A 144,179-nucleotide genomic window follows, 5' to 3' on the forward strand; every position below is an offset into this window, starting at 1 on the left:
TGAATACAAAATAAATTATATTAAATTAAAATACTAACAAAGAACTGGGAATAGTACAATTACAATGAGAGAAAAATAAAGTACACTCTTATAATTAGAGCTCTCCATCATTAATCCACCATTTAATTTGGTTAAAAAAATAGTTTAGCAATAAATGTATTATTGTCACTTTTGGGTCAAAACATAAATGAGACAAAGGAGTTCTAGTTCTAATTCTAATTAATAAACATCAACTAATTGACATTTTTTTAAGGGAGAACCAATAGCAACTGCCAACTAGAATACACTACTTCGAGCAAATTTCGAAGAAACCTTTTTTCTCATTCAGACAACTAACTTTGGGGTATCAAGCACTAGACAACAAAACACAAAGTATAACCTTTAATGCATGAACTTTGAGAGGTTGAAGGGTATGTGGAAGGAGGTTACTGGGGCTGTGAAGACCTGCATAGGCACAAGGGGAAATCAGTAATTTAACATTAAAAACGATAAATTAGAAAAAACTTGAAATACTAAGTTGCAAATAAGCAAACTACTGTTTTTTATTTTTATTTTACGAGCTGAACATACTGAGAAAAATAACGTTGGCCAATGTTCATGTTGATGAACAGGCCAAAAATTGACCTAAATAGTTAAAATAACAAAACTGGTCCGAAAAAGAAACTTTCTACTAGAATTGGGACGTTTAAAAAAACTAAAATTCTGATTTTTTTTTTACTAAGCGGAATATAATGTGCAAATTGTCCATTTTGGTCTTTTTGAACAACATGCCAAAAATGGACCTAAATAGACAATATAACCAAAAGGGTCCAAAAGCTAAACTTTATACTAGTAATGCCAAAGTTTCAAATATCTTAAATACTAAATATTTCATGTTTTACCAAATAAACCTATCAAAATTGGACAAATTGTCATTTTGAACAAAATGCCCAAAAAAGATTTAAGTAGTCAAAATGACCAACACGGTCGAAACACCTTAATTTGGACCTATAATGTGAAAATGTTGAATACATAAAGTATAAGTTCTCTATGATTAAGCTGAATAAAATGACCAAATTGACCATTTTGATCTTTTTGACCAACTAGCCAAAAATTGACTTAAATTGTCAAAATGACCGAAAGGATCCAAAAGCTAAAAATTTAGGAGTAAAGCTATGTTTTTAATGTCCAAAAAACTGATTTTTTTTATTGTTTTACCGGATGAAACCACCAAATTTGGCCAAATGGTCATTTTGAACAAAATCCCAAAAAAAGGCTTAAATGGTCAAAATAACCAACACGGTCCAAACACTTTAATTTGGACCTATAATGTGAAAATGTTGAATACCTAAACCATAAGTTCTCTATTATAAAGCTTTATAAAATGACCAAATTGACCATTTTGGTCTTTTTGACCAACTAGCCAAAAATGGACCTAAATGGTCAAAATGACCAAAAGAATTTAAAAGCTAAATTTTTTACTAGTAAAACTATCTTTTTTAATGTCCAAAAAACTGATTTTTTACTGTTTTACTAGTTCACCCGACAAAAATGACTCAAATAAGTTTTGTTGACCAAAAACTCAATATATATAATTAAAATTACCTAAATTTAATAGAATGATTATAATTCCCTCTTGAAATAACACTAGGATCAAGGATTCTCATGTTCCTGATACAAACAAACGAAATCATTAGAATCAGAAAAATGTATATAAACATGTAAACATGGGATGTTCACGGTTGAAATAAAACAAATGATAGAATTAGAATGTGAATGAGAAATTTATACCTTATGTATGACTATACCTGGACAGTCAGTCCGAAAATAATCATTTCGTGATTCTTTACGCAAGTCAAGTGGATCTACACGTGGCAATATATTGTCATTGTGAGGAAAAAGTACAATACTAAATTCCTCATCGACGTCGTCATATGTATCTCTATAATTTTTGGGAGGTGTCATGAAGACAATTGACATTTTTTTATTCAGTTGGTCTGTAACGTAGAATACTTGTCGTGCTTGTGAGGCCAATATGAATGGATCATCTTTGTGGCCTAACCTACCAAGTTCAACCAATGTGTACCCAATCGGATCCTTCTTGACTTCGTTTTTATTGTCAACCCAGTCACACATGAAAAGAGGAATTTTTTTAAAATGATAATCTAGTACCCATATCTCTTTTAAAACCCCATAATAAGAGTTTTGGTCATAGGTTACAACCTCTTTAGAAATATGTGTGTCAGTTGCCACTACACTAACCCCGTTGTTCTAAAGAACTTTACCTTCACGACATTTTGTACGAAATGTATATCCATTGATGTTATACGCATCATATTTCAGTACATTGGTATTTGGTCCATGTGAAATCCACCTAACGGTCTCTGATACACTTTCTTTTGAGACCGATAACTCTTTTTCAACCTGAATCATATTAGAAGGATAAGCTTCAACTCATATACAACAAAGAAAAAAATAACTTCAATATGAAAATAATATACCTCCTCTCGTAACCATTGACCAAACATTTTACTGTGCTCATTCTCTAGCCATGCATTTCGTTTAAAAGAGTGTTGGTTTTTCAGAAATGTCTTGTGTTGACTGTAAATACATTGATTAATATTATAGTAGATACACAATATTATAAAGTTTTAAAATAAATACATACATGTAAGTAATACTTACTTAATATATGGTACAACCTCAGTTGTATTTTGCATTACATAGAAATGTGCTTTGATGAAGTAGTCCGGAGAAACTTGAGCCGATCGACATGCTGATACTGGAGTGCCATCCCTAAGAGAAATACTATAATCATCATTCTGATTTCCAAAATTGTTATGCTTTTCAGGTGGAATACCAACAGTATTCATATTTTTTTGGAATTCGCTTAAAAACTCAATCGTTTCTTCTGCAATATTCTATTCTGCAATGCAACCTTCTGGTTTATTTTTATTCCGCGCGTGCCCCTTAATAACCTTCATACACCATTCGAATGGATACATCCATCGAAAACATACTGGACCACATAATTTTACTTCCCTAATCAGGTGCACAGTTAAATGAACCATAACATCAAAAAATGATGGAGGAAAGTATTTCTCAAGTAGGCACAATGTGACACATAATTCTTCTTGAAACTTATCAAGCTCCTTAACTTTTATTTCTTTGCTACATATTGATTTGAAAATGAAACAAAATCTGATAATAGCATCTCTTGTGGATTTCAGCATAATAGATCGTATTGCAACGGGCAAAAACTATTGCATGAGCATGTGATAGTCATGTGATTTAAGTCCGATAAGCTTCCTATCCTTTAGACTCACCAAACTAGAAAAATTAGAACAATACCCTTGTGGAACCCTTAAATTGTATAATGTTTCACAAAACATGGTTTTTTCCTCCGTTGTTAATGTGTAACTTGCTGCCGGAAGTGTGGTTTTGTTTCCTTCAATACGAGCTTGTAACTCTGGCTTTAACCCAAAATGTGTCAAATCCAATCGAGCCTTCAATCCATCTTTTGTTTTTCTAGGAATGTTGAACATTGTTCCAACTAGAATCTCACCTACATTCTTTTCGACATGGATAAAATCTATACAATGATGGACAAGATTGTGCTGCCAATACCTAAGACGTCGATACCATATATTATATTTCTTCCGATATGTGTTTTCTTTGTTGCTAACATCTGAATTACACACTTCTTTTGATGTTCTTTTTTTTTTCTTTTTATCTTCCCACCTCTTCCGATCGAAGTTTTTTGGATGTCTGATTCCTTATTATTAGCTCCTTTTCCCCCATTTATTTATAACATATTTGACATTGTCAAAAATTTCTTCACCACTCAAAGGTTCTGGAGCAGTTGTGAACTCCTGTTCTCCATTAAACGCATTCCTTTGACTTCTGAAAGGATGCTTATATGGTAGATATCGTCTGTGACCAACATAACTCTGCTTCTTTGATTTAGGAAGTCTAATACAATGCGTTTGTTCCCCACAAACTACACAACCTTTGTATCCGCTGTAAGGACAACCACATAGTGTACCAAGAGCAGGGTAATCATTTATCGTCCATAACACAACTGCACGTAGAGTAAACATCTCCTTTGAAGACGCATCATATGTTTCGACTCCAACATCGAATAAGAACTGCAAATCATCGATCAAAGGTGCTAAAAAACATCAATATCGTTTCCTCGTGTTCCTGAGATCAATAATGAGAGCATGATAAACTTTCTTTTCATACACAACCATGGTGGAAGGTTGTAAATGACAGTTACAATCGGCCATACACTATGATTCCTATTTCCTCTATTCACATCGACCCCGTTAGCCAAAATGCCTAGTCGTAGATTTATTGGATCATTAGCAAATTCAGGATATCTTTTATCTATGGCAGCCCACACAGGTGTATCTGCTGGGTGACGTAAAACATCGTCATGTGTTCTATCGTTGGCATGCCATTTTAAATTTTGTTCTATTATCTTTGATTGAAATAGTCGTTTCATTCTCGGGATAATGGGAAAATACCATAACACTTTTGCTGGGATATTTTCATATATAATTTTTTCCTTCTCATCAACCTTCTGTCTTGATTTCCCACAAGTGGGACATACTTTCACGTCTTTGTACTCGTTCCTGTAAAGAATGCAATCATTGATACATGCATGTATCTTTGTATACCCGGAACCCATTGCTTTCATTTCTTTCTTAGCCTCATAGGTACTACTCAACATTTCATTACCTTCAGGTAACATCTTCTTTATCAAAACTAATGTTTCAGTAAAGCACTTATCTGAAACTCCATACTTACTCTTCAAGTTTAGGAGTTGTACAACTGCAGACAACTTTGTGAAGTTAGGACACCCTTTGTATAGTGGTTTCTCAACATCTTCAATTAGTTTTTGAAATTTGACATGGTCTCCTATGAAAGTTTCTTCTGTAGCTTCAATCATCTCTACTGTATCTTCGGCATCCGTTGGAATTCCTATTGTGAAGCTCGTGGATTCATCGACGTATGTTGTGTTCATTGAGTAGTTTTCTTTAAACAAAACATTTCTTGGTTGGTCCTCTTTTTCTCCATGCTTAATCCATTTGGTGTAGTTTTGATCGATTCCATATCTAAATAAGTGATGATCTACTTCTGACACATGAAGACTTATGTGGTTTACACAATTAATACATGGACATGGAATTTTTATTTTTATTTTGGAATCTAGTGGGTCCATATTCATCGAGATCTTCAAATTGCGGACAGCATAATCCAAAAATGTTGCAACTCCATCGATGTAAGGCTTTGTGTGTCTATCAGTTCCCATCCAAGACTTGTCCATCTTTTTGTAAGGACCTGGTGTAAAAGATATTCATCCCAACTTGTAAAATTTGATACGACATTGAACATTCAGTATCGTATGAAAAGTAAAATTAGTACAAATAGGACTACATTAAAATAGGAACAATTGTTGGATAATTCAAAAAATATGGGTCAATACTAGTCTAGTGTTCCTCCCTAGTTCGTTATTTTGTCCACTGTGAAGTTTCCATTTTCAAGAATCAAGTAATTTGATTGTCAAGTTTTTATCCCTATTAATCCCTTGTTCAGATTTCCTTCTTGGTTTTGTGTGCCATTCTAACATTATCAAGTGACTTGATTATTGCATAAATCTTATTCTAAATTAAGAATTAACTGAATTAATTCCAACACCATTGAATACTTTATTGGTTACATGTACTCTATATACCTAATGTGTGTTCATAAGAATAAAATCTACTGATCTAAAAACAACATAGCACCAATCAGAAAACCTAATTATCTATGAACTTATCAAGTTTAGAATTGATAGCAATGGTGAAAAATTGCAGAAACTAATCGAAAATGGAGGGTGAATAAGGAATTTCCAATGAAAATTATGTCATTCATTCTCATGATCTTAATTTAAAAACACAAAATTAAAGTAAAAATCGGAGTACCGGGAATAATGTTTAGCTGTTTAAAAAAAATTACCACGAGTTATATGTAGTCGCAAAGAGTGGAGTCTGTTGTTTTTTCGTTATAGTCTTTCGATTCCAGTTGCAGTCAATTAGACGAGTACCCAATCAAACCAGTGAAGATATGGAAATCCTTTACTTTTTAGGGTTAATAGGATGGTGAAACTACAGCAAACGTCAAAGTGTTAATTACTATATTAAGTTGACATTTTGACCGCAGTGGTGTATTTAATAAAATAAAAAATAAGGATAAATACATTTTTATAAAATAGTATTGGTAAAGCAGTTTAATTTTACTTTGTCTGTTCCTAATTTTTTATCTGCTCAGCCGAACAAAGCATCACTTCATCTTATCTCCAATTTAATTTTAGTTTGTCCTAATTTGACTTTGACATTTGAAATTGGGGTTAAGAGTTTGGATTGTAATCGTGGTATTTTACTTTTTATGCGACCATCTTTTATTTTAAAATTTTATTTGTTTTTTAATGTTTTATTTGTTTATAATATTTTTTTATGAATCTTTGGCTGGTGGTGAAGATGAATTGATGTTGAAACAATGATTTTTTCTAACAAACACCAACTATCTGATAAATTTCCTAAAATACCCCTATATATAAAAATTGCTTTTGAATCATTTGACCAAACTGATTAATCCAACAATACATTGTTTGTTTATAAATTTTGCTTTTAGTAAGGGGAAAAAGCAGAATTTGAATTGCATACTATTTGATAAGGATGATCGGGCCATGATTTTGTTGGTAATTTCTTTGAGATTCAAGGTTACATGGGTTTTAATGGGTTCATAAAGTAGAATTGTGCTTTTTTTTTTGTAAGTTGTTAAGAGTTTGTAACTCATCAGTGAGGAATGTATGTTCTAAATTGTAATATAGTTGAAGCAAGATATTTTTTAAAATCTAAATAAGATATAAAATATTAGGCAACCATTAGTAAAGTAATTAAGGGGTTGTTTGGCAGCATCTGAATTTTTAAGATCTGAATTTTTAAGAGATCTGAATTTCTAAGAGGGTCTGAAACTTTAAGTTCTGAATTTTTAACATGTTGTTTGGTTGGAACATCTGAATTGATGTACTGAATTATAAAAATAACCATTTTACCCTTCACTATTATTTTTTGTTGAATTCAATGTTTATGTTTATAAAATAACCAAACCAACTTCTTGAATAATTATAAAAGAAAGTATAAACACAATGCAAAATTCAAATTAAAAAAAAAAAATTAAATCAAACACTGCTCTAATATAAAGAGGTAAAAGTATAATGCTATAATAAATAAATCAATAAAAATACATTACTGTTTTTTGTATTTAACCCTTACAAAAACAATTTTACAATAGCTATGAAAACAACCTAAACTCTATGCTTATATGGATCACATTACATACATACAACCCAATTCATACATATATAATCTTATATATATTTTCAGAAGAAAATCCTCACAATTTGAAGCTTAATGATTTTTCCACATTGTTCCACAGTGAGAATTTTCTGCAGAGGAATGAGAAATTAACATCTTCATCATACAAAAGCAAAAATGGATACAAGAAACATCAGATGCCAAAGTTCCAATTGCTCAAGGTCAAACATCAATGCCTAAACTCTAAAGTTCCAATTGCTCAAATGAGAGACAAAAAGGAACAATTTGGACAAAAAAAAAGTTCACAACCTTCATCCACAGTCATCTTAACCATCAAAAATCACACAATACTCTAAATCCATAACCAATTTGGAAACTGTAGATCAGATTATGATAATAACAACTATGATTATTCCATGAAACTAGAAATCAATAACTAATTTGGAATGAAACTACAGATTCAAAACATCACAACATCATAGAAAAACCAAAACATGAACATTTAAAAACTCAGAATATTAAATCAATTTTTGATTTCACATCATGAAAAAATTCGATTTCACAAATGAGTAGTGATTTTAGCAACTTCATACGTGACCAACAAAGGAGATTGGAGACCGGTGTTGGCGATGGCGGCGCTTTCGAGGGCGGAACTGGCGATGTCCGAGCTGGGCGTCGGAGGTCGTAGTTCGGTGGTGGGACTCAATTTCATGGAGGTGGGAGTGATATCAGAAGTTGTGTGAAACGTATGGGTGTACGAGGTCGATGATGGGGCGGCGGTGTTGTGCGAGTCGACAATGGGAGGAGGTGGCCGGCGATAGGATGAGGTGTTCGGTGATGAGAGGAGGTGATTGGCGTTGGAGTCGGTGGGAGGTAGGAGGAGATAGGAGAGAAGATCTAGTGAAGGTGGGATATGGAAGCGTTCATATGAGGGAAATAGAGGGAAGGGCGTGTATTTTTTTTTATTCAGATATGATTTCAAGTCTGAAAGTTTAAGAGGATTTTAAGAAATTAAGAGCCTTTTATTCAAAGGCTAACAAACGCTCTACATCTGAAATAATAAGAGGCTGCCTCTTAATTTCTTAATTAAGAGGCTACCAAACAACCCCTAAGAAAACGAAAAATGAGAAATATAAATCTATATGATTAATTAATATGTAAATCAAAATGGTATTATTACAATAAATAAATAAATAAATAAATAAATAAAAATATAAAAAAAATTGTTTGGAAAGGATAAATACGGTAAAAAAATTAATTCCCACCACCAACCACCACCACCTACCACCGCCACAACCAGCACCACATGTCACCGCTACCACCATCGCCACCACCACCGCTACCACCATCGCCACCACCACTATTACCGCTACCGCTACCGCTATCGCCACCACCACAACTACCGTCTCCACCACCACCACTGCCATAACTACCGCCACCACCACCTCCACCACCATCGCCACCACCACCACCTACCGCCATCACCATAACTACCGTCTCCACCACCACCACTGCCATAACTACCGCTACCACCACCTACAACCACCACCACCAACCGTCACCACCTACAACCACCGTCACCACCACTACTACATGGGTATTAACAAACACTACAATCACCTGCCGTCACTACCACCACCCACCGCCACTACATGTCACCGCTACCACCATCGTCACCACCACTACTACCACCATCGCCACCACCACCGCCGCTACCACAACTACAGTCTCCACCACAAACCACCACCACCACCACCACAACTTACCACCTCCACCACCACCTACCACCGCCATCGCAACCACCTACCTCCACCACAAACACCAACCATTACTACCACCAACACCACCTGCAACCACCACCTACCATCGCCGCTACCACCCCACCCGTTACCTGCCACCACCAACTATTGGATTACTAAAGATAATGAAGATATCCACTGAAAGCTAATGACCTGTGACTTTAAGGCATATGAGATTATGACCTACAACTTAAGGCTAATGACTTATTATTTATTGGTCATTTGGGATTGTGCCTTTATGCTTATTTTACATTTGGTTAAAAGGATTTTATTATTTTTACAAATAGTTTTTTGTATTTATGATAATTAACAAACACCACTACATAAGGCCAAAAGGGAGTTATGGATATATGGGTATTAACAAACACCACAATCACCTGCCGTCACTGCCACCACCCACCGCCACAAGTTGTCACCGCTACCACCATCGCCACCACCATCGTTACCACTACCGCCGCCACCACAACTACAGTCTCCACCACTAACCACTACCACCACCACCACCACCTACCACCTCCACCACCACAAACACCAACCATTACTACCACCACCACCACCTGCAACCACCACCTACCATTGCCACCACCACGTACCACTTCCATCGCAACCACCTACCTCCACCACAAACACCAACCATTACTACCACCAACACCACATGCAACCACCACCTACCATCGCTGCCACCACCATCACTACCACCCCACCCGTCACCTGCCACCACCAACTATTGGATTACTAAAGATAATGAAGATATCCACTGAAAACTAATGACCTGCGACTTTAGGGCATATGAGATTATGACCTACAACATAAGGCTAATGTCTTATTATTTATCGGTCATTTGGGATTGTGCCTTTATGCTTATTTTACATTTGGTTAAAAGGATTTTATTATTTTTACAAATAGTTTTTGTATTTATGATTATTAACAAACACCACTACATAAGGCCAAAGGGGAGTTATGGATATATGGGTATTAACAAACACCACAATCACCTGCCGTCACTGCCACCACGCACTGCCACCACTTGTCACCGCTACCACCATCGCCACCACCATCATTACCACTACTGCCACCACCACAACTACAGTCTCCACCACCAACCACTACCACTACCACCTCCACTACCACCTACTACTGCCATCACTACCACCTACCTCCACCACCACCACCATAAACACCAACCATTACTACCACCACCTACCGTCGCCACCACCACCTACCACTGTCATCGCCACCACCTACCTTCACCACCACCACCACAAACACCAACCATTACTACCACCACCACCACCTGCAACCACCACCTACCATCGCCACCACCACCGCCACTACCACCCCTACCCGTCACCTGCCACCACCATCGTTACCACTACCGCCGCCACCACAATTACAGTCTCCACTACCAACCACCACCACCTACCACATCCACCACCACCTACCAATGTTGTCGCCACCGCCTACCTCCACCACCACAAACACCAACCATTACCACCACCACCTGCAACCACCACCTACCATCACCACCGCCACTACCACCCCCACCCATCACCTGCCACCGCCACCTATTAGATTACTACAGATAATCAACATATCCACTAACCTACAACTTACGACTAAAGACTTATTATTTTGTCGGCCATTTGGGATTATGGCTTTACGCTTATACTTTTGCAAAAACCGAAATTTTTCGATACGGTGCAGTTTTTATATATTCATGAACCGCAAAAACCGAATCGAACCTTACTATTATATTATATATTAAATAAATTATATATTTATATTTTATATATAATAATAACTATATATACTTAGACTAATTAAATAATGAATATAATATTTATCTTTAGCAAAAAAATTAACAAAAAGAAAAAATAGTTAATATTTTTCATTTAATTTGTCAAAAAAATGTTGCCAACACAATATGCACGTAAAGTTTGAGATGTTCTTCACATTTTACAAGGACCAAAATGTAATTTTTATTTAATTTGCTAAATGCCAATGTTGATACAGCGTCAAATTGTTTGAGGAGGATATGATGAAATCTTGGACCAATTACAAACTAATATCAATACGCTTTTTTGCCTCCAAAATCGTTTTAGGGTTTAGAAAGGATCACAAGAAAATTTCAAAAATGTGTTTACTCTCGAAAATCAAGGCGGGAAGTCTTCATCTATCTCACCGCCAAAACCATAAACCATATCAAATCGATTTGAGAAAGGTAAGGTCGAGATATTAGGTATCATCCTTGAAATTAGAAACATATTAATTTCATCTCTATAAAGAGGATTGATTTATTCAATAATTTTTATCGTCTTCTTCATTGTGAAAGAAAATTAGCTGTACTACAGGTGTTCTTCTACCTAAATCGTTCTTTATTCAGTTGTAAGTCTCTATGAATGTTACCATTAAGTTTGTCTTTCAGTTGATTAAAATGTTACTGGTAGTATATTGTTCCAAATGATGCCATAACAAAAAATAATTTTTTTGAACACCAAGTGTGTTTATTGCACACCAACTGTTCGATGAAAAGCCTAAATCAATCATTTATGGTAAATATTATTGTATGGTATCATATTATTTAATGAAATACTAATCTGGTTACACTAACTTATATGTTATTTTTCATGTTTAATTAAGTATTATGGAAGGAGAAAACACATTGATTGAAGATGTGCCTATATTGGAAATGGAGGATGATGACCAAAATGATGGATCTGATCTAGATGATTCAGAACATGAAGACACATCGGATTACACTTCCGGCGATTCCAATAGCAATACAGAGACTACAAAGAAAACAAGGAAGAGGGGATTGATTCGATTGCCAAAGTTACAGACCGAACATACAAATTATGGTGGAAGAAAAAAACGTGTAAAGTTTGATGAATTTGGAAGGTTTGCAGGGAAGTATAGATCACAGTTACCTAGTTATCTGGGAGACTTAGTACGGGAAAGGGTAGGAGTTAGTGTTTTCAATTGGAAGAAGGTAACAAAAGAAGTCAAAGAAAAACTATGGGAAGAGATAACGGTAAATAATGTTTTTTATATGCAACTCATATGTTATTGGTATTCTCCAATGCAATTTCATTCAATAACTAATATACTAGCTACTTGTATTCAACGTTTTTATGAAATTGAGGATAGTCGAAGAAAATATATAATGAATCGGCTTGGTATGCTTCTACGGAATTTTAGAAGAAAATTGTATGAAAAGTACATAGAGCCCAACTTAGGGAATACCGCCAAGCTTAAAAGAATTCCTAAACGATACCGTACAATAATTCTTAGCCAAGATCACTGGGACAAGTTCGTTGAACACACACAGTCAGACAAATTCAAGGTTAAATTCATTTTTTATATTCATTATCACTTTTAATTTATATTTTATTAAGGTAAAAAATACTTATAAGATCTGTGAATTTTTTTTTTGAAGGATACGTCGAGAAAGGCGATAGTAGCGCGTTCGAAGTCAAATTATAATCACCGGATGGGACGAGGAGGATATACGGCTCTAAGAGAGAAACTGGTAAGTTCTATCTTTGATTGGATTGTGTATTTTTATATGTGTTTGTTTTTAGGGAAGCTCTGAAAGTATAAAAAAAGATGTAAAAGAGTTATCAAATGGTAAAATTGGAATTGAGTTATTAAAAATAGAGGATACATGTGGTTTGTTAGAAATTTGAAGAAGTTTATAATACATTATATATAATGTTTTATACATAAAATTAAACATTTGATTTTAATTTGCAAATATTCATATAGACTGATATAAACGTGAGTTTCGTTTTGTTTGATATGGGCTTTTATGTTAATCCATTTAAAGTATATAACAATTGGAAAATATTTTTTATAGGCATATGTACAGGCTTAATTGTCATGTGCACAATTGTTATGTATCCGGTCTTTTGCAAACATGTTCAAAACTGCCGACACTAACCACCTGGAAAAAATGTCATTTTTTAAATCAGGTGGTCCAAGAAGGCCAACATTTACCAACAAATTAATGGATCATTTTTTTTATAATTTTATTTTCTTTTATTTCCCCGAAAATTATCAAGATTATTCTTGGAAGAGTCCATCCCTCTGGAAATAATGAGGTTATGAAATCAAAGGTGCTTTTTATTCCATTCATTATGTATTTATTGAGTATTTGTTACGATAGATCTCGCAAAGTCCATTAATTGCAAATTAATTTTTTATTTAAAATATAGGTTTGCTTATGATAATGCTTGTAGTAAGATTAATAGAATGTATTTTTTTTTTTTTTTTACTTTATTTGCTTCTTTTGGTTCATGTTGATAGTATTTTTGCATTTTGTTGTATATGATTACTAGGTTAATAATAAAGTACTTGCCAAAGACGAAATACCCCCCCCCCCCCCCCATCATTAATGTGGTGTAAAGGACGTGAAAACAAAGCAGGCGAATTGGAAGATGCTAATGTTAAAGTCATGGCAGAAAAACTAGTAAGTTCATTAAAACTTTCTCCTTTATTGTTTTATTACTATAATAAATACTAGACTTGTTAAATAACTATTGAAGACATTATTTTGATATATTTTTGTGTATAGATGGAACATGAAAAACAAATCAAAGATGGAGATGTGAAGCTTGATCCTGGGATGGATGCCATGACACTAGTCTTTGGCAAGGAAAATGGTGGATTCTTAGAAGGGGTTGGCACAGGAGTGACTGCTAACAGATATTTCCACATTCCTAGAACCAAAGGATCTTCAAAAGAACAAATTGCGGACCTAAAGTTTGAACTATAGAATGAAAGACTTGAGCTGTAGAAAAAAGATGAAGAACTTAAGGCGTTGTCAACAAAGGTGAGAGAACAAGATAATACACAAAAGTTAGTTTTAGCTCATCTTGAATCACAAGGAACAATGATACCTAATCTACCATCTCATCCGAATCAATCTCCAACAGAAGTTAGTTGTTACTGTTTCTGCAAAATGCATTTATTATATAAATTGATCATTTTCCTTAAATTTTGTAGGTATTTTCAGTGGACAAGAACAGTGAATCTCATGCCACTCATGTTACTAATACTATCATAGAAAAAACACCTATCATAAATAAAGCATCGACAAATGAAACAGTTACACGAGTAAGTAATTAATTGACAAATTCATTGATTTTAATACTTTTTTGCAGTATTTTCTGATTTTAATATAATATTGAATTATTGTTTTCTAGGTAATGGCAAAAGCCACCAAAATAATTGTTGAATCTAAAGAGTGCGACTACAAATTCACATCCAAAAACAAAAGATACTCATTCACCAAAACTATCACAGGTATGTATTTGTATTTTGACATGAAAATATAAATTTTTGTTTATTGTTTTTTTTTATCTAAATATGTGCAATCATTGTAGACAATGAAGTGCATTCTACAATATCCAAATAATAGAAGTAATGTTGTTTTTGGTACCGTTTACATATCTTCGAAAAGACAAACGATTCATGGAGTTCCACCTCAAGACAATTGCTATGAAGTTTCAATTGATGAAGTGATAAAGGGAGCTGCATTTTTACCATATCCAAACGGTGATATCAAATTAGTTGAGGATGCACATAAAACTTTTGTTGCATGGCCAAAATACCTTGTCAAATGTGACGAAAAGGTTTATTTCTTCTATTAACTTCTTTATGCATTATTTTTTTTCCTTTTTAAATTAGTCTTTTAAATTAATAGTTGTTCAAATTTCTTTCAATGTTTTTTCAGGTACCACGAATGGGATCAACTCAAGATGATGAACATAAAAGCTCAAAGAAACAAAGAAAAAGTTTAACTCAAGATGATGAACATAAAAGCTCCAAGAAGCAAAAAAAAAATTATAACGAGAGATAGCATTGGCAAGCATACAAGGAGCACTTTCAACAAGACTAAAGAAATCTAGTTTTTGGTTAATTATGACTGTTTATTCCTTTCTTTAACATTTTTAATAAACTTGTTTTGATTACAAGGATTTTTACTATTTAACTAGTGAAATTATGAATGGAAACTTTTATTTGATTATTATTAATATTGATATTTTCTTGTCGTTTCATATTGTCCATTTACGGTTATGTTTATTTAACATTGTTTTTTTATTCCATGTGTCTAATAATTTTATCGTTATGTTTTATTTTGTTGTCACTAAAATGTATATAATGGTTACTTCACAACAAATGTGTCGTGTGACTAAAGGGCTAACAATAGTCATGATAGAAACTCAATATGCATCTGCAAGTGTTTTACAGTCATTTTTTATTAAACATGTGTGACTAGAAGTAAAACAAATACAATGTTGAAAATTTATGTGTCGGAAAAGATACATATGTCACTTTATTTAATAATCATATGACTAATAGTTTATGTATTGTTATATTTAAACAATACTTGTGAGTCAAAATCTTAAAAAAAACGACATGATAAGATAAAACTAATGTGACAATAGGGTAAATATAGTCATGGTAAATGAAATTGTGTGTCGATACAACACTAATGGTTACAATTGCAATGGTTTGCGATATCTAAATTATGAGCAATAGCCAAATTGAAAACTATAGGTGTGTCTAAAGGATAAAAATGTTATGGTTATCAAAATTTTGTGTGACTAAATACTAAACAATAAGGACGATAAACATTAGTTATGTGTCTACAATGATTTTATAGTCATGTTTTAATTTAATATACGTGACAAAAAACTAAATAATATTATTAATGTAGATAATTGTGTGTCAAAATCATAACATTTGTCACTTATTTCTAACTTCATGTGACTGTATGTTCGACAATAGTGACAGTTGTAAAAACATTATATAACTATACGACATTTACAACTATGGTTGAAGTATGTATGTGTGACTACTATAAAAACAACAGTAACAATCTGGAATTTTTTAATGTCTAAATGATAAAATCGATCACACTTAAAACAAATTGTTATGTTCATAAGGTGAATATTGGCCACTATTATATATACTTTTGTTTCTATAAATCAATTACAGTTATGTTTAATTGATTTCCTATGTCGAAAAGATATAAAATAGCCACACTTACTACGTTTTATGTGTTTGAATGATAGCAACAGTCATGATAAATTATACGTATGTGACTGTAAGTTATAAGATAATCATAGTAAAAAATATAGTATGTGTCTTTAAAATACTTTTGGTCATTAAAATCATAAATTCATGTGACCATTTCGGGAACATGGTGATGAGTTGCTTAATTATGTGTGTCTAAAAGATTGTTAATAGTCATACCAAATAATTTTTTGTGTGATAATTTATTAGCAAAACATAATAGTGATAATAAATTCATGTGGCCATTTGATGAACATGGTCATGCTATGCTTAATTTTGTGTCTCTAAACAATAGTCTATAGTCATAATGAAATTGTTTTTGTGTGACCAATTAATAGCAATATGCCACACTAAAAATAGTTTCACGTAACCATTACATGAAAGATAGTCACTAAAATAAAAAGAATGTGTGTCTAAAAAGTGTTTACGACCACAATATTAGATAAAATGATATTGTACAACAACAAAAATCTCTACCCTATAGCCAAACTTTCATGCTATGGTCACAGGTTTTCATATGTTACAGCCACTAAATTTAAAAGTGGTTGTATGGTGCCTAAAATGGCACGACCTTCGGTGACACTTCCGATGAAAAAAAGGAGTGACTATAGGCATATGGTCACAGTTTTTTAGTGTAACCATAGCCCATTTTTGTACTAGTGGAGTTGGAAGAACAACTCGGCGAGTCTATTGAAGATTGTCGTGAATTCGGCGAGTCTGTTCTTGGACTCGGCGAGTCTGCTCACAGAACCTAACCTCTTTCAGTTAAAGCCTTGGATTAGTGATTCGGTTGGGGACTCAGTGATTTGGTTAGGATGAAGCTTAGAGATCGTGGACTTGATGAGTCTTGGGGCGACTCGGCAAGTTAAGTCATGCTATGAGAGTTTTCTGAATATGAGAACTTCGCGAGTCGGTGGGCTGACTCAGCGAGTAGAGTCAATCAGGAAGGTTGACTTTCATTGAGGACTTTGACTTTGACCTTCAGGGGTATTATGGTAAATTGGATATTTATGTCAATGGTTATTGATGGATATAGGTGTTGGAGTTTGAGGTGGTGCTTCGGGATTATGCTCTTGTGATTCGGTTCGGCAGTTGCGATGTGAGTTATCCTCACTATATCGATAGGGTCTACGGCACCAACACCGGCCCTTTATCAGATGGAAATCTGGGTATTGTTTGTTATGTTATTGCCTTGCTAGATCTACATCCTGGTATTCAGGATGGTGTTTTGGTAGTGACATGGTTAAGGTCGGTACCCGGTATATAGGGTAATGTTATGCTAGTGACCGGTTAGGTCGGAATCCTGGTTAGGATGTTGATATGCTATATGATCTGTTAGACTGTTTGTCTGGTTAAGGCTTTGTTATGTGATTAATTGTTTATGTGCACATGGTTGTTTGACGGGGGTTGGGTTGAGGTGGGTCCTTATTTGTGCTGTAGGCCAACATACCCAGGGCGGACTGGATATTTCGAAGGCCCAACGAGCGGTCCGGATAGGCTGAAGGCTCCAAGAGGGCGGACCAGACGTGCCGAGGCTCGGAGAGTGGACTAGGTGGACTGAAGGCCCGGTGCGGGCGGACCAGACACACAGTGGACCCGATGTACATGGTTGTTCTATTTGTGCTATGTTATGAGTATGTTTTTGTGTGGTTGGTATTTTAGGGGTAACTCACTAAGCTTTCGGGCTTACGGTTCAGTGTTTTGTTTCAGGTACTTCAGGAGATCGTGGCAAGGCGAAGGCGTGATCGTACCGCTCCTCATGTTTTATGATTGATGTGATATGGTTCTGGGGAACACTTTGATGTTTAAACTATTTTGAAAACAAGATGTATGAACTTAATGGTTTTTGAATGAATTAAAATGTTTTAATTTGGCTCGAATTTTATGGTCGTTACAAGTTGGTATCAGATCCTTGGTTTGAGTGAATTGGAGGAACATTCGTGTGAATCCAATCTCAAATCAAGGAGGGTTTTTCAAAATGGTTTTCAAAAGGTTTTTTGAAATAAGTAAAGGAGGATGCAGAGGGTACGATCAGCCAGAGCCAATAAGTAGACCCCAAAATACCATACGATTTATTTGATTATGTGATATGTGAGAACAACATGCTAGTACTAAGCTAGGGATCTTCAGGAACTACATGATAGAATTGCCTGATTATATGATGCCTGCTAGCCTAGGGTTTCCTTTGTATGAAATTGACATCATTACTATAGTTATTTAGTGTATGCATCATGGTTATAAATAATTAAGATCTTATAGCCTGAGAATGTTTGATTTGGCCTTATGTTCTGTTCTTGTATGTTTGGGAGCTTAGGGTAGGATTGGATATTCGAAAGTCTATAGGGTCCAACGTTATGTATGACTAGCATACACTAGTGCTGCAGGGTTGGTGGAAGTTTCATGGATGGGAAAGTTGCGTGAGACCGGTAGGTAGGTTATGGGATAGTGGTGCTCCTTTAAGAGTGGGGATCGAGTGTTCGTTATGTGTATGCTATTATTAGGTTGTTGTGGTGATACTTGATACACATATGGGTAGGTGTGGAAGGTAGTATGGGCTCGTACAACTGAAAGCACAGGACCCATACGCGTATCAAGGAAGTCACAACCCCTAGGCTTTTGTTGGGAGCTAGTTCTCGGGGTTATTATGAGGAATGCCTAATATATTGTGGTGTATTTTCTGTATGGAGATTACGAGACGTATTGGGGCAGGATCCGGTTCGGGATCGGGATCAGGAGAGGGTGATCAGGATGGATCAGTACCACCCGGGGTCATTGGTCAAATGTGTACGGATGAGTTGGATGCCAGGATTCATAAGGTCCTGCATGATGAGGTTGCAACTATGTATCGGGCTGAGTTGTCGGAGATGTTTGGGTTGATCAAGACCGCCATGGTTGAGTACCTTGATGAGCGTTATGCAGCTCTTACGGAGGCGACTGCCGCGGCAACTATAATGACTGTAACAGCGGCAGGGGGAGGAACCGGTCGAGGTTTTCAGTATTGGGACTTTGATAATACGAAGTCCCCAACTTTCGCTGGAGTTCAGGATCTGATTGTTGCTGTGAGACGATTGTCAGACGTGGAGGGCTGTTTCTTCACGTGTTCATGCCCTGCGAATCAGAGGGTGAGGTGTGCTCTGAACCTTATTCTGATGCACATCGGGCTACAGAAGGAGTGGTGGAGGTTGACTACGGGATCTTATTCTGATGCACATCGGGCTACAGTTACTTGGGATCAGTTCCAGGAGATGTTCAGTACTTGTTATGTTCCACGAGTTGAGAGACAGAGAGAGAGGTTGGCTAAGGAGTTCCTGGAGCTGAAGCAGGTTTCAGAGTCAGTGACGGAGATCACCAGGATGTTCATTGAGAGGGTGATGTTTTGCCCAAAATTTGCTTCGGAGCAGGCTCAGATGTCCCGATATCTAAGTATGCTCAAGAGGGGCATCATGTAGTTTTTATCCACGCAGAGATGTGATACCTTGGTAGAGCTGCAGGAGGCCGCCAGGCGGTGGGAGTTACAGATGGAGTTGCATTTACGAGAGCAGAGGCAGTCCCCGGTGTAGTCGCAGCCGGCACCAAACCTTTCTAAAACCGTTGACTCTAGAGTTGGAGGTCAGAGCAGCCGCACCTGTGAGAAGTGCAGGAAGGGTTTTGTTTCAGGTACTTCAGGAGATCGTGGCAAGCTGAAGGCGTGATCGTACCGCTCCTCATGTTTTATGATTTATATGATATGGTTCTGGGGAATACTCTGATGTTTAAACTATTTTGAAAACATGATGTATGAACTTAATGGTTTTTGAATGAATTAAAATGAACATAGTCAAACAAAAAACTCATTTTAATCATATAGCTGAGCAAGTGAATATGCAATAAAATTGGGAACTGTTGGTCACTATTAGAATTAACCTAACAAATTTCATAATAGTTTATATTTTTAAAACTTTAACATACTAAAATGACAAAAAAAAAAAAAGGCATTAATTAAGGAAATAAAAGATCTTTTGATATTTAAGCATTAACATTCACGGGTAAACAGACTGATATCTAAAAGTCATTGCAAAATACATCTAAATGTGAAGAAAAAAATATTTATGTTATGAATTATTATTTAGTGAATGACTATTGGATTCTTCATATTCCCCCATTACTCTCCATAATTAGTGAACATTATAACAAACATTATTATGAGTTTTATGAGTGTAGTTATGCACCACTATAATGTGCATTCATATCATACATGACCTTTCATCTTCTTTATTTAGTATAAATAGTGAATATTATGTATTGTAAAGTTTGATGATTTCATCACAAGTATTGGAATAAAAGTTCTCTCTACTCTCTTGTCTTTCTTTACTTTATAATTTATATTGTTATTTGATAATATTTTATAACACGTTATCAGCACGACTCTACCATATAACTCTAACTTCTTATTGGTCTTGTCATTTTCAGGTATGTATTTTTTATAATTTTACATGTACAATGCTTACAACTTATTTTGGTATTTCTTAACTAACAATTCCTTACATTACAAGTCTTTATTTTGATTTCTGTTTTCATTATGGAAAACAATACTAGAGAAAACTTTCTCTAGTTTTCATACTACTAACATGCTCCTGCAGTAGCAATATCGTGAGAAATGTTTAAAATAAATATGAATTAATCTCATTTCTTATTGTGGCTAAACAAAACAATGAGTTATTGATGAAAAATTATCAATCAATCCCGAGCGGTTCTAGTACATTCCCTGAAGTGAATGCAACTCATATAATCATAATAGTCATGAGTCTAACCAAGGTCGTGGAGGTTATCATAATTATCATAAAAATAACAAGATTACAATTAACCACCAGAAGTTGGAAAACAACAAAAATCCACATCCTAATGATAAAAGTGGTCAAGGCAAAAAAAAAATGAAAATGTTTATCACTAATGTGGAATGACCGATCATTAGTCTTGTACATGCCGCTTACCAAAGCATTTTGTTGATCTTTATCAAGATTCTCTAAATTATAAAGAAAAATATCGAAACAAATTTTATTCAAAGTGATATCCATGAAGATCAACCAGAAATGACACATTTGGATGTTGCCGATTTTCTTGTCTACCCAGAAGGGACAAGTGGTGATATGGATGGTGATTGAAGAATAATGTGTAGTTTTGTTTCATATCATTTATTATGTTTTTATGGCATATTCATATTATGAGAAATGATGTCATCACAATCTTATCAATGAAATAAAATATGAATTTATTTCTCCAAGACAAATGTTTCTTATGTTTTATTTATATATTGAAAAGAAATATTGATATTCGCAAAAGAAATAATGAAGATATATTTCTTGCAGACAATGCAATAACACATAACATTTTTAATAATGAAAAGTATTATGCTTACTTATCAATTAGAGAAGCAAATGTTAATATAATAACAAGTAATGCAAAAATGATTGAAGGCTCCAGAAGAGAGAATATAATATTACAACAACGGACACTAATTACGAATTAGTGATGCATTATTTCGTCTAAATCACCAAGATTGAAGTCTCCGGAAGAGCGAATATCATATTACCAAAAGGGACAATAATTACAATTGGAGATGCATTATTTTCATCAAAATCACCAAGAAATTTATTAAGTTTTAAGGATATTCGGTCCAACGGATATCATGTTGAAACAACCAATGATGGTGATAAAGAGTATCTCAATATTACAAAAATGATATCGGGTAAGAAAAGTCTTTTGGAAAAATTACCCGTATTGTCCTCCGGATTGTATTATACAAATATTAGAATGATTGAATCTCATGCTATTGAAAATAAAAGATATGATAACATCTACAAAGTTTGGCATGACCGGTTGGGCCATCCCAGATCAATTATGATGTGCAAAATAATTGAAAGTTCAAGTGGTCATTTCTTGAAAAACCAAAATATTCTTCAAGCTAATGAATTGTCTTGTGTTGCATGTTCTCAAGGAAAATTAATTTCTTATCCATCATTGAATAAAGTTGGGTATGAAAGTGCTAGTTTTTTTAGAAAGAATTCAAGGGGATATATGTGGACCAATTCATCCACCATGTGGACCATTTAGATATTTTATGGTCTTAATTGACGCATCAACTAGATGGTCACACGTGTGCTTGTTATCTAGCCGTAATCTCGCTTTCACAAGATTACTAGCACAAATAATCCGCCTAAGGGCACATTTTCCGATTACCCAATTAAGAAAATTCGACTTGATAATGCTGGAGAATTTACATCACAAGCTTTTAATGACTATTTCATGTCAATTGGGATAACTATTGAGCATCCTGTTGCATATGTTCATACACAAAATGGTTTAGCTGAGTCATTAATCAAACGCCTTCAATTAATTGCAAGACCATTACTAATGCATTATAAACTTCCTAATCAACATAAGGGCATGAAATTTTACATGCAACATCACTTATATGTATAATGCCAACTAGTTATCATGAGTTCTCCCCTATTCAACTGGTTTGCGGCAAGGAACCAAATATTTACCATCCAAGGATGTTTGGATGTACAATTTATGTACGCATTTCTCCACCTCACTTCACAAAAATGGGTCCTCAAGAAGAATGAGAATTTATGTTAAATATGAATCTCCATCTATAGTAAAATATTTAAAATCATCAATTGGAGATTTATTTACAGCTATATTTGATGATTATTATTTTGATGAATCATATTTTCCAACATTAGGGGGAGAAATAAAGAAGCTGGAAAATAAAATCTCTTGAAAGGAATTGTCACTTTCAGTTTTAGATCCTCGTTCAAGTCAATGTGAACTTGAAATAACAAAGATAATTCATTTACTAAATGTAGCAAATCAATTGCCAGAAGCATTTACTGACCCTAAGTGGGTAACAAAGTCTCATGTACCAGCTATGCTTACTCAAGTTAGAATTGATATCCCAGAAGGAAGAAAAAAATACAACTGCAAATGAATCAAAGGCACACCTGAAGCGTGGAAGACCAACCGGTTCCAAAGATAAAAATCCTCAAAAACGAAATAGAGCAAATATAATTGATGGTCCAAAAGAGAAAACAGAATCTTTTGAAAAGATTAATGAAGCTCCAGAAGAGCCCAATGACATAACAAAAGAAACCGGGGTACCTGAAAATTATGAAAATGAAGAGATCTCAATAAATTATGTCATGAAAAGAATAAGATGGAACCAAAATAAGATAGATGTCGACGATAATTTTTCATATCATATTCCGCGCGCAATTATAATGAAAATGAGAATCTTGAACCTAAATCTATTGAGTAATGTATGAATAGAAAATATTGGCCAAAATGGAAAGATGAAATAAATAAAGAGCTTAATTCTATTACTCAACGAAAAGTTTTTGGACCTGTAGTCCGTACACCAAACAGAGTAAGAACAGTGGGACGCGAATGGGTATTTGTGCGCAAAAGAAACGAGAAAAATGAAGTTGTGAGATATAAAGCAATACTTGTTGCACAAGGTTTTACCTAAAGACCCGAAATCAATTATGAAGAAACGTATTCTTTGGTAGTTGATGCAATTACATTCAGTTATTTTATAAGTTTAACAATATATGCAAAACTGGAGATGTGTCTAATGGATGTATTTACCTCTTATTTATATGGTTCACTTGAAAATGATATTTATATGAAAATCATAGAAGGGTTTAAGGTGCCAAAAGCACAAACTTCTAATTCTCGTGAAGTATATTTGGTAAAATTAAATAAATCTTTTGTATAGATTGAAACAATCTAGCCGTATGTGCTTCAATTGTTTTATTACATTTCTTTTAAAAGAGGGCTATAAAAATGATCCATTAAGCCCATGTCTATTCATAAAAAGATCCGGATCAGAATTTGTGATAATTGTTGTTTACGTAGATGATTTGAACATAATTGGATCTCCTAGAGAATTGGAAAATGTCACTTCTTGTTTGAAAGAAAAATCTGAAATGAAAGATCTTGGTAAAACGAAATTTTATTTGGGTCTTCAAATTGAGCACACCAAAAATAGAGTTTTTGTACATCAATCTAGTTATCTAGAAAAGGTGCTTAAAAAGTTTTATATGGATAACTCGCATCCATTCAGTACCCCGATGGTAGTAAGGCATTTAGATGCCAAAAAGGACCAGTTTCGGCCTTGTGAAAAAAATGAAAAACTTCTTGGTCCCAAAGTACCATATCTTAGTGCTATTGGAGCACTAATGTATCTTGCTAATAATACGAGACCTGATATATCTTTTGTTGTAAACTTATTAGCAAGATATAGTTCTTGCCCAACAAGAAGATATTGGAATAGAGTCAAACACATTCTTTGATATCTTCGAGGTACAATGGATATGAATTTATAATAATCAAATTCATAAAATGTGAAGTTAATTAGTTATCCAGATGTTGGATATTTATCTGATCCACACAAAGCTCGATCCCAAACTGGTTATTTATTCACTTTTCGAGGTAACACAATTTCTTGTAATTTTGTTAAACAAACTTTAGTTGCTACTTATTCTAACCATGCAGAGATTATAGCAATTTATAAGGCAAGTCATGAATGTATTTGGTTAAGAATTTTAACTCAATACATTTGCAAGAATTGTGGTCTAACTTCTAACAGGGATGTTCCAACCATACTATATGAAGATAATACAACTTGTATAGCTCCATTCAAGGAATGATTTATCAAAGGAGACAGAACCAAGCATATATCACCAAAGTTTATTTCACTCATGATCTTCAAAAAGAGTGTGACATCAACATCTAGAAAATTCAATCCAGTAACAACTTTCCTGATTGGTTTACTAAAGCACTTCCTACATCGAAATTTGAAAAGATGGTAAGAAACATTGTTATGCGGTGCTTCAAGAAAATCAAGTGATGTGCTAATCAGGGGGAGTTGGAAACATATTGTACTCTTTTCCTTAGTTATGTTTTTCCCACTGGATTTTCTTAACAAGGTTTTTAACGAGGCAATTGTTTCCAATATCTATTATTAATCATGTACTCTTTTTCCTTAATAAAGGGTTTTTCCCATGAGGTTTTACCGATTAAGGTTTTAACGAGGCATGATACAATCGTCATTCAAGGGGGAGTGTTATGAATTATTATTTAGTGAATGACTATTGGATTCTTCATATTCCCCCATTACTCTCCATAATTAGTGAACATTATAACAAACATTATTATGAGTTTTATGAGTGTAGTTATGCACCACTATAATGTGCATTCATATCATACATGACCTTTCATCTTCTTTATTTAGTATAAATAGTGAATATTATGTATTGTAAAGTTTGATGATTTCATCACAAGTATTGGAATAAAAGTTCTCTCTACTCTCTTGTCTTTCTTTACTTTATAATTTATATTGTTATTTGATAATATTTTATAACAATTTATGCAATGTAGGGATGCGTACATGACAAAAATGTCAAACAACATTTAAATTTCACAGCTAAATGTGTCGCCATTAAAGTTATTAATTGCAATTTGCATGATCATGAAATTTAATACCAGAACCGTTGATTAGATCCCCCAATCCAACGGTTGCCATTGTGTAACATCCCAACCTTTAGGAATGAGTTTAAAGCCTTATATATATATATATATATATATATATATATATATATATATATATATATATATATATATATATATATATATGCATTTTCAGGGAAACTCGGCGAGTTGGAAGGCTCCAACTCATCTTGTAGAGTTTTAGATGGTCGCGTATCTTTTATGGTCTACTCGACAAGTTGGAAGGCACCAACTCGACGTGATGAAGGTTGAATGTGAAACCCTAGTTTTTAGGATTTTGCACCCTATTTAAAGGCCTGAAGCCTCATTATTAGCCTCCCTTATCGTCTCCTTGTCCAGAAAACCCTAGAACTCATGCATCTCATCCTAAGTTGAGTGTGTGAGTGTATACGTTACTTCTTTTGGTCCCACTTTAAAAGATTTTGAAGTTGGTGGTGCCTAGCTTGAAGGGGAAATCTTTGGATCCATAATCTCCTTATGTTTTGCAACTCATTTTAGGTAAAATTCGAAACCTTGTTCATCTGTTGTTTAGATCTCTTCCTTGGAAGTTTATTGCCATAATTGTCTCAGTTTTTGGAATTTTCACGGGGTTGAGCGTTTCATGGGATTATCAAGTTAGATATGAATGTTTGAGGGTCTCTCATGTCTTAAAGTTGCAAACTTTATTGGATTCAAAGCCTCATCAATGTATTAAGTTCTCTATTAAGCCTTGTATGAGTTCTAGAGTTTTGTTTGGCATGCATGAACGTAAAGTTGGCAACTTGACGTGGTATTTCAGTCCTAAGGGACTAGATCTATAGTTTAGGGTTTTGGATTCGCAAAGAAGGTGCTGAATATGTTAAGACTGGGAAAACTCTATGAGTTGCCCTGACAACTCGACGAGTTGGTCGGGGTTTTCTCCCTTTTTGGATGCTGAAGGAACTCGACGAGTTGTCCCGCTAACTTGGCGAGTTGACTTAGACTTTTCCGATTTTTTTGAGAACAGAAGAAACTCGACGAGTTAATATTGCACTCGACGAGTTGGGTCAACATGGATTGTTGACCTTGACTATTGACCTTGACTGTAACCATGGTTGACCAAGTTTGACTTCTGAGGGCAATTTGGGTATTTCAGTATTTTGATGGTGCTAGTCGTATGGTGGTTGTAGGCAGTTGATTTCGGAGCTGTGATTCGGGAGTTGGATCTTATCAGTCAGTGCATCTTCTAAAGTGAGTTATCCTCACTATACTTAGGAGTATACGACACCAAGGTCGGCCCATTGTATTTGATATTCAAGTAGTTATTGATATGTTAAGTATGAATTAGATATACACACTAGTTTGATATGATAGTTTGGTAGATCTATTGGACTACCTGTGATACTATCTGATTATTTGTATGTGTATATGTCTATTACATGTCGACATGTTGTGTGGGTTGGGTTACGGTTGTACTGCTCCGTGCAGTAGCTAAAAAACCCGGTAGTATGCCATATATGAGTTGAGGGATAGGGAGGGCATACTAGAATCATAATGAGGACTCATAAGCATTCCATATACGAGCTGAGGGTTAGACATGGCATGCCAGACTCGTACTGAGGGCTAATCAATTGTATTCGAGTCGACATGTTATGTGGGTTGGGTTGAGGTTGTACTACTCTGTACAGTAGATAACAAAGCCTGGAGTATGCCAGATATGAGCCGAGGGTCAGGGAGGGCATGCCAAACTTATACTGAGGACTCATAAGCATTCCAGATATGAGTTGAAGGTCGGATAGGTCATGCCAGACTCGTACTGAGGGTTAATCATTAGTATTCTTGTCTGAGGGCTGAAAGAGCAAGCCAGACATAAGTTATGGCCTAGGAAGGCAAGTCAGACTTATGTTGTGGGTTCGAGAGAAAGCCAGATATGAGTTGTGGACCGGGAAGCCAAGCCAGACTCGTGCTGTGGGCTCAAAGGGTAATCCAGTCTGTAAAGTTGTGGACCCATTACATGTTGTTATCATATGTTTGTATTGCTTGTTGTGTGTATCGGTATATAGGGGGAACTCACTAAGCTTTGTGCTTACAGTTTTGGTTTATGGTTTCAGGCACTTCAATGGATTTGGCAAGGTGAAGGCGAGACTGTACACATCCTCGCATTTTGGTCTTATGATTTATGGGAAACTCTGATAATGTGAATGTTTTAAAACTATGTTGAAAGAGATTCCGAATTTTAAATAATGTTTTGGGAACAATGATTTTTGTAAACACTTCTATAGAAAAGGGGTTGTATTGAAAAGTTTAGATCGACATCATGTAACATCTTGATTCTTGTAATTTATAATTTTGACCCCTAATATTGTATTGTTTGAAAAATTGGTCCCAATGAGCCTTAAGTGAGAATTATGTCTTTGCCTAGTTCGTTGGGAGTACTATTTGTACGCTGGGCGTACATGGCCGAAGGCCAAACCGTAATTTTTAGGGTTTGGACCCTATTTAAGCATCATTTACTCCCCAAGACTCCTTCCCTCATCAGCTTCCAACAACATTTCGTATCTTGCAAATCATAATTCACCTTTGTGAGCATTTTGAGCCTTAGAGTGTGTTGTTGGTCTTCTTAAAGGAAGACGAAGGAACTAGATTCACCTTAGAAGTTCAAGACCTCTTTGTATTGAGGAGCATCTTGCCCTCAGCTTCATTTAGAGGTATAAAGCTATGAACTTGTTGGTTATTTCATTAGATCTTGCTAGTTGTGGAGTTTTGTGCTTTTTATCCCCATAATCTTGGTCCATTTGAGTATGAGATACTCTAGACCATATGAGTTGTCGTTTTAGCCGTTTTAAAGTGTCTGGTGTGATAAAAATGTGATCTTGTTCCTTCTAGTCCTTCCATGCAAAGGTTATGATGTCTTATTAGGTTAACAAGTTATGGTTTTAAGGTTTGGGCATTTAATAGCCATGCAAGTCAAAAAGTTGGAAACTTTATAGTTTTAAACGCTATTTGGGACTAGATCTGGGTTTTCAATGAAAGAACTTATTAGATTAAGTTCTTATTAAAAGGAAAGGTTGGCAGAAGAGCATCTTGGGCGTACTTTTGCGTACGTTGCACGTACTCCCTTAAGCTCCCATATTTGGTTTGTGTGTACGCCAAGCGTACATGTTGAGTACGTTGGGTGTACTCAGCCTGAACTCAGTTGACCTTTTGACCTTTGATCTTGACTAGGATATATATATATATATATATATATATATATATATATATATATATATATATATATATATATATATATAATAAGATTAAAATATAAAATAAAAAAGAATTAAAAAAAAATTTTATAGTCTTTCGAATTTTATCACTGCAAGGAAAAATGTCATTACCGGTGACAAAAATCGCAGGTAAAATTCCCAAAAGTCACAAGTAATACTAATAGCGGCGACGTGTTGCCGGTACTGAGTCATCACTACTGCTTCGTCACTATTGGTCACTATGTCGCCGCTAATGAGAAAAGTCGATGCTATTGACTATGTCGCCGCTAATGAGTTGTGTTGCCGCTAATAAGTATATCGCCGGTAATAACACTTGTCGTCGGTAATAACATTTTTCATTTTTTTTTAATAATGTCGCCGGTAAAAGTGTCGGCGGTAATAACAATATTCGATTAAATATCAAAAATAATAGTGTCGACGCCAATTACAAATTAAATATTAACAAACATTCAATTAAATATCAAACATAATAGTGTCAATTAAACATCCGATTACAATTAAATATCAAAAGTCATAATATCCGAGTAGCAAAACAACCAAAATTTTACAATCTACCAAGTAGCAAAGCATTACAACATGCAAATAAAACGCATCCTTACATACCACCATCTTCGTTCCCATCGTTTCCTTGATTATTGTGGGATTGAAAAAACGAATAAAGCTCATCCCTACATGTTGGGTCGCTGAGCATTGCATGAAGATTTTCAAACTATATAATTAATAACAATATATATATATATATATATATATATATATATATATATATATATATATATATATATATATAACTTATAAGTTAGATTGTTAAACATAAACAAAAACTATCTAAATACATTGCTATTTTTTGCACTTGGGACAAAAACCCAATTACGAAACTTTTTAGCAAATAATCACCACAAAACCAAAATTACCAATTCCACATGCATTTTACCATGCCAAAGTAGATTTTTATTTTTAAACTAAGATAGAAAACCAAAGTACATTGCTATTTCTTGCACTTGGGACAAAAACCAAATTACCAAACTTTTTAGCAAATAATCACCACAAAACCAAAATTACCAATTCAACATGCATTTTACGATGCTAAAGTAGATTGCTATTTTTAAACTAAGATACAAAACCAAAGTACATTGCTATTTCTTGCATTTGGGACAAAATCCAAATTACCAAACTTTTTAGCAAATAATCACCACAAAACCAAAATTACCAATTCAACATGCATTTTACGATGCTAAAGTAGATTGCTATTTTTAAACTAAGATAGAAAACCATGTGCTATGTGGATTACACATGTTTCCAAATGGATTGAAACCGTCAGCTGAAAGATCTAGGCATACGTTACGGGGTTCACTTGAGAAGTCAGGGTATTTTTTTATCAAAATCTTGACAATGTTCCCCATCAACAGGATGAAGCATCACACCATCTTCTGAACGTCTGGTACTATGCCAAATCATATTTTTGGCAGTGTGCCTCGAACAATATAAACGTCGTAGTCTAGGGGTCACAGGAAAGTACCATAACACCTTATGATGTACTTTCTTACCCTTGGTGTTTTTATCGATCCATCGACTCTCTTTACAAATGGGAAAAACTTGAAATGAATCATGTTCTTTCCAAAAAAGACAACAATCGTTTTTTCACACATGTATCGACTCATACCCCAGGCCAATAGACTTTAGTTTCTTTTTGGCTAGATAATGTGAAAGGGGAACCTTGTTGCCTTTGGGAAATGTTAATTCCAACAACTCAAGGAGTTGATCAAATGAACTATCAGTCCATTTGTTGTTTACCTTGATATGCATTAACTTTGCTAGAAACTCAAGGGAAGAAAAGATTCAACCAGGATACAATTGAGTTTCCATTTCTTCCAACAACTGTGCAAAATCATCATCCACACCGTTACCACTTGTATTCGAGGCTCCTTCATCAAGGTCGGTATCATTTTCTCTCGACTCCCACATCACATCGTCGATTAAATCGGCCATTTGGTTACTTGGCAAGACGACTGGAGGAATAAAAGATTCACCATGATAGATTCAAATTTTGTACGACTTACTGAAACCATTTATAAATATATGGCGTTCAACTGCAGTCGGGTACTTGAAGTAACGGTTATCACATTTTTCAGACGCACATCTGATTTTACCATTACTATCAAGGTATGACTTCGACTTCTCAATAAAAGCTTTGAGTCCTACTTGGAATTCTGGATGGTTTCGATATGGATTAGTAGTCCAGCTTTTATCAATAGACATGATGTTGGTGAAACATAATTTTGGGTTTAGAGTTTAGTATACAGAATTAGCATTGTTTTTTTTTTCCAATCCACATTTTTTTACAATTAAAAGAAAAAAAATTAAAAATTAAAAAAATTAAATTAAATTTATTTATTTATGCATTTTTTTAATTAATATTAATTACAATTACTTGTAATATATATAGGCAAAAGTTGTAAGTATTAAATATAAATATGAAACTATAGAAATATAACATTATAAGTTAATTTGAAGATTATAAGTTAACTATATAACCTATTATAAATATGTTATATAGTATAAATATGTTATAAATAAGTTAACTATATAACTTAATATAAATATATTATAAATATGTTATAACTATAAAACTATAGAAATATATATATTTTTTATTTATAACATTATATAAATATGTTATAAATATGTTGTTCTTTCTACTATTTGTAATTTACCGTCGACATTAAAAAATATATATATTTGTTATTTACCGTCGATATATATATATATATATATATATATATATATATATATATATATAACATATTATGTTGTTGTGTTGTTATTTCTAGTATTTGTAATTTACCGTCGAAATTATAAAATATATATTTTTGGTTTTAGAGTGTTGATTTATTTTTGTCAATTATAATAATCTTATTATGTAAAGCTTATACTAATATTATTTTGCAATTTTTTATTCTCATTTTTTTTCTAGTAATAAAATTATTAATAATATTAAATATGACTTAAAAATATTTAAAACAGGTTTGATAAGTAATTTTTATCATTTTCATAAAAATCATATTTGTTTTGGTGCGTATTGACAATTTGGTTTTTAAATAATCATTTTAATTTTATTATATTCACATCTATTCAAATATTAAAATGTAATTATTAACACTTTGCCACAATAATCAAAATGATATGATTTAAAAAATGGATAATCATTCAAAGTTCACACCCCCCGACCCCCCCCCCCCCAAAAAAAAATAAATAAATAAAAATAAAAATCCAATACACACATGAATATGTGTATAGTAAGTACCCTAACAATTTTTTTTTTGCAATTATAACAATATTTTTTTTTTCAATTCTAGCATCCTACTTACATACATATACCATATACTTTTACATAATACTTAAGAACATGAAATTCACATACTTTTACATATACCACATATACACAAAATACAAATACATTCACATACACACAAAATAGTATCCTACTTAAACCAAATACACATAATTTCACATATATAGATAATAACATCCTAATTATACAAAATACAAAAATTTTCACAATCATATACCACATTTATAACAAACATACATACATTCACATACACACAATAACATCCTACTTATCACAAATACATATAATTTCACATATATTTAGATAATAACATCATATATATATATATATATATATATATATATATATATATATATATATATATATATATATATATATATATATATATATATATATATATATATATATCACTACAAGAAATATCAGTATTAGCGGCGACGCCTTTAGCGGCGACACCGATTATTAGCGGCGACATGTGATTGACGCGTTACATGTCGCCGCTAATAATCGGTGTCGCCGCTAATGATGCTACAGTGTCGATCTGCGTCAAATCAACCCTGTCCGTTCGATCTTCTTTTAATCCAACGGTGGGAAATTGAGGAAAAATGGCGCTGTGTTTTCCCTCCAGGGGTGTCGCCGCTAATACCCTATTGTCGCCGCTAAAACCCTAGCGTTGCCGCTAATACGCGTCGCCGCTAATACTCATCGCAGATAACCCCCCAACTGCGTCACTTTCGTGTTCATTCTGCTTTCTTTCACTCCTCCAAAGTAACCGGCGACTGCACCTCCGACGACCTCGTTTGCGCCATAGGACTCGTCTCCGGCAACCATTACCGCCGGCCACTAGTGGAGCTCCATTATTACCGGCGACCACACTCATTTCCGGTGACCACACTCATTTCCGGCGACAAAAGTTCGATTTAAGGTCTGATTTCTTCCGTATTTTCTGTTCAAATTCTGTTTTGAAGTTTTCTTTACTAGTTTAAGTGTTTAATTTAATGTTTTTTGCCGCATCTATTGCCGGAATTGTTGCCGGAAAACTGGATTTCTTACCGGAAAATCGTTAAATTACACTACCACAGGTTCCTTTTCATGAATTTTGAGATTATATATTTGATTTATATGTTTTTTTATGTTATTTGTATTGTTATTATTTGGAATTTGCAATGAATTGTCGCGGAATTTTTTATGTGTTATTTGTATGTTTTTGTGTGTTTTTTGTAAAGTTATTATTTGGAATTAGGTTGCTATAATAGAAAAATACGTATGATGCTATAATGAATATGTGTAGGAAAATGTTTATATGTATTTGTATGTATAGTGTGTGTATCTATGTATGTAATGTATGAAAAACAAAGTGTGTATATTACAAAGAGTAATTTTCAAATCAAATTCAATATTTATGTGGTATTTTTATGTTTTTGTGTGTTTTTTGTATGATTATTATTTGGAATTAGGTTGCTATAATAGAAAAAGAAGTACGATGCTATAATGAATATGTGTAAGAAAATGTTTATATGTATTTGTATGTATAGTGTGTGTATCTATGTATGTAATGTGTGAAAAATAAAGTGTGTATATTACAAAAGAGTAATTTTCAAATCAAATTTTTATATTTATGTGGTATTTTAGTTTTAAAATTATTCATAATCATAAATTGCTTTGTAAAACTATTAAATTAAATTTTCTATTATTAGTTTAGATATTAAATATAGTTATAAGAAATATTGTTATTTATAATCATAAATTGTTTTGTAACGGAGGTGATGACCGATATTATGGGCCTTGGTCACGGTGGTGATGGAGCTGGGGATCCACCATCTCCGGGAGGCTTTGGTCGCGGGCAACATGAACAGGATGGTAAGTTTTTTTATGATATATTTAATAGCTATTTTAATTAATTTATTATAAGTTATCGTGACTAATATTTTTAATTGTATTTTTTCAGTCGAGCTTCCAAAGAAAAGAAGGGGCTTGTCAAAGAATATAGAGCTAGGAAAGTGGATAAGGGCAAACAAGGGAAAGACTGTGGATTTGAATTTTGACAGGGAGATTACATATTCCCCTGTCGGGAAGCCTGCTAATTGGTTCACACATGAAATTGGGAGGTATTTGTGGAACAACGTCCCTTTAAACGTATCTGGTTGGGACAATGTTTCCCCCGCGTTAAGGAATGCGACAGTTATGCATCTAAAAGTAACTTGAATAATATTTTATTAGAATAATATTTTAAGTTTCTTTGTGATTGTTATTTAATTAACTAACTTTTTTGTATTTGTAGAATAAGTTTGATTTGGATAAGGTTAACTTGGATCCGGAGTTTGATTTGGATAAGGTTAACTTGGATCCTGCAGTCGAGCAACAATACGTAAGTGGTTAATTTGTATTTTCATATACGTTTTTATATCGTCATGGGTATTTAGTAATATATTTTTATGATGTTTATCATTTTTTGAAAATACAGAATGCTTTACTTCAGGAGATCAATCAACAAACTCAAGCTTCTTCTTCAGCAAGCGGTCTAACGCCAAGTGATACAAGAAAATGTTTTGAAAAAATATTGGGTGTTCGACGCGGACATATTAGAGGCATCGGGCGTAAACCCCCTACCATTGTGTCCATGTATGATCAAGAACAACCAATGACACAAGAACCACCACAATCACAGGTAATTGTTTGTTTAAGTTGAAAAGTATAATGCTATAATGCTATAATGATATGTTGGTAGTTTTTGAAAAATATAATACTATTATGATATATTGGTAATATATTTTGATTTCTTTGTAGGTGGAAATGTTGCAAACGATACTGAAGGACCCGGCATGTTCTGCGGCATTAGAAGAGTGGTTTCGTTCATTGTCATCACCAAATAATGACGAAAATGATGAGAGTGACGGCGAGGAGTAGAAATTTTAGGATTTTATGAAATGTTTGTTTAGAAGAATACTTTAATTAGGTTGTATGGACTAATATTTTTTTATTGTGGATTAATATTTTATAATTGTTATATTGTTTTTGGTTGTGTATGGGTTAAATATAGCTGATTTTATAAAATTGTAGATTTATATTCCATAAAATTGTAACAAAAAAAAATGAAAAGAGTCTTTTGCAGCGACGCTTTTAGCAGCGACAGGTAAGTATTAGCAGCGACAGGTTTTTAGCAGCGACAGGTATGTATTAGCAGCGACGGATTTTTAGCAGCGACAGGTAAGTATTAGCGGCGACAAGAAGGGCATTAGCGACGACGTATTTGCGGCAACGAGTCGCCGCTAATACTTTTAGCGGCGACAAACCTACTTTTTTGCGGCGACGGCTGTCGCCGCTAATATCCGTATTTCTTGTAGTGTATATATATATATATATATATATATATATATATATATATATATATTTGTACCAAATACTCATATACCACATACATCAAATATAAAATATACACACAATTTTCACATACAAATATCAAATATACACACAATTTTCACATTTGACAATTTTCACATACAAATACCAAATTCACAAAAAAAAAAAATGAAATAATAGAACCTGTAGTGGCGGAAATCAACTGGTAATAACTGGAAAAACTGTTATTCACCCGATGAAACTACAAATCAAAAACCTGGGAGCCATTCAAAATGTCACAAATCACTTCAACAATATTTGTAAGGGTAACATACAAATTAAATTACCAAAACTTGGAAATTTAATCAACACTTTTTCGGTGTTAACAAACAAATTAACAAGGAAATTATTAAGGAAATTTTCAAATCAAATTACCTTAATTTCTTCAAGAACTCCACTTAGAAATTGGTCCCAAATCACACCTTAATCCCTAATACCCTTAATATGACACAATATATGGAGAAATCAAGATGGAAGAAGCAAATTGAAGATGAACTCGGTAGATGGTGTAAGGGGCGAAGAAGAAAAGGCAGCAAACAGAAAGCAAGTGAGAAGAATGAAGTTCTGCGTGCGTTTTTTTTATATGCGTCCGCCTTTAGCGGCGACAATTAGGTTATTACCGGCGACTCTTATCAATAGCAGTGACAATCTGGAGGGAAGAGTACCACATCATTTTTTAGTGCATTATTAGTGGCGACATTTTCAACCTTTAGCGGCGACACATATGTTGCCGGTATTAAGTTAGTCCGGATAAGGGTACCCTAACCATTGGATTTGATATTTGATCGAACGGTGTAGATGTAACGGAATGGGAAGACACGGATTCGGGTGATCACCCTTTAACGGCAACGTTATTAGGGGCTTTTAGCGGTGACACTTTCTAGAGTTGCCACTAAAAGTCTCTGTCGCCGGTAATAACGTCGCCGCTAAAGAGTGATTTTCTTGTAGTGTATAATGTCGTTCAAACTATAAAATTTTGTTCGAAATTTAAAATAATAATAATAATAATAATAATAATAATAATAATAATGTAAAAATGAATTTAAAAAAGAAAAACAGTAATAACAACAAAAGAAATAAGACAAAAAATCAAATCAAAAGGTGGAATTGGAAAAATGATAGGGTACTTATAGAAAACCCCTTTGGATATCAGGAGATTTACTTAGAATTTTGTTAAAATTATAATTAAGGGTCTTCAATCTTGATATATAGAGTCAGTTAATACATATATCCTCACCTGCTTCAAAGATTGACTGTATTTATATTTAAGATGCCCAAAATCTTTCATGTGACAAACATTGAAATCATGGGAATGATTCGATGTCCCTCTCTTCTAATTATTCTATGATTCTCTTCTAATTATTCTATGATAGCGTGACTTGCATCCATTTAGAAAATGGAAAAATGTAAACGTGGTCTGTAGCTTTAGTGGACATTTACTGGACATTTAAGGGTTTGATGTTTTCACCTCTTCTTCGTAATTGGTAACTTTTACAAAATTATTGCTATCTTTTCTTTATTTTTCATTGTAGCCGACCCCTGTATATATAAAACATAAATATATATTCAGTTTTAGAACAGTACGTATACAGAAACAAAAATGTATTTCCGAAGTTACCCTACATGCAAAGCACATACCTGTTAAAGATTTGAACATATATATCAGACTAAAAAAAGATTTGAACAACAGATATATAAGATAATATATATACCCTGTTAAAGTTTAATCCGTTGGAGCACATATATATTTTTTATTTGCAATTAGTATAATGCATCTGGTTTTGTTCAAAAAAAAAGAAGGACTTTCAACGTACGCTTTGATGTGCATGGGTTGGTGGCAGCAAAAACTATAACATGCTAATTTGACTCAATTACTAACTGGAATATATTTAAACAAAAAATATTACTCCACAGAGACCTATATAATGTTCCATTGTACCCTTACTCTATCACACTCTTCCTTCACCATAATTGACAAAGTTTTCATAACCGATTTCGGCATGGCATCAAAGAGTAATGTGTCCGTTGTTCTGGTCATAGCTTTCAACCTTTTATTCTGCGTCATGGTTAGTGGCTGTGAGACGTCCGACATACCAGAACCCAACCTCAATCCAAATAAAAAACCCAACCCAAACCCCAATCCCTACTCCAACCCCATCCCTAACACTAACCAAAACCCCAACCCCAACACTAACACGAACCACACCCCCAACCCCAATCCCAACTCTAACCCGAACACAGTACCAAACACAAACCCAAATACAGAAACCTGCCCTAGAGACGCCTTGAAACTGGGGGTTTGTGCTAATCTTCTTGGGGGATTGGTCAAAGTTGAGTTAGGTTCACCACCGGTGAAGCCATGTTGCTCTCTCATCCAAGGACTTGCCGACCTTGAGGCTGCTGTCTGTTTGTGCACTGCAATCAAAGCCAACGTCCTAGGGATCAATCTTAATGTACCATTATCTCTTAGCTTGCTCGTTAATGTCTGTGGTGGTGAAGTCCCAAATGGTTTTGTATGTTCCTAGTTTGATTTAATTTATACAATATGAATCAATGTGTTTGCTAAATTAAGTGTACCATGTGTGAAGTCAATACTTCGTGGGTAACAATTCAGTCCTTTCTTTTGCAATAAAATGTTTTTCTTATATCATGTATATTTATATGCTACTTTAATGCATGCTTAATATTTAATTTTGTAAGTGGAAGATAAATGATCCATCATACACTTATTTGTACTAATCTATCCAACCAAGTTTAAATGAAACTAAACTTAATGTAACGGCTAGAAATCTATGAAAAAGAAACCACTATTGTGGCATCTCTAAACAAATTGTCAATCACAAGCATCAATATGATGAAAATATTCATGAAAATCACTAAATCAAACGATGAATTTCGTTCAAATTTAAATGGATCATTATTATCCTCCAATAAGGGGTTTTGCATAATTATTATCCTCCAATAAAAATGGGTGGATAATTATTTCCACCCATTTTTATAGTTCAATCAGTTATAAACCTTGTTTCACAATATCAGTTGGAAAATATGGTAAAAAAAACATAAAAAATATTCTAGGCACAATCCAAACAATGACTTGAATGCAAATATAACCATTTCCTATCAAAATTATGCATATGCAACTAATCCTCAGTTATCATCCAAGAAACAATAGTATGTTTGATTGGTTACACTTATTCCCACATGTGTGATTATCCATTATAACAAAAATATTAAAATCAAGATGCCATCAGAATAAAGCCATAAACAAATAAAGATGTATATGATGATTTCAAGTGTACAGTTGTAACCAGCGTTGCAAATATCTACCTAGGAGGCCGTTTAATCGGCGCCTAGGTGCTTGGTGGTCTTCCAACGTACGATGACATTTATAGCTAATCAGCTTCTATAATCGGATGTGGTCAAAGCCAGAGATAATCGGGTCTAGGCACTCTAATCGGTCAACTCAAGTCAATGAAAATTATTTAAAAAAAAACTTTTAAGGGCAAAACTATCAAAGTGTAACAATTATTCATTGGGTTCCTTTATTCCATCGTATTCGGTCTATTTGTTTTTTGAAATTCTTTCTCTCTATCTCCCCCCCCCCCCCCCCCCTCTCTCTCTCAACAAATGAAAGAATGAACTGAACGTCGACATTTTCTTCTTCCTTTAATGACGTCGACATCTTCTTCTTCCATTCCCGTCGTTGCAGTCCCTTCCAAGCACATCCATCTCATCCCGAAGCATGCCAGTGGTCGCCTTTTGAAGCTTCTCGATTACAAAGTCTACTCTTCTTTTGACGTCATATGCACCTCCTCCGATGCCGTGTGTTCCTTTGGAATATCATCGACACCAGTGTCCTTGTGTTGTCATCTGAAAAGGTTAGTCTCCACTTCTCCTTATTTTATTTAGTGATTATATGGAGGGTTAAGTTGATTTTTTTAGTATGTGATTCAAATTGGTTATTGATATATTTTGTAATTCATGATAGCCTTTCTATTTTGAAACCTATGGATGGTGTCCATTTTTTTTGTTATGTTTTGTATCCAACTATCAAACATATAGACCGAAAAACATAATAATTGACATTTTTACATAGGTTATGATAACAGTTGACAATTAATCAATGACTTCTAATGCTTCGACTACACCGGAAGCGATTGAACTTTCCGATGAAGATTTTGAGTTCGGGAGTGAGGAGCAAGTGTCAGAAGAAGACGAGTATGAGGCTTCAAATGATGAAAGTATGCAGAGAAGATTAGAAGAAAATATATTTCATTTTTATGCTATTTAAACTTATTATGGATTTATTGGATGATGATTTGGTGTGCTTGTTGAATTTATTATTAACATTTTATGTTTATTTTGGATGATACCTAGTTGTGTTTCTTAAATTTGTTATTAAAATTTTATGCTTATTTACATATATTATTTTGATTAATGTTGGATTTATTAATTTTTGAACATTTTCTTAATAATTAATGGTCTCTGATGAATCCTCGCCAAGTCGTTTCATCCTTTGACCCTCAATCCACCGTCTAGCTATCGCCAAACGTTTTTTACAACATTGGTTGTAACATCCTAAAATTTAGATAAATGACTATATTATTTATATCCACAAGACTCTAACGAATATGAAAATGTTACGAAGGCTACAATTTGTCTTATGTTAGATAAAATAACTAAGTAATGGGCTTGGAAATATCTTCATCATATTTAATAAGAGTATCTATTTGTTAAAAAAATAGAAAACGATTCAGTAATTTTTATTTTTAATTAATAAGGTATTAAAAGTAATAGAAAATTAAAATGGAAAATAATGTAAACATTTTTTCTTTAGGGGTCAAATTAAGAAATACATCTGTCCAATGGGTTATCTCAATTCGTCATAATCAAAATGAGAGAGAGAGAGAGAGAGAGAGAGAGAGAGAGAGAGAGAGAGAGAGAGAGAGAGAGAGAGAGAGAGAGAGAGAGAGAGAGAGAGAGAGAGAGAGAGAAGACGCAAATATAGAACAAATGTAAAAGAAGCATGGCCATAATATGTTCAAGATTATGAATATGCAAGCAATGGAAAAGGAAACGGAATATAATACACATGGGTTGTATGTGGGGGGCCAAAATGAGAAAAATACACCCGTCCAATGGGTTGTCTCGGTTCACCAAAACCAAAAAAAAAAAAAAACAAAGAATGATAGAGAGATCAAGATACGGTAGAGAGAGAGAGAGAGAGAGAGATAGAGAGAGAGAGAGAGAGAGAGAGAGAGTGAGAGAGAATGCAAATATAGACAATATGTAACAGAAGCATGTGATTGTAATATGTTGAAGTTTATGTCTATGCAAGGAGTATAAAGCTTTTACTTACTGGAATTTAAAGATCAAATATAGATGGTAAAATGAGCCTACTAATTGTTGATACATCATGCTAAAGAAAAAATTATGATAATATGGAAAATTGACTTGTATGTTGACTCATTTTTTGTAAATATAGAATTAAATGATGTTATGGGTGTGCTTGTTTGAAATATACTTTGTATATACGGTTTTGTATAGAATTAAATGATGGTATGGGTGTGCTTGTTTGATATATACTTGGTTTTGATTGTGTGTATTAGAAAAAAAAATTGAATAAGGAGTTAATTAACATGTAGTTGTGCAAATATGGGTTGAGTTATACTAGTATTGGACAAAAGTTTGGCAACTTGAAATATGAGGAATATTAAAGGAAAAAGATAAAAATAAAGGAAAATGACAAAAAATTTATTGCTTAATAAGCCTTTTTTATACTTAGTATACAAGAATGAAAGTGATAACAAGTCTGGGCGAGAAAAGTAGTAAAACCCTTTTTGTCTAAGAAAGACCAAAATAGATGTGGTCAAACAAAAAACTCGTTTTTATCATATTGATAATCAAGTGAATATGCAATAAAATTGGGAACATATTGGTTACTATTAGAAGTAACAAACCTAATTTTATAATAGTTTCTATTTTTAAAACTTAAAACATACCAAAATGACAAAAAAAAAAAAAAAAAAAAAAAAAAAAAAAACGCATTAATTATGATAATAAATGAATTTTAGATATCTAAGCATTAGTATTCACATATATTATACAGACTTATATCTTAAATTTTAACAAGTTACATCTAAAAGTGAGGAAAATGATATTTATGCAATGTAGGGATGAGTACATGCAAAAATGTCAAACAACATACTTAAATGTCACGGCTATATGTGTCATCAATAAATCTATTAATTCCAATCCACATGATCGTCAAACTAAAGACCATATGTCCATATCTATAGATAAGATACCTAGATCAATCCAACAGCTAGCATCTCATGTCGTACATTACCATTTGCAATGACATCAATAGTGGCATTCCTAGTCAATGATAATGTGCTAAAATAATTAAACATGAAATTTACCTCCACAATCATCCATTCGTCGCCACTAATACCGACGCCACGAAAGAGATACTCTATAGATCATAATTGTGGCCTCACTACAAGAAATTTAGGTGTTTACCCACATAGACTATGTGTAGCTATAAGTCTTTTATGTGTTGGTAGTCATCATTGACTACACATAAATTAACTGTCACTATATGTTGCCTTATGCCTATAGATATAGATCATTACCAACACATCGAGTATGTCAAGGTATAGACTAAGCTAAATCTACACATGCATGTGTGGCTAAAACTATTTACTATGTGTATATAAAAGTATTATAATTTAATTTAAATTTTAGATGACATGGCTAGTGATGTCGACTATGACGTGGAGTACAACGATGTCATGTCAAATAATGTGGCATGTCCCCTAAAAAGTGTTGGTTTACAAGTGTAATAAAATATGTGTGGGTAAAAGTATTTTGATGTGTAGTGAAATTAACATATGTATAGGTGCCCATTTTAACATGTGATGGTAAAAATAACTTTATGTGTGGGAATTAACCAATACATATGCAAGTAATAATATTCAAATGTGTACAAACAAATAAAAAACATAAAGATGTAAACATGAATATATGTGTTCAAATAGCATTTTTAAATAAAAATATTATAACATAATAATTCAAACCACAAATGAAAAATACAAGTCATAAAAATGAAATACTTCAACTAGCAAAAAAAACATTCAGAATTGACTACAACAATAGTGAACATACTAAAAAAACTAAATGTCCATTCCATACAACTGCAATCCCACAAAAAATATTGAAAGACAAATAAAGCTTATTCCAGGCTTTCCCTAAAGAACGAACTTGTTACTTATTAATTCCACCAAATGCACGTTTCTAAAAAAACTTCATCATTTCTCCCTATAATAACAAAAAAGAAGACATGTACACTATAACATGTATTTGTTCATCTTAAATGAAATAAATAGCAAAGTAATTTGTTTGTTTCTTGCAATTAACACATAAAAATAACTAGGAGAAAAAAATAAGTGCAGGATTGGGTGGGTCAACCAGGTTTCCCTTCGGGTCAGGTGAAATTTTCATTCCTAATTGATAATGCCTTTGTCCTGACGATATATCGTCGGTTCAAGTAAATAATAAAACTTTATTTTATATGAAAATCAATCCCGACGAATCTTGTGCAGACGACATGTCATTGGTATAGAGGGTAGCTATCCAGACGACATCTATACCGATGACTTTTTCCTCCTATATCGACGGGGCTATTCCAACGACTCTGTACCGACAACTTGTCGTCATTATAAGCTATCCCGACGACTTGTCATCAGCATAGGGTAATAAAAAAAGTTGTCAGCACAGAGGTAGATTTGTGTAGTGGTTGGAGTGTTACTGCATGAATATTGCTTGTTTTGTGCTTTGTATGACTCTTATTTATGTGAGTTAACTATTAAGTAAATATGTTAACTTACATGCTAAATAATCTCAGTGTTATTGATTTGGCCCTATTGTGAATCTATCGTTTAAGTCTAACCGTTGGATGGTTGAGTCTTTTAGTCAAAGGACTGTTTTTTAATAATATTTAAAATAAATAATATAATATAATACGAAAAAACTAAAAATCAGAAATGTAAAACACTAAATCTAACAAGTTATTTATTAAAGTACAATTCGATAATATAAAAGTAGGTTTTTTTTTTACATTAACTATGTTTGTTTTAATCATCAAAAGCATCGAAATACCTGCCCGAAATTGATTAGGAAATTAATTTCAAGTTGTCTTCATTTTCAATACTGTTTTTTGAATAATTTACCCAACTTAGGATGTAAAGTTGTATTACATGATTATATTTTAAGAAATATACAGTTGTTAGTTTCTTTTTGCTCGTTGAGTGTGTGTGTATATATATATACACACACACACACATACATTTGGGAGGTAAGGTAAATGCTGTTGAATTATTCATAAACAACCAATTGTATAATACACATTTACATATGAGGTAACGTATTCAAAAATTAGATTTATTATCCTACGCTAGTGAATTTATTAAAATGTTAAACGACCTCAAAGGTTTACATCTAACATGATTAAGAATGCAAGACAAATTGATACTAACATTGTTTGGGTGGAACGACCTCATAGGTTTACATCTAACATGATTATATATTTAAAAATATATGGTTGTTAGTCACAATTTTATTCGTATGCAACATGTGATACCAATTGGAGATAGAAGGTTTTTGGACAAGGATACTTATGCACCAACAATAGAGCTTTGTATGTTTTTAAACCACTTTGCTCGAGAACACTGATGATGAAGAATACGGGGGAAGTGAAGGCAACATTTATTAGAATCTTATTTGAGTTGGAAGTGATATGTCATCTTGGGTATTTTGACATTGTGATTCATTTAGTTTTTCATCTACCTACGAATATATTTGCAGATCCTGGTATGTATAAAATGGATGTATCACTTAGAAAATTATATGAAAAAACTTAAAAATTATGTCATAAATAAGGAGTGGTTGGCAGGTTATATAGCTGATGGTTGGGTCACTAATGAATCATTACAATTTTATTCGATATATCTTGAAGATATAGTGACATGATTCAATCATCCTAAAAAAAACAACGATAATGTTGTCATAGAAGAAACAGAGTTGGAACATGTTCTATTTTTTCATAGTTCGTGAAAAAACCTTAATGGGTTTAATGTTTTTTTTATTTCTTTTAGCTTATTCTTACTCTCTAAATAAAAAAACATATAATAATAATAACAATAATAATAATAATAATAATAATCCATTTCGGATCACGATAACCTATTAAAATATTTAAACTTTGTATACTTTTTAAACGTGTTTTTCATATATTTCTCTTATTTGACAAAGAACAACCACATGCCATTTAGTTTAGTATCATTTCTAGTAACTTTAGAAATATAATTTATCTATTCTGAAATCTTCTGCTAGTTCATGTCAAATATTCAAAATTATGTGAAGGATTAGCCACATGCATTAATCCATTACCAACCTCTCAGATTTCCTGCAATTCGTCTACCATGCAAATGACGTATTTCGTCAGTCGTTAATCAAAATACCTATGTATGTGGTGTTTTGTGGTACTTCTACAAGTTTCAAACATTTATCGTTATAAGTTGCACTCCGGTAATGTTAAATGTTACAAGGATATTTTTTGGTTCTCTATTTTGGACATCCTTCGTAAATTGGTTCGTATAAATGGTTCATATAAAACCAAATATAAAAATAATTAGTTTTCTTTGATTATATATATGATTTGTTTACTAACCGGTTTGTTACTAATTCGTTTTCCTTCTTGCCAGCAAAAGAAAGAAAATGTATAACAATCATTAACTAATAGTTGATTCCCAACAAAAATCTGTCATTTTAAAATGCTCATAATATATGCTATTAAACATTTAAAGTGTGTTTGGATGCTATATATTTCGCTAAACTAACAACATTTTCATATAATTAACTTTTAATTACCGTCGTAGAAATATGCCGCTGATCTAACAACTCTAGATTGTCGTGGCTAATAATTTCTATTTAGAATTCGTTTTATATTGAATTTACTTACAATTTTATTAAAATTTATAATTAAGGGTATTCAATCCTAATATCTTGAGTCAGTTAATACACATATTCCTCGCCTACTTCAAAGCAATTGTTTATTGACTATATTTATATTTAAGATGCCAAAAATCTTTCATGTGACATACATTGAAATCATGGGAATGATTCGACAAATATTGAAATCATGGGAATGATTCGAAGTCCCTCTCTTCTAATTATTCTATGATAGCGTGACTTACATCCATTTAGAAAATGGAAAAACGTAAATGTGGTCTGTGACTTTAGTAGACATTTACAGGACATTGAAAGGGTTTGATGTTTTAACCTCTTCTTTGTAATCGGTAACTTTTATAAAATTATTGCTAACTAACTTTTTCTTTATTTTTCATTGTAGCCGACCCATTTATATATAAAACATAAAATATATTCAGTTTTAGAAAACTATACAGAAGCAAAAATGTATTTCCATAAACCTACATGCAAAGCACATATACCACGCAATTTGAATATTTAGAAGATATATATAAGACTAAAAAAGATTTGAACAACAGATATATAAGATAATATATATACCCTGTTAAATTTTAATCCATTGAAGCACATATATATATATATATATATATATATATATATATATATATATATATATATATATATATATATATATATATATATATATATATATATATATATTTTTATTTGCAATTAGTATAATGCATCTGGTTTTGTTAAAAAAAAAAAAAAGGACTTTCAACGTAGGCTTTGATGTGCATGGGTTGGTGGCAGCAAAAACCATAACATACTAATTTGACTCAATTACTAACTGGAATATATTTAAGCAAAAAATATTACTCCACAGAGACCTATATAATGTTCCATTGTACCCTTACTGTATCACACTCTTCCTTCACCATAATTGACAAAGTTTTCATAACCGATTTTGGCATGGCATCGAAGAGTAATGTGTCCGTTGTTCTCGTCATAGCATTCAACCTTTTATTCTGCATCATGGTTAGTGGCTGTGAGACGTCCGACATACCAGAACCCAACCTCAATCCAAATAAAAAACCCAACCCAAATCCAAGCACTAGTACAAAACGTATTTTTTAGTGCGATGAGGTTTTTTTTTTTGGTGCGGTTTTAGCCTACGACCGCACAATTAAAACACTTTAGCATTAATAAATCAAGGAACCGCAATAACAAATGCATTTTTTGATGCTATTTTCTTTAAAAGCATTAATAAATGCATTTTTTGATGCTGTTTTTCAAAATCGCACTAATAAATATATTTTTTGATGCTGTTTTCTAAAACCGCACTAATAATAAATGTATTTTTTGATGCTGTTTTCTTAAAAGCATTAATAAATGCATTTTTTGATGTTACTTTTAAAAATCGCAATAATAAATGTATTTTTTGATGCCGTTTTTCAAAACTACAGTAATAGCAAATGCATTTTTTGATGCGGTTTTGGATTGAGTTCCCTCTTTATTTTTGTTCCTAGGTTGAAGCTCCTTCCAAAATTTCATTCCCCGCGCGATGCCTTTCTCTTCCCCTTTATATTTCCTCAATCTAATTTCATTTGGCCACACAAACCCTAATATCATCAACTACTGCCGCCCTCACCAACATCCTTGGGTCCTCTCACCCGTGATGAATCTGTATAATCTTTGAGGAGTCGACCTCCACTATAATTATCTTTGTCCATCGCGATCAACCCAGCGTCAAGACTGACATGTATGTTTCTAATTTATAATTCTGATACTCTGATTTCTTAAGTTAGGTTGCGGAAGAAAGAAGGGGTTGGACAAAGAAGCTTGTGACGTTCAAAGGAGAGCACATATCTATGCAGGGGAAGATATAAAGGTAGAAAAAACCTAAAAAAAAAAAAGAAACAATCTTATGTCTTTTATCTACAACAATTGAATCAAGGCAAGTTTTTTCCTTTGTATTGATAATATTTCTAACCTGTGTAATTTACCTTTTAATTAAATGGATTGTATGACTTTTGATAAAATTACTTTGTAATTTAATTAGCTTCTGAATTCCTACCCAAGTGAGGTAACAGAGTCAAAGGTGGGCATCGTCTTCAAAAGTTTGCAAGATACCGAAGAGGGGCCATATGAAGATGGTGATAACGAAATTGAACACGTCTATATCAAAAAAAACTTGAATATGCTTCTGTAGATAACTTCCTAAACAACTTACATACCTGAAGCTATTATATCAATTTGTAAATAGATACAAGGATAAAAGGTTAGAAAAGAATGTGATTTTTTATTAAGATAATTTGAATTTCTTATATGGTTTGTGCCTTTACATCTATTATGATTTTTTGTTGTTTTGTTTCTGTATTGTAAATCAAGCAGTTTATGATATTTTATGTTGCAATTCGTATTGTATTTTAAAAGGCCGTTTATTTTCTAAGGTTGTTCAATAACAGTATAAAAAATAACTCTATTTTCTAAGGCTATTTAATAACAGCATCAAAAAATAATTGTGTTTCTAAGGCTGTTTAATATCAGCATCAAAAAATAACTCAATAACTCTATTTTATAAAGCTATATTTTATAAGGCGGTTCTGGATAACATCAAAAAATAAGTATAATTTATAAGACGGTTCTGGATAGCATTAAAAAATAAGTACCATTTATGAAGCTATTTTTATAAAGCGCTTTTGGACATTTTCTAAGGCGGTTTAAGAACCGCCTAAAAAAACAACACTATTTTATAATGCTATATTTTTTGAAGCGGTTGAATAACCGCATCAAAAAATAAAATAAACCGCTTTATTAAACATCTTCTGTACTAGTGAAGCAGCAACCCCAACCCCAATCCCTACTCCAACCCCATCCCTAACACTAACCAAAACCCCAACCCCAACACTAACACGAACCACACCCCCAACCCCAATCACAACTCTAACCCGAACACAGTACCAAACACAAATCCAAATACGGAAACCTGCCCTAGAGACGCCTTGAAACTAGGGGTTTGTGATAATCTTCTTGGGGGATTGGTCAAAGTTGAGTTAGGTTCACCACCGGTAAAGCCATGTTTCTCTCTCATCCAAGGACTTGCCGACCTTGAGGTTGCCGTCTGTTTGTGCACAGCAATCAAAGCCAACGTCCTAGGGATCAATCTTAATGTACCATTATCTCTTAGCTTGCTCTTTAATGTCTGTGGCGGTGAAGTCCCAAATGGTTTTGTATGTTCCTAGTTTGATTTAATTTATACAATATGAATCAATGTGTTTGCTAAATTAAGTGTACCATGTGTGAAGTCAATACTTCGTGGGTAACAATTCAGTCCTTTCTTTTGCAGTAAAATGTTTTTCTTATATCATGTATATTTATATGCTAATTTAATGCAAGGTTAATATTTATTTTGTAAGTCTTATTTGTACTAATCTATCCAACCAAGTTTAAATGAAACTAAACTTAATGTAACCGCTAGAAATCTAAGAAAAAGAAACCACTATTGTGGCATCTCTAAACAAATTGTCAATCACAAGCATCAATATGATGAAAATACTCATGAAAATCACTAAATCAAACGATGAATTTCGTTCAAATTTAAGTGGATCATTATTATCCTCCAATAAGGGGTTGTGGGTAATTATTATCCTCCAATAAAAATGGGTGGATAATTATTTCCACCCAATTTTATAGTTCAATCGGTTATAAACCTTGTTTCAGAATATCAGTTGAGAAATATGGTAAAAAACACTTAAAAAAATATTCTAGGCACAATCCAAACAATGAATTGAATGCAAATATAACCATTTCCTATCAAAAATTATGCATATGCATCTAATCCTCAATTATTATCCAAGAAAGAATAGTATTACACTTATTCCCACATGTGTGATTATCCATTGTAACAAAAAATATTAAAATCAAGATACCATCAGAATAAAGCCATAAACAAATAAAGATGTATCTGATGATTTCAGTTGTACAGCTGTAACCAGCGTTGCAAATATCTACCTATGAGTCCGTTTAATCGGCGCCAAGGTGCTTGGTGGTCCTCCAACGATGACATTTATAGCTAATCAACTTCTATAATCAGACGTCGTCAAAGCTAGAGATAATCCGGTCTAGGCACTCTAATCGGTCAACTCAAGTCAATGAAAATTGTTTTAAAAAAACTTATAAGGGCAAAACTATCAAAGTGTAACAATTATTCATTGGGTTCTTTTATTCCATCGTATTCGGTCTATTTGTTTTTTGAAATTCTTTCTCTCTCTCTACATATATCTCTCTCTCTCTACAAATGAAAGAATGAACTGAACGCCGACATTTTCTTCTTCCGTTAACGACGTCGACATCTTCTTCTTCCATTCACGTCGTTGCAGTCCCTTCAAAGCACATCCATCTCATCCTCGAAGCATGCCGGTGGTCGCCTTTTGAAGCTTCTCGACTCCAAAGTCTACTCTTCTTTTGACGTCATATGCACCTCCTCCGATGTCGTGTGTTCCTTCGGAATCTCATCGACACCAGTGTCGTTGTGTTGTCATCTGCAAAGGTTAGTCTCCAATTCTCCTTATTTTCTTTACTGATTATATGGAGGGTTAAGTTGATTTTTTTAGTATTTGATTCAAATTGGTTATTGATATATTTTGTAATTCATGATAGCCTTTCTATTTTGAAACCTATGGATGGTGTGAGGAGCAAGTGTTAGAAGAAGTCGAGTATGAGGCTTCAAATGATGAAAGTATGCAGAGAAGATTAGAAGAAAATATATTTCATTTTTATGCTATTTAAACTTATTATGGATTTGTTGGATGATGATTTGGTGTGCTTGTTGAATTTATTGTTAACATTTTATGTTTATTTTGGATGATACCTAGTTGTGTTTCTTAAATTTGTTATTAAACTTTTATGCCTATTTACTTATATTATTTTGATTAATATTTTTGAACATTTTCTTAACAATTAATGGTTTCTGATTAATCCTCGCCAAGCCGTTTAATTCCTTGACCCTCAATCCACCGTCTAGCTATCGCCAAACGTTTTTTACAACCTTGGTTGTAACATCCTAAAATTTAGATAAATGACTATATTATTTATATCCACAAGACTCTAACGAATATGGAAATGTTACGAAGGCTACAATTTGGCTTATGCTAGTTAAAATAACTAAGTAATGGGCCATGAAATATCTTCATCATATTTAATAAGAGTATCTATTTGTTAAAAAAATTGAAAACGATTCAATAATTTTTATTTTTAATTAATAAGGTATTAAAAGTAATAGAAAATGAAAATGGAAAATCATGTACACAGTTTTTCTTTAGGGGTCAAATTAAGATAATACATCTGTCCAATGGGTTCTTTCAATTCGTTAAAATCAAAATAAGAGAGAGAGAGAGAGAGAGAGAGAGAGAGAGAGAGAGAGAGAGAGAGAGAGAGAGAGAGAGGATGCGAATATAGAACAAATGTAAAAGAAGCATGAAGCATGGCCATAATATGTTCAAGATTATGAATATGCAAGCAATGGAAAAGGAAATGGAAAATAATACACATGGGTTGTATGTGTGGGGCCAAAATGAGAAAAATACACCTGTCCAATGGGTTGTCTCGGTTCACAAAAACCAAAAAAAAAAAAACAGAGAATGATAGAGAGATCAACATAAGAGAGAGAGAGAGAGAGAGAGAGAGAGAGAGAGAGAGAGAGAGAGAGAGAGAGAGAGAGAGAGAATGATAATATAGAAAATATGTCACAGAAGCATGTGATTGTAATATGTTCAAGTTTATGTCTAAGCAAGGAGTATAAAGCTTTTACTTACTGGAATTTAAAGATCAAATATAAATGGTAAAATGAGCCTACTAATTGTTGATACATCATGCTAAATAAAAAATTATGATAATATGGAAAATTGACTTGTATGTTGACTCATTTTTTGTAAATATAGAATTAAATGATGGTATGGGTGTGCTTGTTTGAAATATACTTTGTATATACGGTTTTGTATAGAGTTAAATGATGGTATGGGTGTGCTTGTTTGATCTATACTTGGTTTTGATTGTGTGTATTAGAAAAAAAAAAAAAAAAAAAATTGAATAAGGAGTTAATTAACATGTAGTTGTGCAAATATGGGTTGAATTATACTAGTATTGGAGAAAGGTTTGGCAACTTGAAATATCAGGAATATTAAAGGAAAAAGATAAAAATAAAGGAAAATGACAAAAAAGTTATTGCTTAATAAGCCTTTTTTATACTTAGTATACAAGAATGAAAGCGATAACAAGTATGGGCGAGAAAAATAGTAGTAAAACCCCTTTTGTCTAAGGTGCTATTTGTTTTTTCCAAGGTTCTAAGTGGCGTGAGGTGTGGCACCACGCCTCAAGCTTGGCGAGCCATGACGTTTTTCAAAGCGTGTTGTAAGGCGGCAATTTTGTATTAATTTAAAATTATATTGACACATAAATATAAATTTATATTAAATATAACTACTTTTTAGAAGTGTTAGATCAATAACTAATAATAGAAAGTTAACAAAAACCACAATACTTATAGCTCCGATTTGAAAAGACATAACAAAGAGCAAAAAACTGTGTCTCAAATGAAAAAAACACGCGCCATAACACGCCATAACGCGCCATGGCACGCCATATCACACCTTGTCATGTGCCACGCCTAACAGCAACGTTATGAAGCTTTTCGTAACGGCGAAGCCACGCCTCACGCCATGGCGCGCCTTTTAGAACACTGGTTTTTTCGAAGCGAAAATTCATGAAGGCTGCAGACCACCTCTGCAATCCTCTATAGCAGAAGAGGTGGAACAAACGGTTGCAGCCTATAATAAGAAGCATGTTTGTTTTTTAACATCTGCAGACTGCTACAGTAAACTAAAATTTAAATAAACTAATTTTATAAACTGAAAATAGTTCTCAATACTGAAACGTAATAATTCTAGTCTTAAACATTGAAATAATAATAACAAGAACATGTAAAAAAACAAAAATATAAAACTTTTTTAAAAAAAAATACTTAAAAAAATGTAAAAGAAGCTAATAGTTTTATTCTAGAAAAAAAAAAACTAATTTTAAAAAACATTAAAAAAGAAAATAATAAAAAAAAAATTAAGAAATTATTGCAAACGTTGTCTACAAAGTTCGTAAAAAATTACACACGTTAAAAAAGATGTAACTGAAATTGAAAATATTATTAATAAAACGGTAAAAAAAATTTTAAAAATCAAGTTAAAAAAATCGTGGAAATTATAAAAATAAATTGTATCACATCCATAAATAAAAATTTAAGAAAATCAAAGTTTTAAAAAAATATATATAAAAAAAAAGTTATACAAAAATTCTTAAAAAAACACTTAGAAAAAATGAAAGCTGAAGAGGTTAGAAGAGACAAGTCAAGTGCTGCATGCAGAGGTTTTGTAATCTGAAGTCTTCCAAAAAACAAACTGCTGCGAGAGGGAAAATGTTGCGCGTGTGCTGCGCCGCGCAACAATAAGTGGTTTGAAGATGTTTTTATAGCAAAACAAATATCACCTAAGAAAGACCAAAATAGATGTGGTCAAACAAAAAACTTGTTTTGATCATATTGATAATCAAGTGAATATGCAATAAAATTGGGAACATATTGGTTACTATTACAAGTAACAAACCTAATTTTATAATAGTTTCTATTTTTAAAACGTAAACATACCAAAATGACAAAAAAAAGGCTATGATAATAAATGAATTTTAGATATCTAAGCATTAGTATTCACATATATTATACAGACTTATATCTTAAATCTTAACAAGTTACATCTAAAAGTGAGGAAAACGATATTTATGCAATGTAGGGATGCGTACATGACAAAAATGTCAAATAACATATTTAAATGTCACGGCTATATGTGTCATCAATAAAGCTATTAATTCCAATCCACACGATCGTTAAACTAAAGACCATATCTATAGATAAGATACCTAGATCAATCCAACAGCTGGCATCTGACGTCGTACATTACCATTTGCAGTGACATCAATAGTGGCATTCCTAGTCGATGATAACGTTCTAAAATAATTAAACATGAAATTTACCTCCACAATCATCCATTCATCGCCACTAATACCGACGCCACGAAAGAGATACCCTGAGATACCCTATAGATCATAATTGTGGCCTCACTACAATAAATTTGGGTATTTACCCACACAGACTATGTGTAGCTATATGTCTTTTATGTGTTGGTAGTCATCACTTACTACACATAAATTAAGTGTCACTATATGTTGCCTTATGCCTATATATATAGATTATTACCAACACATCGAGTATGTGTAGGTATAGACTAAGCTAAATCTACACATGCATGTGTGGCTAAAACTATTTACTATGTGTATGTAGAAGTATTATAATTTGTTTTAAATGTTAGATAACATGGCTAGTGATGTCGACTATGACGTGGAGTACAATGATGTCATGTCAAATAATGTGGCATGTCTCCTAAAAAGTGTTGGTTTACAAGTGTCATAAAATATGTGTGGGTAAAAATATAACGTATGTATAGGTGTTCATTTTAACATGTGATGGTAAAAATAACTTTATGTGTGGGAATTAACCAATACATATGCAAGTAATAATGTTCAAATGTGTACAAACAAATAAAAAACATAAAGATGTAAACATATACGAATATATGTGTTCAAATACCATTTTTAATTAAAAATATTATAACATAATAATTCAAACCACAAATGAAAAATACAAGTCATAAAAATGAAATACTTCAACTAGCAAAAAAAACATTCGAATTGACTACAACAATAGTGAACATACTAAAAAAACTAAATGTCCATTCCATACGATTGCAATCCCATAAAAAATAATGAAAGACAAATAAAGTTCATTCCAAGCATTCCCTAAAGAACGAACTTGTTACTTATTAATTCCACCAAATGCACGTTTCTAAAAAAACTTCATCATTTCTTCCTATAATAACAAAAAAGAAGACAAGTACACTATCACATGTATTTGTTCATCTTAAATGAAAGAAATAGCAAAGTGATTTGTTTGTTTCTGGCAATTAACACATAAAAATAACTAGGAGAAAAAATAAGTGCAAGATTGGGGTGGGTCAACCGGGTTTCCCATCGGGTCGGGTGAAATTTTCATTCCTAATTGATACTGCCTTTGTCCGACGACATATCGTCGGTTCAAGTAAATAATAAAACTTTTTTTTTTAAATCAATCCCGACGAAGCTTGTGCAGGCGACATATCATTGGTATAGGGGGTAGCTATCCAGACGACATCTATACCGATGACTTTTTCCACCTATATCGACGGGGCTATTCCGACGACTCTGTACCGACGACTTGTCGTCGGTACAAGCTATCCCGACAACTTGTCGTCGGCATAGGGTAATAAAAAAGCCATCGGCACAGTGTAGATTCGTGTAGTGCTTGGAGTGTTACTGCATGAATGTTGTTTGTTTTGTGCTTTGTGGGACTCTTGTTTATGTGAGTTAACTATTAAGTGAATACCTTAACTTACATGCTAAATAATCTCAGTGTTATTGATTTTGCCCAATTGTGCAGCTATCGTCTAAGTCTAACCGTTAGATGGTTGAGTCTTTTAGTCAAACAATTGTTTTTTGAATAATATTTAAAATAAATAATATAATATAATACGAAAAAACTAAAAATCAGAAATGTAAGACACTAAATCTAACAAGTTATTTATTAAAGTATAATTTGATAATATAAAAGTAGGATTTTTTTTACATTAACTATGTTTGTTTTAATCATCAAAAGCATCGAAATACCTAACCGAAATTGATTAAGAAATTAATTTCAAGTTGTCTTTATTTTCAATACTGTTTTTTGAATAATTTACCCGGCTTAGGATGTAAAGTTGTATTACATGATTATATTTTAAGAAATATACACTTGTCAGTTTCTTTTTGCTCGTTGAGTGTGTGTGTTTATCCTAATTCTAATAAATAAGTAGAACTCTGCCACGTGTCAATCTATAAGACCTCCAAAATAGAGTTTTCCCGCTTATTTTATTCATCTATATTTACATAAATGCCATACAATCCACAATCAATAATTCCGGAAAAATCTGCAAACAAATATGTTAATCAATCTGCAATATTTATCTTTTTCAAACGTAATCTTCATTATTTTGAAAGTTTGTTTATTTTGATTGCAAATTAAATCCCTAAAAATCTGCAATATTTATCTTTTTCAAACGTAATCTTCTTAATTCTTATTCTTATTTATTCAAACGTAAATAGCATTCATACGGTTATTTTCTTTTTACCATTCTGCTCCAGACGAATTCTGCTCCATAGTAATATTTGCAAACGTATTCTTCTTCATTCTTCTTCATTCTGCAACGCTTCAAAAATTATAATATCAGGTTAGTGTATTAAAATATCAGCATTACTAATATTTCTAACCTCTTAATTGTCTGATTTACCAGTTTCTATCATTTTTCATTTTATTAGTGATGTTCTTCTTCTTCCTTTTGCTAATTCTTCTTAATCATGTTCTTCTTCTACCTTTTCAGTTTAAAAGAGGTAAATGTTAATGAAAATGATTACAAAATACGAAATTAGTAATAAAAATGAGAACTTTATTTTCTTTAAAAAAACTGTTCTTCAAAGCTTTAACTATTACAATATGTTTTTTTTGTTTTGCTGTTTCATTTACTTTGATTTGCTGTTAATTTAAAAGGTTGCTAATTTTCGCCCCAATTCCAAAATCAAATAACAGATCCTTCGTATGATTCATTTAATAACCAAGGCTTCTTTTACTTCAAAATGACCATATTGCCCCTAACTTCATAAGTATTTCATATATCGCAACTAACAATTAAGACAAATCAATCAATCAATCAATTTGTATAATAAAAATGCGAAATTCTTAGCTTTCTTCCCCAATTCGCATTCTACTGTAAAATTCACATTCTTCATTCATCCTCTTTCTTCGCATGTTCCAGTCATTTTTTTTCTTTTTTTTAGTTCATTCGCATTTGAGTTGTTTGTCTCACCAAATACGAAATGAATATTAACCATAATCACCTTCGCATCTTTAACCCCAATCCATACAACCTCATATGCGAAACCCAATTTTGATTTGTATTACCAAATGCGAACATTTTTGCTTTTACACGTGAATTGCATTTGACTCCAATATGCGAACATCTTTAACCCCAATCCATACAACCTCAAAGCTTTAACTATTACAATATGTTTTTTTTGTTTTGCTGTTTCATTTACTTTGATTTGCTGTTAATTTAAAAGGTTGCTAATTTTCCTTACAATTCTATAATGATTAAATTTATTGCAGAAAATGGAAATAGGAAATAAGGTTTACCTAAATAACATTGACCAGATAGATGAAAAATCGCATATCAAGGTTCGGGTGCTTAAAATTTGGAACTTTGTCAGAAATAATAAAGTTTGTTCCATTGAAATGATCATCATGGATGAGGAGGTTTGTTGTATTTGATATATTTTTTATTCATCATTCAATATTAGACATGTTTCATGAACATAATAATTTTTAATTTTTTTTTAAACAGGGTACACAATACCAAGCTCGTGTCTTCAATCAGAATTTCTCCAGATTTCGTCATCTTTTAAAGGAAGATGAAAGTTATATAGTTATAAAACTCAATATGGCTGCTGTTACTAATGGTTTTAGTTATACAGGTCATAAACAGACCTTAACTTTGGATTGGAAAAGCATCCTAAAAAAATGTGATGATTTCTCGGGTCCGGTCAATGGATTTATGTTTGTTGACTTTAATTCTATCATAGAACAAACATGCCGAAAAGACACATTCTTTGGTTAGTCATAAAATATTAATAAAATCATTTTTTATCATTTGTTTTTTTAGTTATACATTTTATTATTTAAATATTACGAATTTAATCCTAAACTTTTATTTTTTTGTGGTATATGTTGTGTAGATGTTATTGGATATATCGTGTCATTTAGGCCTCTTGAAACTTCAAATCCAGTACCATCCAAGCATTATATAAAAGTCACTCTTAGCAACCTAGAGTGAGATTATATTGTATTATTTATTTATTATTTATTATCTTTAATTAATCACAAATTAATATTAATATACTATTTTATGGTTTATTTAGTTCTGTACATCTGAAGGTTACTATTTTTGGAAGTCAAGCATATCAAATTTCAGAATACCTAAAAAATAACCCGACTGTTAATTTTGTTGTTATCGTGATGCAGTTTTTGAAGCTAAACATTTGGAATGGTTTGTATTCAGTCTTTATATATAGATGTTTATAATTACTGTTTTTATATAAATTTTAATAATTGGATATACATTTTTTACAGGTCTTGGTGAAGCTAAAAGTCATTTTGAAGTAACGAAATTGTTCATAAATTCTGACATTTATGAAATAAATGAGTTTAAAAATAAGTTAGATTCCAATTGTTTTTTATTTTTTTATAATGTATTTTAACTTAAAAAAACACAAAACCTAATATTCATGAATCTAAATTAAACATTACAGGTTGAAATGTCATGACAATTTCGGTATAACTGAAAAAAGCATAACTACACTTCAAAGCTACTCTTCTTCATATACAGATGACTTTAAGGGCAATTTTCCATTAAAAACAATCTGTGAGATCACCGAACCAATTAAGGTATATTGCATTATTTTATATGTTTTACATTTTATTTTTGCATAATTTATTTTAATAATTTTTACATTTTATATGATACAGGAAATGAAGTTTTTATTAGTTGCTTCCATTGTTAATATAAGGCAGAATCTACCATGGTATTATGAAGCATGCAAAAAATGTGGAAAAAAAGTTATCCCTGTTCCCAAAACCAATCATTCGTATACCAACCCTGAGGGAATTTCCGAAACTATGGTTGTCGAGTGTACAAATGCACAATGCAAAAAATCTGAATTTCAGTCAGTTATAAAGTATAGACATATTTATTTCTATTAATTTTGTCAATCTTAAAACAACACTAACAATGACATAATTATTTTTTGTTTTAGGTATATAATTCCAATTAACGTACAAGATTGTACTAGAACCATTGGATTGACTCTTTTTGATAGGGAAGCAAGGAGGTTGTTAAATATAAGTGCCTACGAGTTGAAAAAGATACATGATGCGGTATATTATTCATACCTTTAAAATCAGAAAACATTTACTTAATTTTTTTAATTTATTAAAATATATCTTACAGGCTGGAGACAATGATGCCCTATTTCCAATGCAACTTAATGTGTTGAAAAACCGCAAGTTTGGTTTTGTTGTAGATATTACAAAATACAATGTCAACAACTATAATAACATCTACACAGTTCTCAGAGTTACAGAAGATATGTCCATTGTTTGTGAATTGGAAAGTAAAATAGAACTTATGGTATGTAATTTTTTATTGTTGAAAATTTACAATTCTTTAATGTTAAAGTACATAACGATTAACATATTTCCATTTTATTTTTTAGAGTAATCAATTTGTCGCCTTAAATCAAGTTGCTTTGGAATCCGATGATGTTGTACAGCCTGTTCAAAAGGTTTTTCATTTTATTTTATAAACTTTTAATTATATTAGTTATTTTTTTTAGGAATCAAACATTTTTTTTTTAAATTAGGATGTGATCTCACAAACAGACGAAAGTTTTACACCCTCAACAGTTGATAAGTCAACTGCAACAAGTCCTTGCAAAATATCAGGTGATTTGAAGCGCAACCTCCAAGAAATTTATGATGTTGATTCTGGATATGATTTAAGTTCAACTAAGGCTAAAAGAAAGTCAACCGCAGAGGAAACTCCACTCTTGATTCCAAAAATTGAAAAGTGAGTGTCTATCGGTTATAAGACACATTTAATATATTTTGATCATTTTTTTTGGTTATAAAGATATTTTAATTGCTTGGTATGATTTGAATTTTGGGGTATTTAGGATGTCAAATATTATTGGTTTTGAATATTTTTGGATACTTTTATTGTTTTAAATTGGACAAGTTAGTTGATTTTGGTTATAACTCAAATAAAATATATTGCCCCTAACTTGATAAGTATTTCATATATCGCAATTAACAATTAAGACAAATCAATCAATCAATCAATTTGTATATTAAAAATGCGAAATTCTTAGCTTTCTTCCCCAATTCGCATTCTACTGTAAAATGCACATTCTTCATTCACCCTCTTTCTTCGCATGTTCCAGTCATTTTTTTTTTATTTTTTAGTTCATTCGCATTTGAGTTGTTTGTCTCACCAAATACGAAATGAATATTAACCATAATCACCTTCGTATCTTTAACCCCAATCCATACAACCTCATATGCGAAACCCAATTTTGATTTGTATTACCAAATGCGAACATTTTTGCTTTTACACGTGAACTGCATTTGACTCCAATATTGAACAAATCACATTTCACAGTCCTTCTTGACTTCGCATTTTTCTTCACGAATCGTCCCTCAATCAATAACCCAATTAACCCAATTGCTAATCGAAAATCAAAACTTATCTGTTTTCATATGCCAACCCAACTGATTGGAGATCTAGGGTTTCATATCCCTCAATCAACTGATTGGAATAGATGTTTTTCTAATTGTAAAAATATAATCTTGAATAGATACATAAGATCAATAAGCAATTTATAATCATCACGATTATCGTGTATCACACAATTTTACCTTCATTGATTCCATGGAGATCTAGGGTTTTAACCCCTGATATCATCCGAACCCACGATTGGTTGAAATTGGGGAAACAGTAGATTTAAATCGAATAAACCCTAGGTTGGAAATGAGGATGATGAGTCATGATGCTAACATTTTAATAAACGTAACTTTTTAAATACATTTACTTTATTATCATTATTTATTTAATTCTAACTAACTTCAATTGTATTATATAAACATATTATGTACATAATTTCACATTTCATTTCCTAACCTATGTCTTCTTATGCAGAAAACAACAGTAACATGTACCACATGCAGGCCAAAGAGAAAAGAAGACAAAGAAAAATATATTTGGAAAATAAAAGATCGAAGAAAATAAAAACAATACCAAACGTTCCAAGTATATCATTACAGCATCTCTTCAAAAAAACCATTAACTATAACCGTATTAGTATTTTATATTCCATCTTTTACTGTTATATAGTTGAATACATATATTTACAGGTTTTATAAGTTATTTCTATTTGCAGATCAATCAACCAACATTGTTCGTCAAACTCAAAATGCCAATTCATTTACAACACCTGCAAAGCATAACACAACCATACAATACTGTCCTTCCTTTACAGATGTTAGAACTCCATTTTCTAACATTACAAATGTTATAAATCCGTTATCTAACATTACGAATGGTAATTATTTATGGTTTTTAAAATATACTATTATCCATTATGTAAATATTTATTTATTTAGTTAACTATTTTATTTTTATTTTATTCAGATAACATTGGTTTCGATAAATATATCACTTCCAAGTTAGCAAAGAAAAGACAGTACCATGTACTTTCAAATGATATGACATCAAAAAATGCATCTACAGTAACAACTTCTTCATCATCAATCAAGTTAAATCCAGGATGTCATAAATTAAAAACGAAGACAAGACATTTATCCCCTATCCCATTGATTGATTTGACAGAAGATGTAGAAAATATACATCAAGTGAACAATGAAAATCGTATAGTTGGTATCTCAAATGGTAATGAAAAAATAAAATCCATTTTACATTTCAGATACTATGTTCTCTATAATTATAAAATTCATTGATATTTTATTCAACGCTTTTATTTTACAGAATATTTGGATCATGGTGATCAAGATGTTGTATGTCAAACATGTCGTGCAAAGTTATGGAGAAATGAATCCATTAGAGGTAAAGAAAATGGGAACACGGATTATTCATTATGTTGTGGTTACGGCAAAGTTCAACTTCCAGACTTAAAGAATGCACCCCCTACTTATGAAAGAATGTTTCGAAATATGGATTCAAAAAGCAAACACTTCATGAAAAACATTCGACGTTACAATTCAATGTTTTCTTTCACGTCGATGGGTGGTAAAATTGACTCTTCAATCAATAGAGGAAACGCTCCTTACATTTTCAGATTGGGTGGTCAAAATTATCATAGTATTGGAAGTCTTTTGCCAGCAAAAGGATCGGAACCAAAATTCTCTCAGTTATACATTTATGACACTGACAACGAAATTACAAATAGACAAAGATGTTTTCGGTATTTTCTCAAACTTCTTATTCATAATCTATTATTATTATTATTATTATTATTATTATTATTATTATTATTATTATTATATATATATATATATATATTATGTATATATTACTAATATTATGTATAAATTTATTTATTTTAGTGGTGACAAAGATCAATCAACATCAACTGATAGTGATATTGTTAAAGATATTAAGGTGATGTTGGATTCAAATAATGTCTTGGTTAGATCTTATAGAATGGTAAGAGATACTTTTCAAAAAAATCCAGAAGTTGATATGAAATTACGACTTATCGGGAGAAGGGAGCAAGATGGAAGAACATATAACCTACCGACTGCTTCTGAGGTTGCTGCTTTAATTATTGGTGACATTTCGGATTCAATCGAAAAGAGGGATATCGTCGTTCAAACAAAAAATGGTTGTCTACAACGTATCAGTGAATTGCATCCTTCGTACCTTCCTCTCCAATATCCATTGCTATTTCCATATGGGGATGATGGTTATAGTGTTGACATTTACGACCAACAGCAAGCGTGCGAAATGTACAATGAGAGAATATTTCGCTTATAGGATTCAAGACAGAGATCATTCGTTCTCTCTCATACTTAATTCAAGAAGGTTGTTTCAACAATTTCTGGTAGATGCCTATACTATGATGGAAACGGAGAGAATGTACTACATACGTAGGCAACAACATGTTCTTAGATGTGATTCTTATGAAAATTTACGTAACCAAAAAGCTCAAGGAACGACTGATATCTCGAATGTCGGCCAACGTGTCATATTACCTTCATCCTTTACCGGAGGTGCACGTTATATGCTGCAAAACTATTTGGATGCGATGTCACTATGTAAATGGTTTGGATATCCTGATTTCTTCATAACCTTTACGTGTAATCCCAAATGGCATGAGATTAAAAGGTTTCTTAAGGATACTTCACTTCAACCAGAAGACAGACCTGATATACTATGTAGGTTGTTTAAGATCAAGCTTGATGCATTCATTAAAGACTTAAGGGAGAATCAAATTTTCGGCAAAGTTCAAGCATGTAATTAAAACTATATTTTTAATTTTTTTATAAAACATTGATCTTATTATTATATTTTAAATATGTTTTGATATATAATCACATTCTCTTTTATTTTTTGTCAAATTCTTTTACAGATGTTTATACCATTGAATTTCAAAAAAGAGGTTTGCCGCATAGTCATATATGTCTATTCATGCCAACTGACAACAAGCTACCAACTGTTGAACTTATCGATCCAATAATTTCAGCAGAGATACCAGACAGAATTGAAGATCCTGAATTGTATTCACTTGTAAATGAGTTTATGATTCATGGTCCATGTGGAGCTGAAAATATGAATTGTCCATGCATGGTGGATAAAAAGTGCTCTAAAAACTTTCCAACACAATTCATTAATCATTCGTCTGTTGATCAGAATGGTTTTCCGTTATATAGGCGAAGAAACGATGGTCATTTTGTAGAAAAATCAGGTGTAAGGTTGGATAATAGAAATGTTGTTCCATACAACAAATATCTATTGAAAAGATATCAGGCACATATTAATATTGAATGGTGCAATCAGGGATCTTCTATAAAGTATTTGTTTAAATACATAAATAAGGGTCCTGATAGAGCTACAGTTGCTGTTGTACCAACCAACAATGAATGTGAAAATAATGATGCGGTCGATGAAATAGCTGAATATTACGATTGTAGATATTTATCAGCATGTGAAGCATCATGGCGAATTTTTAGATATGATGTTCATTGCAGATATCCTTCTGTTGTTAGACTACCTTTTCATCTTCCTAATCAACAACAGATTGTATATGGCGAAGATGATGCTATTGATGATGTTCTTGACAAACCTTTTGTTGCCGCTTCAAAGTTCACAGCTTGGATGGAGTGTAATGCAATCGACAGTGAAGCACGAAAACTCACATATGTTGAATTCCCTACAAAGTTTGTTTGGATATTAAATGGTTGGTTTTGGAAGCGAAGGAAAGTAGGAAAAGCCATCGGTAGAATTCATTCAGTTTCACCTAAACTAGATGAAGCATATTTCTTAAGGATTCTTTTAAATAAAGTAAAAGGACCAACATCATTTGATGAAATTCGCACGGTAAATGGAGAAACACATTCTTCTTTTAGAGATGCACTCGGGCTATTAGATGATGACAAGGAATACATTGATGCAATTAAAGAAGCAAGTCATTCTGGATCTGGTTTTTATCTACGCTTTTTATTTGCTACATTGTTGATGTGTAATAGTATGTCTAAACCAGAGATCGTTTGGGAAAATACATGGGAATATTTGGCAGATGGAATTCTATATAGCCAACGACGAAGATTTAAGTCAGCAGGTATTACATTTTTTCTTATTTTTTAAAATTAATTTATTTTTATTTTTCAACACCCATTAAATAATTAGTAATGAAATTATTAAATATCAACCACGTATTTTATTAATTATTTAATATTTTCGTGCAGAATTGTCTCTCGGAGTAGATGAACTTAAGAACTTAACTTTGTTCGAAATACAAAAAATTTTACTTCGAAACAACTCTACTCTCAAAAACTTCAAAAACATGCCATACCCAGATGTTGAATCCGTTTCTTCTTCAAACAATCGACTTATCACCGAGGAACTAGATTACGACATTCCCGTGATAAAGAATGACTATGATCGTATGTTTCTTGCATTAACAAATGAGCAACGGAACATTTTCCTAAACATCAAGAGTGCTATTCAACAAAATAAAGGAGGTGTCTTCTTTGTTTACGGGTATGGTGGAACGGGTAAAACTTTTTTATGGAAAACAATATCTGCAGCAATTAGATCTGAAGGAAATATTGTATTAAATGTTGCTTCAAGTGGTATTGCTTCCTTATTATTGCCCGGTGGTAGAACAGCACACTCTCGATTTATAATTCCATTTGAGCTTACAGAGGATTCTTTTTGTAACATAAATCCAGACGGTGAGTTGGCAAGCTTAATAAGGAAAACCTCTTTGATAATTTGGGATGAAGCACCTATGGTCCATAAGCATGCATTTGAAGCTTTAGATCGAACTTTGAAGGATTTATTAAGGTGCGTAAATTCAACCATCTCAAATATTCCATTTGGAGGGAAAGTTATTGTCTTTGGAGGAGATTTTAGACAAATTCTACCTGTTGTGTCGGGTGGCAGTAGACAGAACATTGTAAATGCTTCTTTGAGTTCTTCATATTTATGGGAACATTGCAAAGTCCATAGATTAACAAAAAACATGAGGCTAACTGTTGGAAGGGATCAATCAGATATAGGAAAAATAAGAGATTTTGCAAATTGGTTGTTGGATATAGGAGAAGGAAAACTTGGTGGTCCGAACGACGGTGAAACGATTATCGATATTCCGGATGATATTCTCATTAATGATTCACATGATCCTATAGGTTCCTTAATTGAGTTTGTATATCCTTCAATTTTAGAGTACTATAGCGATATAAATTATTTCCAAGAAAGAGCGATACTTGCTCCAAAAAATGAAGTTGTCCAGGAAATAAACGACCGTTTACTTAAGAAGTTTCCAGGAGATCAAGTTGAATATTTAAGTTCAGACTGCATATGTGAATCCGAATTTCTCCATGATCAATTTGATGCAAATCTATACTCTCCTGATGTATTAAATGGACTCAAAGTATCCGGTTTACCAAATCATAAATTAGTTTTAAAAATTGGTGTTCCAGTAATGTTATTGAGAAATATTGATCAGAAAAACGGCTTATGTAATGGCACAAGACTACAGGTGTTATCATTGGGCAAACGTGTTATTGAGGCACGTATAATAATTGGAACTAATATTGGAAATCGGACTTTTATTCCAAGAATGTCTTTAACTCCATCAGAAAAAAAGATTCCCTTCAAATTCACAAGAAGACAGTTTCCTTTGGCTGTATGTTTTGCAATGACTATTAACAAAAGTCAAGGACAATCGTTGTCAAAGGTTGGTCTGTTTCTGAAAGATCTAGTTTTTTCACATGGACAATTGTATGTTGCCTTATCTAGAGTTCAGAGTAGAGAGGGATTAAAATTATTAATTTTAGATAAAGATGGCAAACTCACAAATAAAACTTCCAATGTTGTTTATAAGGAAGTTTTTCGAAATTTGTAGCCAACTTTTTTGTAACGTTGTTTTATTCAATTTTAGGAAATCACACTTAATCCATCATATTACTGTATTTTTTTATAATTACGTATTGTTGTATTTTATGTTAATTTCATTACACAAATTGGTATTGTGTCATCTGCATATGTCCAATTAGAATGATGAATAAAAAAAAATAGTTTTAAAAAATCTTCATTCCTAATTAAATACTTCCCATTTAGTTAGTAATTAAATAATTACCAATAAAAAAATTATTTAAATATTCAATATTACAATTTATAAGTTATCAGAATTATTGATATAATATTTTATTAAATAATTAATTTTTAAATTCAATTCAAAAACAGAACCCGTGGGTTCCACGGGTTTTAACCTAGTATATATATATATATATATATATATATATATATATATATATATATATATATACACATAGACACACACACACATTTGGGAGGTAAAGGAAATGTTGTTGAACTATTCATAAACAACCAATCGTGTAATACACATTTACATATGAGGTAACGTATTCAAAAATTAGATTTATTATCCTACGCTAGTGAATTTATTAAAATGTTAAACGACCTTATAGGTTTACAGCTAACATGATTAAGAATGCGAGACAAATTAATACTAACATTGTTTGGCTGGAACGACCTCATAGGTTTACATCTAACATGATTATATATTTAAAAATATATGGTTGTTAGTCACAATTTTATTCTTATGCAACGTGTGATACCAATTGGAGTTAGAAGGTTTTTGGACAAGGATACTTATGCACCAACAATAGAGCTTTGTATGTTTTTAAACAACTTTGCTCGAGAACACTGATGATGAAGAATACGTGGGAAGTGAAGGCAACATTATTAGAATCTTATTTGAATTAGATGTGATATGTCCTAATGGGTATTTTGACATTGTTATTCATTTACTTTTGCGTCTACCTACGAATATATTTGCAGATCCCAGTATATATAAGATGGATGTATCACTTAGAAGATTATATGAAAAAGCTTAAAAATTATGTCATAAATAAGGAGCGGTTGGAAGGTTATATAGCTGATGGTTGGGTCACTAATGAATCATTACAATTTTGTTCGATATATCTTGAAGATGTAGTGACATGATTCAATCATCCTAAAAAAAACAACGAGAATGTTGTCATAGAAGAAACAAAGTTGGAATGTGTTCTATTTTTTCATAGTTAGTGAAAAAACCTTAATGGGTTTAATGTTTTTTTTATTTCTTTTAGCTTATTTTACTCTCTAAATAAAAAACATATAATAATAATAATAATAATAATAAGAATAATAATCAATTTCTGATCACGATAACCTATTAAAATATTTTAAACTTTGTATACTTTTTAAACGTGTTTTGCATATATTTCTCTTATTTCACAAAGAACAACCACAAGCCATTTAGTTTAGTATCATTTCTAGTAACTATAGAAATATAATTTGTCTATTCTGAAATCTTATGCTAGTTCATGTCAAATATTCAAGATTATGTGAAGGATTAGCCACATACATTAATCCATTACCAACCCATCAGATCTCCTGCAATTCGTCTACCATGCAAATCACGTATATGGTGTTTTGTGGTACTTCTACAAGTTTGAAACATGTATGGTTATAAGTAGCACTCCGGTAATGTAAAATGTTACAAGGATATTTTTTGGTTCTCTATTTTGGACATCCTTCGTAAATTGGTTCGTATAAATGGTTCATATAAAACCAAATATAAAAATAATTAGTTTTCTTTGAGTATATATATGATTTGTTTACTAACCGGTTTGTTACTAATTCTTTTTCCTTGTTGCCAGCAAAAGATAGAAAATGTATAACAATCATTAACTAATAGTTGATTCCCAACAAAAATCTGTCATTTTAAAATGCTCATAATATATGCTATTAAACATTTAAAGTGTGTTTGGCTGCTATATATTTCGCTAAACTAACAACATTTTCATATAATTAACTTTTAATTACCGTCGTGGAAATATGCCGCTGATCTTACAACTCTAGAATGTCGTGGCTAATAATTTCTAACCGATTTTGACATGGCATCGAAGAGTAATGTGTCCGTTGTTCTGGTCATAGCTTTCAACATTTTATTCTGCGTCATGGTTAGTGGCTGTGAGACGTCCGACATACCAGAACCCAACCTCAATCCAAATAAAAAACCCAACCCAAACCCCAATCCCTACTCCAACCCCATCCCTAACACTAACCAAAACCCCAACCCCAACACTAACACGAACCACACCCCCAACCCCAATCCCAACTCTAACCCGAACACAGTACCAAACACAAACCCAAATACAGAAACCTGCCCTAGAGACGCCTTGAAACTGGGGGTTTGTGCTAATCTTCTTGGGGGATTGGTCAAAGTTGAGTTAGGTTCACCACCGGTGAAGCCATGTTGCTCTCTCATCCAAGGACTTGCCGACCTTGAGGCTGCTGTCTGTTTGTGCACTGCAATCAAAGCCAACGTCCTAGGGATCAATCTTAATGTACCATTATCTCTTAGCTTGCTCGTTAATGTCTGTGGTGGTGAAGTCCCAAATGGTTTTGTATGTTCCTAGTTTGATTTAATTTATACAATATGAATCAATGTGTTTGCTAAATTAAGTGTACCATGTGTGAAGTCAATACTTCGTGGGTAACAATTCAGTCCTTTCTTTTGCAATAAAATGTTTTTCTTATATCATGTATATTTATATGCTACTTTAATGCATGCTTAATATTTAATTTTGTAAGTGGAAGATAAATGATCCATCATACACTTATTTGTACTAATCTATCCAACCAAGTTTAAATGAAACTAAACTTAATGTAACGGCTAGAAATCTCTGAAAAAGGAACCACTATTGTGGCATCTCTAAACAAATTGTCAATCACAAGCATCAATATGATGAAAATACTCATGAAAATCACTAAATCAAAGATGAATTTCGTTCAAATTTAAGTGGATCATTATTATCCTCCAATAAGGGGTTGTGGGTAATTATTATCCTCCAATAAAAATGGGTGGATAATTATTTTCACCCAATTTTATAATTCAATCGGTTATAAACCTTGTTTCACAATATCAGTTGGGAAATATGGTAAAAAACACTTAAAAAAATATTCTAGGCACAATCCAAACAATGAATTGAATGCAAATATAACCATTTCCTATCAAAATTATGAATGCAAATATAACCATTTCCTATCAAAATTATGAATATGCAACTAATCCTCATTATCATCCAAGAAAGAATAGTATGTTTGATTGGTTACACTTATTCCCACATGTGTGATTATCCATTGTAACAAAAATATTACAATCAAGATGCCATCAGAATAAAGCCATAAACAAATAAAGATGTATTTGATGATTTAAATTGTACAGCTGTAACCAGCGTTGCAAATATCTACCTCGGAGGCTGTTTAATCAGCGCCTAGGCGCTTGGTGGTCCTCCAACGTACGATAACATTTATAGCTAATCAGCTTCTATAATCGGATGTGGTCAAAGCCAGAGATAATCGGGTCTAGGCACTCTAATCAGTCAACTCAAGTCAATGAAAATTATTCAAAAAAAACTTTTAAGGGCAAAACTATCAAAGTGTAACAATTATTCATTGGGTTCCTTTATTCCACCGTATTCGGTCTATTTGTTTTTTGAAATTCTTTCTCTCTATCTCTCCCCCCCTCCCCCCCCCCCCCCCTCTCTACAAATGAAAGAATGAACTGAACGCCGACATTTTCTTCTTCCTTTAACGACGTCGACATCTTCTTCTTCCATTAACATCGTTGCAATCCCTTCCCAGCACATCTGTGACAACCCGATATTTCAACTCTTTGTAATGGCCTAATAGGTTAAGTATTGTAAACATTTTTGAGTTAATAAAATTAACTTTGATATAAAATGTCCAAAAAGTTTCTATTTAAATTCTTCTATGTTTAAATCTCATTAAACCATGATCGTACGTAAAAAGAACGCTCAAATCCGACTTCGTATATTGAAGTTATGATTTTTCCAAGTTCAGCTTAGCAACAGACAGCTAAAAACTCGAAACGGAGATCGAGCGACATTTGGCCGGAATGACCTAAACGAGAATCGAAGGTCTCGGCAATGGTATTTCAACGGTAAAAAGTCTGGCAAAAACTGACGTCAGATAAAGAAGTTATAAATTTTTAAAGAGATTCCTTAATCACGTCATTTTAATAAATAAATAATAAAAATAATTTCGGAATTTGCCAACGGAATCTAAACGAAAGTTGTAGATCGTAGTCTCACCTTCGCGGGGATATAAAGAACGTCGAAAACGGAGTTCGTATGAAGGAGATATGATTGTTTGAAGTTTGATAAATAATTTATATATAATTTTTATTAAAAATTCAGTATTATCCGAAGAGGAGTCAGCCTAGGGCCGAGGTACGCGCCGCGTACCCTCGTACGCCCCGCGTACTCGAGGGCACGGCCTCGGATCGTCCACGTCACCCTATGCGAAGCTACCCGACCCGCTATCCCATCCAACCTGCTCCATCCGAAATACGTAAGCGATGACGTACGGGTACGCGCTGCGTACGCCCCGCGTTCGGAGGCGGTTCAGCACCCCTATAAAAGGGATGCGAGCCTTTCCGAAAAATTTGTTCATTTTCTCTCTTTTTCTCACGATCTTGCCTCGATTTCCGTGCCCGTTCAAACCCGAAGCTCTGGTCTTTTTGCTCAAGTCCCGAGGGTCAATTTTACTCCCGAGATTCCCGAGAATCCCGAGAAAAATCCGTTTCCCGAGATGAAATTCTGCCCGGTTTTCGATCTCGCTATCTTCAAACTTCCAAGTGAGTTCATACCCCTTTATTCAAACTTCGAAATGCTTTTAAATGTTTTAAATACTTTATGGGGGGGATACAAGTTAAACACTTATAGTTATTGTTTCGATCACATGTGATTGCATTAATCACATGTGATTAATAACTAGGAAACCAATGATTTTATCACTGTTCAAACTGTTTTACTTCAAAATGTTTTACAAACTCTTTTACTTATCAAATGCTTTATTGTAAACTTTGTTTTACTACTTATAAATTTGCATGCCCATATATGTATAGATGTATAAATAATGTTTAAAGGGCTTAGGAAAGCCACCTGTCCTATTTCCTTTTCCTCGATTTGGATGTGGTCTGGTGGAATTTCGGGTGACCATCCGAGGGTCGTTTCAATATTAGTTATATATCATATATACATGTATAGACATAAAAGTACTTCCATATTCATACTTATCAGCACATCATTAGTAAGTTACCATCGGGGTAACACGGGATCATACTACTACAATTTCTAGATCAACGAGTCAGTTCATTCAGGAGTCAATACTTATTACTAAGAGAACATATACAATGATACTAGAACAAGTAACATTATATTGCATATACACGAATACGTTAACAATTGTGATCCACTGTATGGGAGCATGTCTTAATTGACATGACCCGAGTTGTAGCCAAAGTCTCTTGGAGGAAGAGCGTGAGCTTGCGTATAGATCTATACTAGATTGACTATCCTACACCTCGCTGCTAGCTACAGTGGGACCGACAGGTCTGCGGGTGCCAAACGTCATACCTTATTTTCGACTATACGTTGTCGATGTTACCAGTCGATAGTATGGTGCAATTTATCACATGATACCTTAATATAAACCCGGTTTAAGGTAGTTAGTACAGCAGTAGTTCATATAAAACAAAACTATCGTACTACAATAATTTACCCATTACATTTTGGTGATAACCTCACTTAAACTTTAATGTACAAACTATATTTTGTTAAATGATAGTTATACTTGGGAAATTACACACTTTTACATCAAACGAGCATACAAAACAGTTAAGCCTTGGTAGAGGGCTACTTTAACAGAAAATATAGGTTTTTCTGAGAGATTCAAACTTTTACAAACACTTACATACATTTACAACTCATACTTGCGACAAGTTCAAACGTTTTGATAACAAACCTCGACACTAAAATACTTATGAATTCACCAGCTTAATGCTGATAAACTCTTTCAAAATAACTTGTATTCTCAGGTCATCAGTAGACAGGTACCGATGCTAGCTTTTGAGAAGATGGAGCGCATTCAAGACTCATCATACTATTTTGATTTACATTATATTTTTGGTGTTTAAAACTGTACGGAACACGCTTGTATTAAAATTTTATATTTAATGCAATGGATGATGTTGTTTGCTTATTTACATTTACTGTGTTATGATACTTTACATGACGTCCTCCGCCCTAGAACGTTTCCGCCATTCTTGGTTTTGGGGTGTGACAGATTGATATCAGAGCATTGTTTATAGTGAAGCAAGTATATCAACCCATAAAAGATATACTAAACTATAAACCCATTTGGGATTAAAACACTCTGACCAAGAGTCTATACTTTAAATACTAAAATAGTTAATTAAGTCTACTAGTCTGCATTCATACTAAAACCAGTGTCACAACGACAAGAACAAGAGTATTACGATTGTTAAATATCACAGGTAAGCTAGGGGATGTATGGTCAATCCTGGGAATGGCATAGCCTGATCAACTATGCTGGTCCGAGGAGTGATTAGCATATGCCCTAGAATAGTTGTGATGTGTTAACAAGTCTAAAAACTTACCAATAATGCCACAAAAAGATCAGTGGAACTTAAACTTAAAATACTATAGGTGTATTTTGTGCTATTAACTACATACATACTATATCTTTATACCTCTCTTCTCGCGTAGATTTAAATGGCTGGATTCCATCACGACGACCCGTACTTTCCAAATGAAGGCAACATAGGAATGCTCGACGCAGAGTCTGGAAATGAACACCAAATTCCGTTGGATGATCATCAAGCTGAAGGCTTCTCAGATGGATCAGACTCTGAGCCTGAAGTCAACAACCTACCGCTCGTAGGTCAACCCCCGAACAACAACCCTCGACCAGCTTTTCCAGGTCCTACTCCCTTATGGGCAAACAACTTGAATCGGTGGAGTGATGAACAGGGTCAACCCTTACCATACTTTGGGGACCGAAGCTTTTACAACGTCAGCAATGGTGGCTCTGCTGACCGAGCCCTGCCTGTCATTATCCGCAAAATAACTCGTAATGTCGAGCAAGGTAGAGCAGCCATCGACCGGGTCATGGAGATTGATGCCAACTCAGGTGTCAACACAGTCCGCATCCGCCGTCTTGAAGAAGACATGGAACGGACCCGGAGAACCAATGAAACCCTACAGCAACATCTGGTTGCCTCTCAAGCTGAAGTCATGGAACTCCGAGCTCGTCAAAGTGCTCATGAACAACACCTTCAAGAGGTGGTCCGTCAAATGAGAGACCTTAGGGTTCTCCCGAGGAATATTCATCGCCGTTAAATGATGTCTAGTACATCATTATCTTTAGGGTTAAGGATTAGCCTTTAACATCTGTGCTCTAAGTAGCACTTGTCTATAAAATATTCCTAACTTTCAGTACTCTAATTAGGAATCTAAGAACTGTCAAACTTTTCTATATGGTATGATGTAAGACCTACTGTTAGGTCGATTTTCCTTGAACTTATTACATCAGTAATACCAGTATTATTGAAATCTATCTAAATTGTGGGAAAAATCTATACACTTGTGTTTTTCTACTAATATTTCTTGTTGTGATTTCAAACACTCATTCAACTGTTGGGCTATGGTTAGTTAGTCCATATATCACTCTCACGTTTCTTACAAAATGATTCTTACCATTTTTCTTACCTTTATAAACTTATAGCTGAAAGATGCCTCCTCGCAAATCTCCCAGGAATAATCCTGCACCACCACCTCCTCCGCCTCCGGTCATCAATACTGCAGCCCTAAATGTTGTCGTAGCTGCAGCAGTGGCAACTGCCATGGCTCAGTATCACTCTTCTGATGCCAGCAGAGGTGGAACCCCTGTGGAATCAATCCCGGTTGAAACCCCTGTGCGCTCGAGAGAGTGCTCTTACAAGGATTTCACCAACTGCAAGCCGAAGTCCTTTCATGGGACCGGCGGAGTCATTGCTCTCTCGCAATGGTTCGAGAAGACTGAAGCGGTCTTCGAAATTTGTTCATGCCTTGCTGCGAGCAAAGTGAAATACACCGCATGCACCTTTGAAGGAAAGGCCCTAACGTGGTGGAACGGCCACGTTAAATCTCTAACTCTCATCGTAGCCAACGACATAGGCTGGGAAACGATGAAAGACCTCATGATTGAGGAATACTACCCGAGGGGCGAGATCCATAAACTAGAGCAGGAGCTTTGGAGCCTGACCATGAAGGGCACCAACATTGTCGCTTACACCGCCAGATTCAGCGAACTGGTGGCCCTCTTCCCTAATATGGTTCCCACTGAAGGGAAAAAGATCGAAAGGTACATATGGGGGCTTGTGCCTCCGTATCAGGGGAATGTTCTAGCATCAAACCCTGCTACCTTCGACAGTGCCAAACGATTGGCACAAAGACTCATTGACCATGGAGTCAAAACCCCTGCAACCACAACCACCCTAGCCATCCCGGAACTCTCCAAACCCGCTGATACTAAGCGGAAATTCTGGGATGAAAAGAAGAAGCAACAGGCTGCCAAAAAGCAGCAAATTGTGGCAATACATGCCGCAATAACCCCTGCTGCTGCTACTACTACTCCGGTGGGTGGGTATGCTGGAAGTTCGCCCAAGTGCAACAAATGCAACTACCACCACAATGGCCCCTGCCATGAAATGCAGTGCTCTAACTGCCACAGGAGAGGACACACAGTCCGTTTCTGTAAATCTCCGGCAAGACCGATCGCCCAAGTCCTCGGCTCTGGCGCGAGCCCGACCTGCTATGGATGTGGCGAAACAGGCCACTATAAGAGGGACTGCCCCAAGGCGAAAAATGTTGGCGGAGCAGGGAGGGTACTAGCGATAGGCCACGGGGAGGCAGTTGCTGACCCGACAGTGGTGACTGGTACGTTCCTCCTCGATGACTCCTATGCATGCATTCTATTCAATAGTGGAGCGGAGCGAAGCTTCGTAAACCATAAATTTACTCGCATGCTTAATCAACCACCGCACGCACTCAAAGAACTATTCACAGTAGAAATGGCTAATGGAAAAACTGAAAGTACGAGTAGCATATACTTAGGTTGTACCCTAACTCCAGATAACCATTCTTTCCCAATCGACCTCATGCCAGTCTCAATAAAAAGTTTCGACGTTATCATTGGCATGGATTGGTTAAGCCTTCATCGCGCCGACATCATGTGCTACGAGAAAGCAGTCCGTTTAAACCTTCCGTTTAACGAAACTCTTGTAGTCTACGGCGACAAACCCGGTGCAAGTCTTCGCATCATATCAAGTATTCAAGCACAGAAGTATCTGCGTAAGGAATACCATGCATTCCTTGCTCACATCGTCGACACGAGCCTCGAAACGAAAGAACTAAAGAACATCCCTGTAGTGAGCGACTTCCCCGACATTTTTCCAGAAGAACTACTCGGGTTACCTCCGCAACGACAGGTCGAGTTCAGAATCGACTTAGTCCCAGGAGCTACCCCAGTAGCCAAGTCGCCCTACCGTTTGGCACCAGCTGAGATGCAGGAACTCTCTGGTCAACTTAACGAACTACTCAGCAAGGGCTTCATAAGACCAAGCTTCTCACCTTGGGGAGCACTGGTCTTGTTCGTTAAGAAGAAAGACGAATCATTCCGTATGTGTATTGACTACAGAGAACTCAACAAACTAACGGTCAAGAATCGTTACCCTCTGCCTCGTATAGACGATCTATTTGACCAACTGCAAGGGGCGAACTATTTTTCTAAGATTGATCTGAGATCCGGATATCACCAGTTACGAGTGCTGGAGGAGGATGTGCCAAAGACAGCCTTCCGAACTCGTTACGGACATTACGAGTTCGTGGTGATGCCATTCGGATTGACCAATGCGCCAGCAGTCTTCATGGATCTGATGAATAGAGTATGCCGACCTTATTTGGATCAGTTTGTCATCGTTTTCATTGACGACATCCTGATCTACTCCCGAAGTAAGAAAGAGCATGGCGATCACCTGCGACAAATTCTAGAGACGTTACGAAAAGAGAAACTTTATGCGAAGTTCTCGAAATGTGAATTTTAGATCCGAAGACTCGAATTCTTAGGACACGTGGTAAGCGAAGAGGGAATCCACGTGGACCCAGCCAAAATTAAAGCCATTGAGAACTGGTCAGCACCTAAGATGCCGACAGAAATTCGTCAATTTCTAGGTCTTGCTGGCTACTACCGCAGATTCATTCAGAACTTCTCCCGAATAGCGAAACCTCTTACAACCCTGACCCAGAAAGGCGTGGCCTTTGACTGGGAAGAGAAACAAGAGAGAGTGTTCCAAACGCTCAAGCGAGCCTTGTGCACCGCGCCAATACTATCTCTCCCCGAAGGGATAGAAGACTTCGTAGTCTATTGCGATGCATCAAACCAAGGGCTCGGGTGTGTTCTGATGCAGCGAGGTAAGGTCATCGCCTACGCCTCGAGACAGTTGAAGACACACGAGGTTAACTACACGACCCACGATCTTGAACTAGGAGCAGTGGTGTTTGCTCTGAAGATCTGGAGACATTACTTATATGGAACGAAAAGCACTATCTTTACCGACCACAAGAGTTTACAACACATTTTCGATCAAAAGGAGCTCAACATGAGACAACGACGGTGGGTCGAGCTACTCAGTGATTACGAATGCGATATTCGTTATCATCCGGATAAAGCCAACGTAGTAGCAGACGCCCTAAGTCGGAAGGAATATTCTGGTTGCAAAATCAAGTTATTGTCAATAACGATCCATTCACACTTGTCTAATCAAATTCAGGCGGCCCAACTTGAAGCCATGAAACCTGAAAAGGTGACAAGTGAATCCCTCAGAGGAATGGACAAGAATTTAGAAGCCAAGGGTGACGGAGCCTTATATTTCATGGATCGGATCTGGACACCGAAACACGGTGGTTTCCGAGACTTGGTCATGACCGAGGCGCACAACTCTCGGTATTCCGTCCACCCAGGTTCAGATAAAATGTATCTGGATCTTAAAAAGCTATACTGGTGGCCTAATATGAAAGCAGAGATTGCAACCTTCGTGAGTAAATGCCTTACTTGCGCAAAGGTTAAGGTCGAGTACCAGAAGCCCTCTGGTTTATTGCAACAACCAGAGATCCCGGAATGGAAGTGGGAGCGGATCACTATGGATTTCATAACCAAGTTGCCCAAGACAACGGGTGGACTTGATACCATATGGGTCATCATCAATAGATTGACCAAGTCTGCACACTTCCTACCTATCAAAGAAACCGACAAGATGGAGAAACTTACGAGAACATACATTAGGGAAATCGTACGGCTACATGGTGTACCTATGTCCATTATTTTCGATAGAGATAGTAGGTTTACCTCAAGATTTTGGAAATCACTACAACATTCCCTAGGAACAAGGCTAGACATGAGCACAGCCTACCATCCTCAGACCGACGGACAGAGTGAGAGGACCATCCAAACACTGGAAGATATGTTGCGAGCCTACGTGATTGACTTTGGGAAGGCATGGGATACTCATTTACCCCTTGTCGAGTTTTCCTATAATAACAGTTATCACACGAGCATCAAGGCTGCTCCATTTGAAGCCCTCTACGGCCGAAAGTGCAGATCCCCTCTGTGCTGGGCTGAGGTGGGTGATACCCAACTAGCAAGGGGGCAAGCTTCCGACATTACTCTTACCGGTCCGGAAATCATCCGGGAAACGACAGAGAAGATCGTTCAGATCCGTGAACGATTGAAAGCCTCTAGAGACCGACAAAAGAGCTACGCAGATAAACGAAGGAAACCTTTGGAATTTCAGGTGGGAGACCGAGTCCTTCTCAAAGTCTCACCCTGTAAGGGCTTGATACACTTCGGCAAGCGTGGGAAGCTTAATCCGAGGTACATAGGGCCTTTCGAAATTCTTGCAAGAGTCGGCCCCGTAGCTTACAAACTCGATCTACCAGGCGCACTTCGTAACGTACATTCTACATTCCACGTATCTAACTTGAAAAAGTGTCTATCCGACGAGACTCTCGTAATCCCACTCGACGAGATCGAGATCAACGAGAGCCTCAATTTTGTGGAAGAACCAGTAGAAATCATGGACCGAGAGGTCAAGCAAACAAAACAAAGTCGCATACCCATCGTGAAGGTTCGGTGGAACGCTAAGCGGGGACCTGAATTCACATGGGAACGCGAAGATCAGATGCAACACAAGTACCCACATCTATTTCCCTAATCCACGAGTGTTCTCTTACTTTGAATTTCGGGACGAAATTCCCTCTAACAGGGGGATGATGTGACAACCCGATATTTCAACTCTTTGTAATGGCCTAATAGGTCAAGTATTGTAAACATTCTTGAGTTAATAAAATTAACTTTGATAATAAAATGTCCAAAAAGTTTCTATTTGAATTCTTCTATGTTTAAATCTCATTAAACCATGATCGTACGTAAAAAGAACGCCCAAATCCGACTTCGTATATTGAAGTTATGATTTTTCCAAGTTCAGCTTAGCAACAGACAGCTAAAAACTCGAAACGGAGATCGAGCGACATTTGGCCGGAATGACCTAAACGAGAATCGAAGGTCTCGACAATGGTATTTCAACGGTAAAAAGTATGGCAAAAACCGACGTCAGATAAAGAAGTTATGAATTTTTAAAGAGATTCCTTAATCACGTCATTTTAATAAATAAATAATAAAAATAATTTCGGAATTTGCCAACGGAATCTAAACGAAAGTTGTAGATCGTAGTCTCACCTTCGCGGGGATATAAAGAACGTCGAAAACGGAGTTCGTATGAAGGAGATATGAATTTTTGAAGTTTGATAAATAATTTATATATAATTTTTATTAAAAATTCGGTATTATCCGAAGAGGAGTCAGCCTAGGGCCGAGGTACGCGCCGCGTACCCTCGTACGCCCCGCGTACTCGAGGGCACGGCCTTGGATCGTCCACGTCGCCCTATGCGAAGCTACCCGACCCGCTGTCCCATCCGACCCGCTCCATCCGAAATATGTAAGCGATGACGTACGGGTACGCGCTGCGTACGCCCGTACGCCCCGCGTTCAGAGGCGGTTCAGCACCCCTATAAAAGGGATGCGAGCCTTTCCGAAAAATTTGTTCATTTTCTCTCTTTCTCTCACGATCTTGCCTCGATTTCCGTGCCCGTTCAAACCCGAAGCTCTGGTCTTTTTGCTCAAGTCCCGAGGGTCGATTTTACTCCCGAGATTCCCGAGAATCCCGAGAAAAATCCGTTTCCCGAGATAAAACTCTACCCGGTTTTCGATCTCGCTATCTTCAAACTTCCAAGTGAGTTCATACCCCTTTATTCAACCTTCGAAATGCTTTTAAATGTTTTAAATACTTTATGGGGGGGATACAAGTTAAACACTTATAGTTATTGCTTCGATCACATGTGATTGCATTAATCACATGTGATTAATAACTAGGAAACCAATGATTTTATCACTGTTCAAACTGTTTTACTTCAAAATGTTTTACAAACTCTTTTACTTATCAAATGCTTTATTGTAAACTTTGTTTTACTACTTATAAATTTGCATGCCCATATATGTATAGATGTATAAATAATGTTTAAAGGGCTTAGGAAAGCCACCTGTCCTATTTCCTTTTCCTCGATTTGGATGTGGTCTGGTGGAATTTCGGGTGGCCATCCGAGGGTCGTTTCAATATTAGTTATATATCATATATACATGTATAGACATAAAAGTACTTCCATATTCATACTTATCAGCACATCATTAGTAAGTTACCATCGGGGTAACACGGGATCATACTACTACAATTTCTAGATCAACGAGTCAGTTCATTCAGGAGTCAATACTTATTACTAAGAGAACATATACAACGATACTAGAACAAGTAACATTATATTGCATATACACGAATACGTTAACAATTGTGATCCACTGTATGGGAGCATGTCTTAATTGACATGACCCGAGTTGTAGCCAGAGTCTCTTGGAGGGAGAGCGTGAGTTTGCGTATAGATCTATACTAGATTGACTATCCTACACCTCGCTGCTAGCTACAGTGGGACCGACAGGTCTGCGGGTGCCAAACGTCATACCTTATTTTCGACTATACGTTGTCGATGTTACCAGTCGATAGTATGGTGCAATTTATCACATGATACCTTAATATAAACCCGGTTTAAGGTAGTTAGTACAGCAGTAGTTCATATAAAACAAAACTACCGTACTACAATAATTTACCCATTACATTTTGGTGATAACCTCACTTAAACTTTAATGTACAAACTATATTTTGTTAAATGATAGTTATACTTGGGAAATTACACACTTTTACATCAAACGAGCATACAAAACAGTTAAGCCTTGGTAGAGGGCTACTTTAACAGAAAATATAGGTTTTTCTGAGAGATTCAAACTTTTACAAACACTTACATACATTTACAACTCATACTTGCGATAGGTTCAAACGTTTTGATAACAAACCTCGACACTAAAATACTTATGAATTCACCAGCTTAATGCTGATAAACTCTTTCAAAATAACTTGTATTCTCAGGTCATCAGTAGATAGGTACCGATGCTAGCTTTTGAGAAGATGGAGCGCATTCAAGACTAATCATACTATTTTGATTTACATTATATTTTTGGTGTCTAAAACTGTACGGAACACGCTTGTATTAAAATTTTATATTTAATGCAATGGATGATGTTGTTTGCTTATTTACATTTACTGTGTTGTGATACTTTACATGACGTCCTCTGCCCTAGAACGTTTCCGCCATTCTTGGTTTTGGGGTGTGACAACATCCATCTCATCCTCGAAGCATGCCAGTGGTCGCCTTTTGAAGCTTCTCGACTCCAAAATCGACTCTTCTTTTGACGGCATATGCACCTCCTCCGATGTCTTGTGTTCCTTTGGAATCTCATCGACACTAGTGTCGTTGTGTTGTCATCTGCAAAGGTTAGTCTCCACTTCTCCTTATTTTATTTAGTGATTATATGGAGGGCTAAGTTGATTTTTTTTAGTATTTGATTCAAATTGGTTATTGATATATTTTGTAATTCATGATAGCCTTTCTATTTTGAAACCTATGGATGGTGTCCTTTTTTTTTGTTATGTTTTGTATCCAACTATCAAACATAGAGACCGAAAAACATAATAATTGACATTTTTTACATAGGTTATGATAACAGTTGACAATTAATCAATGACTTATAATGCTTCGACTACACCGAGAGCGATTGAACTTTCCGATGAAGATTTTGAGTTCGGGAGTGAAGAGCAAGTGTTAGAAGAAGACAAGCACTACTACAAAAAGCGTCATAAGACTCGCAAATTAGGACCCGATTTTGGGAAAACCCGGGATATATTATGGAAAAAGCGGGTTCTATAAGAGAGATTATAATATGACCCGGTTTAAATTAAGAACCGGTTTAAATTAAGAACCGGGACATATACTAAAATTATATAAGCCGGTTTTGATCCACCGAACCGTGTCTTATAACCTTACAATTATATGACCCATTTTTTAAAATAGAATCGGGCCTTATTCTCTTGCCCTGGGGAACAACTACACATCCAAACTCTTTTTCATCAAAAACAATTTTTGCACATTTATGAAAAAACATTTATTACTCCTTTTTCATATATATATTAGACTTGTACACACCATGTGTCTTATACAAACTTTGAAAACAAGTCATACTATACTAGGAAGCCATATGACCCATTTTCAATAACCAGGTGTTTGTACTTCATCTAGAAAATGCAAATATGGCTTAATGACTTGTTTTTTGTTTTGAACAACTATGACTTTATTAAGCAACACACAAGAAGGAAGTTAGCAATATTAAGCAATAAGAAGAGCCAAAGAAACAAAAGCTAAGCTAAACAAACAGAGAACTAAAAGCAATAAGAAAACACCCCACAAGGGTAAAAAGGTCAAATAGCAAAGATGTATCCCACCAGCAACCTAGAGAGCATAGCAGACCAGAACTTTAGAAAATGGATGAATAGAGGCAGAAAGAGTCAATAAGCACCACACTAAAAAACACCAAGTAGGGGCAAAATGGTCAATAAACCAAAAAAAACCCCACAAACATCTAGAAAGAAATTAACAAGGAGCACAAATAGAACCAGAGAAGATCAATAAAAGTATGCCAGCAGCTCCAAAGAACACCAGATAGATGATGCCTGCGCATTTGAGTAGATAAATAAATGAATACAACTATATTTTCTTCCTTATGACGTTGAAAAGCATGCAGTGTGAAATAAATAGGTAAACAGATAAGATATACATTACTCAAATACTTAACTGATTATGAATAAAACTTTAAATTTTAAAGCTAAAGAGATTGATAAAAACATGGATTGAAAGATAATTACCACAGATTATCTATTTAATTGGTGTTTTTTCTTCCAGTCACGCACAAAAAAAAAAAAAAAAAAACAGAGACCATATGAAAAAAGTTGTATTTATTCATCAATTAGCATACACAGAAAGTCACACGTGCAGAGAATCAATAAATCTTGTATGAAGGAGATGAAAACCGTATGATACAACACACATATTCTTCTTCATTAAGTCTGAGTATGTATCTTTAATCTTATTGTAGACTTGTAGTGTGTTAATTTAATTTAGAATTTTCGTTTTTTTAACAGTTGAGGTCGGTGGTTAGCCTCATATTTTCACATTTGAGTCGGTTAATGTTTAATTTTGGAAAACTTACATAAAAGTTGAGCAGAGTCAGAACAGAAGCTGTGAACAGCATAGACGATTGCAAAGGTTCAACTTCCTCAACAACCAAAGCTATCAACCTTCCAAATATCCCTTGGAATTATAGATATCAGTAATTCTTTCCCTTTCGTCTTTGGCATACACAATCAAAGGTAACTTCCGGATAAGATAAAATTTCATTATATTTAAGTAGACTTGAAAATCTAAGATAGTGTTCCAGACGATGAATATCACACAAATATTTGTTGAGACTTAATTGAATCATAATATTTTTTTTTTATGTAATTACAGATGGATCCTAGTTACTGAAAACATGGAAATAAACGTTCAGACTATGAATACTTACAGGCTCACCATTGTGTGGACGTTATGCATATCGAAAAAAGTGTTTGTGAAAGCTTGATAGCCTTAATGTTGAACATCAAGGAAAAGTCAAAAGACCGGTTTAGGTTTAGTCTTCGAGAAGATGATGTTGATGACACCACTCACTTACGGTTAGATCATGATGAAGGACTATGATAAGCTTGGACTGTTTGGCTTTAGCCAGGTCTATCTAATGTATTACATTTTTAGCATATCATAGAATAAGCGGTTCTGCCAAAAACAAAGAAGATTATCACTAAAATAAATTATATATAAAATTAAAAACATAACCATTCATAAACAAAATTTAAATTTTAAAACTTAACAGATATTGATACAACTATTTAGGAGAATAATTACCACTAATTCCTAAGATTATCTTGTTCATTCCTATTTATTCCTCCCATAACACAGACAAAGCATACACTGGGAAAAAAAAATCAAGAGAAGGAAGGTAGAAGTTGTTTGGTATGTATCTCCAACGCTAATCAAATTTTGTTTTAATTGATGTACAATTCTTTGCTGTTCCACTAGGCTAAACGAGAAAATATTTTCATAAGTTTATTTTTTCCTTATACATGCAGAAATCAAAAGATCACATACGACTGGGATGGAAACTATTAGCTACAACACATGTGTTCTTCCTTATTAAGTCCAAGTATGTACCTCTAATCTGACCATAGTGTTTACTCTGGTTTAGCTTTTATAAACTACAAATTGCAGTGTATCACACCGGTATTCTATCTTGGCAATCTAAATAAATGGGTTCAAAGATGATAAGAGTTGTGGTCCTTCAGTAATAAACAATTTAGAATTTATTTATCTTTTTCTATTCTTTTTTTATAATATTTAATTGTAAAATTAAAATGTAGTTGGTATTTTAAAACAGATGACGTAAATTTAAAAGTCACAAGCAAATTGTATATTGCATTTATAGCTCAACTTCATTCATCTGTAGTCATCAACTTGCCTTCTTTTGTTTGACCATTTGATTTGGAATGAACAATTCATATTCATAGTTTCTGTCAACGAGATTTTGGAACTCAATTTTGTTTAAAAAAAAAAAAAAAAAAAAAAAAAAAAAAGCATCAACAATAGTGTTATCAAACTAGCTTTAAATTTATATGACCAAGAGTGTTATCAAAGTAGCTCTAAATTTAAGTCAATTTTCATTTGACCTTTCTGAAGGTCTTCATTGGTATTGTTGATGTGATAAATAGTCTTGTAATATTAGAATTCTTAGATATTGATACTTAAAATACGTCTTATACTTTTTTTGTTTATGGTATTCATGTATCTAAACCACTAACAAAAACACCCTACCCAAAACATTTGTTTGATTGTTTTTCAAATTTACTGCCATTGAGGATAAGCTGATAACGATCAATGCAAAATAGTTATATAATAATTGCATAACAAAAGTAACTAGTATAGACAATGGAAACACCTTAAACCTTAAGTGGTGACATCGTTTTCTTCTTTTTTCCCTATTTCTTCTCCAAACCTTGGAATAACCCTGCAACAGCAAATAAGAAGTAAAGAACAGATATAACTGAAATTTAATAATTGCATTCAAATGCTAATCTGAAAAAATAACAAGAGAGTGGCAAGCTAGCAAACCCATCACCTGAGCCTTTTGGGGCTATATGGTGGAAGGTTGCAGAACAGGGACGACTCACATTCTAGGATAGTAAAGGTTATCAACCGTAGATATCTAGTTGGGCTTTGGGGGGAAAATATACAAAATATGGCAGATTGAAAGAGGGAATCAACTGATTGGTAAAAGATTGCCATATGAGATTATGTTTTCGGAGGTTTTGATATGTAACTATGGTAGAGTATGAAAGACACAATGCAGTCATTGATAGGGTAGAAGGTGAAAGAGACCTTTGGCGGGAAAAATAAGGGAAAAATAAAGAAAGTCCCGTCTTCCACTAAATTAGTTTTTTCTATAATATTTGATATTTAAAAAAGTTATTTATATGCATTTCTATTTAATATCTATCAATTACATAAATGAATTTTAGCTACTCATATAACAAATAATATGAATTGTTTTAGTATTGAAACCCAATCAAAATAACAATGGATTAATAATAATAATAATAATAATAATAACTTATTTTATTACATAATTCGTTATATGACTTGATTTACTGTTTGTTTGAATATTGCAGGAATATTTGTTGAAGCTTATTTAATCATCAAATAATACATTACTCATCTTGTCTAACGAGTGAAGATAAGGTATTTTTATTACTTTCAAACACTCAGTCATATTTTCGTAAGATTAAATTTGTATTAGGTAAATTACAAATGCCTTTAGACTTATTCTTAGTCCTACATGCATGTTATTAATATATGGTTTATGTAATAACAGATGGATCGTAGTTACTGGATGTATAGAATTAAACGTTCATATGATGAATTTTTGGCATGTTTGGGTGGTTTTCTTAAAGTTGAAGAGGAAAATCGGGTAAATAAAGGAGAAAGCTACATATGGTGTCCTTGTGTAGATTGTCAGGACTGTCGTATGTACACTGATTCTGCCGAAGTACAAGAACATTTAATAATTCATGGGTTTATGAGAGATTATATATGTTGGTCACGACACAGGGAGACATTGGTTAATCGTAATGAGGTTGTTTCAGAGTTTAATGATGATAACAATGATTCAAACAATGACAAGTACGATGACTTATCTGGAATGTTACATGATTGGGAGGACAATGTTGCTGAAAAGGATTATGAACATTTTCAACAATTATTTCACGACTCAGAAAAACCATTGTATACCGGGTGTATGAAGTATACCAAACTATTTGCTGTTTTGAAACTATTTAACCTAAAAGCAAACAATGGTTGGAGTGATACAAGTTTCACAAATCTTCTAAAGCTTTTGAATGATATGCTTCCTCAAGATAACGAGTTACCTATTTCAACATATCAAGCAAAAAAACTAATGTGTCCAATGGGAATGGAAATCGAAAGAATACATGCATGTCCAAAAGACTGTATGTTATATAGAAACCAGTATGCAGATCTAGATAAGTGTATCACATGCGGTACATCACGGTATAAGCAGAATAATCATACAGAACAAACCACTGATGTGAAAAAGAAAGGTCCACCTGCTAAATTATTGTGGTATTTGCCTATTGTGCCTAGATTAAAGCGGTTGTTTGCAAACGCCAAAGATGCAAAATTAATACGATGGCATTGCGATCGTAAAATAGACGAAAAAATAAGACATGTTGCTGATTCCCCTCAATGGAGAAATATTAATTCCAGTTTTAAAGAATTTGGTCGAGAGATTAGAAGTATTCGGTTCGGACTTAGTTATGATGGAATTAATCCATTTGGAAGCCTAAGTAGTCGTCATAGTACATGGCCGGTTCTTCTTTGTATATACAATCTCCCACCTTGGTTATACATGAAAAGAAGATACATCATGATGTCATTACTACTTCAAGGTCCAAAACAACCGGGAAATGATATCGATGTTTATTTAGCTCCATTAATTGAGGACATGAACAAATTGTGGAGTCCAGGTGTCGAAGTGTATGATGCATATAGTGGGGAAAATTTCCAGCTTCGGGCCATGATTTATTGCACCATAAATGACTTTCCAACATATGGGAATTTGTCTGGATATAGCACAAAAGGAGCAAATGCATGCCCAATTTGTGAAGATGACACACAGTCGTTATGGTTGTCAAATTGCAAGAAAAATGTATATATGGATCATCGAAGATATCTTCCAAAAAATCACCCATATCACAAGAAAAAAAAGGTGTTCAATGGTAAAACTGAGGAGAGGACGGCAAGGAAACCATTACAAGGAGAGACTGTATTTTCTCGTGTTGAAAATCTAAACGTTACATTCGGAAAATTCAAAGTTAATGGTAAAGGAAAACGTAAATGTAAACGTACAGGTACAACTCCTCCCAAAGTTATTTGGAAGAAAAGATCTATATTTTGGGAGTTACCATACTGGAAGCACTTGCAGGTTCGCCATTGTCTTGACGTTATGCATATTGAAAAAAATGTTTGTGAAAGCTTGATAGCCTTATTGTTGAACATCAAGGGAATGTCAAAAGTCGGAATTAATGTTCGAGAAGACATGGTTGAAATGGGAATTCGCCCCGAGCTTGCTCCTATTAGGAATCCTGGAAAGCGTAAGTATCTGCCAGTAGCTTGTTATCCCATGTCAAAGGATGAGAAAACAAAATTTTGTAAGTGCTTACATGGTGTAAAGGTTCCATCAGGCTATTCTGCTAACATTAAGAAGTTAGTGTCAATGAAAGAACTAAAACTATTTGGTATGAATTCCCATGATTGTCATGTTTTAATGGCACATATGATTCCCATTGCAATTTGTGGAATACTACCAGACCGCATTCGACACGCAATCACAAAGCTATACGTGTTTTTCAACATGATTCATTCTAAAGTATTGATCCCGAGGTATTAGATTCATGGGAAAGTGATATTATCTTGACATTATGCCAACTCGAGATGTATTTCCCACCTTCATTTTTTGATGTCATGGTTCATCTAACATCTCATATTGTTAGAGAGATAAAGTATTGTGGGCCAGTATTCTTACGATACATGTATCCATTTGAGAGATATATGGGCGTCTTAAAAGGGTATGTAAGGAATAGACATCGACCAGAGGGTAGTATTGTTGAAGGATACACAACAGAGGAGGTAATTGAAAATTGCACTGACTATATACAAGGTGTTGATAGTATTGGCATTCCAAAATCTCGACACGAGGGTAGACTTGTAGGGAGTGAGACAATTGGATTGAAAAAGATCATTCCAAATCGAGAAGACTTACAACTTGCACATTTTACAGTCCGACAACATATGACAGTCATTGCTCCATATATAAATGAGCACAAAAGAACACTGGAATTGTCAAATCGTGGTAGGAGCAATAGATGGTTGGTTAACGAACATAACAAAATGTTCTCACAATGGTTAAAAGATAAAGTGAGAGCAAGTTATGGCATCGATAGTGTGGATCAAGCTGTAGTAAATCTAGGGAATGGTCCTGATGATCTTGTGTCAACGTACCAAGGATACGACATTAATGGTTATACATTTTACACTAATCAACAAGATGTAAAATGTACGCTTCAAAATAGTGGTGTAACAGTAATAGCCTCAACTGAAGTATATGGAGATAGTCATGATACAAGGGTGACGATCGCCAAAGAATCATACTATGGCGTCATTCAGGAAATATGGGAATTGAAATATGATTCCATCATTATACCTATGTTAAAATGCAAATGGGTTGACAACTAACGAGGTGTTAAAGTTGACAATGACGGTTTTACAGTTGTTGACCTTACCAAAAACAGATATGTATCAGAACCATTCATCCTAGCTAAACAAGCTACCCAGGTATTCTATGTTGAGGACCCTAAGGAATCGGGAAAGCTCATCATCATGCATAGCAAACGACATATACTTGGTGTTGATGATGTTGTGGACGAGGAAGAGTACGATCAGTTTGATGAACTACCCCCATTTTCTATCAGCATTGCATCTTCAAATGATGATGTCGATGATACCACTTACTTATGGTCAGATCACAATGAAGGAATATGGATATCATAACCCACATCTGAGGCAAAATGAAGAGGATTTGGGTGAGGTCTCAGACAAAGACAAGACAAATATATGATTGACAATGAGACGTGTCATTATTTAATATGTTTTAGTGTCATTTGAATTTTAACTATTTATGTTTGTATTAATGTTTTAGTTTGAACATGTTTTCATGAATGTTTTTAATTTTCATTTGGATGTTTAAGACTTAAGTTTCTAAAATTCGGATATGTTTGCATCAAGAATTTATTCATGTTTAATTATCAATTTTATTTATGGAATCTGACCCACGAACCCAAATTTGGCCCACAAACCTATGAATCCAAATCTCACCCACTGAGTGAATGGAGGAAATGAGAAGGCTTACGATACTGAATGGTACCTATCGGAAGATATCATAAGAGTGATATCATGCCTTTAGAACACGCGGACCAACCCGCTACTACTCGACAAATAGGGCAGCCAACTCGTCGAGTAGACCCAAAAACCAAAAAGATTCATACATAAATCAATACCTGAGAATCGGGGCGTTAGAGGTGGTTGTCGAGGTTAGTGGCGGTGATGGTGTTGGTGGTGGTAGTAGCGGCTGGTGGCAGTGGTAGCAGTGGTGGCAGTGTTGGTGGTGGTCATGAGTGATGGTAGTCACGATGTTGGTGGTGGCTGTGGCAGTTGTGGTAGTGGTGGTGGGTGATGGTGGTGGTGGTGGTGTTTAGCAGGTCACTATAAAATATGGTGCACCATTGTTTCTTATTTTTATACAATTAAGAAAGCTAGTGAAAGACTATTTTGGAGATTACTTGTTCTCGAATTAAGGTCTATTGGTTCTAACCCTAGGGACTAAATCTCATATCTATCACCCACATACTTTGGAAAATAAAACAAGTTATTCGATAAGAAACATGAATATGATTGTAAAATTGCATTAATCTAGTATAACCTAATTATATTTTAAAAAATCACTATATTATCCGGCCCGGTTTTGTTTTTTAGTTAAAAAATTCATCCTTAATCTGAATTATATTATTACACTGATCATCAAAATGAAATTCGCCAACCTGTTGGGTATCCTAAGTTTCGCAAGATTCGTTAATTAACTTCAACATGTCGTAAGTTATAAAATTATACTATAGTTAAAAGTTCTTATAAATAATGCATCTTTGAGAAAATATTTATAAGATTGAAATGAAATATGTTGTCAATATATTTTTTTTCTTGTATCGTAATAAATAAATATTATATCTTTATGTTAGAGTTTCCTTTTAAATTCATAATATACTAATAATTAGAGTTACAAACAAAATAATACAAAATAATTTGAAAAAAAGCATGAGCTCTAAATTGGTAAGGTGCCATTTGCCCCTTAAAAAAACATAAATTTATGCAAAAAATATGTAAAAATTAAAGTGGTTTTGGCTGAAACTTTTTAAGTTAACCTGTATGAAAATTCAATATACCACCACAAATTTTGAGGTAGAATCGGACCCTATACCATGTTATCACTCATTACCCTCCTCTTTTTCTCGGCTGCAACAATTTTACCACCTGAGTGTCATCTTAAACCTTTATTCCAAACCCTTCAACTCGTGACCCTCCAACCCGTGACCTATGTATAGTTAACCTTTATTCCAAACCCTTCAACTTGTGTCGTGTTCAGGTTGTCATGTCAAAATATACCAACCTGAACACGATACGATTGTCAGACCTACTTTTAATGATGTTTCAAAAGAGAAATCTTAATATTTTCAACGTCCATTTTATACAAAAAAGTCGTAAATTGAAATTTGACTCTACGGCTAATCGAGCTAAATTTCATGTTTATTTTATATTAGGAATGAAGATTTTGATCCATCGAACCGACCCTATACCGTACCGACGTCAGATCAAGCCAAGTTTTTAACTCAATGGACCGGTTTCCAGTTCTTTGTTCTCATCCGACCGATTCCCAATCGAATCTGGTTCGAGACATGTACGTATAAAAGAAGGGTTTTCAAAAAAAATAAATACATGTTTTTTTTGTCAAATCAATACATTATTTTTATAAGGATATATATTAAAAGTTCAATAAGCAAAAGGTATTAATTGAAACTTATATATAAATATAAAGGATTAAGCTTGAAAATTTTAAGCTACTTTACGGTAATGAAATGAAATATATACCCTTGAAAAAAATCACCCATTTACTTTTTAAGATTTTGTATGACTTAAGTTTTGGTAAAGTTTTTTGATTTCCCGCCATAGAAATTGTATAACCCGCCACAAATTTTGGTAAAATCAAAACCCCAATCACGTTGTTACTCCTTACACCTCCCGTTCTTCTTCACTGCATCATCAAGCAACTAGCGATTTGAATGCGAGACGATTCCTCCTCATCGTCCTGACTATAATCTGGTGCCTAAAACCCTTATCTCTTCCTCGATTTTCGCTATCCCCTACCTTATAGCAGGAGGTCTCCAAGTCATTGCTAAGGCAACATTACTCGTATACACGACTTTACATCTCAATTGATCCTCTTCCCCAAAACAACAAAACTAAATTCTTCACAGCATCTCTCTTCTCGTAAGTACACTTCCTGATCGTTTAATGTTTCCCACTGTCTCCCAGAGTATCGTTAATTCTTGTCACGTAAGTTGTATGCTATTTGAATCACTTTTTGTTGATGAACAATTATAGATATCAGTTGTATCATCTTTCTCGTTGATTATGTTTACTTTTTGTTAGTAATTTATCATTTTTTGCTTTAGATTAAACTGATTTGAATGGTAATTTGTTGCTTAATCACTGATATGTACACCTCCTGATGCAATAAGCAACACGTTTTTAGAATTGAAGCATCCGATCTTGTGAGAAGTATTGGACTTTACTTGGAATTTTATACTATGTCTAATGCTACTTTTCTAAATTAATTAAGATCTTATTTTGTTAATTTAGTAAAAAGTAAGGTTTAATTCAAAGAGCATGTTTTGATTAAACATTTTAGTAAAGAAAATTTTTAGAGCTTATTAATAATTTTCGGTACTAGTTTAAACAATACACAGTTCAAGTATTGTGTTGAAGGTTATTTGAATTATTTGGAGAGAACTAGGAAAATAAAAATTCTTGTACTTTATGAATTTTTATTCCAGCGTTTAGGTTACATTTGTCGTTTATAAATTTATGTCCAAGTTAGTTTTAATGGTCAATGAATCCCTCCTATTTTTAATTACCGTTAAACTAGTGAGTGGCTTATGCAAAAAAGGTATAGATCTTAGGACATGTCTTTATGGATTTGACCCTGCTTTCATGTACTACCCCCCCCCCCCCAGTGCATTAGAGCATTATTTTTACTTATATTATTTGTTTGTTAGGGGTTGCAACACGCCGATAACAAGGATCCAAACCAAAATCCCTCTAATGGTATCACACTCAAATACACCAAAAAGTGGAATAAAATAACTAGGAGAAGAGTCAATTTCACAAACCCTGAGAGGGTTAGAAATTGTCACTATGGGGGAGGGGAAGAAGAAAGGTTGGTGAAACTCCGATCTAAGGTGCAAGGAAAAATGTAATCCCTAAGGCCCTATTGATTTACCAAGGACTCAATCAATCAACTAACTTGAATTCGTTTTCTCCCGTTTTGTAGATGTCAAAGTTCGACAACTATGGTCTTCCTAAATCCCGTGGAACAAGCATTCCACATGAAGATGGTATTCCACGATTCGATCGAGGAACAAGAAATCATGCTTCACTTCCTCCACCTCCTACAATTGTTCTCCCTAACCCACAAGATCGAAGAATTGAAAGGTTCAATATCACTAAAGCCCTATTGGAAATGAAACATGAAGATGGTAAACCCGTGTGTGCCCACATTCTAGGAATGAAATCACACATTGAGAGGTTGATAATGTTGGGTGTATCATTCCCAGATGAGTTAGCTATGAATTGGGTTTTGCAGTCACTTCCTGAATCATATAATGAGTTTAAAAGAAAGTATTATATGATGGATCATGACGACAACCTCATTGACCTAACTTACATGCTCATTGCTGCTTAATCAGAAATGATTTGGCGAAGCAATGGAGCGTATTTGTTGGAAAAGTCAACCGACCATGCTTCCGAGGACGTTCTAGGAGAACCGACCTGCGTTTGCTGCTAAGAGAAAGGGCGTTGGATACAAGTCTGCCCAAAAAGCCTGAAGAGTCCAGAAGATGGGAGAGTCAAAGAGTATGGTTGCGTTTCAGGTAAAATCCACTATCTAACTCCGTTAAGTTCCTATTTATTGATTCTTAATACATGATGTGATAAGATTGCATTTGAATGTTTTGCAGGATCGATGAAAAGAAAGGAAGCTTGGTGAAAGAGCAAGATGAATCTAATCACAAGGACTGGATCTTGATCGCATGGACTTGAAGATTAGATTTTGAGCTTAGATAGTTATAATAGAGTTGTTAGAAATTTTCCTTTTGAAGTACATTGTTTTCAATAGATTTTGCATTGTAAGGACAAATGTTTTCCGCTGCTTTTATAAATAAAATAAATTTTCGTTTGACTTATTTATTTATTTGTTTATTTCCTTGCAATGAAATCGTTATGAAAATTGATGTTTGCATATTTCTACAACGAATGGATATGATTCTTGTTTATGTTATTTATGGAAATGTCAAGAATTTACCAAATAGGGAGAGTTTCACATCACCCAAATTTCAATTGGACGGAAATTTGGAATCACGCAACTTCATGATGAATGAGAAATTTCATATTTGGAAATTAGACTAATTCGTTGACAAAGTGTCAAGTGAATGGACTAGGAGAGCAAGCACACAAAGTTGTGTGTTGATCAAAGTCCACCACAAGAATAACAAAGATATTCATCATGATTTACTAAAGGTTTAGTAAATATGATTATACTTATAAGATTAAGTGTAATTATGAATTGATTGAAAATTTTAAATCAATAGCAAAACGAATAAGAACAATCAAGTAGGCAGAAAGATAAAAGTTTCTCCATTCTAAGAAGAAGGGAGAGTACCTTTTATGCTTTATGATAGGTCTTAATAATTAAGAACCATATCTCAATTGATCCTCTAATTGAATCTTAGTACAATTGTATGTCTAAGAAGAGGAATCAAGAATTGAAGAAATGGTTAAATCAAAAAGTCAATCATACTTCGTTCCAATACCAAGTCTTAAAGTTAAGATTGTGGCAATAAGTGACAAGTATTAAGAAGGTTTTTAACATTCATCAAATGTGGAAAGTTGTGATGTTTTAGATAAGACAAAGACCAACTAGGACCATTTTATGAAGTGTTTTGATAAAAGCTACACTAACTCTTGAATATTTGTTTTGTCAAGAAATGGTTATTGACAAGAGAATCTTATATGTCAAGGAGTCAGTGGGAGTCTTAATGGTCTTGAAAGGTTTCAAGAACAAATCAAATAAACCTTATCGATCATCACTAGCACACGAGTTGAGGTTTACAACCTATCGTGTTGACATTATTTTGTTTCTGTGCTGTTTCCAATTGAGTTTATTATGCATGTGAGTTCTATGAGTTCTCATTTTGAACGCATAAAAGGCAAGGCACCTTGATCAATGAAAGGTACATTAATAGGAGAAGGTGAGCTGCTTAACTACTTGGAAGACGTGGTGGGCAGCTGTGCTACCATAAGGCAAGAAATCAAGATTAAGAAAGTTCGGTCCATATGAGTTTGAATTTGTCGTAAATTTTGGTTTTAACAAATTCACATTGATAGGAACATATACACCGTTTAAATCTAAGTGTCATAAGATTTCCTCCTTCATGAAAATGATTGTGAGGAAATGCTTTCACTAAGAAAGATTTACGAAGATAGTGATTGTAAAATTGCATTCTCGAATTCGATTATGGTTACGGTATCCCTTTCCATGATTTGAATTGTGAGGTTTGGCAACTAGTCTTAATTGTTTAAACAAACATATGAGCTATCTAAGGAAAAGGTGTATAAGTTTAAGAGGCCTTGATAAAAGATTATCAAAGCATTAAGTAGGGATGAGCAAATGGACCGGGGAACCGGCCGGAACCGGTACCGGAACCGGAACCCGATGGAACCGGTCGGGCCGGGACCAGGACGTTATTTTTGTGGATTTTTGGAACCGGGAACCGGTAGGAACCGGAACCGATATAACCGGAACCGGTAGAACCGGCAAAAACCGGAACCGTATTATGCTATTTTTTAAGGACCGGTTCCAACATTTGAAGACACGACAAGAACCGGTAGGAACCGGGAACCGGTAGAACCAGAACCGATAGAACCGCCGGGCCGGTTCGGTTCTTGATTTTGGTGGAAGCCGGTTCCCGGTTCCGGTCCGGTTCGGGCCGGTTCCAGCCGATTCGGTCCTTTTGCTCATCCCTAGCATTAAATATTAGAAACATGGACTTAAGAAATTCAATAGGTATTGTTTTTCTGAAAGTTAAGATGTTTATGAATACATGTCAAAGCTAGTGGGAGCATAAGTGTTATGTTTTATAATAATCATCATGATAGTGGGAGCATAAATGTTATGATTGTATGATTATTAAGGCACGTATTGCAAGTTGGCAATATTAATTATAGAAAACAAGAGTTATACATTGCAAAGTCGTAAGGGTTGTAAAGTTGTTTTGCTATAATTAAGGGAGACAATATTATGCTTCGTTTCAAATATAAAGGCTTAGGTTGAGAAATGTTAATAAATTTAGTCAAAGGTACATAGTGTGTTCTTAAAATTTCAATTATGATTACGGCATTCCTCTTCACAATTTGAATTTTGAGAACATAGCAAATAAAACATTATGCATCGTGTCCCATACACTTCGGGTATAGGATCGATTGCAAATGCTTTAATATTTGACCATTCTAAATTTTTCCAAATGTCTAGCGCATTTAGAGGGAAAAAGGACTAGAATCGGTTTTGACTAAAATAATTAAACAACTATCAAAGGACAATCCAAAGTTCGACGAGGATTGGTTGTCTGTGAGTAGTTGGAAGCATGGTATTGGATGGACCATATCGACATTATTATAAATAAATAAGATCCTATTAAGAATAAGTTGTCATATGGAAAATATGGAAATGTGTCCATATTGGGAAATTGAATATTGAAAAATCTATGACTATATTAGAAACTTTTATGCAAAAGGATGTTCAAAGGAATGTACTTTGAGTGAGAGACATCATATCTAAGGAATTGTCTTGTAACAATCTCCGATAGAGAACTTTGTATTTTCATTGGCAATAGTCTTTGTGACTTTGGTGTAGTGATATTACGAAAGGATCATTGCATAAAATGTTAGAATCTAGCATATTCTATAAGTATCAAGAATTTGATATTCTTACACTTATGAAAAAGGATTAGGAGTTGCGAAATGAGAATGATTGGAAATGTGTCCAATTTGATCTATTTCACAAAGTAAGAACCATAGGTAAACATTGTGTGCATGCTAAGAGCATGGGACAAGTGTAATAATTCAAGCAAGAAGTTGATCACTCGAAACAACAAATAATGAGTAATCGATATGGTGATAAATAAAAGGTGTTTTATTTATGCTCAAAGGTTTGAGGCCATATGGGATTAGTATTACTCTTGTGTTTCACTTTGCATGTTTTGACTTCCTGAATAACTTAATTGATTAAGCACAGTCAAGTTATTCGAACGGGCCACAGTTGTTCATATGTTGGAAGTAGGTATTAATGAAGACTGTTGTGAATTGGTGTGTGGATTGTCTAAAAGAGTATTAGACATAAGCAAATGTTTGCTGCAATGTTCATGAGTGCTTATGAATATGATTTGAGCATTGGATCAAACCCACGCTCACTTGGATCACTCCATGGATTGTATCACGAGTGATTGGTGAGAAGATAACATCTTATATTCTTGAAACCGAGATGTGTGAATTGTATCTTGCTAATCGGTTGCACATTGATAATATGCAAACGCACCAGTAACTTGGTGTCATAAAACATATTGTTGTGTGTGATTCGGTGAGTAAGTGCAAGTGAGCATTGAATCAAAGTTTATCTGTTCCTTTTATCCAAAGTAGGATAAAAGCGATATCTTTGGGCCCCTCAATGGTTTAGTGATCACAAACGTAATTGCTCGACCGGGCTAGGGCTAATTTGATTTTTTCAATTAGCCAGTCGTCATAAATCGGAAATCGAGAAATAGTACAAAGAGAATGATTTGAAATCATATCTCATACGATATCTAGAATGGAGGAATATATGATCCCTTATCTAAAGGACACGCGTATCTGATAGGATCAGAGTTGATAGCGGCTTTGGAAAGCTACGATTGCAGATCAAGATCTGAAGTCATACGCAAAATAGTTATTAGACTTATCCAAGTGGGAGACTGTTGGATTAGTGTTTAAGTCCATAACTATTTTGGTATGTATTTGACCCGATGGTGCATGGTCCTTTTGGGTTGCCTTCACCAAAGCAACTTGATAGGATGAATTATGGAGAGAAAGGATTAAATATGATTTATTAATGTATTATGAGAATAATATATTAAAGGAGAAATTATATTGTTTAATTAATATTAGTCAAGAATTAATTGGTAATTAGTTTTGTGTCTAAAAGAGATTAATTAAACTTAAGGGACTAGAATTGTAATTATAAGATAATTGCAATTTGGGCCATGGATTGTCTTATATTAAGGGGTGGATGAATTCTATGGGGAAACCCATGAGAAATCGTCCAAGGCCTTAAGGAAAGGAGGTCCATGGGTTGCTTAGGGCTTAAGCATCCAAATTAGGGTTTCCTTGTTAGATAACCCTAATAGCCTCACTATATATAGAACCCTTATGACTCAAAAACGTGGGGAACTTCTATTCTAGGGTTAGAACACGTTTTTGGGTAGCCTCTATCCTCTCTCCTCTTCATCCTCTTGCTCTTGGTGTTTGTGAACCATTAGAGGAGTGACATTTGTGACTCTAAGCTTTCTAAAGTCAATACAAGGAGGATTTGAGATTGTTATTGCTACATAACAATCAAGGTAATATCTTAAACCTAATTATATGTTAATATAGATTTCCATATGTTAGAATTAGGGTTTATAGTCTTGGATAACTTGCATGTACAATAGAGAAACTTAGATCCAAGCATTAGGGTTTGTATGAGCACATAGGATGTTCTTATGACTAAAACCAATCAAAAAGGACTGTCCTGGCCGGAACCGACCAGACCCGAACCCGAACCCGAACCGAGAACCGGTTTCGGCCAAAATCAAGAACCGAACCGGCCCGGCGGTTCTACCGGTTCCGGTTCCGGGTCCGGTTTTTGCCGATTTTTCGATTTCGGAACCGGTCTTCGACAAATAGCAACATATTTGTTAATACACTTTTGGTCTAAGATATACGTTTAATCTGTTTTGAGTAGTAGTGTGTTTAGTGTGCTATGAACATTTTATGATGTGGCCATTTGCTTTTCTTTTTGTGCAAGTTTTCATCCATTTGCTTTTCTTTTTTACGTTTAACATGTTTAGATTTGATGGTTGGGATTGAATTCAAAATATACTTTCAAGTTTCACCACCAAAAAAAAAAAACAAAACAAAACAAAAAACAAAGTCTAATATATGGATTCCAACATCTATTTGATATTTTGACTAATTCTCCGATCTTTTCCCCGTTAGCTTTAAGTTGTGTATAGCATCCACAATGTCTATATATAATACAAAAGAAAAACGTTATTACTTACTAAAATGTAACAATTACTAATAAGATGTTAAAAATAAGATATAACAAGTATTAGTGTATTACTAATAGCGAGGTCATCGTCAGCTAACACGTAGGAAAAAGATTCAAGTTAAATTGAGTGAGTTATGCACATTTGAACAACAAAGGCATATTACGTTTTATTGTTGTTACAAAAAAAAATCAGATTTGACACCCTTCCTTTCGGGGCTTGTAACTCATTCAATTTTTAACCAAATCAAGCGTTTTTATAGTCTAAACTCAACTACAAATCCTAATATACATGTAGGAAAACGATTCAGGTCAAAACAAATTAAATTGAGTGAGTTATGCACATTTGAACAACAAAGTCATATTACGTTTTATTGCTGTTACAAAAAAATAAAAATAAAAATAATAATAATAATAATAATAATAATAATAACAATAATAATAATAATTCAGATTTGACACCCTTCCTTGCGGGGCTTGTAACTCATTAAACTTTTAACTAAATCAATCGTTTTTATAGTCTAAGCTCAACTACAGATCCTAATCTACATGTAGGAAAAATATTCAGATTAAAACAAGTTAAATTGAGTGAGTTATGCACATTTCAAAATTTGGACAGATTGCTAAAGAAGTAAATATTGCTATTTTTAGTGTTGAAATATATTTGATTTTATTTACCTTGATGGCTATATTCGAGAAATGCGTCTTTCACATCGTATGCTGAACTTAGCAATTCAAAGATAGAGTTCCACCTTGTTGGAGTTTCACCACACAAAAACCTTTGACTTTCTACAGCCACATCCTTCATGGCTTGTTTAAAGGTCTTGATCTGTTGCGGGGAGGCTCTAATGTATTTCACCGCATCTTGTATGCTTTTTACATGATAAACTTTGTGGTTTAACCCCATTTTCACAACTAGGTTTATGATATGAGCCATACACCTAACGTGAAAATGTTTGCCATTCTCGTAAATACTCGGTAGTTCTTTCACAATGATGTTGATTGTTGCGTCATTTGTCTTGGCATTATCAACGGTCATCGTCGTGACATTCTTCATCCCCCACTCGTTTATGCAAATTAGCAACTCCCGGGCCATGTCTTCAACTTTGTGAGTATCAATCTCTCTAAAGTTGACTACCCTTTTGTGCATGACAAAATCTTCGGTAATGAAGTGGGCCGTGACAACCATATAATTTATCTTTTGACACGAGGATGTCCACGTGTCGGCTGTCAAGTGGATGGATGTTTTGGGGATGCTCAAATGTTTGTACAACTTCTCCCTCTCCATTAAATAGAAGGACACAACATCACGAGAAATTTTATGCCTTGAAGGCAATTTCACCCTACCAATGAGGGCGTTTACAAATTCTATGAATGCCTCGTTTTCAATGAATTTAAAGGGTAGTTCCCCGATGGTGAAAAGGCCTAGCAAGGCAAGTTGGATCCTAGTATCATCATGTTTCCATGTGTATACATGACCCTCACCATTAGGTGCTTTCGTAAATGGCAACTTTTGTTGTTTGTCATCAACTTATTTCGGTTTGTTGTCCGGATTTAACTTGCACCCATTAAAATGCTTGTTTATTGAAGTTGTCCCATTCCGGTTTGGATCTGTGGCTAGTAACTGTAATAATAATTACATTCGGTCCACTTTCTTTCAATTTCATCTTCCTCCTTTATTCATTCTATCTCGAAGTAATTCCAAACAGGAGCGATACAATTATCTCTACCCTCACCTCGTCTGGTTGGGTTAATCCGGTCCCTTAACTCCTTTTGAGCCTTTTTTGTGGGTTTTGGTTTTGTTGGGTATTTTTCTTGTGTTCGATAATCCGGACCAAATCAAGCGTTTTTATAGTCTAAACTCAACTACAAATCCTAATCTACATGTAGAAAAAAAAATCAGGTCAAAACAAGTTAAATTGAGTGAGTTATGTACATTTGAACAACAAAGTCAGATTACGTTTTATTACTGTTAAAAAAAAAAATTTAAAAAAAAAAAAAAAAATCAGATTTGACATCCTTCTTGCGGGGCTTGTAACTCATTCAATTTTTAACCAAATCAAGCTTACGTTTTTATAGTCTAAACTCAACTACAAATCATAATCTACATGTAGGAAAAAGATTCAGATCAAAACAAGTTAAATTGATTGAGTTATGCAACTTTCAAAATTTGCACAGGTTGCAAAAGAAGTAAATATTGCTAATGAGCTAATCTTACTTGGTCATCAAAGTCTTTTCCAATCCAATTAGCTGGATTACCATCTTCATTATTGGCATCATGAACATCCGAGTTTTAGTATCTTGATGATGGTACATTTGGTAACCCATCCAAATCCTACATTGTCAATTTTACACATTAATCTTGCATGTAAGTCTACAAAGTACAAACTACATTGTTAAATGGAACTTAAAACATGAAATACAAATATATAATCTTACTTGATCTTTATGAACATCCATAGTTGTTCGAATCATTGAAGCAAAATATGAAGATGTCGACTTAAGAATTGAGAAGATGAAAATTGATGAATGATGATGAAGATCGATTGAAACTTTGAGATGCTTGGAATCATACAAGTAGGGTAGAAGGGATGATCGATGCTTGGATTCCAAGTTGGAGATGTCGATCGATGGTAGCCTGTGGTCGCTGGAAGGGTTCGTATCTTCGTGACTTGGAGTCGTGCTTCAGTGGATTCCGTGGGTTATTATTGATTCACGATCGCTTTTTTTTTTACGTCCAAAGTAGAAGTGCAAGCGACAAAGGCATGGGTTGTTATGGAAAGACTATCTTTGGGCCGGTTCTTACCACATCTCCGGTTCCAAATATTCACAACATTATAGTACCGGTCCCAGCTCGACCGGTTCCCGGTCCGTTTGCTCATCTCTATGCTCACATGCATATTTGATTATTCATTTTTAATATATAACTTAATTAATCATTTTAAAATATATAACTTACTTCAATATTACAATCAAAAGTTATTATATCAATAAATAACAAAATAAAATTCAACAGATCCATTATTTAACTTTTTATATATCTAGCAGTAAACCGAAGAGCAAACCACTTTGCAACCAACAATACCTATCCGATTAGGTTTCTCTTACAAAGGTACCAGAAAAAAGGGCCTAACATTGCATAACAAACCTTAGTCAGTATATCTAGAAGACAAAGTAAAGTGCCGACTAAAGAAAACCACACAATCAAACTACAAATCTCCTACCACCACCACCACCTCATCACAAACATCTCCAAAAGTTTTAACAAACACCAACCACCACCTCTGCTCAACTCATGGACTAACAGAATCATCCCTACGCGGTGGCACATCCCTGTAATAACCACCAGGCTCACCGCTCCTGCTCCGGCTCCGGCTAGGGCTCCGGCTCCTGCTCCCACCACGTCTCACCGGAAGCTGCTCCCTTACTGGACTCCGGCTCCGGCTACGACTCCGGCTATACGGCGGTGAAGTCTCCCTCATGGGGCTCCTTGGCGGCACATCATCATCATAAGATAGAGACCGCTCCCGTACTGGTGAGCGTGAGTATGACCTCTCACGGCTGTACCTTCTGTCTCGAGGAGTAATTGACCTGCAATGATTTTAAAATTGTGATTATTTTTAACGACAATTATAAATATCAAAAATAGTAATTAATCTTACATGTTAGACATCATTTATTTGATGGTCTCTTACATAAGTTCCATTTCTGGCAATTTTTGTGAAAAATGGAGACCATGGTTGTAAGTTTCATATTAGGTAGGGACCAAGTATGTAGTTTTCTTATTAGACGGGGACCATGTTGGAAATTTTTTTAAACATAAGAAGCATGTTTGTAATTTTAGGAACCTTTTCTGTACTTTTGTAAATACAAGGGGACCAAAATTATGTATTATGTAAGTTTTCTATAATCTAAGAAGCATAGGGACCATCTTTGTAATTGTCCTAGTAAAGCAGGGACCATTTATGTAAATTAGACACAGCTTCCTAAATATGCCTGATAATTAGTAGTATTTTGATAATATAGAAATAGTTTTACCTTGAGTACTGCCTTCTCCTTGGTGGTGGAGAGTAATCACGGCTGCGGGATGGTGATCTAGCATAGCGAGGTGGTGGAGATCGGGTGTAACGCGGTGAACGAGAGTAACGAGGTGGCGGTGACCGCCTACGGTCACTGAATCTGCCGCCCCTACAAAAATAAAAATAAAAAACTACATAAGGGTAATTTGGTCATTTCAATTTCAACATGATCATAAGGGTATCTTGTGCAAACTTTGTAGTTTACAGACCAAAACCGCAAACGTTTGCAAAACTCAGGGACCAAAACTGCAATATTCTATACTTTTTTATAAAAAATAGGGTTATTCTCATTAAAGACCTTATATTTTGTGTTTTTTCTAGATTAAACCTAAACTTTATTTTTTGCTTGAAAAAGACCGTGTATATTTTCATTTTCACCCGAAAAAACCCTCAACTTTGTCTTTTTTTTCTGAAACAAAACCCTCAATCTTCTAACTGCTTCCAAATAAACCCTCATCTTTTTTACTTTTTCTCAAAAAAAAACCCTCACATTTTACAATTTTTTAGAAAAGGGTTAATCTCAAAAAAAACCTTATATTTTACACAATGTAAAATGTGAGGGTTTTTTAAAGAAAAACTAAAAAGGTCAAGGGCTTTTTCAGAAAAAAATACAAAGTTGAGGGCTTTTTTGGAAAAAAAAAATGAAAAATACTAGGTCTTTTTCAGGCAAAATTAATTTGAGGTATAACCGGGAAAAAACAAAAAATATAAGGTCTTTTCTAAGATTAACCTTGAAATATATAAACAATAAAAAAAAAATTACCTGCGCTCTCTTACTCTCATATCAGAAGGTTTCTTCCGATTCTCTTCAGCAAAAACAACAGTCAATTGCCTGCCTAAAAGAATTTGACCATCCATTTGGTATTTTGCTTCAGCAGCATCAGCGGGGTCCACAAATTGCACAAAACCAAATCCCCTTGGCTCCCTACACACAAAAAAATTAAAATTTTAAAAACTGAAAATATTGGAAATAAGTCACATTAACCTCAGAACTTTGACCAAGTAAGTCCAAGTCAACATCTTTTTGGGGCTGTTTGTAGAACTCCAAATCAACAAATATGAGTTCCAAAACTGCCCCTTTAGCAACTTACAGACAATCAATTTCCAGTAAAATGGAAGGCCAGCATGATAAGCAGATAAAGGCATAAAGCATGCACGTGGCTGCTGACCTTTGAGATTGTCAGTATAAATATGACTTGAAATTCTTCAAGACTTGAAATCTTGAAATCTTCAAAATGAAATCAAACTCATTTTTCTTTTCTTCACATCTCTTCATTATCATATACACCACCTTCATACTACTTCAATATATCAAGAAGATTCTTACTACCTTGTTGATTCATGTCTTCAAAACTTTTACTTCTTCACTGTTGAATTAAATCTCAACAACTTTTATTTGAAAATCCCAAGAGTATGATTAATAAAAGTTCAAAGATGAAAGTTACCCAGTATTATCAAAAATCCCAATATTTAGTTTTATCACATAAAAAAAGATATGATGAAGTTGAAACAAATAAAAAGACTTGTCATATCATGAATAACACAACACATTTCAAGAAATTAAAAAGGTAGCAACATAACCTCTTACCAATTGGGAATAAATATTTTAAAAAAAAATAAGCTTACCCGCTATAATAATCTCTTGGCAAATAGATGTCCTTTAGAGGACCAAATTGTCCAAATGGCCTCCTAAGGTCTTCTGGACTGCATTTATAACACATGTTAATACAAAATATACTAAAACCCTTTGAACTATGTTCAATAAGCTAAGAGAAGTTGACTAAGAATGCCAAAAGAAAAAGGGTAATTTAGTAATTACACACCGGCAATCATGGCGAAGATTACGGACTAGAAGACTTGTTGGAAGATCTCTTCCACGACTACCACCACCATAGCGACCCCTGGGACTAGGACTCCTTCCCCTTCTTCCATAACCACCCCTAGGTGGTGAAGGTGAATAGCTCCTTCCACCCATTGTTAAGCTCTCTGAAGGTAATTATGGAAAAATAAAAGAAAACATATATTAGATTTACAGGATAAATAGTTATAAGTACAAGAAATGTATAAATAATGCAGATTCTCATCAAGTAATTGATTTAGAGTAAAAGAAAACAAATATCCACCAAAAACTTCACAGCATAGAGATTGACTAATTATAAGAGATCAAACTTTTTATTTTCTTCCTTCTCAAGCCCATGTAGACTAGGAAAATGGCATTGTACAAAAAATGTAATAGAGAACATGTATGTCTATCAAACTACACTGACCATGAACTAAATTGTCAAACCTCATAATTAAAAGAAATAAAAGAGATTATGCAAAGTCCAACTTCGCGTATCCTTGTTTGAACTTAGGACACAATAATTAAGATGGACTATTAACAATCATAACCGTCTGTTTGATGTAATTGACCAACAAACTTCCAGTATGAAGCCCTAATCATAGAAATCAGGTGCCTAACATAGCTGAAAACTCAAGCGGAATACATATCAAACCAGATGGACACATATGCCTCTCTACGGCTGTAATCTATAACAGAAATTTCTGATTGAATATCCAAATTGAAGTGATGTATAATTCAAACCTAGCGATTCAGAGTACGAGATATCAACAACAAATCAATTCCCACTAAAGACATACGAGGTTTTGGTTAAACCTCCAAAAGTTCTTGAAACGCGATGACTACAATAACAAAACTCAGATATATTTTCTAACGGAAACAATCGCTGAAATCTCAACAAAGTTAAGTCAGATCAAAATCGAGTATATAATGAAAAAGCTGGCATGCACACGAAACACGATTCTCAAGTATGTTTAAAGCAAGATCCACAGAAAATATCAGCATCGGGTTTCAAAAACTCGATGAACACGATCAATATGAATCGAATTGTAAAAGGTACCTGTGTAATTTGCAGAACAGGAGCGGCGAATGAGGAATTAGGGCACGAATAAAGCAATCTGACTTTTGTAGACGGCGAAGATATACACAACCACGCTAATGTTTTGGGGGTTTCAGTTTCTTTAGGGTAAAATGGGTTTTATAGGAGTCATTCATGCGTTAGTGTGCGCATAAACTCAGAAACATATTATTTCCTTTTGAGAAAATTAAATAAATGGTCCTTGTTCTATGGCGAAATAGTCATATATAATCCAACTGTAAAAACTAGGTTCTTGTTTTTTGTCGATATTGTGGAGATGAGATGGTCATTCCGACTTGAGTCCAAAAAATACAAGTTAAATTTCTATAAATAGCATTTTTACCCTTTTTTTTTTTTTTCTTTTTAACATTTTTTGTGTTTAATAATTATTTCCTTAACTTGTAGGGACAAGTATGTAATTTACTCTAACAATTAATTCCTTTACTTTTGCAAATTCACCGGTCCTATTTCAAATATCGTCAGTTTTGTTGTCCTCCTTCAAATTTTTTTTTTTTTTTTTTTTTTTTTTTTTTTTTTTTTTTATGGTTATGGTGATGGTTGGTGGTATTCTTCGTCTACAACCATGAATATCGGTTGTCGGTCACCACCTCCACAACAATATCTTGTGTCGGTCTCCTGAAAATGAGAAATAGGCGTCGTCTTCTTTTATTGTTCACTACCATCGGTTACCATCTGTATGACAATATCTTATTTCGACTTTTTTTCTAGAATATATATATATATATATATATATATATATATATATATATATATATATATATATATATATATATATATATATATATAATTGTTGTTGATATTTATCTATTTTATTATAATTTTTAATAAACTTGTTGTATTTGTTATATATATAATTTTCCTAAAATTAATTTCATTTAATTTATCCAATTCGAGTACTTCTCGATTACTCCCCATCTAGACCGAATATTCGCTAGGCACTAGGTTGCCGCCTTGGGAACGTCTAATGAGTTTTGCAACGTTGCTAGGAACATGGGGTTCAATTATTTCCCTTTAAAGTGTGTTCCGTCAATGATAATAATAGGATGCAAACTTGCATGAAATGCCCGAACCTAAAAAGTAATTAATATTAATTATTACTTGTTAAAGCAAACACACGTGTAACTAAATATAAAGAACTCATTATATAAGAAATATTACCACACAACCAATACCTATGAAAAAGTATTCAAATTTGTTGTCATGACTCGTCTTTATATGTGTAACCATCCCTAGATTCTTCTTCTCCAAGTTGTAACAATATAAAGGTATGAAAGTTTTTTTCATGGGTCCCTCTCAATAGATTTAGAACATATTTTTTAGCTATTCATGCTTGCAAGTATGAAATATGTACACTAAGAATGTCAGTTAATGTTCGTTGTATATGTTTCCCCCGCAACAAATTACATGTACTATCAACTAATATGCCATTCAATAAGTGACCTAATACCTTTTTGTTGACTTGTCTGTGATGGGGACGTGGTTGTGTGTTTTAGCAATTGTGACTCTCCGATTGTTTAACCACTTGAAATGTATCGGTATTTTTATCTTTTGTTACCCGTATTCGTCAATCACAGTTTTCCACAAAGCAAATAGCTTCAAACTTGTCCTTTGTAGATTTTCTCACTTTATATTAGAAGCCTTCAGTGACACTTTTAAATCCTAATTTAAGCTTAAGTTTTTATTTGCTTTTAAAGAGTTGGATTAACTTCACATATGAAGTATAACTGTGGGTTGTGTCACAATTACATTTTTGTTGAGCTAATTCAAGCGATGGAAAGGTTCAAGCATACCCTGGGTGGTTTGTGTTTTTTCATAATCAGAAGAATAAAAAGTAAGCTTTTCCTCTTGTAGGTTTCGGGTTTTAAGGGCTTAGTTTCATCCTCTTCACCTTCAGTATCATCCCCCATCAAATTCAGTGTAACTCTAAAAATGTTCAACTGGTTCTCCATGTGGAATTAAATTACTATAATCAACCAACATCATTAGTTTTGCATCATCGTTTGCAAATTCATCAACATCAAATGTAGGAAAAACATCAACAACAGCCGTGCCATTATACCTATAATCACATTTATCTATAGAGTCATTATAAGAATGAACATGGTTGGTTTTCACAGTTAATAAATTACAAATTTGGTTACTTTAAGCACCGGAAGACCCATTTCCACCGGAACAATTTTCCCCAACAAATCGATGAATACCATTTTTCATAACATTATTAACAACAAACAATTGTACTGTGTTAACAGCCATACTACTAACAAAACTAAGAAAATATCTGACATCAATATTCTCATTAATCTGCATAAATATATTTAATCCAGGACATTGAAAAGATACACATATTTAATTAATGTGTAACCTGGAATGGAAGCAACCAACGTAAGTAACTTAACGAAGTTGATATCATTACTTATATCTACACCAAAACATGTATAGTATGGAGTAATGTACTACATGGATCGCTCGATGTGCTGCCATTGCCCTCCACTAGAAACTAGAACTCAAAAAAAATCTCACATACATACTCATTTCGGAACATACAAGAAAACTATTGTAACACCCGTTTTCCGTCTAAGTATTTCGAAATAGGGTTACTAACATATATGGATAGTCATTTATACAAAAATAAATTTTATAGAGAAATAAGTAGCCATAATAAGTAAATGAATTCTATAGACGGAAAGATATAAATTAAAAGCAGTTAAAATAAGGTCTATTAAATTAAAAGAATAGTACACACATTATTAATGTTGTTGGTTAATAATAACACTAAAGTTAAGGGGCTTCAGTGGTTTTATTCTATGATTTCTACTTCAGGTGAGTTTTCCTTCGTAATATCCGTGGGTCGAAGGCACCAATATCGACCCACTAGTTATGTTATAGTATGATGATTGTCTTTGTGATAATTTTCAGTTGTACATGTATTGTTTGATGAATTTTGTATGATATTATATGGTAGTGGTAGAGGTGAAATAGACATGATATCCAGTTGAAATAGACCAAAAGGGCAGGTCGAGCATACCCAGATATGCTCAACATTATCCGGTTGAAATAGTCCAAAGGGGCAGATTGAGCACCCATATATGTTCGACATTATCTGGTTGAAATAGACCAAAAAGGTAGGCCACGCACCCATATATGCATGTCAGTATGCTGGGGGAACTCACTAAACTTTGTACTTACGGTTTTTCAGTTTAGGTTTCAAGTACTACCGGTTTGAAAGGAAAGAGTTCAGGTTGATCGCAACGCATCCACCCATGTCTCTGCATTATGATGATTTTGGGATTTTACTATGATAAATGTTTTCTTATAAAGTACTATGGAATATATAAAAAATGATGCTACATGTTGACTTTAACCATAATCAATGTTTTGGTTGAATCGAAAATGAAATTTTTACTTCATAATTTTGGGATGTTACAACTATCAAACACACCAATATGCAATGTATTACATACATGGAACAAAAACACACAAATACCCTAAAATTACCTCTTTGGAGCAACCCTCCGGAATGTAAGGCCATTTCGGACTACAATTAAAATTTTCAGTCCGAAACATATAGGGTATCAGATGCCAGATCCAATTCCTACCAACCACCACTACCAACTCTGGAACGAAATAAATACTCATAAATATTCTATTACGAAATATTTTGAACCAGACTTGTGCGGAATTACCTTACGTACTCCGAAATACGATATTCTAGATAAAATTGTCATTTTTCCAAATAAAAAAATAAAAAAAGTTATAATGATTATTTTTATTAAAAATCTTTAGATTACTCAATTTCCTGGGAAAATGACTTATAAGGGTAAGTATGTTTCAAAATTGTTCAAAAAATACCATTCAAGTTTAAGATTTCAAAAAAACACCATCCAAATAAGCTGTTTGTACAAAAAATACCAACGAACTATACTTATTGTTCAAATGTCACCTTAACTTTACCGGCTCTTTTAAGTTAGTAGATGAGTTGGCATATTTAGGTGGTGAGTTGGCAAATCTACCCAGCAAATGAAAAACCCACCTTGAAAGTCAATTTAGGGCACAAGCTCATAACTGATGCATACGGCTCCTGTTGATCGGCTTCTTTAACTTTCATGGATTCTCCATCGTTGAACTCCAACTCAAGCTTATACTTTTCTTCTACTACTTTACACTTTCTATCTCCGTAAGTTAGACTCATTCGCTGAAGTTATGCTGCGTGTTGGAGCTTTTGACGTTTTCCCCCGTGGGTCAGGTTTCCTGTGATTTTTGTTGATTATGTTGTGGACGATTTCATTGGTTTTGCCTATGCTTTTATTGTGAAATACATTGAAATAACAGTGAAATATCATTGTCTGTTACAACAAACAAAACCAAAATTGACTTATGCTAAAAAAAAATGACCACTTTACCATTGAGAAGTAAAGTTTGACAATAATACCCCTGGAATGACATTAATACAACATATGCATTAAACGACAAACAAAACCAATGCAAAAATGACCAGTTTACCCTTACGAAGTAAAGCTTAACAATAATACTCGTGGAATGACATTAATACAATAGATGCATTAAACTACAAACAGTGAAATACCATTGCTTGTTACAACAAATAAAATCAAAACTCACTTATGCAAAAAAATGACCAATTTACCCTTAAGCTACCAATATATATATATATATATATATATATATATATATATATATATATATATATATATATATATATATATATATATATATCATATATGGTTATGGTTGTGAAAGTAGGATGCCAATGAAATTCCATTGAAAGACTTTTAAGATACCAGTAAAATACAAGTGATTGATAGTGAAGCTCGATCTGAATGAGATGGAAGTAAGCTGCTATCTTGGTTTTTTGTTTATACTTTATCACGGATGGTTGCATATGATGTATTGCTTGGTTTTTTTATGTATCATAGCATCATACTTTCATTTCTTGTGAGAATAAAATTTTCATGTCTGATGTCAAAGGTATAATATCACTGTTAAAGTCAAGGGACAAAACTGTCTAGGTCAAAATTGTGAAGGGAAAAAACTGTAAAGTACATTGCCTTAATCTGTCACAATGCATTAATATGTCAGAAGTGCAATGCCTCAACATATGTATTTTTGTCTATTACCACCGGTTATACTAATGGGATTTAGATACAATGAGCATTTGACATGTTCTTGGTTGTTGATGTTTAATAACACCAAAGTCAAAACATTTTTTTTAATAAAAGTTGGTCCTTTTTTTCCAATATATCATTTTATTACATATTTATGTCATACAACTATTTTCCATTTACCTTATTCCCTTTTTTTCAGTTTTCATTCTTCTGCAACTTTTGTTTATTTATAACACTTGTCGAATTATGAAAGCATGCAAATGTTATAGATTTCTCTCAAATCCTTTGACACACCAAACATAGAATTCCCACAAAAATACCAAAACTATTGTTTGCATGGAACCCCCTAAATGTATGCTTCAATCCTTAAATTATGTGAAACTCCCCTCAAACGTAACATTAAAGATTAGACAAATAATTTGTTTTTTCTGCTCTATGTGATTGCATTTTCCTTAGCTTTTCATATATCTTCAGTCGAATTTGTAATCTTTTTAGTCAACTCTTCAACTTGAAAAACATGAACAAAAATCATTCAATATAACCACAATAACTGTAAATTTCATTTTTTTAAAATAGTGAATGAATTTATTTAGTGTTACTTCATTTTCTAATCGTTTTGCATCATCTGACTTTTAGGAAGGGATTTTTTTATCGAGTCAAAAGCCTTTAAAACAAATATTAACATTTTCTTTAATATATTAGACACACGAGGATACTTGTAGTAACCAAGATACAACATCAGGTCCCCGACATTTTAGAGGCCATGTACAATTTATTATTTTTCAGCCCCAAAATTTTGCTTTTAAGGTTTCTAATTCCACTGGACATACTATATACTAACCGTAAAAAAAATGATGAAAAAGAAACTAACTCATACATATCCTTTTTGGCTATCCAAAAGTTTCATTGTGTTTGAAAATTTGCATAAGATGATTACTTAGAATCAATAGAATTGATGAACAAATGTACACGAACTTATTAGTGAAATTGAACATCATAACTTCCTCAACAATTCATGACATGAACATGATAAACATAACATTATTATCAATTATATTATTAACATAATAAACATAACATTATATCAATTTATTATTTTTTACTGTAACATGCCACTGTACAACATCAAATCCACTCTAATATGTGAATTAAGATATGGCCCCTATTGTGAAACAAAACTCCATGTTTTAGTGACTTTCAGAAAAAAAAAAAAAAGTATAATACATTGTCGTATAAAATGTGCAAGGATATCAAGCTCCGGAATTTTTTTTTTAATTTTCTACTTGCGTAAGGAGAGAAAAATATGATGGAAACACAAACTTGGTTATGCCGTTAAGGAGAGAAAAATCAAAACCTAGAAGCAGAAACAAATTAGTGCCCAAGAAGAATCAGAGAACTCCGTTTCAAAATCAGAACTTTGAACACCAAGAAAAAGATCAAAAGTATGAGAGATTCAGGAAGAGATTATCCCACATACGAAACTGAAACGATGAAACCAATCTCTTGTGAGCGACGATTTGTTAGATTCTTTCCGAATTCTGATTTGATGTTTTTTCACGGTTTCTAAAACTGTGAATCGTTTCTCGATAATATGTTCCTGAAGTTTCGTCTTCCCTATTTGGTTGCTAATTTTCTTCCCTCCTACGGTAAATTACTATAGAGTACAGACGCATAATTTTTTTGGACCCTATATATTTTTTGGCTTTTTGGTCCCTATTTAGTGGAACACTTTGCACCTGCCTAGGGCTGGCCTTGCACAACATTTTCCTATACCTTTTGGCGAGCTCTTCTAGTTATTTATTTGGCATCTTCCGAGAGACTTTACTACCACTTTGCAACACAACCAGAAGTAAAGTATAAACATTTATGCTATATAAACTATTAAATTGATTTTTAATGTCTTATGGAGGAATAAGTGTAATCAGTCGTTCACCATCTGGGTTAGGGTTCAAACCTAGTACTGAAGAATCAATGGTATTTATACCCTTGACCACAGACAAATACAAAAGTATACAGGGGCAATTTGGTCAAAATTACAATAGAACCCACAAACATGGTCATAGATCGATTTGAGCTGAGAAGGATTGATCGATCGAACCCTAGAGAGCTTTCATTACTTCTGTGCTTCACTCTATCCTTAAGTCAATCCCTTAATCCACGTAAGAATGCCATGTCATCTTTTTTTTTCCTCAATTATGTTTACTGGTAAAAATTTCCCGTTTACCTATAGATGCCGGTTACTAGTTGGTGTAATTTAAACAAAATAAAGTTTATTGAGTTTTTTTTTGTACAAAGCGATCAAATAGACCGTGTTTTTTTAAGACAAAATTGCAAAAATGGTCCCTGTGGTTGGCAAAAATCTGTGACTTTGGTCCAAAAACGTTTCTTGGTGTATCAGTAGTCCAATTTCGGATACCTCGTGTAATTTTGATCCTTATGGTTGGCATTTTTTGTGATTTTGGTCCAATCCCTACCTAAAATGACGATTATGCCCTTAAATAATTCTTTTTTTAATTTCTTTTAATTGATTTCTTATATTTTAACTAAAAAATCCACCCCACCCCCCTTCAAACCACAATCGAGATTCAACCCACTACCTTTACCATCCTACAAACATCGTCGACCACCACTACCTCCAATAATTCAATCAACCTTCGCCACCACATCTCATCCATAAAATTCTCTATTGTCACCTGCATCTAAGTATTTTCTGGCTAAATAAAGTCAATGGAATCGTTTCTCTTCATATTTAGTTGTTTCCTAGATCCCCAATTAATCCAAGTCAGTTATTCACCAAATCATTTAAAGATGATTTATACAACTCTCAGTTCCAGGTTCCTCTTCTTCATTGTTTCACTGTGTTTGTGTTTACATGGAGATGGATTTTGTGAAGTTTAGGAAAGTAATACAAGAATTACAAAGAGTAAAGAGGGATTTTGTGAAGTACGATTGCTTGACTGTAATCAAGGGTGAGTTTTTTTTTCTCAACCATGGCGATGTACAGGTAGCACCTCCTGCAAATGATCGATCACACGGAAACCCCTTCATTGCCTCCATGGATTAGTGAAGACGAGCTTTAAGCATATATGTGTAATTCTCTCATATGCCATCTTGAATGGTTCCCTTGAACAAGACCGGAAATATAAACAAGAACAAATCAGATTTACATCAGCGAAAATCGATATTCTTTTCAGTGAAATTGATAATCCGAAATCGATACCAGAAAAATGATGATGTTCGTGTGATGTTATGGGATTGCGGATAAATATGATGGCACCGATATCTTCGTCTTACAGATATCAAAGCTACTACTGTCATCGTCGGAATAGCATTAACCCTAGTGTAGATCTGAAAAGTTCTCCGATTTAAAACCTTGGAACCAACCGGCGTCCGGTGATTTCTGTGTAGAGATAGAGGTGGGTGCAGGTTATATGGCTGAAAGTCATGGCCCTCAGAAAACTCGTAGCACACTTCTGGAAAACTCCTCCTCTGATGTGTGTTTCTCTTGAGTATGTATTTTCATAAGTGTGTCTTTTTTGAAGTAGCCCAGAAAATATGACGTGAGTATGTATTTTCAAAATTGCCCAAAATTTTTGATGTGTGTATTGCTCATAAAGATATGTATCTTCTTGACAATGTGCTTGTGTTCATATGATGTTCTTCAGTTCTTGAAAGACAAACCCAGATGGGAGGAGAGAGGAGAGAGAGAGAGAGAGATATAGGGTAGGTGGGCTTTTTTTAATTAATTAAAAGTATTAAAATAAATATAAAAAACAAAAAATAAATATAAGGGGTATAATAGTCCTTTTAAGTTGAAAGGGACCAAAATCACTAAAAAGATTCAGATTTGGACCATTGGTGCACAGTCTAAACTTTTTGGACCAAAAATGCATAATTTTGACAAACACAGGGACGATTTTTGCAATTTTGTCTTTTTTTAACGTGAAAAACTTTGAAAGGTATTTTTTGAATGTTTTTTAAAACATACTGACCCTTATAAATCATTTTCCCTTTCTTCCCGGTCCCCTCGACCTTCCAAAACATTTTCCGGCGATACGGCAACGACAAGTATCAGTTGAATCCAATCCAGAGGTTGTATCCCGAGTTCCTCATCATCAACGAACCAAGGTAAGCCATCAACCTCCCCAATTTTCCTTCAATCGTCATCGTGATTTCGTAATCCTTCACGTTGCCCTACCCTACTCACTTCTCAAAATTGTTCGGGTACTTCTAAATTAACATCTTCCGCGTGTATATGTACTCTTCAATTACCATCACGTTGAATTCCCCTCATGTTTTTCGAAGTACATTGCATCTTCAGAAATTTGCTAATTATTAAAGGGTTCTTTCCTTTTCCTTCGGTTCAATTAGGGATGGAGGAGCAATTTGTACTGAGAGTGCCTCCTTCTGTTGCCGAGCGTATAGATCGTCTTTTAAATGAAACCGCTTCTTCCTCTCATGACCAGTCACTTAATTTGTCTTTCTCCGGTGAGACTACTGAATTTGCCTTTGTTTATTTATGAATCTACTTTGTTGATGTGTTCAACATCGCTGTTAATTGCAATTCGATCTTATGGTGTATGTTTGAACCATTGGTACCTATTGAAAAGGTTTGCTTTTAGTATTTTTGCAACTGAGTTATCGATGAATGTCAACCATTTTTGCACATTACAGAGGATGGGAGAAATGGCACATTTGTTATAGGCGATGATCAATTTCCTGCTTCCCTCTTGGATCTTCCTAGTATTGTAGAATCATACAAAACTTATGATGACAATGTTCTGATCAAAACAGCAGATATTGGACAAGTAAGTGATGTTTGTATCTTGTAATCTTGTATGCTGTGTATTCTACATCACATGGATATTATTTCTATATTCATGACAAGATTATAATGTGACAGATGATTATGATCCGGGAAGATGGTGATCCTGCTCCAGATGGCATGGAGTATCGCCATGGTGTTACCCCTCCAATGAGAGATGCCAGAAAGCGAAGGTTTCGCAGGGAGCCTGATTTAAATGTATGTTTTTGCACTTTAGAGTTCAAATTACCTTTTTATCCTTGATGTCAATCTTTAATGATGTTTGCATCTTTATATCCATTGCAGCCTGAACTTGTTCAACGAGTTGAGAAAGATCTGTTGAACATCATGAATGGTGGAACTGCTGAAAATCTTGATATCCTTTTATATCAATTTTAATTCATAATATGTTGAGAAATTGTTTATCTAGAATGTATTCTTTGACACGTGGTTTGTTTGTTTCACATATGGATATGACTGAGCAAGATGAAGTTGGAGAAGGAAGTGCTCATAACACTATGAAGAAAGCAGTTGTAACACCTGCAACAAAACCTGATGTTTCAGAAGCTGGAACAAATGTTGGGGAGCATGAGAGAAGTGATTCTGATGAGTCTGATTATTCAATATGAAATATAATTTGAATTCAACTCAAAAGGCTTGGATTCTCATTGTTAGATGCCAATTTGCAACTTGTTTTTTTTTTTCCCTATGTTTTTGGCATTCTTTGGTAGATGAGAACTCTATTTACCTATATTTTGATTGACTATTAAAGTATTTGGTTAATTGTTGATTCGTGGTGTATATTATTCTCTTTTGGCATCCTTAGGATGAATGCTAAATTGATATAACTTTTGAACATTGGTAAGTAAATCTAACTAAACTTTTGAAACGGTTGGAGAATATGTGTAGGATAAAAATTTAGTTGCTTTATAAAATAACACTTGATATTACATGTCAATCTTGTTAATCTACATTGGTAGTAATATCTATTTTCTCATCATAATGTACAAATTCTTTATAAAGTTCCATTAACAAAACGTTTTGTTTAAGTAGTCGACTGTTCTTTAAATAAGTAGAATTCCACCTGATATGTAAAAAATCCAAACGTTTTGTTACATGTTTGGTCCCTATTTTACTTAAAAAAAACTATTTTGCCATTGATTTTTTAAAATATTTAAATAAACACACTGCAAACCCAACCCCCCTCATCTTACCTTACCTATCCCACATTTTTTTTCCTATTTAAATAATAGTCTTTTTAGGTAAGATAGGAACCAATCGCGTAACAAAAACAAACAGTAGGGACCAAACGCGTAACAAAAATAAACAGTACGAACTTTCCGAATTAAAAAAATAAGTTAGGGACCAAGCGCACAAATTACCCCAAACCATAGGGACCAATCATGTAATTTACTCTTTCTCATATATATATATATATATATATATATATATATATATATATATATATATATATATATATATATATATATATATATATATACACTAGCAGTGTACCCGCGCAAAGCGGCGGGGCGTGTAAATTCTTTCGATAATATGTTTCCTCTATAAAAATGTTATGTTACAAAAGAAAGTACATGTCGAAGACAAAATAATCAAACTATGGTGTTATTTCGGAGATGAAGTCATTTTTTGTTCCTGGACGGTAGACTTTATAGCAGAGGAGGGAACAAAGAGGTATATGCGATTGGAGGGATATTTGAATCAACATGCTAAATTTAAGGATATCTAAAACGGTTCAAAATTTGAATGAATCCGGGATTTAAGGGAACTATATCAAATTGCTGAGAAATATAAAGAGATTTGATGATAAATATTTGAATTCAAAATTTGGTTAAAATTTAATATTATTTTATTAATGGTTACTTGTACTATCAGCTTCATCATTTGGACGTCTTAAAAAATATTATTATTATAATCAATCTATTTATAGAAATAGTTAGATTTCTTTTATAAGATAGTAAAGATATATATATATATATATATATATATATATATATATATATATATATATATATATATATATATATATACACACACAAAGTAATAAATCTAAAATATAATATTAGCCCAATTTCTCTTTTTAAACATTTTCAAATTATTTTAAATCATTATTTTTATCAACTAACTACTATATTTTTTTTTTTCATAAAGGTATGTTTAATAACACCTATATATTTGATAAATTGTCAAAATATCATGTTTAACCAAATTATTATTTGATGACTTTATAAATAAATGTATGTGTCTATCTATTAAGACCCTATTTTATATGTTTGTTATTAAAAAGATTTATATGCCTGTTTTTGTTACTAAAGATAAATAATACAAATAAAAAATATAACAAAAAAAAAATAGTTATTCATCTATTAATCTAAACGACTAAAACAAACCACATATCAATGAATGAATGATATTTTCATCAAACTCAACATAGCCCATCTATTAGTAGAGAGAGAAGTGTGGGATGTGGCGTGGAATAAAAGTCAACATTGCCCATCTATTTATACATACGGGAAAAACTATACCAAATACCCCAAATTACTAGCTAATAGAATGCTAAATTCATAATGTATATAAAACTAAAACTAAAAGGTAAAATAGGTTATAAATTTTAATTCAATTTCACTTAACAAAACCTAACCTACTTTATCCAATAATAAAAAAGCCAGTTAATACCTAAATGATTTTTAAAAAACAAAAAACGGTTAAAACCGGCTAATGTGGTGCAAAAAGTGAGGCCCAATCCCAAAATCCGTGAACGGTTCTTATTCGTGACTATTCACAAAAATCATTATTCATTAACGATATAATCTGGCCTTGTAACATGTGGTTATGAGAGCATGTTTTTTTAATCAAATTTAAACTTTTCTGTACATAATATCAATTAATAATAACAAAACATTTGCACTAAAACACAAAAATTGGCTTTTAACCGATTCAATAACCGATGGATCTTTCTATAACCTGGACCGGTTTTTCAAATTTGGTTTGGTTAGAATGCATAAGTTAAAGGCTTATGGGCTAATTTTCATTTTCTATCACCCAATTATTATATTACAACTTGTTTCAAACAAAAACTCCGAACATTTTCAAGGGAAGAGTGCTAATTGGAGTGTTTTTTTTTCTTATTTGTAACAAGTTGTAATAAATAAGAATCTAGGAACAGAAAATGAAATTAGCCCCATAAGCTTCAACTTAGGCTATCAATTGGTGGCCCAAAGTATAATCCCCAATTGATCGAATCTTGGATTGGCCCACACAATCATCTAGTTTACACAAAAACCATCAAAGCGCCTACACATTTAATTTAGGGTATGAACAGCTTATGGTTTCATGAGGATGACAGCCAGTATAATCTGTAGTGTTGACCAATTTTTACCATATATGCTTAATTAATGTCATAACAACCAATATTGTCATGTTATCCTTCTAAGGGCATGTGGTATGCTAGTCGCTAGTTTTGACTTGTTACTTTGATTTAAACTTATTTAGTCCATAGGATATAGCTTTTTTTATTAAAGCATATGATATGCCATTGCATTATGGTAATTAAATATTGGTATTTGGTGTATATGGTGTATTTGGTTATAGTATTTTATATGTGCATGAAGCATGCTTTGTGGCTTTGAGCCATAGTTGCACAAAAAGAAACAAAAGTGAAAGCGTATATGCCACCATGCATACACGTTGTGTTTGACATTTTGACAACCCCATAATGATAGTCAATACAATACTACTAGGGTTGGCTGGAAAGGTGTTTTCTGCATCCTTCTGGCTCACCCACTTCGTACAACTTTTCCTGCACCCTTTACTGATCTTCATAGCATGATTGTCGGTATATGGATTTACGTTGTTGAAGCTATGTGTGTGTGTGGAAAGTAAACGCCTCGTGGATAGAATTCTTTTTGGAAATTGTGTTGCAATTGGGGGCTTTTGTGTCGGGATGGTGGGTCAATGGATTTGGTTATCGTTTTGACTTTTTGTATTTTCTAATCCTATGATTTGACTATGATTGAATGGATTTTTTAGACATAATTGTTAGGGAATATGACTTATCAAGGTAATTAACTTTTCGGTATGTTCACATCTGGGTAACTATCTTTTTTTTTTACATATGTAGGTAACAAACTTTTTGGAAGTGTTCACATATGACCATTATGACCTGCTATAGCAGGTTAAATCCTAGATGTGAACTCTTTCAACAAGTTTGTTACCTAGATGTGTACAAAAAAAAATAGTTACCCAAATATGAACAGAATGAAAATTAAAAATTAAATTACATGAATGGTCCCTGTGGTTTGGGGGAATTTGTGGTTTTGGTCCCTAATTTATTTTTTTAACTTAAATGGTCCCTACTATTTATTTTTGTTGCGCGTTTGGTCCCGTCTTACCTAAAAATACTATTGTGCCCTTATTAAATTATTTTTTTAATTAATTTTCTTAAATAATGTATTTATTTTATACATATTTAAAAAAAATTAATAGACCACACATATTTGTATCTCGTCGGATGATCTCTACTGTTTATTTTTAATTTTTTTTTTTTTTTAACTTGGATGATCCTTACTGTTTATTTTTGTTACGCGTTTGGTCTCTGTCTTATCTAAAAATACTATTTTTCCCTTATTAATTTTTTAAATTAATTTTCTTATTTATGTATTTATTTTTTATAAAAAAATTAATATACCTCACATATATGTATCTTATCACCGTAAACCTGAAACCACATTTGAAAAATTTAATTTGAGTCTTACCATTCACCATCTCATCTCTGATCTTCCCCATCTTCTATTTCTTTTCCATCTTTAGTAACATCAACGTCTTCACCGTCCTTCTTTTTTTTGGTACTTCAACTCTGGAGAACCAACACCATAACCTACTGTCTCTTCATATTTAGTGGGTTATGGTGTTGTTTCGATGGAGTTGAAGGACTACAAAAAAGAAGTGATGATGAAGACGTCGATATCACTAAAGATGAAAAATATATAGAAGTTGAGAATGATGAAAGATGGGATGGTGAAGAGATACAGATATGTGAGGTCTACTAATTTTTCTTAAACATATAAAGCATAAGTACATAAACAAGAAAATTAATTTAAAAAAAATTAATAAGGGCACAATAGTCTTTTTAGGTAAGACAGAGACCAAGTTCGTAACAAAATTAAATAGTAGGGACCATCCGAGTTAAAAAATTAAATTAATTAAAAAATAAATAGTAGGGATCATCCGAGGAGATACAAATATGTGTGGTATATTAATTTTTATAAATATGTAAAAAATAAACATAGATAAGAAAATTAATTAAAAAAAAATAAATTAATAAGGGCACAATAGTATTTTTAGGTAAGATGGGGACCAAACGCGCAACAAAAATAAACAATAGGAACCATTTAAATTTAAAAAATACTTAGAGACCAAAACCACAAATTCCCCCAAACTACAGGGACCATTCATGTAATTTAATTTTTACTTTTCGTTTTGTTCATATTTGGGTAATTATTTTTTTTGTACACATCTAGGTAACAAACTTGTTGAAAGCGTTCACATTTAGGATTTAACCTGTTATAGCAGGTCATAATGGTCATATGTGAACACTCCCAAAAAGTTTGTTACCTACATATGTACAAAAAAAAGATAGTTACCCATATGTGAACATACCGAAAAGTTAATTACCTTGATAAGTCATATTCCCTAATTGTTATCAACACGGCTAAAAATTATCAAAAGAATCATAAAATAGTAAATGGACGTACCAGTGATAACTCTTACTTTATTTTATTTTTATTTTTTAAAGAAGAAATCATATTATTTAATTATAAATTGATTAAGAATTAATTTGGTCACTAAAATAGATTAATTGAATAAAGAGAACTTAAACTGTCAAATGTGTGATAATTGTATTTTGAGCTGAGAAACCTAATAGACTAAGGGGTGAACGAAATTATGATGGGAGTCCATCATATTTTTGTCAATGACCTTATTCCAGAAGGTTCCATGAGCTGCTTAATGTTTAAGCTATATGTTAGGGTTTTGACTGAAACCCTAGCTGCTCACAGTATAAATAGACCCCTTAGGTTATAGAAATTGGTCACTGCTTCTCCTAGAACCCTAGAGTTGATTTTGTGTCTCCTCCCTCTCTCAAATACTACCCTCTTGCTAGTTGGTGTTTGTAAGCCATTAGAGGAGTTACACTTGTGACTTTAAGCATCAAAGACAAGAAGATTCAAGCAAGAAACAAGAGATAATCTTCTAGATCTGATTTGTTCATTATAATTTCGAATTATTATCACTAGATCTAGGGTTAGAAAGTCTTGGATGAATGCATGTACAATTTGAGAAACCTAGATCCAAACATTAGGGTTTACATGAACACATAGGATGTTCTTGTGGCTAAAACACATCAATGGTATCAGAGCTATGTTTGGTTTCTATTGTATTGATGTCTTGTTTATTCGTTCAAGCTTTAAAATCGTTATTTTTATGCTAACTTCCTGATGAACTTGACGAGTTACCTAAGGAACTCGACGAGTAGGTTGAACTCGACGACTTCCAATGTGGACTCGACGAGTTTAGCTATCAGACATGAGACAGAAAGATTTTCAGGATTTCTTGCTGTTTTGCTTAAAGATACTTACTTAAATCGTTTTGGTTTAATAAAATCAGAATTTTATTACCTGTTATAAAAATCCTTAACAAAACAAAAGATAATTACCAATTATTTAAATAATAAATTTCTTATTTGATAATATTTTATTATTTGAATTTATTTGGTGAATTATCTTGTAAATAATCTTAATTAGGTCAAATTTAGATAATCATTAAATTAATTGTTTAATGTAAAAAAAATTATTTGCTATTTGATCATTTGTGTTTTAAAAAGTTCAAAACTTGTCCTCAAGTTTTGAAATTTAAATTTTGTGATTAAAATGTTTAATTTGAACTATTTAAATTTCAAACCCTAGAATTTTACAAGTTTAAAATTCAACCTTATACTTTATTGTGTGTATATATATATATATATATATATATATATATATATATATATATATATATATATATATATATATATATATATCACGAGGGAATGTCTAACAGAATCAGTTGAGAGGCACATGCCTCTCAACCAGGTAGAAAATGACCCTTCTTCCTCATGAAGAGGGGGACGGAAACTCTTTTTCCGGTGATTATACTCTCTCTTTTCTCAGACAATTACTGACTTGATCGTCGGAGTTTCGTCCAAGGAATTCCTCCCAGATGTCGGCTAACAATCTTCTTTCTATTTTGTACTGTGATATCAGGAGAAGGCGTCAACACGAAACTCACCAGCAATCTCGATACAACCATCTTCGACAAATCACAACACTTATTCTTAGTAATTCATCACGGAAAAAATTTCACTAAGATTTATTGTGTGTGTGTGTGTGTGTGTGTATATATATATATATATATATATATATATATATATATATATATATATATATATATAGGTCCGATTCCGATAGGAACCCAAAATTGGTATGAACCCCTATGACTATTTTCCACCAATTATGTCGTCAAGTGCACAAACGTCAAACCCATTTATTTGGTTGTGACGTGTTCGCACACAACAACGTAATACAGACGCGAGGCAATATCCATCTGTGACGAGCATCCATAGAACGTCATTTAAATGAGTTTGTTTTTCTTTTTCATTTATTTATTTATTTTCATTTTTTATTGCTTTTTTATTTTTCGTTAAAAAAATCAATTTTTTGTTTGAATAGATATGTGCTCAGTATTAATATTTTTATATTTTTTTCGTTTATTTTATTTTATTTTTTAGTTTTTTTTAAATTTTTTCTTTTTTTTTAAAAAAAAAAATTTGTTTATTTTTTTTAATATATGTACTGCATACTTGAAGATAGTAGGTTTTTGTCTTTTTATTTTTTGTTTATTTTTAATTTTATTGATCTTTTAAACTAAATATCAGTTTGAGTTTAATGTTTAACAATTTTAAAATTTTAATTATGAAGAATATTAAGGATCTTAATATTTTATGTTCATACTTTTATTTTGAATCATATTAATTTTAGATCAAATTTTTTTTAATTGTACTGGTTTGAATCATAACGATATTATGCGTCATACATTTTTAGATAATAGTAATTTGGTGTAACACCCCTCTGGCGCGTATCACAATATTGTCCGTTTAAGGCCACTCGGCACGAGGACTTCCCAGGGGGTCACCCATCCTGGTACCACTCCCGCCCGAGCACGCTTAACTGCAGAGTTCTTATGAGATCTGCTGCCCTCACGGCTTTAAAACGCGTTGTAACAAGGAAGGTATATATACCCCTTATAAGGCGATGCTTGGTTCTCCTTCCAAGCCGATGTGGGATTAGGTGCAACCCACCTTCACCTCCCATTATAGGGTTCGACGTCCCCATTGAACACATCGACCCGTGCCCTATCTCTGATACTGTTTGTAACACCCCTCTAACACATATCACAATATTGTCCGTTTTGGGCCACTCGGCACGAGGACTTCCCAGGGGGTCACCCATCCTGGTACCACTCCCACCCGAACACGCTTAACTGCAGAGTTCTTATGGGATCTGCTGCCCTCACGGCTTTAAAACGCGTTGTAACAAGGAAGGTATCCACACCCCTTATAAGACGATGCTTAGTTCTCCTTCCAAGTCGGTGTGGGATCAAGTAACACCCATAAAAAACAAGCTAATTTAAAGTTTTAAAATGCTTCCCAAATTCAATAGTTATTACAAAACATGTTTCCAAAATATTTATATCATAGTATCCCATAACCAAAATCATCAAAACAAGGAGCGGTACGATCACGCATTTGCCTTGCCACGGTCCCCTAATGTACCTGAAACAATAAACTGAAACTGTAAGCCCGAAAACTTAGTGAGTTTCCCCCAAAATACCAATACACATACAATCCACGTAACCCTGTCATCAATATCATAACATCACAATTGAACAGCATATAATGGGTCCACAGCTTTACAAACTGGATTACCTCCTGGGCCCACAGTGTGAGTCTGGATTGCTTTCGGTCCACAACTCACATATGGCTTGCCATCGAGCCCACAGTACGAGTCTGCCTTAGCCCGTAACTAGAATGCTCCCGGGTTTGTTGGATTACCGCACGAAGCAGTCTCACCTCAACCCACCTCACATAACATATCAACATATAATGACATAACTACTGAGAATGCGGATAACATATACTAACACAAGTAGTCCTATAGGCCTACCTAACTGGTATAACCACTAGCATGCAATGCTAACTCATACTCAACATTTAACACTGCTAGGATAACATATCCAAAAGGGCCGGCCTTGGTGCCTTGGACCCCTTAGTATAGTGAGGATAACTCACCTCGTAAAGGTCGACTCGGTAGATAAACTTCGACTCTCGGATCATTGCCACAAACTCCACCACTTATTATCATAATATAACCATGCTTATAAGTTCCCAACCTTTCAAGGTACCCCATAAGTAAACTAGTCAACCCCTGGTCAAAGTCAAAGTCAACAGTCCGTGTTGACCTTGACTCGCTGAGTATCCTCGACTACTCCTCGAGTTCCTTGATTACTCGTCCACTCGCTGAGTCACCGGAGTCACTCGTTGAGTTCCTAAGGTTCGCGATCGAAGCTTTAAGGCCACTTGTCGAGTTTCCTTCTTGCAATTAGACAAGTTCACACGCATCCATCAATTAGGGAAACCTTAACCGACTCGTTGAGTTGTTCATCCAACTCGTCGAGTCTACGACAATCTTCATCGGACTCGCCGAGTTGTTCATCCAACCCATCGAGTTCAATGCCCATCTTCATATGACTCGTCGAGTCGACTATGCGACTCACCGAGTCCATTCAGTCCTTTAACCATGCTAACACCTTTTGAGCCATACCAAGGCCCCAAATTGCAGATCCAACTTCCCCAGGCTTGATTATCACATAAAATTGCAAACTTTACGTGCATGCATGTGACATCCCCAAAATCACGGCCAGAAAAGACCGGTTTTGTTTATACTTTATTTCAAAATCAGAGTTATCTTTTAATAAAAGGATTGCGGAATTTGTCCCAAAACAATAATATGATAAAGATTTATCAAAAGCATTTCCATAGAAATGTATTTCATTAAAAGACTCGGGATGTCATGTTCGTACAGATCAAAAGTATAAACAGTACAATATAAGCCTTACTACATTATTTCATATCTACAGGCCTATATCCGTAATCCCTCGTCCAAAACATCACACCTATGCTCATGCGCCACTACCTGTAATGCATAAAACTGAGTGGGTCAGGCTTGGGAGCCTGGTGAGCACATAGGGTTTTCAACACACAATAAATAAGTTTATTAATTTCATCAATCAACAATAACCCGATTACCCGTTCCCGTTATCCTCACTTTACGTCCCTAAACACCTATCATAAGGGACCTAGCCTAAGGATCATCATCGGGACGGACACTACTGCTAAGGGGATTCTCGGCAATAAATTTCCTAATAGGCAACCATGTGGGGGATGGAGTACACCGGTGAACACATCGTTCACAACACCTACAGGTTGCGAGCCTGCTAGTGTTCCACTGGACTGTCTAGAAGAGTCCGTGGTCGTCATCTATACTCCGCTAGATGACTGGATCAACAACAACAACATCGAGGCCTCTCATCATTTTATCACACATCACCTATTACATCTACCCATGTTTTACCCCAACATTTTCGTAGATATAAAATACATATACAGTTTAAATCATTGAAAACATGTATAACAACGTTCATCTAGCATAGATAGCAAGTATTCAGATAATATGCACAAATAGCACGTAATTTATATAAAATACTTCATATCTATGTGTAAGTTGAAGGTGACTATGCACTCACCTGATTAGGTGGTGACTCAGCACTCGGACAGCGCTTCGCTACTCTCAAAATGATATTCCTTCGATAAAACCTAGTACCAGTACCACTAGGGTTTAGTCTAACGATAACCGTGACTAATTAATAGTCTGACTATTATTATTATTATATAAGCGTTAAATAACACTCAATATAACTCATAATAATAGCCCAAATACTCATTATAACTTCCTAATAATGTTACTATATTAAAACATAAGTTATACTAAAGATAGCGTAGGCATAGCTCACTTACAGCGGGTTTTTCGCAAAACCGGGCTTCGCTGGAGCAGCGTTCCCGAGCCGAAAGGCTCTTTTCTCGGGACTCCGGGAGCCTCGGGGCTTCCTTCGGGTGCTAGGGGGTTTACCTAGGCTTTTAGGGGGGTTAGGGAGCTTAGAGAGAGAGTTTAAAGAGAGAAAGAAGAGGGGTGAGGGGTGAGGAAATGAGGGAACCCGGCACCTCTATTTATAGGGGTGCTGACTGGTCTACTCGCCGAGTAGGGGGGACCTACTCGCCGAGTTGGTCCATGTGGTGGCCTTCTGGTGGTGCCACGTGTCCAATTCTGGTGGTGCCACGTCACCCCCTATCGCGTATCAGCCCTCAAACTTAGAAAAATCATAACTTTCGCATACGAGCTCCGTTTTCGACAGTCTTTATATCCACGCGTAGGTAAAATCAAGATCTACAACTTTCGTTTAGACTCCGTCGGCTAATTCTCGACCGATCTCAAATTTAACAGTAGGAGGCGTTTAGACTGTTAAATGACCGCGAAGAGTTCATAACTCCTTCATACGGACTCCGTTTTCGTCTGTCTTTTTACCGTTGAGTTCCTATGAATGATATCTTCAACTCTCATTTAGGTCGCGTGAGCCAAAAACCGCTCGAACTAAAATTCGAGTTTCGGGCTGTACACTACTAAGCCGAATCTTAGAAAAATCATAACTTCTTCATACGAAGTCAGATTTGGGCGTTCTTTTTATCGATGTTCTTAGTTTAACATATTCTACGACTTTTGTTTAGATTGCTAAGGCTAAAAAGTCTTCTATCGTAAATTCACTATTTACGTTTCCCGGTGCTGTGCCGGTTTTGCCGTAAAAACTTCGGCGGGCCATAACTTCTTCGTTATAGTTCGGATTTCAGCATTCTTTATATGTACGGAAACCTTGAGACATATTCTACAACTTTATGAAGAGATATCGGGATTATCTCACACTTTAATTTTGAAGCTCATTTTTATTCTTTATTAATTATATATTTATAATAAAAGAATAAACACATAAACACACATAATTCACATAATACTCAAATATTTTGTATTTATTACTTCAAAAAGAGTTACAATGATTGACCTAGACTATTACATTGACAAAAATGCTTAGCCCTGAAACCCAGGCGTTACAATTCTCTCCCCCTTAGGATGATTCCGTCCCGGAATCATGCATCAGCAATCAAATGTGGATAACGACTCATCATGTCATCCTCTGTTTCCCAAGTGAGATTCGGCCCATTCGAATGTTTCCATCGGACTAGCACTAAGTCGACCATCTTGCGTCGTAACTTCTTAGTCTTACGGTCAACAATTGCCTCAGGCTCTTCGATCAGCCGTTTATTGTCATCCATCCTTAACTCTGAAATTGGAATTATGTCGGGAACATCTCCAATGAATTTCCTCAAATAACACACATGGAAGGTGTTATGAATACCATTGAGTTCTTCGGGCAATTCCAGCTTGTAAGCTTGGTTCCCAATCTTCTGAAGAACTTTGAATGGTCCAATAAACCTTGGACTCAACTTTCCTCGTTTCCCAAATCGTATAAGTCCCTTCCACGGTGAGACTTTAAGCAAAAGGGATTCCCCAACTTTGAAGGTTATCGGTCGTCTTTTCTTGTCAGCATAGCTCTTCTGACGATCCTGAGCTGCTAACATTCTTTCCCTAATCACCTTCAATTTCTCAGCAGTCTCATGGACCATATCGGGGCCCATAAACTGCTTCTCTCCGGCTTCAAGCCAACAAGATGGCGTACGACACTTCTGTCCATACAAGGCTTGATACGGTGCCATCTTGATGCTCGAGTGAAAACTATTATTGTAGGAAAATTCTACTAGAGGTAAGTGTTCGTCCCAATTCCCTTGGAATTCAAGGGTACATGCTCTCAGCATATCTTCCAACGTCTGAATCGTTCTTTCGCTCTGACCATCAGTTTGCGGATGGTAAGCAGTACTCAAACACAACTTTGTACCCAACTCCTCTTGTAGACTCCTCCAAAACCTCGACGTGAAACGACTATCACGATCTGACACAATCGTAAGAGGGACACCGTGAAGTCTTACAATTTCCTTCACGTAAGCATTTGCGAGCTTATCCATAGACCACTTCTCGTTGGCTGCTATGAAGTGTGCACTCTTGGTGAAACGATCCACGACTACCCAAATCATGTCGTGTCCGTTCTTCGTTCTGGGCAGTTTAGTCACAAAATCCATGGTGATGTCTTCCCATTTACCCATGGGTAGAGGTAAAGGTTCTAAACTCCCATACGGTTTCTGATGTTGTGCCTTAACCCTCGCACATGTTACGCACTCAGCCACATACTTCGCAACATCGAGCTTCATCATCGGCCACCAGTAGTAGGGTTTTAGGTCCCTATACATTTTAGTGCTACCGGGATGAATCGAGTACATGGTCTTGTGTGCTTCTTCCATTAGAAGGTCTCTTATCCCTCTCGTCTTAGGTACCCAAATTCGATCTTGGAATACCTTCAGTCCTCGACTGTTCGTACCGAACACTAACGCTTTTCCCAAACGTTCTTCCTTTCGGTCATTCTTTTCTAAGGCTTCTTCTTGAGCTTTCCTGATACTTTCCACAATCGTCGAGACGACTTCAATTCTTAAAGCTCTTGGCCTTTTTCTTTCAAGATTGACTTTCCGACTGAGAGCATCAGCAACAATGTTTACTTTACCTGGGTGGTAAAGTATCTCACAGTCGTAGTCCTTGAGAAGTTCTAACCAGCGTCGTTGCCTCATGTTCAACTCCTTCTGATTAAAGAGATACTGGAGACTCTTATGATCAGTGAAGAGCTTGCACTTCGTGCCGTAAAGGTAATGCCTCCATATCTTTAAGGCAAATACTACCGCTGCCAACTCCAGATCATGAGTGGGGTAGTTCTTTTCGTGCTCTTTCAATTGTCGAGATGCGTATGCTATCACCTTTTCTCTTTGGGTCAGAACACAACCCAACCCGACTCCAGATGCATCACTATAAACTGCGAAATCTTCTACTCCATCGGGTAGAGAAAGTATCGGTGCTTCACATGACTTCTTTTTTAGCTTCTCGAACGCCTCATCGTGTTTCTCACTCCATGTATACGTAGCTCCTTTATGGGTCAAAACTGTTTATGGAGCAGCTATCGAAGAAAAGCCTTGGATAAATCGTCGGTAATATCCGGCTAATCCTAGAAAGCTTCGAATCTCCGTGGGATTCTTCGGACGTTCCCACTTTATTACAGCCTCGATCTTGGCGGGGTCAACCATTATTCCCTCCTGGTTAACAACATGACCCAAGAATTGGACTTCCCGTATCCAAAAGTCGCATTTGGAGAACTTTGCAAAAAGCTTCTCCTTCTTTAACACCTCCAATACTTCTCGTAGATGCTTGCCATGCTCCTCCTGGCTTTTCGAGTAGACGAGAATGTCGTCGATGAACACTATCACAGATTTATCGAGGAATGGTTTACAAACCCTATTCATCAAATCCATGAATGCTGCGGGAGCATTGGTTAGTCCAAATGACATAACCAAGAACTCGTAGTGTCCATATCTTGTTCTGAATGCAGTCTTCTCAATATCCTGCTCTCTCACCTTCAACTGATGATATCCTGACCTAAGATCGATCTTTGAGAAGTAGCTCGAACCTTGCAGCTGATCGAATAGATCATCAATCCTCGGTAATGGATACTTGTTCTTCACCGTTGCCTTATTCAGCTCTCGGTAGTCTATGCACATCCTCATGCTTCCGTCCTTCTTCTTCACGAATAACACCGGAGCTCCCCAGGGTGATGAACTAGGTCGAATGAAACCGCTGTCCAACAGCTCCTGGAGTTGCGTCATGAGCTCCTTCATCTCCGTCGGTGCTAATCGGTAAGGTGCCTTTGCTATCGGTGTTGTTCCTGGTAATAAGTCTATACGAAATTCTACTTACCTATCAGGTGGTAATCCGGGAAGATCTTCGGGAAAGACTTCCGGATAATCGCACACAACCGGTATATTCTGCACCTCTTTCTTTTCCTTCTTAGCATCGATTACGAATGCCAAGTATGATGCACATCCTTTGGACAAACATTTCCTGGCTTTCATCAGGGAGATGATTCCAGAATTCACTCTGCGTTTGTCCCCGTACACCATAAATGATTCCTTTCCGGGTGGGTTTATCCTAACTATCTTCTTTCGGCATAATATCTCGGCATCATTGGCGCTAAGCCAATCCATACCCAAAACGATGTCGAAACCGTTTAACTCTATGGGTAATAGTTCCTCATGGAATTCGTTTCCGTTTAGGTCAATGACGATGTTCCTAATACGATTATTAACAGGTACGAATTTGCCACTGGCAACTTCTACAATCAGGGCATTATCTAGTTTTTCTACAGGTAATGCTAATTTCGCACTAAATTTATGCGACACAAAGGAGTAGTTGGCTCCGGAATCAAACAGTATATTTGCAGGTAAACCATTTACAAGAAAGGTACCTGAAGCGACGTCTGCTGCCTCCTTTGCAGCCTCGAGCGTCATCTGGAAGGCTCTCGCCTTCGGCTTCGGTGGTATGTTGGGTCTTCCTGCCTCCTTCTTCTTCGGGCAGTCCTTCAAAATGTGCCCTTCTTCATTACACCCATAACAGGCCTTCTGGTTGAGGGTGCATTCGTTGGCATAGTGCCCAGGCTTTCCACATTTGTAACAAGTGACTCCTCCATCACACTTCCCAAAGTGCTTCTTCTTGCACTTGTCACACCACTTTGCTTCTGATCCTTCTCCTCTCGAACCAGACTTCGAGAATCTTCCTTTCTTACCGGACCTCGAGGATCCGTCAAATTTCCGTTTCTCTCCCACTTCCGCTCTCTCCAGACCCTTTTCTCGTATCTGGGTCTCCACATTCTTAGCAGCCCAGATGGCAGCTTTCAGAGTGGTAGTTTGCTTGACCATTGGACCGAAGTCCGCTGGTAATCCGAGGGCAAATTTGTTAACCTTGGAGAGTTCAGTTGGGACGAGGTGAGGAACAAGCTTCATTTTCTCAGTAAAGCTTGCAGCGTATTCAGTAACGCTCATTCTTCCCTTCTTCAGACTCTGGAATTCGTTGTTGATCTCCAGAAGATCCTGCTCAGAGCAGTATTGCATCTTCAATTGTACCAGGAAATCCTCCCACGACATTTTGCTTGCTTCACCTTTGGGCATTGAATCAGCTAATAGCTTCCACCAGCTTAGTACTCCAGATTTCAATAGAGGAACTGCAAGAGCAGTCTTCTGCCTATTGCTACACTCGCAACTCTCAAACATTGTCTCCATCTCAGAGATCCAGTTCATGACTTCCACCGGCGTCGGGCTTCCGGATAGACTCGGTGGCTTGGATGCCATGAAATCCTTGTATTTGCATCCACGTCCATCATTTCCTCCATCCTGGTGGTTTTGCCTAACTATCGGTGGGTTGGCTTGACCAATAGTCCCACTGTAGTTTCCTTCTTCAGTCTGCCCTTCGTTCAACTCGGGCTGTTCGATCTGAATAGTCGCTTCCTCTCGATTTTACTGGAGCAAATGCCTGGTTTCCTCCATTTGACGATCCAACATTGCCTGGATCATCGCTTGCACTCCGGCCATCGTTATTGGTCCGGCAGCGGCTTCCACAACTGGTATTTGCTCGATCACGGGGGGTTGGTGTCTATTCCCATTTGCGTTTACGTTTCCGCTACGGGTCCTTACCATCTTGATCTATACATCGAATAAGGCGAATTCAGATCTTTATTTAGGAGAGACGTTTTAAATCGTCCTTATCACTCCGAAACGTTTACATGCTAGTTCTAATATCGTAGTCGTACGTTTAGAATCCTAAACACATAAGGTTTCCAGATCCGGTCGGCGACAGACCATAGATCCGAACAAATTAACAGCATATCATGCATAAAGCATTTAGCACATAAAAGCATTTTAGGCACAATTCCTAAAATAAGCTAGTGCTCACACCTCACAATCATCGCTTAGCATTCTAAGTTTAAGTCTAGAAATCCTACAAATTCCTAGTTCGCTTAAACTAATGCTCTGATACCAACTGTGACATCCCCAAAATCACGGCCAGAAAAGACCGGTTTTGTTTATACTTTATTTCAAAATCAGAGTTATCTTTTAATAAAAGGATTGCGGAATTTGTCCCAAAACAATAATATGATAAAGATTTATCAAAAGCATTTCCATAGAAATGTATTTCATTAAAAGACTCGGGATGTCATGTTCGTACAGATCAAAAGTATAAACAGTACAATATAAGCCTTACTACATTATTTCATATCTACAGGCCTATATCCGTAATCCCTCGTCCAAAACATCACACCTATGCTCATGCGCCACTACCTGTAATGCATAAAACTGAGTGGGTCAGGCTTGGGAGCCTGGTGAGCACATAGGGTTTTCAACACACAATAAATAAGTTTATTAATTTCATCAATCAACAATAACCCGATTACCCGTTCCCGTTATCCTCACTTTACGTCCCTAAACACCTATCATAAGGGACCTAGCCTAAGGATCATCATCGGGACGGACACTACTGCTAAGGGGATTCCTCGGCAATAAATGTCCTAATAGGCAACCATGTGGGGGATGGAGTACACCGGTGAACACATCGTTCACAACACCTACAGGTTGCGAGCCTGCTAGTGTTCCACTGGACTGTCTAGAAGAGTCCGTGGTCGTCATCTATACTCCGCTAGATGACTGGATCAACAACAACAACATCGAGGCCTCTCATCATTTTATCACACATCACCTATTACATCTACCCATGTTTTACCCCAACATTTTCGTAGATATAAAATACATATACAGTTTAAATCATTGAAAACATGTATAACAACGTTCATCTAGCATAGATAGCAAGTATTCAGATAATATGCACAAATAGCACGTAATTTATATAAAATACTTCATATCTATGTGTAAGTTGAAGGTGACTATGCACTCACCTGATTAGGTGGTGACTCAGCACTCGGACAGCGCTTCGCTACTCTCAAAATGATATTCCTTCGATAAAACCTAGTACCAGTACCACTAGGGTTTAGTCTAACGATAACCGTGACTAATTAATAGTCTGACTATTATTATTATTATATAAGCGTTAAATAACACTCAATATAACTCATAATAATAGCCCAAATACTCATTATAACTTCCTAATAATGTTACTATATTAAAACATAAGTTATACTAAAGATAGCGTAGGCATAGCTCACTTACAGTGGGTTTTTCGCAAAACCGGGCTTCGCTGGAGCAGCGTTCCCGAGCCGAAAGGCTCTTTTATCGGGACTCCGGGAGCCTCGGGGCTTCCTTCGGGTGCTAGGGGGTTTACCTAGGCTTTTAGGGGGGTTAGGGAGCTTAGAGAGAGAGTTTAAAGAGAGAAAGAAGAGGGGTGAGGGGTGAGGAAATGAGGGAACCCGGCACCTCTATTTATAGGGGTGCTGACTGGTCTACTCGCCGAGTAGGGGGGGACCTACTCGCCGAGTTGGTCCATGTGGTGGCCTTCTGGTGGTGCCACGTGTCCAATTCTGGTGGTGCCACGTCACCCCCTATCGCGTATCAGCCCTCAAACTTAGAAAAATCATAACTTTCGCATACGAGCTCCGTTTTCGATGGTCTTTATATCCACGCGTAGGTAAAATCAAGATCTACAACTTTCGTTTAGACTCCGTCGGCTAATTCTCGACCGATCTCAAATTTAACAGTAGGAGGCGTTTAGACTGTTAAATGACCGCGAAGAGTTCATAACTCCTTCATACGGACTCCGTTTTCGTCTGTTTTTTTACCGTTGAGTTCCTATGAATGATATCTTCAACTCTCATTTAGGTTGCGTGAGCCAAAAACCGCTCGAACTAAAATTCGAGTTTCGGGCTGTACACTACTAAGCCGAATCTTAGAAAAATCATAACTTCTTCATACGAAGTCAGATTTGGGCGTTCTTTTTATCGATGTTCTTAGTTTAACATATTCTACGACTTTTGTTTAGATTGCTAAGGCTAAAAAGTCTTCTATCGTAAATTCACTATTTACGTTTCCCGGTGCTGTGCCGGTTTTGCCGTAAAAACTTCGGCGGGCCATAACTTCTTCGTTATAGTTCGGATTTCGGCATTCTTTATATGTACGGAAACCTTGAGACATATTCTACAACTTTATGAAGAGATATCGGGATTATCTCACACTTTAATTTTGAAGCTCATTTTTATTCTTTATTAATTATATATTTATAATAAAAGAATAAACACATAAACACACATAATTCACATAATACTCAAATATTTCGTATTTATTACTTCAAAAAGAGTTACAATGATTGACCTAGACTATTACATTGACAAAAATGCTTAGCCCTGAAACCCGGGCGTTACAATGCATGGCTAAAAAGGCTCTAAATGACAAATCCAAGCTTACAAAGGGGCTTTACACTCAAGGGAGGCTTCATACGCGACCAAGCTCGAACTTTATGAACCTAAAACCCAAGAATGGCCCAAATTTGAAGTTACAACTTCAAATCTAGCTCATACACCACAATATCATCATAACCAAGCCAAAATAACCCTAAATCTCACCCAAAAGACGTCTAAAAAGAAATGAGGTAAAGGTGGCGACTTGATACCTTTAAATGATGCTAATAGAGGTAGATTTCTGATTCCCCACACTTTCCTTGCTTCTAGCCTCTTGCCCTCCAAACTCTTCTTTCCAAGGATTCACTTTCCAAAGCATAAAACACACAAGAATGAATCACCACACGGGTTAGGGTTTTCTAGACTCTCAAGGGGCTGTAAAGAGGCCAATGGAGGCATATGATTCTTTAAATAGGGTGTAAAACCCCAAGATTTAGGGGTTCATCTTCCAGCTCCTACCCGTCGAGTCCCTTCTTGGACTCGACGAGTAGGTCACTAAAACACGTGGTCCAACCCGTTGCTACTCGATGAGTAGGCATCCAACTCGTCGAGTAGACCCAAAGACCAAAAAGATTTAACATAATCCAACACCTGAGAATCGGAGCGTTACATTTGGATCATAATATACTGAATAATAATAATAATAATAAGAATAATAAATTGTAGAATAATAATAATAAGAATAATAAATTGTATGAAAAAAGGAAAAAATGATGTCAAATCAAATGCCAACTTTTTTATTTTTATTTTTATTTTTGTTTTTTTTTTTTATTTTTTTAGGGGTGGGATAAATGTAGTTAAGAGGGATACTTATAGCAAAATTCTTTTTATTTTGCTCAATTCCCTTTAACTTTCAGATATCTCAGCCTAGCTTTGTTTTTTATGAAATAATTAATTTCTATTTTTAAATCTTAGCCATCCTATTTAACCAATAAAAGTCATAGATTTGTCCTTTCTTATCAATTTTGAGGTTTATATATATATATATATATATATATATATATATATATATATATATATATATATATATATATATATATATATATATATATATATATATATATATATATATATATCATACCCGCGCGATGCGGCGATGACGATTTTTTTCATTCTGGCGATTAGTTTCCGAATGAAAATTAGTGTCATTTCGATGGTCGTCAAATTGTTTTCTTTCGACTTGTTTCATCCCGACGATTTGTTCCATTCAGTGATCAGTTCTCTAAACTGGCAACAAATACTAAGATCTGTCTATTACTGTTTATCTGGTAGCGGACGACGATTAATTTCATTTAACGAATAATGTTAAGATTGTGGTCTAACGGTGGATCTACGACGACTCTCTAGTATCAGTTTTCCATTGGGGGCGAAATCTATTGTCAAGGTGGCGGGTTTGAGAGAACTTACGACGGTGATTTCTACGGTTTCAAATAGTTTGATGGTGACCGAAAGAGGTGATGAAGATCCAAATGGTCGGGGAAGGTTTAGTTGTGATGAGGGATGGTGGTGGCGGCGTCATTGTCTGATGTAGGAAAAGGGTTGAAGATGGAAGAGGGAAACCGTGATTGAGAGAGAGTAGCTAGGGTTTGTTGAATATGTTTATGAGGTGCTTGTTATCGCTCCGTTCGATCCAATAACTAATTGACAGACCTGATTAAATTTGGGCAATCCATTTGCCCTTCTATGTCATCGATCCATGTCATTTTCTCTTCTTTATGTCAGATAGTTCATTTTGGCCGATAGATTCCATGCGGTGGTTATTATCTTTTTATGTCAATTAGTTCGTTTCAGTTTTTTGGTGGGTTGTTTTGTGTCAGATAGCTCTTTCAAACGAATAGTTTCTAGTTAGCTGCCTAGCTGCGTATTGTAATTATGTCTATATTTCCTCAAGATGAATAATTATGGCTATAAACTTGAATTAACCTAATTAAAACATAGAAATAGATAACAAATAAATAATAAATAAGTAATATAACTCATATGATAGTCTAGACAATATATATGCCTTTTCAAAATTTTAAAGTTCAAATTAATGATAACTTAATAGTATTTAAGCAATTACCTAATGTGTGATAATTACCTAGGTGTGCATTGTGCAGTGTGTTATCTGTTATCTTGTCAACTCTAGGCGTGAAAGACTTTTGTCAGCATAAAAATATACGTTAGCAATTAAATTTAATATTAAGTATTGTAATAGTTAAAATAAATAAAAAAAAAACATATTTAAATCAAGCTTGTTTTAAACGATGATTACTAAGTAAAATATATTAAAAAAATGAAAAAATATGTTCAATTATACTTTATTATTTCCAAATACTTATTTGTTATAAAAGCATTTTGCAAATATACTTTATTATTATTATTATCATTATGCAACAAAAGCTATTATTGTTGAAGTGACAATAACCATGTATAAAATTCTATTACACCATTGTTGAAGTGACAATAACCATTGTTTTTGTTTCAATGTAAAAAAAGTTTGTGAAATTTTGTAGCCATCACGTTGTAACTGCCCCCAATAACATTAAATCTTCACAATTCATATCTTTAAACAAACATATTGCACAACCTAAATCTTCACAATACCAAAAATATGTTTTGTGTCTCATTAGTTTACATCTTTTTAAACCGAATCCATATATGTTTAAAAAAATCATCCAATCCATATATCTGAGCATGCGACAAAATCTAAACTAATCTTCTTAAGAACATTTCTGTGAAAAAAAAAACGATTTTCCGAGGTTTTGTATAATCTTTCTAAACTTCATAAAATTCTTTAAAACTTGTGATACAAATACAGATCTCATGCAACAAAAATGATGAAAAATATAAAACAATAGGTCTTCCGGATATACCAAGCATCATGACTTTGAAATGAATAACCAGATCTGAAAAAAAAAAAAAAAAAAACTAAACTAAAATCATTCATTTTTTCATTGCAAAAACCCGAAACAAAACATATTAAATTTAGTAACACAAATATACATGTCGACACTCATAAAGATTGCTTACAAAAAAGGTCAAATCTACACAGATCTAATACAAAAAGAGCATTGCGCCTGAAAAATGAAGATCTTGTGCTTCCCATCAGACAAAACTGCAAATTTGATCCTTGTGGTTTGCAAAAATCTTGGGATGGGATCCAAAAAGTTTCCAGCTTGCACAGAAGGTCCAAAATTAAGGTTTTTCTCGGTTTTTCGTCCTAAACTTAAGAAATTCTTGTAGTTTTGATCCATGCAACACTTGAATTGACTGTTTTGCCCTTTAAATTTCTTTTTTGTATTTTTTATATTTTATTTTATAAATATTAATGCAAAAAAGGAATTAGGTTGGTTCACCGCATCTCTCTCTCTCTCTCTCTCTCTCTCTCTCTCTCTCTCCCCCACCCCCATCGGAGCCCTCCCACATTCTCTTTCTTCTTCTTCTTCCTCCTCCTCATATATATATATATATATATATATATATATATATATATATATATATATATATATATATATATATATATATATCTCTCTCTCTCTTTCTTTCTTTCTCTCTCTCTCTCTCTCTCTCTCTCTCTCTCTCTCTCTCTTAAAATAAAACGCCATGGTTGGACTTGTGTGCTTCTTTCTTGTTTGAAAATAAAAACAAATCCACATAAACCAAACACATACACATACATTTCCAGATTACCAATCGTTTCTGTCTAAAAGCTCCTATTAAAAAACCCAGATATGTAGAAAAAAAGAGAGCTTGTGTTCCATCTGGGTTTTGTTTTGAGGTTGTGAAAAATTCCAACTAAACACAAGCATCAACAACACCGAATTCCCCTAATTGATGAGTCGATGATGAGATGATGAACTAGAATATGAGGAATGCACACTAATTCCCCCATCCCTTCTTCTTCTTCTTCTTCTCACCTGCACGCACCATTGTTGAGTTCCAACTGTCAAAGTTTTCATTTGCTCCATTAGTGTCGTCATCATCATTGCTACTTCTTTGAATCAGAACCCTAACCTTTGGTTCAACACAAACGTGTGTAAGGGATTCCATATATGTTGTTGATCATCGGACAGCCACCATCAAAGAAATTAGGGCTCTTAAGAAGTAAGGGTTGATAAACAACATAAATTGAAGCATATTTCCACAAATAATCGAAGATCTGACATCTGGGTTCAATACACATAGTGAAAAACTGAAACACACACACACACACACTCGAGAAAAAAAATGGTGTAAACTCGATTGAAGAAAAATTAACTTGTGTATGTTTTCTTTCTGATTTGCAGGTCGTGTTTATGATTGTGGTGGTCGACGGTGGGAATTGTGATGTGGAGAGTGTTTGCTTATCGTGAACTGTAACAATATGAGGTTGCAGGTGGTGTGTCCATGGAGAGAATATGGTCAGAAGATGATGGAACTGTGGGAAGAATCAAAGGAGTAATTGGGTTTTTAGTTATGGGAAGAGAGAGAGAGAGAGAGAGAGAGAGAGAGAGAGAAAGAGAGAAAGAGAGAGAGAGAGGTGAAGTGGGTCTATCTTTTTTGTTTTTCATTTTTATTTCATAAAGTATTCCAATAAATACGAAAAGAAAATATAAAATTGAAATTAAAAGGGTAAATCAGTAGTTTCAAATCTTTTTGGACTAGAAACCCAAAAAAACCTTGATTTTGGACCTTCAGTGCATGCTGAAAACTTTTTGGACCCATCCAAAGATTTTTGCAAACCACAAGGACCCAATTTGTAGTTTTGTCCTTCTCATCACCATCATCTCTATTCATATTTGATTTACCTTATGTTAAAACTTCATCAAAGATAAATAAATAGTAGACACATATTAGGATTTGACATCATACATACTTATAAAGCTAACATTTTTTCTTGAATCTCATGCATTAGAAACCCCTTTTTTTAACTTCCTCAAACCACATTAATTTGAAACTCCCTTTTTTAAATAATGCAACTCAAAAGTTTTCTTAATTATGATTTAACACTCAAAAGTTTTATAACTTATATTATGTTTAATTAGCATTTAGTGAAAAGTTTACTATAAAAAGGTCAATCTTTTGTGTATTTTGTGTTATAGAAAATCTTACATGTAAGAAGGATTTGAAGATAATGTGATTCAAAAGTTTTCATATAGTTGAAGCATTCATGATCCAAATATGATAATTTTAAGAAATAGGTTATGTTGCATGGATGGTAATTGTAATATGATTTTTTTCTTTCAACCAAAACAAATGAAGCTTTTCTATTCTTTCTTTATATTCAGTTTCTCATTTAATCTTTATATGTCATTTGTGTATATTACTCAATCTTGAATGTAACTCTCCAAACATCAATGTTTTGCTTGGAATATCTTTCTGATTATTATTTTTCAAGAAAAATATTTTGATTGCAGGTTAGTGAAGAATTGTCATCAAGTTTCTATGGTTGAATGGTGTTAAATGAAGAAAGAAGATTCATAAAATGGATATAAGTTTTTTTTGTTTGATCAAAGTTGACGAATGTTAGTTTTTTCTTTTGATTTAAATGTATGCTTATATAACATCTTTATTTATATCTTTAACCACCCAATGCTCTTATTTATTTGATTGTAGTTTTTCTATTTTGATTATGTTTATTTTCTATTATTTATTTGTTGGGTTATCCTACACAACATATTTAAAAAACAGTATTTAAAAGATAACATAATTTTGAACATTTGATATGTAATTATGATAGACTTATCATGATATGTTCTTCATATGAAAGTAATTTATCCATATTACTACGATAAGGATTACATATGACATATATATATATATATATATATATATATATATATATATATATATATAATATGCGATTTGTTTAACATGTATATGCACGTATGTATGTTATAAATTTATAATTAAATATCTTTATGTTTAATAATTGAAGGGATTAAAATAATGCATCAAAACCAATTATTTAGACAAATAATAATAATAATAATAATAATAATAATAATAATAATAATAATAATATATTTCCATGTACCGCATTCATTTGAAACTTACGCTACAACTCAAGAGTTTTCTAATTTATGTATATTTATTAGTTACAACTCAAGAGTTTTTAACTTATGATTATTAATTAGTAATCACTAATAACTTTTTATTTTTCTTTCTTTTATAAGGTTGTAAAGTTTTTCTCATTAAAATCATTAATGTATTTGAAGAGATTTGTAATTTAAATATGAAGAGTTAATACAAATGTTATAATAGATGTTTTAGTGTTTTTATGTTATTAAAAGTTATAGTGTTTATTTTTCATATTTTTTATTATTCGTTGTATATATATATATATATATATATATATATATATATATATATATATATATATATATATATATATATTTTAATACAAATGTTATAATAGATGTTTTTCTATTTTTATGTAACTAAAAGTTGAAGTTCATATTTTTGTTCATATGTTTTGTTACTCGTTATATTATCATTCATTTGATATATAACTTACACAATTTTAAACGGTTTATAAAATTATCAAATAATTATATATATCATAATGACTAAAAAATAAAACTATAATGTTTAATAAAACTAATATGTTAACTATATCTTTGCACTACTACAAACATTTTATTTCAAAGTAGTAATATTAAATAATAATTTGGTAAAAGTTATTATTTTAACTATATAATTTTATTCTCGCGCAACGCGCGGGGATTCGCCTAGTATATATATATATATATATATATATATATATATATATATATATATAAGGAAACGGTGGTGATTTTACCTTGTTTTGTCTCCAAATGAGGTGTGTCTCCGGGCCAAAAACACGCTGAGGTACAAATGAGACACATATCTACAAATGAGACACACATACATTGTTAAAAAAAATTATAATATTCTTTTTTACTCCAAAGTTTGGGCCTAACACCTCGATTTCATACCTGAGAAATGACAGACAAAAAAACCTTATATACACTCGAATATCCAAGATTTCTCGATGATTTCGGTGGTCATCTTTCCTGTTAATAGGTACCACTTTTCCTGAATTCAGGTAATCACAAACTTATATTTCACATGGATATTAGACACTAAGAAATACATAATGGTATGAAAAAAATCCACAGCTTTCACTCAAGTACCTAATATGGCAGAATATGGTGTCATTACTTTTTTTTATAGATGTCAAATATAAATTTTTAAGCCTTTTCTTGCATCTTTTCCATAATAAAGAACCTAAGAACCCCATAGTTGTCAAGCTAAATCTGGATAAATAGTTACCAATTTACAGAAAACTTGAATGCCAATAAAAACTATATGCTTATCAACTTAAAGTTAGTTAAAACTTAAAAGTATAGATATCAAATACGACTTTTATAGCAATATATTTAAGATGGTTGTTGGTTCTACTCCTCTGGAGTTTTTTCCTACTCCCAATAAACACACAAATTTAGGTAGAATAGAGCATAAAACATAAGCATGAAATAAACAATGCAAAAGAAAATTTACCATAGAACCAAGTCCTGATAGATCAGTAAACATGTCTATAAAAACAACTTCCTTCTTATTGTATTCATTAATACTCTCGTTTCAGAATTTTCAGATCTAGGTCACCTATTAACCTTAGGAGAAAGTACAAGCAAATATATTACATCATAAAGTAACTTTAAAAAAACAAACATAACAATGCCCGTATTTATATATGTATAAAAAGCACTTAGGGTTGTCTTCACGTTAAATATACAAACTCACTTGGCTTCTATAGCCATGAACATATTGAACTCATGAACCAATTCAGACAACATAAGCTAAAAATTGTCAAAAACCTAATACCTCAAGGAAATGTAGAAAATAGACTTACACATTTGATTGTTGAAAGCTTCATTAAACCTGCAACCAAATCAAACAATGACAAAAGTCAATGAAAATGCAATAATTAATTATCATCAAGATGTATAAACAAAGGCACACACACAAACATAATTAGAGATAACAATGTCACCCGTTTATTTTCTAATTTTAGTCTATTTACAAGTCATAACTGGGAGGTTGCCTCTTCATGAAATGGCTTCATACCCACTTCCTCTTCTTTTATGCAAGTACATAAATATCAACATAATGTACAAGTAAACAAACAAGATTTGGATATTTCTGATTAAATATAAACAATAAGAGATAAGCGTACAACAAAAGCTATTGCCTTGTATATCAATGTTGGATGAAGAACATATATGAAGGAAGCAAGGTTGTAAATTTAGAATTAAAAAAAAACCTTGATTTGATTATTCATTTTTAGGCTCTCAATTGCACAACACACGAATCTAAGCAATAAAAATTAATCTATATCATTTTTAGGCTCTCAATTGCACAACACACGAATCTAAGCAATAAAAATTAATCTATATCATCTTGTGATATGACTTTAACCTCTCTTATGACGCTAAATCCGAAATTAATTCTGTTAAACTCATACATTACATTATGTTCATTGTTTTATGAAACAAACTGGATTACCAGTTGGATTCTTGAATGTCTTGTGCACAGAGTATATACTAGATCCACCTTTTCTAAATCACAATCAACCAAATCGTTTCTTATTCTGTTAAAAGAAACAAAATCATGAACGCACATATATAGATACACACAAAGATATATATATATATATATATATATATATATATAGAGAGAGAGAGAGAGAGAGGGAGAGAGAGAGAGAAAGAGAGTGAAGGAAAAGGGAAAGAGCGATGAAGTTCATGGTGATGGGGGTGAAGAACAAATGATAGTAGAAATATATTACCTTGCTTCTTTGTGAAATATATTATAGGTGAGTGAGCGTGAACACCCTAGTCCATGTATTTGGATATTTTTATGGTGGTAAAGGCGATGCCGAACAATTTAAAGAACTAGTGTAGTAAAGTCGATAAATCCTAACCTTTATCTCAAAAAACTTAGAACTCCTTCCTCTTCAAAGTTCTTCATCTGCTACTGTAACAACAAATCAAAATTGTATAAATTAACTCAC

At 34.1% G+C, this 144,179-nt stretch overlaps 5 protein-coding genes and 2 pseudogenes across 5 annotated transcripts; 5 read left to right on the forward strand and 2 right to left on the reverse strand.

Moving 5' to 3' along the window:
* Positions 1-3,761: 3,761 nt before the first annotated feature.
* Positions 3,762-5,311, reverse strand: LOC145002629 (uncharacterized). The gene is made up of 2 exons (XM_078961860.1): positions 4,259-5,311; positions 3,762-4,127 (listed from the first exon to the last, which is right to left on the reverse strand). The coding sequence occupies exons 1-2, from the start codon at positions 5,309-5,311 to the stop codon at positions 3,762-3,764; spliced, it is 1,419 nt and encodes a 472-aa protein (XP_078817986.1).
* A 32,395-nt stretch (positions 5,312-37,706) lies between these two features.
* On the forward strand, positions 37,707-38,396 carry LOC145000680 (uncharacterized). Its single transcript, XM_078959945.1, has one exon. The coding sequence runs from the start codon at positions 37,747-37,749 to the stop codon at positions 38,269-38,271; it is 525 nt and encodes a 174-aa protein (XP_078816071.1). The 5' UTR covers positions 37,707-37,746; the 3' UTR covers positions 38,272-38,396.
* Positions 38,397-39,869: 1,473 nt separating this feature from the next.
* LOC145002631 (uncharacterized) lies at positions 39,870-66,160 on the forward strand (annotated as a pseudogene).
* A 2,059-nt stretch (positions 66,161-68,219) lies between these two features.
* Positions 68,220-68,869, forward strand: LOC145000776 (pEARLI1-like lipid transfer protein 3 pseudogene; annotated as a pseudogene).
* A 16,838-nt stretch (positions 68,870-85,707) lies between these two features.
* Positions 85,708-88,961, forward strand: LOC145002632 (uncharacterized). Its single transcript, XM_078961862.1, has 3 exons — positions 85,708-87,794; positions 87,905-88,618; positions 88,703-88,961. Exons 1-3 carry the CDS (start codon positions 85,708-85,710, stop codon positions 88,959-88,961), a joined length of 3,060 nt encoding a protein of 1,019 aa, XP_078817988.1.
* Positions 88,962-101,600: 12,639 nt separating this feature from the next.
* SCL33 (SC35-like splicing factor 33) lies at positions 101,601-105,758 on the reverse strand. Its single transcript, XM_078960380.1, has 6 exons — positions 105,614-105,758; positions 104,537-104,699; positions 104,340-104,417; positions 103,477-103,638; positions 102,673-102,822; positions 101,601-102,225 (listed from the first exon to the last, which is right to left on the reverse strand). The coding sequence occupies exons 2-6, from the start codon at positions 104,686-104,688 to the stop codon at positions 101,928-101,930; spliced, it is 840 nt and encodes a 279-aa protein (XP_078816506.1). The 5' UTR covers positions 104,689-104,699; positions 105,614-105,758; the 3' UTR covers positions 101,601-101,927.
* A 9,010-nt stretch (positions 105,759-114,768) lies between these two features.
* LOC145001211 (transcription initiation factor TFIID subunit 7-like) lies at positions 114,769-116,366 on the forward strand. The gene is made up of 6 exons (XM_078960567.1): positions 114,769-114,900; positions 115,144-115,260; positions 115,447-115,580; positions 115,676-115,795; positions 115,883-115,952; positions 116,042-116,366. Exons 2-6 carry the CDS (start codon positions 115,146-115,148, stop codon positions 116,203-116,205), a joined length of 603 nt encoding a protein of 200 aa, XP_078816693.1. The 5' UTR covers positions 114,769-114,900; positions 115,144-115,145; the 3' UTR covers positions 116,206-116,366.
* Positions 116,367-144,179: the final 27,813 nt, after the last annotated feature.

Source organism: Lactuca saligna, chromosome 6, assembly GCF_052625555.1.
Source record: "Lactuca saligna cultivar CGN05327 chromosome 6, ASM5262555v1, whole genome shotgun sequence".
NCBI classification, from domain to species: Eukaryota; Viridiplantae; Streptophyta; class Magnoliopsida; order Asterales; family Asteraceae; genus Lactuca; species Lactuca saligna.

Bases quoted from the DNA above. Each gene is read 5' to 3' on its own strand.
- LOC145000680 (XM_078959945.1), top strand. From the start codon at position 37,747: ATGGCATCAAAGAGTAATGTGTCCGTTGTTCTGGTCATAGCTTTCAAC.
- LOC145002632 (XM_078961862.1), top strand. From the start codon at position 85,708: ATGGATCGTAGTTACTGGATGTATAGAATTAAACGTTCATATGATGAA. The intron at 87,795-87,904 runs GTATTAGATTCA...TCATATTGTTAG, and splicing joins TCTAAAGTATTGATCCCGAG to AGAGATAAAGTATTGTGGGC. The intron at 88,619-88,702 runs GTTAAAATGCAA...TACCAAAAACAG, and splicing joins GATTCCATCATTATACCTAT to ATATGTATCAGAACCATTCA.
- SCL33 (XM_078960380.1), bottom strand. From the start codon at position 104,688: ATGGGTGGAAGGAGCTATTCACCTTCACCACCTAGGGGTGGTTATGGA. The intron at 103,639-104,339 runs GTAAGCTTATTT...TTTTGTGTGTAG, and splicing joins CCAAGAGATTATTATAGCGG to GGAGCCAAGGGGATTTGGTT. The intron at 102,823-103,476 runs GTAATTTTTTTT...TTATTTTTGTAG, and splicing joins ATGAGAGTAAGAGAGCGCAG to GGGCGGCAGATTCAGTGACC.
- LOC145002629 (XM_078961860.1), bottom strand. From the start codon at position 5,311: ATGGACAAGTCTTGGATGGGAACTGATAGACACACAAAGCCTTACATC. The intron at 4,128-4,258 runs GTAACTGTCATT...GATGATTTGCAG, and splicing joins ATCATAGTGTATGGCCGATT to TTCTTATTCGATGTTGGAGT.
- LOC145001211 (XM_078960567.1), top strand. From the start codon at position 115,146: ATGGAGGAGCAATTTGTACTGAGAGTGCCTCCTTCTGTTGCCGAGCGT. The intron at 115,261-115,446 runs GTGAGACTACTG...TGCACATTACAG, and splicing joins ACTTAATTTGTCTTTCTCCG to AGGATGGGAGAAATGGCACA. The intron at 115,796-115,882 runs GTATGTTTTTGC...TATCCATTGCAG, and splicing joins GCAGGGAGCCTGATTTAAAT to CCTGAACTTGTTCAACGAGT.